The 144,179-nt window shown below is 42.4% G+C and overlaps 2 protein-coding genes across 2 annotated transcripts; one reads left to right on the top strand and one right to left on the bottom strand.

Moving 5' to 3' along the window:
• Positions 1-529: 529 nt before the first annotated feature.
• Positions 530-3,950, top strand: marcs (Myristoylated alanine-rich C-kinase substrate). The gene is made up of 2 exons (NM_001140490.1): positions 530-887; positions 2,077-3,950. Exons 1-2 carry the CDS (start codon positions 792-794, stop codon positions 2,761-2,763), a joined length of 783 nt encoding a protein of 260 aa, NP_001133962.1. The 5' UTR covers positions 530-791; the 3' UTR covers positions 2,764-3,950.
• Positions 3,951-35,816: 31,866 nt separating this feature from the next.
• Positions 35,817-136,045, bottom strand: LOC106571321 (heparan sulfate glucosamine 3-O-sulfotransferase 5). The gene is made up of 3 exons (XM_014144259.3): positions 135,496-136,045; positions 39,799-39,940; positions 35,817-39,561 (listed from the first exon to the last, which is right to left on the bottom strand). Exons 2-3 carry the CDS (start codon positions 39,903-39,905, stop codon positions 38,628-38,630), a joined length of 1,041 nt encoding a protein of 346 aa, XP_013999734.1. The 5' UTR covers positions 39,906-39,940; positions 135,496-136,045; the 3' UTR covers positions 35,817-38,627.
• Between the last annotated feature and the right edge of the window lie 8,134 nt (positions 136,046-144,179).

The raw sequence follows: 144,179 nt of genomic DNA, 5'->3' as shown, positions 1-144,179 counted from the left end.
CAGCCACCACTAAATATACCTTCTATGAACACTGTCTGTTTCAAGTGAATCTGGCTGCATTCAGAGCACGTTCTGAAGGTGGTGGCTGCTCGAGCTCACTGAGCCAAAAAGCCAAACACCAATTTCTGCCTAACGCAAATGCCGATTCCTCATATTCACATTACATAATTGAGATGAAATTGTTACAAACAATGTCACACTAACAAATGTATCATTATTAAACAATAATTAGGTATGACTTTGTTATGAGTGATTAGAACGTATTTCAAACCTCTGTATGCACCATAATTGCCCAAATTACCTGGGTCGACTTTTTTTATTTTGTGATTTTGAAAGTAAAATTTGTTGCCGCGACAAGATAATTTTTTTCATATTTGTTACAATCTGAAAAAACTCCATTGTTTCACTCGTTTTTAAGCCTTGCCCACTTTCTGTGTGAGGACTCTGATTGGCTAGATCTGAGCGCGGATGCCGTCATCGCTCGGAATGCTCATTCATCTGTGCACTTGGGCGTTGGACTCCGCTTCTTATTAGCAACAAGGGAAATTTCTCCATTTTCCACCCTGTCTACAGCGAAAACCACAAATCTGGGATTTTTTATTACTTCTCTTCAGTTGGCAGGTTTTCTTTTGACATTTTCCCATTTTGTTCACTGCGACTGGACTTTGATTGCTTCTCCAGTAAACTTTTCAAAGAGGAACCTTCGCAAAGAGCTTGCGTTTAAAAAAAGAGGCTAGTGGTCTTTGTTCGTTTTTTTTGGATCTGTTGAGTTTCTTTGTTGGAGCGAAAGCATGGGAGCGCAATTCTCCAAGACAGCTGCAAATGGCGAAACCGCGGTTGAAAAGCCTGGAGAGGCTGCCGCTTCACCAACCAAGACCAATGGACAGGTAATTGCTTTTGTTAAAGGAAATATATGTATACCGTTGGTTTGCGTAAAAGTTCTCTCTGCGTTATTGTGGGCACTTATGGAGACGCACGCCGGGCTGTTGGAGCAAACGACCACGATGGGAAAACATTGATTCACAAGTCTACATGTTCTATATAAGCAGTACTATTTAATCTAACATTTTGATAATTGAGTTGAAATTTAATTTAAAAAAAAATCTATTACGGCAAACTGATTTGGATAATTATTTGGAGACAAACGCTGTAAATTAAACACGCGTTTTCATTGATTCATTTGCGATGTGGGGATGTTCATACCATTTAATGGGGTTACAGCCTTTGTTTGAAATGTCCGATTGTGAGACATTGGGAATTGGTATCACATTGTAGGTAGTGTCCATAGGTAGCCATGTATTGTTAAATGGCAATTGGATCGATCATGTTTTGAATCAAAATCATATTTAAAACTGAGCACAAATGTAATAACTTGACGCTATCGGTAAGTGAATGGGGGAGATGCACGACGCCAACAATGGCTTGCCACGGTCTAGCTAACATCACCTCGCCTTTTGTTACAGATGCTCGAGTAGAGAGCAGGGACGGTTACTATGACACTGAAGGCAGGGGAGCCACATTCGAATAATGCGCCCGTCCTGTAGATCTTATAAGTGTTGGAAAGGGTGGTATTTATGAACGCGATATTGCTATTAAAAAATATATATTGTTTTAAGGTTCTGTGTAGTTTTTTGAGATATCCATCTAGACGTTGCTCTGCATAGTCGGGTTTATTAATGAGCATCTGCTGTTTTAATGAGCAGCTGCTTTGCGTTGGTGCTTCGGTATTGGAGAGACTGGCAGAGGCGCATCGCCCCCTAGTGAAACACCCCAAACATTGTCTCCGTCATTGCTGGAATCAGCTCATTCTCGCTTGTGATTAGTGGGGAAATGTTTCAATCATGAATCGCAAAAAAATTGTTTTGAATTCGTAACATGCAAAGTAATTACCGCCGCACGTGCCTAAAAGCCCAGTGATACTAAACAGGTTAAAACTTGAGATGAGGCTATATGCTTTTGTCTCAGTTGAATTTGTGGTGTCTACTGCCCCTTGTGTAACTGTGTGGCAATGGTCCATGCCACACGTTATATTTCCACGTTTGCTTCTTGTATGATAAGACTTCAATTTCTCTTTAGGAAAATGGCCATGTGAAAGTGAATGGGGATGCCTCTCCTGCAGCTGCCGAGGCAGGCAAAGAGGTGCAGGCCAATGGCAGCACCACAGCTGAGGAGGCTCCAAAAGAGGAGGCTGCACCTGCAGAAGTGGAGGCAGTAGATGGGGTGAAGACAGACAATGCAGAGACAGTGTCTCCAGCAGCCGAGGGTGAGGCCACCAAGCCGGAGGGAGCCACGGCTTCAACCAGCAACGAGACCCCCAAAAAGAAGAAGAAGCGTTTCTCATTCAAAAAGTCCTTCAAGCTCAGCGGCTTCTCCTTCAAGAAGACCAAAAAGGAGACTGGCGATGGGGCAGAGGGTGAGGAGGCCGCTGCGTCCACCGATGAGGCCAAGGCTGAGACAGCCGAGGCCCCAGAGGCCACGGCAGAGGGTGAGGAGGCCAAGCCTGCTGAGGGAGAGGCTGAACCTGCTGCTGAGGAGGAGGCTAAGGAAGCAGCTAGCCCTGCAGAGGCCAAGCCTGAGGAAACAGCAGCAGCCCCCGCTGAGGAGGCCAAGGTAGCCCAAGCCACAGAGGAGCCAAAGGCAGAAGAGAAGCCAGCTGAGCCTGCTGCTGCAGAGGAAGCTCCCATCTCAGAGGAGGCTGCACCTGCAACAGAGGCTGCATCCAGTCCAGAAGCCCCTGTTACTGCAGAGGCTGTTGTTGAGTAAAGCTGGAAACTCAGAGCAAAACAGAAGAAATTTAAATTTAAAAAAGGAGAAAGAGATAATCAAAGAACATTTCCCTGTTTGTATGTTGGAGTGGTGCCAGTTGATGGCTTTGAAGAACTTGTCTACAACCAGGGATATTTTAAAGCTTTCCTTTTTTTGGTTTACCCTTCCCCCCTCCACAAAACCCCCTCCACAAAACCCATCTCGGTCCATTGTTACTACCATTCCAACGGGCAGAGGTGGGTGGCTTAAATGTAATACTACAGAAAAAATACACCACGCTCTGCCATATATTTTTTGCATCAGTATTAAATGTTTTTGTTTTTGCATTTTTATACAAAATGTAAACTTGTCAAAATGTATGGACATCCCCATGGTATGAAGGAGGTGGGGAAAAGTTGAGATGTAAATGAAGGGTTTTTTGGGGTGGGCAGGGGATGGAATAGGTGGCACAATTGTGCCACAGACTGATGTAAACAGTAATCTTAAAAAATTGGAATGAAATGACCGACATCTGTGTACCACGAGAGTACCATGCGATTTACAACACTAAGTCATTTTTACTATGAGACAAAATATTAAATTCCCAGCGCTAGGTTTAGGAAGTCATTTAAAAGAAATCATAGGAGCTTTTCACTTCTCATTAGCTGTACCAGTCAGTGATTCAGTAGAAATACAAGTTGTATAGGCTTTATTGTTTATTGCTGGTTTTATGACCTTAATAAAGTGTAAGTATGTATAGGCGGGGTGTTTTTAACTGTGATTATTGTACAAATGAAATCTTGATCTCAAGAAGCACATGAAGTTTGCAGCTCTTTTTCCACCCGCTCATTTTTGTAAGATAACGAAAACAAATTCATCCTGGAAGACCTTTTAAGCAATTTTGAACTCAACCAAGCTGTGATAAGTGGAATGGTTACTGTTTATATACTGTGGTATGTTTTGATTACAGCAGACAATGCTTTTCAATGGTCTTTGACTAATTAAGGAATCTCTATCAGATGCAATGTTTGTGTAGCATCTTGTCTCTTTCTTTTGTAAATACTGGAGAAGGTTTTACCAATTTGACTTAGAGATGGAATGTAACTTTGCTTACAAAAATTGCTATTAAACTCCTGCTTAAGGTGTTCTAATTTTCTGTGAGCACACTAAAAGCAAAAATAAATGTGAATAAAATTTGTGCAGCATCTGTGTTTTCATTTTAACCAATTTCTGTTCAGTTAACTGTAAAGATTGAGGTGGTAAATTGAGTAATTTCAACAGCTAAGTGAAGACTTATCATTGGATACAAGTGTGTTAACAGTAGTGTATTCAGGCTAACTGCCTTTTCTACATACTCAAATGTTACGGTATGTTTGCAGAAGCACATTGCCTTAAGCAACAACACCAAGATGGTTTGGCCTAGGATTTTAATTTATACCGTTAGGGCTGATCACAGCCAGTGTAAATGCCCGTCAGTCGTCTACAAAAGTCCAACATGGACTCCTCAATGGTTTGGCCAAATCTATTTAATCTCACATTATTAAAACTACCATAAACTAGGTCTAACTTGTTCAAAGCCTTTTAAAATCAAATATGGACCTGAATACAGTGCCTTTGGAAAGTATTCAGACCCCTTGACTTTTTCCACACTTGATTGTTAGAGCCTTATTCTAACATGGATTAAATTCATTGTTTTCCTCATCAATCTACATACACAACCCCATATTGACAAAGCTAAAACAGGTTTTTAGCTCATTTATATAAAAATAAATCTTATTTACGTAAGTATTCAGACCCTTTGCTATGAGACTTGAAATTGAGCTCAAGTGCATGCTGTTTCCATTGATCATCTTTGAACTGTTTCTACAACGATTGGAGTCCACCTGTGGTAAATACAATTGATTGGACATGATTTGGAAAGGCACACACCTGTCTTTATAAGGTCCCACAGTTGACAGTGCATGTCAAAGTAAAAACCAAGAAATAACGTTGAAGGAATTGTCCGTAGAGCTCAGAGAGGATTGTGTCGAGGCACAGATCTGGGGAAGGCTAGCAAAAAAATCATGCAGCATTGAAGAACACAGTGGCCTCCATCATTCTTAAATGGAAGAAGTTTGGAACCACCAAGACTTTACCCAGAGCTGTCCGCCCGGCCAAACTGAGCAATCGGGGGAGAAGGGCCTTGGTCAGGGAGTGACAGAGCTCCAGAGTTCCTCTGTGGAGATGGGAGAACCTTCCAGAAGGACAACCATCTCTGCAGGACTCCACCAATCACACAAGATTCTCTGGTCTGATGAAATTAAGATTAAACTCCTTCGCCTGAATGCCAAGTGTCACGTCTGGAGGAAATGTGACACCGGACTTGAAACCGATCAAACATCTCTGGAGAAACCTGAAAATAGCTGTGCAGCGATGCTCCCCTTCCAACCTGACAGAGCTTGAGAGGCTCTGCAGAGAAGAATGGGAGAAACTCCCCAAATACGTGTGCCAAACCTATTATCGTCATACCCAAGAAGACTCACGGCTGTAATCGTTGCCGAAGGTGCTTCAGCAAAGTACTGAGTAAAGGGTCTGAATACTTATGTGAATGTCTAAATCTGTTTTTGCATTGTCATTATGGGGTATTGTCTGTAGATTTGAGGGGGTAAAAAACTACTTGATCCATTTTAGAGTAAGGCTGTAATGTAACAAAATGTGGAATAAGTCAAGGGGTCTGAATACTTTCAGAATGCACTGTACATGCATTTGTCACAGGGATCAGGTTTTGTTCATTGCAAGTTCCACTATTAGAGTGCTATTCCACCTCAACATCAGATGCTGCCTACATCACTGACATTAACTACGTTCACATTTGCTAATTATATTTTGACTGGTGTGAGATTGTAGAACAATAGTTATTCTGTGACTGGTACAATGCCAACTGAAAATATAAAAGAAGTCAGTGCAGATCTATTGAGCAGCTCATTGCTGTAGCAAGAGACCCTCACTGCAGACTCAATACTTTGCAATGATGTTGAACAATGAATCGATTGCAGACCCACCCAAGACATTAAAAGAAACCATCAATACGGTGGTTTGAAGCTACACTTGGACAATGCAATATGCTTATCACAGATTTTGTTTCAGGGCCAGGGGTCCCTCCCAGCCAGGTTAGCTCACAAGTAACCTAGTCAAAGTTCGCAAGGTGCCCATGTTTAGAGACTAAAATGTACCTATTTTACAGTAGCTGGGCTAACACCTGGCAGTAGAAGGCCCGGCTACAGTGTTTACATGTTATACGTTAGTTTCTATTGTAGCTTAGGGCCTATATGGCCCATATATTCTGTAAGGAGGTGTTCATTAACCTGTTACCATGCTCTTCAGCTTCAGAGACTCAATGAATGGTGTTGCAGACACAAAACATATTTTGATGTCAGATGCATTGGATGCAAACCTTTCCAAGGAAAGGCCTATTTCACAACAGACTAGTCATTTGGCATCTGTTCCTGCTCATTTGCTGCAGAAATAGGAAAGATTTCATTTTAGCCTAGTTTACCTACTACCTCATGAAGATTGTGTCTTCTTGGTCAAAACTGTGGCAGTGGCCTGTGCAACAGGTTCCAAGTAAAGTGAAATTGGCAAATGACTCAATGAGCAGTTGGGGAGCTGCAACATTGTAGCATATATCATTCTGTATCAAGTTATGTTATACTACATGGCAATAATTGCAACAAAACTAAAGAGCATGTTATACATGCCTCATAAATTGTCAGTTAAGAACAAATTCTAGTTGCCCATAGTTGCAGGAAGTAGGGGTGCTGAGAGTGCTGCAGCATGCCCATTTATTTGTTTTTTGTTTTTTAATGTTTTTTACCCAAAACTTTTGGGGGACACAGGCCTTTATTACTCCGGTCGTCGTGTTTTTTCAATCAAATCAGTGAACTACGCCTTTATTATTCCTGGTGAGAGCACCATATAAGCGAGGGTGGAAGGCCGCAACCTAAAACATCTTCCCACAGCTATGGGTAGGCCACAAAAAAAGCATGTGCACATGCTACTCCAATCTTCACTGACTGGATTGCAGCTTCCTCATGTTTTTAAATCCACACATGCTTGTTTCTCGCTTGCAGGTGCATGTAATCACTAATACTAGTAAATTGCTGGACTGAAAATCTAAATATACTTTGTCTGTTCATCAGGTCTAAAGTCCACACAACTCGAAAATCAAGGTTGTATTACCTAGCAATCATGGCGGTTGAAATAAATAGGCCTAAATTGTAGGTGTGTGTTGATGAAAATAATGGCCTGTGTATTGTAGGTGTCCCGTGTGGCTCAATTGGTAGAGCATGGTGTTTGCAAGGCCAGGGTTGTGGGTTCGATTCCCACGGGGGAGCAGTACGGAGAAAAAGAAAAGTATGAAATGTATGCATTCACTAATGTAAGTCGCTCTGGATAAGAGCGTCTGCTAAATGACTAAAAATGTAGAAATGTATTGTAGGTGTTATAACGCCATCGTGTGGCTGCCATGTAATGCATCAACCACAAAAATCTCTAGTGGGTTTTGTATCTTAGATTTGACATAATACATTATGCATATTTGCCAATACAGTACATTGTTTACAAATAAGAGTAAAACAACCTTATATATTGGATTATGATAGGGTTGGTTACATTTGACCTAAACTCATGGCATTTAAAATGTATATTCTTCAAGAGTCAATGGGTATAAATCATTTAAATGATCATGGTGGATTTAGCATATTTAGCCCATACTTTAACTGATTTCTAACTACTCATTTACATTTACATAACTACTCCAATTCATACATTCACACTAAGAATTAGTATACAAAGGTTTTAATTGGCAAATGCAAAATATCACATTTTCAACAAATATTAAATGGTAGTAGGTTCAATTACGTGAACACCCACATAATCTTCTCTAAAAACATTCCATTAATTAAACGGTGGATATTTCATTCAGAAGATAAAGCAAGTCACACTATAAGTACATTCAAGGAGTACCCAAGGGAAGCACAGTAAATCCAGGTTGTTTTTGTGAATCCTAGAAATCAACTGTTACAGTACACAAAGGAAACTAAATCTTCACAACAACGTACAACTAGGACATATGGAGAGGACTAGGCGAAGATAATGTTTTTTTTGCCTAAAATCTGTCCACAAAAATAAGACCACTAATTTAGGCGTTGTTGTATGGAGGTCAATGAGAAAGTGTAGAAATTGGTCAACATAAAATGTCATTTCTAATTTGCTACGTGAGATTTATTTGATCAAATTGAACAGGGTTCCCCAACTGGCGGCCAGCGGGTTTTATTTGCCCCCCCCCCCCAAGTTTTCTGAGCAATAAAAAAACCAAAAACACTTTTTTTTATTATTGTTGGACATAAGACTGTAAAAACAATAGGAAGTCAGCTCCAAGTGATTTTAATTTGGGAATTATTATACCTTTATTTCAACAAAGGTATAAGCTTGCACAATTTGTCTTCTATTTGTAGAGGACAAACATGTCCTGTTTCTAGAGGCAGTCTAGCTTGATTTTTAGCCGTTTACAAAGTTCATCAACATGCATTTTAAAAGACAGTTTATCATCCAACCATATCCCTAAGTATTTATATGCAGAGACCTGATTAATTCGAGAGCCATCTAAGCTCGTAAGTGCAAGTGTATTTTCAACCAACTTTTTGAATCTATTAAAAATCATAAAATGTGTTTTCTTTGCATTTAAAACACGTTTCAGCTGTATAAAAGACCCTTGTAATATCTTAAAATCTGTCTCCAATAGTGATAATGCTTGGTCAGACGTTGAAGCGATACAGTACATGACAATGTCATCAGCATATAAATGAATTTTACACTTTCTTATCTCATCACCGATATTGTTTATGTAGAGAGTAAACAGTAATGGACCATGTATAGAACCTTGTTGGACCCCTTGAACCAACTCCAATGGCTCCGACTGGATGTCGTCGACTCTAACAGCCTGACTTCTATCCTTTAGATAGTCATGAAACCAACGACAGGCATCCGATCCCAGTCCTATTAACGACAGCTTACCCAAAAGTATTGCATGGTCTACAGTGTCAACATCTTTAGACAAATCTATGAACAAGGTGGCACAGTACTTTCTATTATCTAGGGCATTAGTAATATCATTTACAACACGTACAGTGGCCGTAGTGGTACTGTGTTTAGGTCTGAAGCCAGATTGATTGCTAGAAAGAGTATTGTTAACAGTTAAAAAAGATTGTAGTTGCCTATTCACCAAGGACTGTAGAATGTTAGCCAAACAGGAGAGCTTAGAGATGGGCCAATAATTATCCAATTCACTACCATCACCTCCCTTGAGGAGTGGTAAAACAAAAGCTGTTTTCCAAGCTTTAGGAATCTTTCCTACGACTAATGTTTGATTAAAGATATGTGTCACTGCACAAGCAATAATAGGTGCCGCACACTTGAGTAAATATGGATCCAGATTGTCAGCGCCTTAGAATCTATAGCAGATAGTGCAGATAAGACCTTAACTTCTGTGACTTTTTGAAAATTAAAAACCGGCTTACTGTTTTCCACATCAGCTGAAGGCCGAGGGGCTGAAACAATAGACCGGTCAGGACCATGTTGGCCATTTTTTCTTTCAAAAAGAAAACCAGCAGAAATATAATTATTGGAGGCCATATTTAAGTGGGTTTATTTTCTCTTGTGTTTGTGGGTGGTTGTTTCTGTGTATAGCTGTGTAGCCTTACAGGACTGTCGTTTGTTTTCTTGTTTTGTTTAGTGTTCACGTTTAAAAGTATAAGTATGGACACTTACCACGCTGCGTATTGGTCCGATGATTTCTCCTCATCAGAAGACGAATCTTATGACAGAACCACCCATCAAAAGAGGATCAAGCAGCGGTGGAAGGAGCAGCAGAGGAGCTATGAAGAGTCATGGACCAGGGAGGAGATCCTGGATGGGGCAGGACCATGGCACCAGGCGGGGGAGTACCAGCGCCCTAAGGAGGAGCTAGAGGCAGCTAAGGCGGAGCGGCGCCATTACGAGGTGTTATATGCAAGGATTGGCAAGTGTGATTTTTTTTGGGGGGGGGCACACGGGTAGTATGGCAAAGTCAGGTTGTAGACCTGAGCCAACTCCCCGTGCTTATTATGGGGAGCAACGGATCATGAAGGCACCGAGCTATGCGGAAATACGCACGGCAGCCATCATGCCTCAGCACAGCCCAGTTCGCCCTGTGCCAGCACTCCTCCCGTACCTGGCTACTGTAACAATCCAGCCAGAAAGGGTTGTGCAGGTTGTGCGCTCTAGACCTCCAGTGAGTAGTCAAGGCCCCGTGTATCCAGTTCCTGCTCCTTGCACTAGCCTTGAGGTGCGTGTCCCTAGTCTGGCGCCTCCAAAGCCAGCCCCACGCACCAGGCCTTTAGTGCGCCTGCCCAGTCCAGTACGTCCTGTTCCTGCTCCTCGCACTAGCCCTGTGGTGCGCGTCCCTAGTCTGGCGCCTCCAAAGCCAGCCCCACGCATCAGGACTTCAGTGAGCAGTCCCCGTCTAGAGCTTCCGGCGACAGTGCCCCGTCCAGTGCTTCTGGCGACGGCCCACAGTCCGGAACCGACAGAGACGGCCCACAGTCCAGAACCGACAGAGTCAGGTTAGTGGACAGGTTAGAGTGGGGATTAAGCCCAGAGCCAGAGCCATCTCCGTGGGGGGAGGTTTGGGAAGGGGGGGTGTAGCACAGGAACCGTCGGTGACGGTGGCCACCCTCCCTTCCCTCCCTTTAGTTTGGGTTTATTGTTTTGGTAATTTTTTGTTTCAGGTGCATTAGGGGTCTGCACCTTTGGGGGGGGGGGGGGGGGGGGTACTGTCACGTGGCAGGGTGTGTTTGTTTTGTGTGTTTCAGGAATTTTGGTATATGTTCTATGTTTTCTATTTCTATGTGGGTTTTCTAGTTTGTCTATTTCTATGTTCGTTTTGGGAACGACCTCCAATTAGAAGCAGCTGGTTGTCGTTGCTTCTAATTGGAGGCCATATTTAAGTGGGTTTATTTTCTCTTGTGTTTGTGGGTGGTTGTTTCTGTGTATAGCTGTGTAGCCTTACAGGACTGTCGTTCATTTTCTTGTTTTGTTTAGTGTTCACATTTAAAAGTATAAGTATGGACACTTACCATGCTGCGTATTGGTCCGATGATTTCTCCTCATCAGAAGACGAATCTTATGACACAAGGAGTTTCCTCGTTTAAGTGAGTTAACAGTTTTCCAGAATTTAGAGGGATCACCAGCAGACTGTCATAGCATCAAGAAAATACCTAGACTTTGCCTTTTTTATTCCTCCGGTCCATTTATTTCTCAATTGCCTAAAAAGCAGCCAATCGGCTGTTTCACCAGTTTTCCTCACCAAGGCCCATGCTTGATTTTTTTTTTTGCAGGAAAAGGATTTTCAAATCACGGGAGAACCAAGAATTAGTTCGATTTTTTTGTTGTTGCCAAAGTCGCTTTAACGGGGCGTGTTTATCAGCCATGAAGATAAAAATTGATGAAAAGAAAGAAAACGTTATAACTGGGTCCACTATACAGTTTACGGATAAAAGCTCTGATAAAAATCTGTCCCCAAGAATTCCTATGGATAATAGATAGACACATGATCATGTACAAATGTAAGCAAGATTAGAAATGATTATGTTTTAGTAAAAAATTATATCTTTGGGCTTCTTGCGGTCAATTTGTAGTCTACAAATTATTTATAATTATGTTCCGGCCCTATGACCATCTGATCAAGAAAAAACTAATTGTCCTGCAGCTAAATCTAGTCGATGATCCCTGAAATAGAAGGTGTGTAATGGTTAGGTTGTTACGAATGCACTGACATAAGTGGACGCACGTGGCATTTCGGCAACTTTTAAAAAACAACTTTATATCAGAGTTGTCTGTTGTTCACATGCGTATCTGCCCTCTCATAAAATTGCTAGAATGGTCCCACCTGATCTCGCCTGCCTTCCATCTTTGAGGACATGCATTTCCATTGCTAGAGTGGTCCCTCAACCATCTTGTCAATGTAAGAAATTATCTTTGATACAGATCAATGAAAATAAATATAATGCTTCAGTTATGGAGTCTGACATGAGGGAGTAGAATCAGCTGAGATGAGCTGCCCTGACTGCCACACTCGGGACTGTCCATGGAGAGATCACAGTGTCACCATGTGGCTGAATCAGGCACTGCTAGTCTGCTCAGTCTTCACACTAGAAAGAACAGATGGAAAAATTAGAGTGCCATTTCACCTCCAATAAGACACTGTCAGGTCTGAATACATTTGTGACTACCTCTAATAAAGCATAAATACATGTTCTAACTATAAGTGTAGTCCTGACAAGTGAATATAGCAGAGACTAGCATGGATAACACAGTCACTCTTACCTTTGTGTCAGTTTTCTCAGTGCTTGTTTCATTTGCTTTCTCCTCTTTCATCTCTAACAGCACAAATATACACATACATTAGGAAGCTACATCACAAGCTATCACCACTTGGATGAAATATTGCTAGGTGCTTTTCTATTATCACATTGAACTCAGTGCTCTTGCAAGGTTTGTACTCAGGATAACCAAGTTCTGAATACTCACCAACTTACTCTTTCTTCTCCTCTCGCTCTTTGTCTTCCTCTACCCGGGGCCGCTTCGTTCCTTTTTTGTTATCGGACACGTTCCTCATTCCTCCCTGTCCCTTGCCCTCGGAGCCAGAGAACTCCTCATCGCAGGCTATCCTCTTGTCTGAAGCACTGACTGAAACGAGACAGGAAGTCACCATTCAGATGCTGCTGCTGGCAATGGGATCCAAAATGGGATCCAAAATGGGATCCAATAGGATTGAATATGGAAAATACAGCCGCTGATACAATACGAATGGAACCGAGGACTCACTGGAAAACAGTGGAGTTTACTATCCTGGCAAAAAAAAAATACAAATTAAATGGAACCTCCTAAGTGATATAACTGCAACAGAGAGTATTTACAGGGAAGGTCAATGAGATGGTTCAGAGGATGTGATGGGATAGAGGAGGCGTGTCTTACTGGACACGGGTCCTCTGTCCTCTGTGTCAGGGTCCTCTGTATCCTTGTCCACTGTGTCATCAGGGATGGCATCCTCAGGGATAGCCTACATCTGCACCACTCCCGGGGCGTTGGGTAGCATCCGGTTCTCAAACAGACAGGTTCTCAAACAAAGGACAATGCTTTTAATGTAACGAATATCTGTGCAGTAACCACCATCAGCCCACAAGCCCACGAGAAGGCTCTAAGAAATGTGGATAATGTGACAATAAGGGAAAAGGAAGTAGACTACAACCCCCCCCCCCCCCCCCCCACCAGAATACCTGTTTCATATAGTACTGGCAATGCAGATGCAACAACCTCACAATGCAAAATTAATGAATATGAGATATCCAACTGGAGTTACTGAAGTACATACGATATGATACATCTGACAGACTCAGTCCTTACTTTATCTTATCCATGTACTACGATCTGTTCTGGTTGGTCATGTTAGATGGGCTGATGTGCAGCTTGAAGTCAGGCCCAAACTACTCAAAGTAATCGTTGTATGGCAATTCTGAAAAGAAAGATAAAACATAAGGAAGGGACGGGAAAAGTTGCACCCATCTCAGTGAACTAATCCATGTGAATTGTTTGCATTTGATTGTTAGTGTAGATCAATTCCCCATTACATATATCACCAGTAGTACATTTAATGTTAATTCCTATCATTTCTAATCAACAATGTTTGTTACCTTGGTTACAGTAATTTCTGTTAATGCATTCAATATTATTATTCCAGTCTTCCCGTTATCATTGTCAGAGTGGACACATTGTTTGCAGAGAGCAAAACCTATGCTACAATTGTGAGGAACAAGTTAGTCAATTTAGTCATTGTCTTTTGTTTGGAGAACTTCTGTCAATGTTGAGCACACAGAGAAGTAGGCCTTCCTAGCCTGCCTGTAATAGGCTACCTGGCCTGCCTGTAAATGTAGGCATATAAATGCGCCCATTTGGGGATCTGATAGTATTTTTGATTGGCTTAACACACCCCCACTAATGACATGTAGAGCTTCTCAAAGTAAGGTTTTCTTCACCTCAAACAGCAAGCAAACAAAGTCTGTTTTTACATCCATTGAGAATTACAATAGTTCCTCAATGTATTTGAAAAATTGTTCCAGCTCTCTCCTTCTCCATAACCACTCTGCCTGAAAGGGGAAAATGTCATGCTCTGATCCAGTGGAAACGTCATAAAATAGGCCTACCTGATTACTTCTTATCAGCGCTTGACTTGGACTGAAATAGGTTCTATGGTGGCAAAATTACAAACTCTGTTATACGCATGTGCTGTATAAGCCTTAAACCTATACATTTTCACTGTATGTTTCTCTCATGTAAGAAGAAGCCAGTGTTTTTCCTCTCTTGTTTTTGAGTAACTTGGCCAAAGACAAAGAGCCTCAGAGTGACCTCAGTTTTTGGTCCATCCTGTTCTTTTCGTATCTTTCAAGGGCACAGCTGTGTGGAGATATGAAGAGAACAGAGGCTAGCTTGAACAGCAGCAACAATTCTATCAGCAGAAAGGAGTAACAAAACTGGCGTTATAACTTGTTTGTACGCTATGTTCCCATCATGATCTCACACAATTGCTAAATTGCCACGTAGACAGAGGTTGTAATTTCCTATAAAGACTGAGACCCAATTCTTGTTGGGCTCTTAACACTGCACTGTTGAGATGATTCAGCTCCAGATTTGAAAATCTTATAATAAAAAGTTGTTGTTTTGAAGAATCTACATTCTCTCTTCCTTTTGATTCAAATTTTCACGACGGTTCCGGTACTCATTTTGGGTGCTGGTACTGTTTATATTTTGGTGCAGGAGCTCCACAATACTTTTGAGCTAATATTATATAAGAGGAACAAGAGCTCAAGCAGTTGAAAATTTGAAGTGCCGGCAGTGGCGGTTCTAGACCATTTCAACTGGGGGGGCCAAGCTGGGGCCAGTTGTACTGTTAGAGGGACCAGTTATATTAGACGTTATTGTTGTCATATCGTTTTCTTCACTGCATTGCAGGTATTAACAGGCAAAATACCATGTTCCGCGTTGCCACTGTCTAATAACGGATGTAAAAAAATAAAGTTAGCAAAAATTAGTTATGTAAAAATTATTTCATACTCCACATTTAGGGGGGCTACAAGGGTGTACAAAATTGTTGTCACAGGGGCACTGCCCCCCCCCCCCCCCCCCCCCCAGAACCGCTAGTGAGTGCCGGTAGTCAGCTCCGGTGATCTCCTGCCCTAGTCAAGTGCTGCTTCTTATCCCTTGCCCAAATAGCCTACAGCATTGTCTGTCCTGAGCTCACAGTGAGCGGGAAACTCTGAGCACCCAGAATATTTTATACAATGTTGCTAGTCTGCTAGCCAAGCTTCAGGCTGACCAAAGTTAATAGTTGATACAATTTTTCAAGTGCGTTGCAGACAGGCCATGTGTAGCCAATTTATAGGATTTTTTTTTTGATCAGGAGATTTTCTACCTTGCGGCTGCAATGTTTTTATTTGTTGGCTTTATGTAGGCTATTTTAACATAGTGGGCAATAGAAGTTACTTTTTAGGTTTGTATCATTTTAGATTTGGATAGAATTTTCAATAACCACATGACAATGATTGAGATATGAAGACATTAAATTAAATGAAGATGTGAATAGGAAAACCACAACTGACATGCACATCGGTAGAAATGGTAAGATAAATTGGCATTCCACATGACAAAGGTGGCCAACTCCTCGTGTAGCCTATTACCGGCAACTTCAGGAGAGTAATGGCATAATCTGCAAAAGCCAGCAGGAGCGGGAGAAGAATAGTTGGATAAAGGTTAAGGTTTTTCTTCTGGTTATCTAGACCTCTGGTGCCCTCTTGAGACATTTGTCTTATTTCATCAAACCGTAAGCTCAATGCGTATAGTTGATTTTATTTAAACACATAGGGTATGTCTATATATGGAAAAATACACATTTAAAAATGTTGACCGATCAATTGGTCGAAAGAACAGACAACTTTCAGTGGACCAATATTTTTTTTTGTCGGGGACTGCTCTAATGTCCTCACACACTTGGTGGAACAATGACATTCTGCTTAGTCAGCTCCCTGTAGGCAGCAGAATGTCAGGACCAGCACTATCCCTGCCTGCGTCCCAAATGGCACCCTATTCCCCATATAGTGCACTGCTTTTGACCAGGGACAACAGGGCGCTGGCCAAAGTAGTGCACTATGTAGGGAGTAGGGTGCCATTTGGGACAAAGCCCATGTCTAGTGTTGAGACCACATAGCATTTTCTCTAGAGACCCATCCCATATTTCAGGTGGAAAGAAGACATGGTATTGAGTAAATCCTTTAAAAGTATATAAATTAGTGACACGCAGTGTTTGTCATTATACCCCATTATACAGCTTGTTTGTAGAAACTGTGCTTATAAAATTATTGCATCTGAGCTCCTAGGGTGTGAGGCTCTCTTCTTCTTTTTCAATTGTATTAAGTAAACCATGAAAGTACATCCTTCTCAGTGGCCTGATATTTTCCCTCCAGGATACAGGTCTAGGCACTGAAATGAGGAAAGCACCTTAAAGAGGCAGGGATATGGGGTATTTTGAATAGGGTGAACAATACTAGAGGTCAACCGATTAATCGGCATGGCCGATTAATTAGGGCCGATTTCAAGTTTTCATAACAATCGGTAATCTGCATTTTTGGATGCTGATTATGGCCGATTACATTGCATTCCACGAGGAAACTGTGTGGGTGGCAGGCTCACCACCTGTTACACGAGTGCAGCAAGGAGCCAAGGTAAGTTGCTAGCTAGCATTAAACTTATCTTATTAAAGACAATCAATCTTCACATAATCACTAGTTATCTACACATGGTTGATGATATTACTAGGTTAACTAGCTTGCCCTGCATTGCATATTATCAATGCGGTGCCTGTTAATTTATCATCGAATCACAGCCTACTTCACCAAACGGGGGATGATTTAACAAAAGCGCATTCGTGAAAAATGCACAATTGTTGCATGAATGTACCTAACCATATACATCAATGTCTTTCTTAAAATTAATACACAGAAGTATATTTTTTTTAAACCTGCATATTTAGCTAAAATAAATTCCGGTTAGCAGGCAATATTAACTAGGGAAATTGTGTCACTTCTCTTGCGTTCATTGCACACAGAGTCAGGGTATATGCAACAGTTTGGGCCGCCTGGCTCGTTGTGAACTAATTTGCCAGAATTTTACATAACTATGACATAACATTGAAGGTTGTGCAATTTAACAGCAATATTTAGACTTAGGGTTGCCGCCCGTTTGATGAAATACGGAACGGTTCCGTATTTCACTGAAAGAATAAACGTTTTGTTTTCTAAATTATAGTTTCCGGATTTGACCATATTAACGGCTTGTATTTCTGTGTTTATTATATTATAATTAAGTCTATGATTTGATAGAGCAGTCTGACTGAGCGGTGGTAGGCGGCAGCACGCTCGTAAGCATTCATTCAAACTTTACTGCATTTGCTGGCAGCTCTTAGCAATGCTTGCTTCACACTGCTGTTTATGACTTCAAGCCTATCAACTCCTGAGATTAGGCTGGCAATACTAAAGTGCCTATTAGAACATCCAATAGTCAAAGGTATATGAAATACAAATGGTATAGAGAGAAATAGACGACACGTCATAATTCCTATAATAACTACAACCTAAAACTTCTTAACTGGGAATATTGAACCACCAGATTTCATATGTTCTCATGTTCTGAGCAAGGAACTTAAACGTTAGCTTTTTTAAATGGTACATATTGCACTTTTACTTTCTTCTCCAACACTGTTTTTGCATTATTTAAACCAAATTGAGCATGTTTCATTATTTATTTGAGACTAAATAGATTTTATTTATGTATTATATTAAGTTAAAATAAAAGTGTTCATTATTCAATCAGTATTGGTGTAATTGTCATTATTACAAATGTGACCAAAAAAATCTAATACCGATTAATCAACCGATTTTTAATATATATATATATATATATATATATATATATATATATTATATTATATATATATATATATATATATATATATATATATATATATATACTGCTCAAAAAAATAAAGGGAACACTTAAACAACACAATGTAACTCCAAGTCAATCACACTTCTGTGAAATCAAACTGTCCACTTTGGAAGCAACACTGATTGACAATAAATTGCACATGCTGTTGTGCAAATGGAATAGACAACAGGTGGAAATTATAGGCAATTAGCAAGACAACCCCAATAAAGGAGTGGTTCTGCAGGTGGGGACCACAGACCACTTCTCAGTTCCTATGCTTCCTAGCTGATGTTTTGGTCGATTTTGAATGCTGGCGGTGCTTTCACTCTAGTGGTAGCATGAGACGGAGTCTACAACCCACACAAGTGGCTCAGGTAGTGCAGCTCATCCAGGATGGCACATCAATGCGAGCTGTGGCAAGAAGGTTTGTTGTGTCTGTCAGCGTAGTGTCCAGAGCATGGAGGCGCTACCAGGAGACAGGCCAGTACATCAGGAGACGTGGAGGAGGCCGTAGGAGGGCAACAACCCAGCAGCAGGACCGCTACCTCCGCCTTTGTGCAAGGGGGAGCAGGAGAAGCACTGCCAGAGCCCTGCAAAATGACCTCCAGCAGGCCACAAATGTGTCAGAAACAGACTCCATGAGGGTGGTATGAGGGCCCGACGTCCACAGGTGGGGGTTGTGCTTACAGCCCAACACCGTGCAGGACGTTTGGCATTTGCCAGAGAACACCAAGATTGGCAAATTCGCCACTGGCGCCCTGTGCTCTTCACAGATGAAAGCAGGTTCACACTGAGCACGTGACAGACGTGACAGAGTCTGGAGACGCCGTGGAGAACGTTCTGCTGCCTGCAACATCCTCCAGCATGACCGGTTTGGTAGTGGGTCAGTCATGGTGTGGGGTGGCATTTCTTTGGGGGGCCGCACAGCCCTCCATGTGCTCGCCAGAGGTAGCCTGACTGCCATTAGGTACCGAGATGAGATCCTCAGACCCCTTGTGAGACCATATGCTGTTGCGGTTGGCCCTGGGTTCCTCCTAATGCAAGACAATGCTAGACCTCATGTGGCTGGAGTGTGTCAGCAGTTCCTGCAAGAGGAAGGCATTGATGCTATGGACTGGCCCGCCCATTCCCCAGACCTGAATCCAATTGAGCACATCTGGGACATCATGTCTCGCTCCATCCACCAACGCCACGTTGCACCACAGACTGTCCAGGAGTTGGCGGATGCTTTAGTCCAGGTCTGGGAGGAGATCCCTCAGGAGACCATCCGCCACCTCATCAGGAGCATGCCCAGGCGTTGTAGGGAGGTCATACAGGCACATGGAGGCCACACACACTACTGAGCCTCATTTTGACTTGTTTTCAGGACATTACATCAAAGTTGGATCAGCCTGTAGTGTGGTTTTCCACTTTAATTTTGAGTGTGACTCCAAATCCAGACCTCCATGGGTTGATAAATTGGTTTCCATTGATTATTTTTGTGATTTTTGTTGTCAGCACATTCAACTATGTAAAGAAAAAAGTACTTAATAAGATTATTTCTTTCATTCAGATCTAGGATGTTCAATCAATGACACACTAAAAACGTACAACACTGGCTCAATCATTACATTTAATGTAGCTACACAATTTTAAAATGGCCTCTTGCACAATCACAGCCAGATGCAATTCAGCCAGGAACTGTAGTGTCACTTCTTGCACTGAGATGCAGTGCCTTAGACCGCTGAGCCACTCGGGAGCCCACAAATTGATGGGCGTGGCGAATTAAACCCGAGGCATGCATAGTAGAATAAAATGTTTGGTTCAGGAGGTTTACACAAACAAAAAGAAAGGCACCATCACTGATGCATTTCATTGTATGAGTCATACTGTTAAGCCAGTGTCTATCTGGGGAACACAAACTCACTTGAGGAGCTCCAGAATGGCCAGGACGATGTCATTGACGTAACAGAAGCCAGAGGCCTCAGACTTCTCAGTCCACCAGCCCAGTTCACCGCAATGTCCATCTGCTGCCTGTTGAGTTTCACTGATCCTGCTGTTCAAGGGGAGGAAAAACTTGTTTTTAGTTTACAGTATTTCTGTTTACAGTAGCTTCACAAGCATATGTTGCAATTTCTAAATCAAGAGAGACTATTTCTACTGTTTGCAAGAAAAACAGAGGAAATCCAACGTTTTTGCTCGAAAAGAAAACCCCCAGCTTTGCTGCGACATCCACGTCTCCCTAGAGCATGAGGTAGTAGACAGACACAGCGGTCTTAGCTGGTTCTGTTCCTCTGAGTGGCTTCCTATGTACTGAAGACATCGCCTGACTAATTATCAAACTTCTTCTGTTGTTTGGGAAATGTCAGTCAAATGTTACCTAAATTGGTCTCTATTATTGCAATGCAGATGACAACTACTGTTCTCCTTCCCCCTTCTGACACCCAGGTGGCGACACGCATCTCTGTATGCCTGGCAGATATCTCAGCTTGGATGTCAGCCCACCACCTCAAGCTCAACAACACAGAGCTGCTCTTTCTCCTGGGAAAGGTCTTCCCGCTGCAATACCTCTTTATCACGGTTCACAACTTGGTGTACCCCTCAAAGAGTGCAAAGAACCTTGGCGTGACCCTGGACAACACCCTGTCGTTCTCTGCAAACATCAAAGTAGTGACTTGTTCCTGCAGGTTCATGCTCTACAACATCTGTAGAGTATGACCTTTCCTCACACAGGAAACGGTGCAGGTCCTAATCCAGGCACTTGTCATCTCCCTTCTGGCCCACCTGGTGTACAACCTTCACAAGTTCTCCCATAGCACCCCGCTGGTTTCCAGTTGAAGCTTGCATCCACTAGAAGACCATGGTACTTGCCTACAGAGCAGCAATACCTTCAGGCTATGTTCAAAGCCTACACCCCAACCCAAATACTCCGTTCTGCAACCTCTGGTCTCATGGCCCTCCCAGCCCAGTGAAAGCCCTTATTAGTCCTGGTACCCCAATGGAGGAAACAGCTTCCCCTTGAAGCTAGGACAGCAGAGTCCCTACCCATCTTCCAAAAACATGCGAAACCCTACCTCTTCAAAGAGTATCTTAAAGAATCCCACAGCAACCCCCTCCTTTCATGAACTAACACTCGCTCTTTCCTCTCTACTAGCACTGACTTTGCTGATAGCTACTTTAATGAGGAAAATGTACTTACTATGACTGAGATTTGGTTGTCCCACCTAGCTGTCGTAAGATGAATGCACTAAGTAAGTTGCTCTGGACTAGAGCATCTACTAAAAGACTAAACTGTAAGTGTTGCTCATGCTGATCAATAGATGTGTACCTGTTGGCATATGTTGTTGTGTTCATTTGCTAACTGGAATGATGGGTGGAGTTTAAATGATCACTCAAATTCATATTTATCATCAATAGAATGATCTTCAGTTTCCCTGGACAACAATACACGTCAACATAATGCAGGATAAACAAAAGCTATTGTGGGTACGCACTTACCAGCAGAGCCACCATTGGATAGCTGGCAGAACTCAAACAACCCATCAAACATAGGAATATCCTCCCCGACATTGACTTAGAGGGAAAAATTGTTAATTTTTATGTAATTCAATATGAAGAAAACATTTATTTGTATGTATTTATAACACTAAGCTATGGGACTATGCATGTATGGGTGAAGTTGTCCCTGGTCCAGTCATAAGGTTATTACAACTCCTGGCCCTAGCTATGGAGCCAACATTGTACACCTCTGCATTTGCTTGCTGTACTCTGACATGTCTGGTCGGATGGAAGTCGGCCAATTACCCACGGCTGCAATGCGGTCACTCTCCATCTCCACCTCTGATGTGGAAATGCGATACCCTAGGAAGGAGACGGCCTGCTGAAACAACAGGCATTTCTTGGCCTTGACGTACAGGTCATGCTCCAACAGTCGTCCAAATACCCTGCGCACCAAGGACACATGCTCGGCGCGTGTACCGGAGTATATCAGAATATCATCGATATACACCACTACACCCTGCCCGTGCAGGTCTATGAAAATCTCATCTACAAAGGATTGGAAAACTGATGGCGCATTCATCAACCCGTACGGCATGACGAGGTATTCATAATGCCCTGAGGTGATACTAAACGCTGTCTTCCACTCGTCTCCCTCCCAGATACGCACCAGGTTATACGCACTCCTGAGATCCAATTTAGTGAAGAAGCGCGCCCCATGCATTGACTCAATCGCCGTGGCGATAAGATGTAGCGGGTAACTGTACCTCACCGTGATTTGATTGAGACCTCTATAGTCAATGCACGGGCGCAGACCTCCATCCTTCTTCTTCACAAAAAAGAAACTCGAGGAGGCGGGTGAAGTGGAGGACCGAATGTACCCCTGACGCAGGTATTCAGAGACATATGTCTTCATAGCCACCGTCTCCACTTGCGACAGGGTATACACGTGACTCCTGGGAAGCGCAGCGTCTGCCAGGAGATTTATCGCACAATCCCCCCGTCGATGAGGTGGTAATTGAGTCACCTTTTTACAGAAGGCGAGAGCCAAATCGGCATATTCTGGGGGGATGCGCACGGTGGAGACCTGTTCTGGACTTTCCACAGTGGTAGCACCAACGGAAACCCCTCAGTGACCTGGCCAAGGCTTTTGACTCTGTCAATCACCACATTCTTATTGGCAGACTCGACAGCCTTGGTTTCTCAAATGATTGCCTTGCTTGGTTTACCAACTACTTCTCTGATAGAGTTCAGTGTGTCAAATCGGAGGGCCTGTTGACCGGACCTCTGGCGGTCTCTATGGGTGTGCCACAGGGTTCAATTCTCGGGCCGACTCTTCTCTGTATACATCAATGATGTTGCTCTTGCTGCTGGTGATTCTCTGATCCACCTCTATGCAGACGACACCATTCTGTATACTTCTGGCCCCTCTTTGGACACTGTGTTAACTAACCTCCAGACGAGCTTCAATGCCATACAACTCTCCTTCCGTGGTCTCCAACTGCTCTTAAACGCAAGTAAAACTAAATGCATGCTATTCAATCGATCACTGCCCGCACCTGCTCGCCCGTCCAGCATCACTACTCTGGACGGCTCTGACTTAGAATATGTGGACAACTACAAATACCTGGGTGTCTGGTAAGACTGTAAACTCTCCTTCCAGACTCACATTAAGCATCTCCAATCCAAAATTAAATCTAGAATCGGCTTTCTATATCGCAACAAAGCATCCTTCACTCATGCTGCCAAACATACCCTCGTAAAACTGACCATTCTACCGATCCTCGACTTCAGTGATGTCATCTATAAAATAGCCTCCAACACTCTACTCAACAAACTGGATGCAGTCTATCACAGTGCCATCCGTTTTGTCACTAAAGCCCCATACACTACCCACCATTGCGACCTGTACGCTCTCGTTGGCTGGCCCTCGCTTCATACTTGTCGCCAAACCCACTGGCTACAGGTTATCTACAAGTCTCTGAATGGTAAAGCCCCGCCTTATCTCAGCTCACTGGTCACCATAGCAGCACCCACTCATAGCACGCGCTCTAGCAGGTATATTTCACTGGTCACCCCCAAAGCCAATTCCTCCTTTGGTCGTCTTTCCTTCCAGTTCTCTGCTGCCAATGACTGGAACGAACTGCAAAAATCTCTGAAGTTGGAGATTCATATCTCCCACACTAGCTTTAAGAACCAGCTGTCAGAGCAGCTCACAGATCACTGCACCTGTACATAGCCCATCTGTAAACAGCCCATCTATCTACCTACCTCATCCCCATACTGTATGTATTTATTTATCTTGCTCCTCTGCACCCCAGTATCTCTACTTGCACATTCATCTTCTGCACATCTACCATTCCAGTGTTTAATTGCTATATTGTAATTACTTCGCCACCATGGCCTATTTATTGCCTTAACTTACCTCATTTTCACTCACTGTATATAGACTTTTTGTTTTCTTTTGTTCTACTGTATTATTGACTGTATGTTTTGTTTATTCCATGTGTAACTCTGTGTTGTTGTATGTGTCGAATTGCTATGCTTTATCTTGGCCAGGTCGCAGTTGCAAATGAGAACTTGTTCTCAGCTAGCCTACCTGGTTAAATAAAGGTGAAATGAAAATTAAATAAACACACCTCCCCGAGCACTCTCGCGACCACCCCGTGAAAGCCCAGGGAAGGCCTAGTACCACGGGAAACGCAGGACAGTCAATGAGGATTTTTTCCTCATGACCCCCCTGCATCTCCATGGCCAGGGAGATGGTGGCCTCCCTGATTAGCCGGGACCCTAATGGTCGACTATCCAGAGTGTGTACCGGGAAAGGTCTAACTACAGGAATAATGGGGATCCCTAAACTAAGGGCTAACGCTCTGTCGATAAAATTCCCAGCTGCGCCTGAATCGACGAGCGCCTTATGCTGGGAATGCGGGGAAAAATCAGGGAAACAAACAGGTACAAACAGGTGATCAACAGAGGACTCTGGATGAGTGTGGTGTAAACTCACTTGGGGTGACGCCAGAGTACCCTGCCTGCTGCCTTGATTCCCAGAGGGACCGACACGGCACCGACCGGCAGTGTGCCATCTGCGGCCACAGATGGTGCACGTGATGGCCCCTCCTCCAGCCTCCCTACGCGCAGCCCCTCCCAACTCCATGGTCACTGGAGCGGGGGTGCTGGAAGATGGAACTGACAGAGCCCCCTCTGGACGTCCGCGGGTGACCTCTGGACGTCCGCGGGTGAACGCCGCGTCTCCTTCTCCCCACATGCCATTTGCCCACTCCAGAGCTCTCCCCGAGAGGCATGAGACGAGGGCGGACACTCTCTCCCTTCCCGAGGGAGCTTGGTGAACGGTGGCCAGGTAGAGGTCCAGTTGTAAAAGGAACCCCCTGGCACTGTGCTGCCGTCCCATCATACTCCCTGGGAAGGGAGAGACGCATCCCACTGGGACTGGCTCCGGATGGGACGGGTAGAGGTAACCCCGGTTGCGCTGGTCGAGGCACTGGAGAGACTTCCTGTCTCTCCCAGCGGTCCATGGTCTGGACAATGCGATCCATCATGGCACCAAGATGATGTAACATTGCAGAGTGTTCCTGGACGCGCTCCTCGACTCCTCTAACCGGGGTACCTGCTCCTGCTGACTCCATGGTGGTGTGAAATTCTGTTAAGGGTGTGTTCTGGAGGCGAAGTCAGGTGCAGGAGAGCAGAGTGTGGTGAACAGGCGCACTTTTTATTCCGGTCCGACGAAAGCACAAAAGTACATAAATGTGCCCAAACACGGAACAATAGACAAAAGTATGGCACATAATAATACCCACATAACATAAATACAATTTCACACAAAGACATGGAGGGGAACAGAGGACTAAATACATGCAGTGTGATTAGGGAATGAAAACCAGGTGTGTATGGAACAAGACAAAACAAATGGAAATATGAAAAATGGAGCGGCGATGGCTAGAAAGCCAGTGACGTCGATCGCCGAACGTCGCCCGAACAAGGAGAGGAGCCGACTTCGGCGGAAGTCGTGACACCATAATTCAACAGTAGGTTGTGGGTCATGCGAATTTGGTGTGGTTTCATGGGATGCCCTTGTCCATAATAATAATTTCCGATATCACCTGGATATGGGAGAAAAATCACATTATTCTCCAGTCAAGACTACATTTGAGAAATGATCATTTTTATACAGCTAAATTACCGCTAATCAAAAGATCTAAACAAAGTAGCTACTGCACTACTGCCACAGGTTATAATTACAGTGCCTTCAGAAAGTATTCACACCTCGATTTTTGTCCCACATTTTGTTGAATTTAAAAAGGATTACATTGAGTTGTCGTCGTCACTGGCCTACACACAATATCCCATAATGTCAAAGTGGAATTATGTTAAAAAAAAAAAATTCACTTTGTCATTATGGGGTATTGTGTGTAGATGGGTGAGAGAAAAGAAACTATCTATTTCATTTGAATTCAGGCTGTAACAACAAAATGTGGAATAAATCAAGGGGTATGAATTCTGTCAGGCTGTGGGTAACTGGTGCATGGAATCAGGCGCAGGAGAGCAGAGATGAGTGTACAAGGTAATTTATTCCACGAACAGCACCAGTATAAAACAAATACTAAAGGTGCGTGAAATTACCAGTCACTCATAAATAACGGGCATAATAACGAACCCGGCAAACAAAACCAGCCAACAAGTAATGACCTGAACATTATAAACAAACATGTACACAAACATGGGGGAAACAGAGGGTTAAATAATGAACATGTAATTGGAGAATAGAAACCAGGTGTGTAGAAAACAAAGACAAAACAAATGGAAAATGAAAAATGGATCAGCGATGGCTAGAAAGCAGGTGACGTCAACCGCCGAACGCCGCCCGAACAAGGAGAGGGACCGACTTCGGAGGAAGTCGTGACAAATACGTTCTCAAGGCACTGTGTATTTATTAATACTATCTAGCTACTACTACAATGCAACAGTCAGTTTGCTAGCAGTAGCCGATAAAACAATGCAGAGTATGATCAATGGCTGCTGATGTGTCGACATCATCACACAGGGCCCCTTTGCTAGTAATAAAAGGTACTCATCTAACTCATTTTCTTTATATTTTCACCTTTATAAAACAAATATTACACAACAGTGTCCATATTTTGTATAGAATAATAGTTCCTAAAATTAAATATTGAGCAATAACGTTAGAGGGCTAAATTCGCAGTTCAAACAACAATGGCCATGATGAGTGAAGCTAGTAGCGAAGACAGTAACGTTAGCTAGCTACAGTAGCTTACCGGTAATATCTAGATTCTAGGGCATCGTCTTGTAACGTATATCATCATCATAAAGGGAACAGAAAAACAAATCCCATCATGTCTTAACTTGGCAGGCTAGCTTAGTTAGCAAAGATAATGAATATTGCACTGCACTGGATGTCATGGCTGGGCTAGCTAGGTCCAATGCTCGTCAAAATGAACATGCATTTCTTTACCGTCATAGTAGTAGCAGACTTTCTTCTTGGTTCCATCTGCAATGGTTTAACGGCTCATGTACACTAGCACGCGGTGAATTGCCACGTGCCGCTTCGGCCGCCCAGAGTGGCTAGCTTGTGGGTGTGCTGGCAACATATGGCAGCACATTTGATTGTGCATCAAGAATTCAGCATAGCAATTTTCTATGAAGGTCTGGTTATTAAATGGGTAAATAGTTTAATCCATTCTCCATTTTCTTACATTTTTCTAGGGCTCCTGAGTGGCACAGTGGTCTAAGGCACTGCATCTCAGTGCCCTGGTTCGAATCCAAGCTGTATCACAATCGGCTGTTATTTGGAGTCCCATAGGGCAGCGCACAATTGGCCCAGCGTTGTCCGGGTTTGGCCGGTGTAGGCCGTCATTGTAAATAAGAATTTGTTCTTAACTGTCTTGCATAGTTGTATAAATGTTAAATTTAAAATAAATAAATACATTCACAGGTAAATAGTAAGACACTCTATAAAGTTTTGGTGACAAACATACTGCCCACCATGTTTTCGAATGTTCACATGGCTGGGAGAATCTATTCAAGTAAGTAAATACATTTCGAAAATGTAAAAAAATATATATATATATTATTAGCTAACTAGCTACAGTGCAGGCTAACTCAAATGAGCTGCTAACGTAGCTAGCTAGCTATCTAGCCAACTTTACATACTGTATAGATAGCTAGCTTAGTGAATTAAATATCACCAGCTACTTTATATTAGCTAGCTATCTTGATGCATTTATCACTGTAAAAAAAATCCAAATGCATTTGTAAGTAGCTAGCTAACAGCCATGGAGGAGGGTGAAAGAATAGCAGCCCAACTGTCAAAGTGAGAGAGTAGGCTATTCGGCATAGGGCAGGTACTTTTGTGTAGTTCCATTCTCTAGAAGTGAAGATGGAGATAATAGTAACATAATATTCAGTGTGGTCTAATTTGAGAATAATGAAGTCTGTTTCTTGTGAGGTTTTCTGTCCTCAGATACAGAGAGCTATGAAAGCCTGTCTGCAGATGAATAGGTCCCAATGAAGAGCAATAGTTCTCAGTCCTGGTCCTGGGGACTCAAAGGGGTGCACATTTTTGTTTTTGCTTTAGCATTACACAGCTGATTCAAATGATCAACTCATCATCAAGATTCAAGTGGTATTTATGCATAAAGTTGTGATGCTATCCTTGATATGATCCTGCTATTGTCACATGCTACACATGCACATGTCTGTGCACATGCATCTATCTATCTATCCAATGTTATCATGATTTGTTATAAGGGATATTATACTTTAATAATCCATAATGACCTGATGATGTAAAAGTCTAATAATGAAATTTTCTTCCATATTCCTACAGATTCCTTCAAAACGATTGCCTAAAGTTACCATGTAGGGCAAGGTTGGGTAACCAGGGCCATCTGGGACTGCCTCCTGGAGGAATTCAGGCATGTGAAGGCTACCTGTGTCTTGCATAACTACATGAAGATGGATATGAGGACCAGAAGGGGATCTGCAGCTCACCGCCGTGTGTCACGAATGGTCTCTATTCCCATTATTCGACGTACTCCTCGCTCTCTTGCTTGGGTTACAACCCTGTATTTCGTATACGTGTTTGTTTGGTCTTTGTCCCTGTGCCTTTACATAGCACTGTGTAATTTGGGTCAATAAAAAGCCCTATTACGCATTCCTGCGCCTGTCTCCCAATCCATTTATACCAACATGACAGCGAAGCAGTAATTGTTTCAAAACATCTCCTGCCATGTCACTGATGCGTCGTGGAACAGTGTTGTTTGATGAAGGCATTGTCTGTCTAGTTTTTTTGGCCTTTTCCCCCTGCATTGTCCCAGCCATATGTGTGGGAGCAGGAAGAATTAAGTTCTCCACAATAGTATGGGGCTTGCCTGTCCTAGCCACTCGGTAGCTCACCATATAAGACACTTCTAGCCCCTTCTTATTAATGGTATCTTTTGCTTTTATGCGTGTCTTACTACTCGAAAGTCGTCTTAATTCTCGCTCCAAAAACTCAAAAAGCTTATTTTTCAAATTGGCATGTCTGCGCAAGAGTGAAGGTTTCATTGAGTTGTGAGATAGTACTTTTGCACATATAACACACTGTGGCTGAGGTAAGGCACTACTCCCAATATAAGTGAACCCCAAATCAACAAAGTTCTCATCATATTTGCACCTCTTCGACGGTTCAACGTCCCTGTCTGTTGTTCGGTGCTTTCCCGGGTAAGCCGGGAAAGTTGGTCCCATGTTTCATGAGCTGAAATAAATCATTCCAGAAATGTTCCAAACGTACAAAAAGCTTATTTCTCAAATGTTGTGCAATTTTGTAAAAAAATATATACATGTGTCGGTACACTGAAAAGAGCATAACCAGTAGAAAACATTGACTTAAAGCATCAACTCCAATTTAATCCTGCCATTATAGATAAAGCTCACTTCAAGCTCACTTCAAGCTCACTTCAGTTTGATTGAACATTTTAGCTCTTTGGCTGCATCAGATTCACAACTGTCAGTGTCCATGCTAGCTGTTTATACATTTTCACGCAAACGAAATGAGCAACAGCTACATTTGGCTACATACGGACAGTTAATGGAATTCCTGCGAGAGAGTAACAGTTAATGTGATTGGATGTTAATTATTTTACTAGGCTACTTGTATTTGACATTGTGTTGTTATTTCGCTGAACACGAGATGGTTTCATTTTATTTTTGGCAGTGAAACAAGGCTACCTGGCCAAGAAAAAAAAGCTCACCCACATGTATAGCCCATTGGAAAATATAAATGGACTGTTTGAAAATGTGAAGAAAAAAATGAAAAAAATCTGAATCACATTTTTATTTGCCGTACCTCAGTTTGGGAATACCTGCTCTAGGTTATATCAGCTGTGTCGGTGAACTCCTCCCGCATCTGAACTGGCTACATAGAGGTGTCATGACGTGGCCATCTTTGGGTACTGTGAGCACCATCCCCCTCTCTTTTTCACCACCTCTCTCTCTTCCCCCTACACCCAGGCTCTGTTAGGCAGGTCATAAATCCCTAGAGGAGTTTCTCTCCTCATGGCCAGACAGTATATAGAGAGAAAGTTTCACAGGAGTACAAAGGAACTTCTTCCACCTCACAGAACTTGAGAACTGAACAATGTCCATATTTTGGAGAATGTGTACACGGTCAGGGGAGAATCTAGCTATGACCGGTCCATTTTGTTTAATGTTTGTGAAACTCATGAGAGACAATACAGCCACATTACCATAACTCTGTTTATACAAGAGTCTCAGTTGTGAGGCTTGCATCTAATTGTTGTGTAAAATGAATGAGTAAAGATGAAACTATTTGTGAAATTATGTAATGTGATTTTAAACTGTTTAATGAAGGAAACTCCAATTCCCTTTGGAGTTTAACTAAGTCATAGGCCCGCCCCATGAGCACAGACATTGACCTGGCTGCTGTTATGAATATAACCCCCACCTGAAGGATTTCCCAGAAGACCTGTACCTCGATCCCAGAGGGAGCTAAGGTTTGAGTAGAGACCATAAACCTGAGTATAAGCTAAGGTTGTAAAGGTTGTTTAAACTCTGAGACTATCGATCTGACAGAATAAGAGCTACTCTTCGATACTAATTACTAGTCTGCAGCTAGAAATTATGTACCCGTGAATGCGAGGACCGACAACCGCTGAAAGATCTATCTATAAGGACATTTCTGAATGGGACTCTGAAGTACCCATTCTAACCACGAAAGACAGGCTGATGAACTTCCAACAGAAAGAAGGATGATTCCAACAGAGATCACGACACACTGAGCGTAAATATATATATTGATTGCAATTATTCCCGAATGAGTGAGTATTCATGTGCGAAGGATTAGCATTTCAATTGTTATAATTATCAACCGTGTAGTGTCTTTTGTCTTTCACGCCCTTCTCAGTCCCTTTGTCTACCAAGCCGCCATGCCGGTTTAGCCCACTAGGGCACATCCCCTATCATTTCCTTGTAACCATATCTACTTTGTTTGTTTGTGTGTGCATTTCTGTGATTATTTAGTTAGTTAATATATAAATGATTGAGACAATTGATGTATGGATGATTCATAGTGAAGACTGGGTTCGTGCAGATAACCAACAATTTACAACATTTGGCATGAGACTAACATGAGGTAAAGAATAATTCATTAATTAGAAGACTAATTGATCAGATATTAAAATATCTGAAAAGTTGTATTAGGAAAATTATAACTTTGTAATCTGAATATTTTTCCAAGGTTCCCAGACTTCCTAGTTAATTACATTTATCTGATTAGTTAATCACGCAATAATAATTACAGAGAATTGATTTGATAAACTAACAGTCTTCAGTTTAATGATGCCAAAGACATGACAGAGGGCACAGCATGATCAGAGGTGAGAGGTCACTTGGTCGGGTCAGCAGGAAGTATTATTAAAGAGACGCTTTACATTGAAATACAGATAGAGATGTAGTAGTCCCAGAGTTAAAGACACAAGGTCAGTTTTACATTCCACCTCCTGATGAGTATGATGACTAACGGTATTAGAATAAAAAAACACACAAAGCTTAATCATGCTCTCTCTCTCTCTCCATCTGTCTCTCCTCTGCAGGTATGTTTAGATGTGAGAGAGTGTGCCAACCCCCAGTCCCATCATCACCATCTCACCCGCACTTAAGATAACCTTGGGACCAACTGGGGGCCCAAGGCTGTTAGGAGACACCGCTAGAGACACTATTATGTCATTTTGATGAACTAAGAGAATATTAGGGTTGCACTGTGATTCATTAATCATATGCTGGTTCCCTGCTCCTCTGTTCTTACCTCTTTCCCATTCTGTCTTTTACACCTTTCTCGCCACCTCCTCTTTCTTCCTGTTTTTATCATGCACACCAGATGTGCATTGAAGTACAGATTGAATTTGTATATAATATTACAATTCTAATATTTATAACGCATGTATTATGTATTTATAACACTTGGATAATGAACTTTCAATGAAGCGTTTCACATTCTCTACTGGTTGAAATTAAGTCTCTAATTTGATGAAATACTACACCTATCCTGTGTCCTCAGATCGATGCAGACGAAGGGAGTTTGATATTGAGATTAACCGATTTTAGAGTATTTACATGATGCATAGGAAGTGTAGTGTACTGTTTTTTAATTTCTGTTTCTGTATATATGAATTACAAATCAGCCTTTGACTACTTACATTTTGTTTCTAGTCTATTGCATAGTTACAAAGGGAAATGCTGAACTTTTTCACCGCCTCCCACATCACATTCGCATGCCCCATGTAAACAAAAACAAAAAAATCAAGCGCTATGATGTAACTGGCAATCATGAGGACCGCCACAGGAAAGGAAGACCCAGAGTTACATCTGCTGCAGAGGATAAGTTCATTAGAGTTAACTGCACCAAATAAATGCTTTCCAGAGTTCAAGTAATAGACACATCTCAACATCAACTGTTCAGAGGAAACTGCGTGAATCAGCCCTTCATGGTCAAATTGCTGCAAAGAAACCACTACTAAAGGACACCAATAAGAAGAAGAGACTTGCTTGGGCCAAGAAACACGAGCAATAGACAATAGACCGGTGGAAATCTGTCCGTTGGTCTGATGAGTCCAAATTTGAGATTTTTGGATCCAACCGCTGTGTCTTTGTGAGACGCATAGTAGGTGAAGCATGGCAGAGGAGGTGTGATGGTGTGGGGGTGTTTTGCTGGTGACACTGTGATTTATTTAGAATTCAAGGCACACTTATCAGCATGGCTACCACAGCATTCTGCAGCGATACGCCATCCAATCTGGTTTGCGCTTGGTGGAACTGTCATTTGTTTTTCAACAGGACAATGACCCAAAACACACCTCCAGGCTGTGTAAGGGCTATTTGACCAAGGAGAGTGATGAAGTGCTGCATCAGGTGACCTGGCCTCCACAATCACCGAACCTCAACCATATTGAGATGGTTTGGGATGAGTTGGACCGCAGAGTGAAGGAAAAGCAGCCACAATTGCTCAGCATATGTGGGAACTCCTTCGAGACTGTTGGAAAAGCATTCTTCATGAAGCTGGTTGAGAGAATGCCAAGAGTGCGCAAAGCTGTCATCAAGGCAAAGGCTGGCTACTTTGACAAATCTAAAATCTAAATTATATTTTTATGTGTTTAACACTTTTTTGGTTGCTGCATTATTCCATATGTGTTATTTCATAGTTTTGAAGTCTTGGCTATTATTCTACAATGTAGAAAATAGAAAAAATAAAGCAAAACCCTTGAATGAGTAGGTGTGTCCAAACTTTTGACTGGTACTGTACAGTGAGGGAAAAAAATATTTGATCCCCTGCTGATTTTGTACATTTGCCCACTGACAAAGAAATGATCAGTCTATCATTTTAATGGTAGGTTTATTTGAACAGTGAGAGACAGAATAACAACAACAAAAAATCCAGAAAAACGCATGTCAAAAATGTTATAAATTGATTTGCATTTTAATGAGGAAAATAAGTATTTGACCCCCTCTCAATCAGAAAGATTTCTGGCTCCCAGGTGTCTTTAATACAGGTAACGAGCTGAGATTAGGAGCACACTCTTAAAGGGAGTGTTCCTAATCTCAGCTTGTTACCTGTATATTTACATTAAAGGTACTGTATATGATTACTGCCACTACGGTGATCGTTATATGGATCGTGGGTCTTGGATGTTGCTTATTCAATCTTGGAGAATGCCTTAACTGAACGCTACAAATTTTTCTCTGTCTCATCATTCCACCCTGTTAATTCAGGTATGTAATGTGCAAAAGAGCAATATGACTGACAAAAATTGAGATAACCTGGTTAACTACATAGGTCATTAGTTTGGTGATGTTTGAAGGTAATTGAAGGGAGTTTTAACTGATTGGTATTTTCCGCATTATAATTAATGGAGGTTGGCTAGGTTGCTAATGGTTTCCATGTAATTAAAGGGAATAAGATGGCGTCCAAACTTGTTGTACTTTTTCCAACAATGTTTAACTGCTCTTTGGTTTATTTTCTATGAACAAAGACTCAGTTTACTTCAGGAAAAATATATAAATATGCGATGTGACCACAGAATGTGTTGAAAGTTTAACAGTTCGCTAGCTTTATGCTAACCTGAATACAACTTTGCTAAGCGCCATATAGCTCTAGGCTATTGGGTATCAGCTATTGTTAGCAAACGTCTTGATGGTTTAGAATGTAATGGTAGTAGCATTGTTTAGCACAGGCCTCCAGTCATTTGGAGCTTTATGGAAAATAACCCTGCTTGTACTGCTAGTACAGCTCTGTATAATGTAAAGTTGATTATGGTACAATTTGATGGTTTTATATGCCAAATAGCTTTTGTTGTTAGATGCTAAATACTACTGATTGAATAGCTTTAGGTTATATGCACTATTCATTTGACTATTTGTGAAAGGTAATAGGCGAATGTGTCACAGGTGTCATAGGGATTGGACCAAAACGCAGCGGGAATATGTATACTCATCTTCTTTTTTATTGAAGAAGGAAAACAAAAATAAACATGTTTACAAAAACAATGATGAAACAGTCCTGTAAAGCTACTAGGCTATACAAAGAACAACTACCCACAAAAACCCCATGAAAAACACCCCTACTAAATAGGACCTTCAATTAGAGGCAACGAGGAACAGCTGCCTCCAATTGAAGGTCAAAACAATAAACTAGACATAGAAATAGAAAAACTAGAAAATAGAACATAGAAATACAAAACATAGAACACAACCCCGACAACACAAAACAAACACACCCCTGCCATGTCCTGACCAAACTACAATAACAAATAACCCCTTATACTGGTCAGGACGTGACAGAATGTGTTTGAATGTGAAAATGTATGAAATAGATTTTTGAACTTGAAACCTTTATATTTGATACTCAATATGGAATGTGAAAATACTTAATACTACAGTACATTGCAGTTGTAATGTATAATTGATTTTAACAACAGAAAAAAAGATTAACAAAAGATAACTTTATTTTCATCAGTCTTGGAGAATGCCTAATAATGAACACTGTTAACATTTCTCCGTCTCATCATTCCACCCTGTTAATTCAGGACTATTATCTGCTGACCACGTCTCAGTCCGAGGCATGTAACACTATCTATGTATTGTATCCACCCATTCATTGTAATGCTATGATAGTTCTGTGCAGTATATTCATTCATCTCTCTCTTTGAACAGAACCACATCCATCTCATATGTCCTCTGGAAATAAAGTTATCTATTTGTGTGTAACTCTCTGTGAAGTTGCCTTATTCCTCTAAGCAGGAAAGGTGTCAGTGAGATACAGACCAGCCTGTCATGGAAAACTATCCCCAAAATAACTGAAGCTCGGCAGCAGTGGTGCTCTCTCATGAAGTAAATGTCTCCCCAAATGATCAGCATCTTTATTATTGCAACAAGGATGAACAACCTGCTCAGATTTTTGTGAAGGACAATTTTTGTTATTGAGTCTTTGCCACTCCATTCCCACATGATTCATCATCTCATTCAACTGCACAGCAGTAGGTGTCATCATTCAATAAGATTAAACTGTACACACAGCCTGACTCAGATACAGTCCAGACAAGCCAACATTGAAGCAATGGAAATTAGGATTTGGAAAAATTGGACATTGAACAATCTTGCCAGATAGTTTGTGGCTGAATAGCTGTTCTGCACTGCAGCAGATCAGAAAATACCACTTTTTCTGTTTTACTTTGACCCTCTAATAATAAGATACTAAATGTGGAATTATGTATTTGCTGAGATGTGGGCAATTAATGAAGGTATCAGGAGTTTCTAGTTCTAATTTAATTGAAATTACAGACTCAATAGAATGACCCAGTGATTATTAATGAAAGCATCAAGGAAGAGTCTCAGTCTTTGAACCACACGATAGATTACGAGACAAAACAGAAATAATAAATGACTCAGCTGACACGTGTTTACATGTCATTTTAATTCAATTATTTTTTGTTACAGAACAACACAGTTATGATACAGGATGGCTATTTGCACATAAGACAAATATTTTAATTGTAGTAGAATAAGCATTAGATGGTTTGACAGTAACTAACAAATTACTTTTTTACTGTGGCTTTTCACCAAGGGGAATGACAAACATGTCATTAATACTGGAAAAAAAGAATGAGAACAAAGTTACCACTTTAAATCCCTTATTCAACATTTAAATGCTTGACGTATGAGGACATCATCGGAGTCAGAATTTTATGAGAAATCTATGTTCCCATTCCCTCATGAGAATCTCCTACCCTTCTACAGATTTCTGGGTTATATTACGGATACAAGTACGTCATGGTAGTTTGAGAAAAATAAAACTACCTAAAAACAACATAGAAACAAATAAAAGTAGCACATGTTTAAAGAATGATACTGGAATAAATTAAATAACACAACACTACATTAGAGAGCCAATGCTTTGTCAATTGTATGTTCAATACACATGCAGGAGAAAAGCAAAACCAAAATGAGAACTGTAATAAATGCAAGACTATCACACTCAGAACTGCAAGAACACGTAAGCCTACGTCTTTGTCAAGGTTGTTTTTATATGAAACATTGCCACATATATAGCTTCATGATATAGCCTTTAAATATGTTAAATGTATGTGTTGTTGACTGACAAGTCTTCTTTTAAAATCCACATGTTCACTTAAAATAATCTCATGTCTATCGCTCATTTTAGTATACCCTTCATTCAATATTGGCTGAGATGATGGCAAAATGCCAAGTTTATAACGGGCACAAGTGTCAGACAGGTGAATTATTATGAAGAAAGATCAGGTGCATTAAACTGAATTGTTTTGTAATCACACAACTCACAAACCATTTTTCCTCTTATGCCCCCTTACATATTAAGAAACAAACATAAATTGATTCCATTACAGATTTTGGTCACATTGTCATTCTCACAGGGGAGAGTGGGGTATGTTGAGCCATTTTTTTACATTCAGCCTCACTACAACAATATAGTATTCTTTCTAACAAAGATATCTACATATATTTCAGGATGTTGTGTATCCCTGGAAATAATCAATTCATGTAAACATAACAGTTTTAAAAACATAGTTTGTCAAAAAAAAATAGGTCTCTTTGCACAACTTATCCCAGAGTAAATTGAGCATAGGGATAAAGTAAATTGATCCACCTTGGGGTGATGGTGCCCTGTGACTGTCACGTCCTGACCATATACTTAGGTTTTTTTGTATTATATTTGGTCAGGACGTGGCAGTTATGTTTGGTTATGGTATAGTGGGGTTGTGAGTGTTGGGGTAGGTTCTAGGTTAGGTATTTCTATGTGGAGTTTGGTGAGTGTATGTCTGTTGGGTTAATTGGGGTTGGGACTCTCAGTTGAAGGCAGGTGTTGTCTATCTGCCTTTGATTGAGAGTCCCATATAGTGGGGTGTGTTTGTGTTTGATTTTTGTGGGTAATTGTAATTTTGCACTGTGTTTCGTTTCACCTGTGAAACTGTCACCTTTCTCCTCTGCGTGTTTATTTTGTTTTGTCGTTTCCATCTAAAATAAATATGATGTGGAACAGTCAACCTGCTGCGTATTGGTCATCGAGTGATTTCGACATATCTTCCGATGAGGGAGAATACGAGGAACGTGACAGTGACAGTGGGTGATGGTGCAGGTTAGTCAAAGTTTAATTCATGGAATGGGGGTGAGGTATATTGTACTGTAAATTTTAAATGTATGCCTATATTCAGATATAGATGTATCTGTTAAATATGACTTACCCTTGCATTTCTTGACAAGTTGTCTGGGACAGTGATATTGTTTCGATGTGCCAATTCGTAGGCAAGTTCTCTGCATTTGAGGCTACTAAGCCCATGAAGCTGGTCCGCGATATTCTGGATATGCTTAGCAAGCTCAGACTCCATGTCATCAGATAAGACCTGTGTGTCTCTGCTACTCTGTCGCAGCCTCTCTTTCACACAGGTACATGTTTGTTTTCATTTTTGTCAATGTACCTCTTCAGTGTCATTCAGTAAATCCCTTGGTGCTTCTGGAATGGACTTCTTCCCTTCTCTCACTTCCTTCGCTGCTCTCTCAAGAACCTAAAGGGGGGCTAGATCCCTGGATGTTTTACAATTGTATACACAGGGAATGATTAGGTCTGCTCTATAACAATACAAATGCAGTATATTGAGTTCATATGAATGACACATTGCAAAAATACGATGCATATTATGCATAAAACTGACTAAATGTAATCATAATCTGTATGGGGTATGGTGGCCATTGGCTCAACTTACCCCAAGGCAAACATTTTTACTATATTAGCCCACACAGGTACAAGGATGCGCTTTCATGCTAGGTTTAGGACCTCATATTGTAGCTTATAGAGACCCCAACTGATATACAAAACAATCCACCTTGGTTTAGATACAAGCCGCATGAAACCTATAACACAATACATTCATTTGCCCTAACTTGCTTACCACTTTTTCCATGTGTTTTTTTCTTTCATAGACTCCATGAAATGACGACCTCTTCCTTAATATTTGGTCACATGGTACATTTTGTGTATGGTTTCCTAGAAACAAGGAGTAGCTCAACTAACCCTTCGGCTCAATTTACCCCACTCTCCTCTACGTATTAAATTCAATCAAAGTGCTTTTAATATCCTTTAATATTGTTGTGGTTGACATCTTGAAAATGCCAACAGAACAACTTCAGTTAAGAAGTTCATATAGGCTAGGCCTAGACCTTCCCTTAGTTTCTCAGGGCCAGTTGAACGTCCTCCCAGTAATCTGATAAAACTTCTGATTGAAGGGGTGGAAGAACTTCCTCAGTTTGGCCACCACTGAGGGGTCCACCTCAGGGTGGATGCGGCCCTTGCTGCCTGCCAGGCACTTGTTGAAGACATTGTTAAATCGCAGGCAGTAGAATCCCCTGGTGGCATTGAAATACAGGTTATACCGGCTGATCCTGGAGGGGAGGTTGAGGAAGCGCTCGACGAGCTGCAGCTCAGGCAGCGGGTCTGTGATCAGACGGTCGCCGTCCACAATGTGAAAATGTTCCACGGGGAAGTACTTCAGCCAGCGCTCCAAGTGCTTGGTGTAAATGCTGGTCCGTACCGCCTTATACTTTGTGTTCACATCACACGTGTTGCCGTCGATGGCCAGCTTCTCAAACTTGTGGTAGGTCTTATTCTTACGCTCCTTGCCCTCCAGCACCTGTGTGTAGTCGGACACAGCTCTGGTGGTGGGCTCACGCACAATAATCAACAGCTTGATGGAGGAGTTCATCTTGAAGATGCGTTCGGGGACCTCCTCTGTGATGAAGTAGGCGGGGCTCTTCTCAATGGTGATCTGGTGTAGGAAGGAGAAGGGCATCTTCTCCCGGTACCAGTCGATACCCCGGGCATAGTTCTGTTCATTGTCAAAGAAGTGGATCTCCTGCGAGGCCTTGACCACAGCTGGGTGCAGGTTGAGCATCTCCAGCAGGGCGCGAGTGCCCCCCTTGCGCACCCCGATGATGATGGCCCGGGGCAGTTGCTGCACCAGGTTGTGCATGCGGATCTGCTCTTTGGTGGCATTGCCCTTGCGGATCTCATGGAGCAGACCACGCTTATACTGCAGGGTCCGGAGAGGGATCTGCTCCGGCAGGTGAGGAGGGCCCAGTCTGCTCTCTATGGGGCAAATAGGCTGCAGCCTGGAGGAGGGGAAAACACAGAAAGAGACATTTAGTTCTATATAATAATTTCATCAGTAAACTTTAGAGCACTTTGGACTTAACTTTAAACACATTGTTAAATACTATGAAGTCTTATCATAATCTAATCATATGATCAAGATTTTGATATTTGAAAAAAATATTAGATTATTTATATAAACAAAAATCATTCTATACTTCACATTCAACAGGCATTGCTTTCAGCAAACGACATACCTATCCAAGCTCCCAACCCTGGCCACTAGATAGAGGAGACTCCCGATAGCAAGGCTGCCCAACAAGAAGAGCTTCTGTCTCAGCAACGCCTGCTGTTTGAATAGCATGGCCCTCCATCAATCTTCAGGACTGCGTCTTCAGCCTGGGGACGGGAGAGCAGAGCACATAAACCACTAATCACTGGCGAGGAGAGAGACAGACTAATGTTTATTAACACACACTCAATCAAGTCTTACAAGTGATTAAGCCAAACTCACAGGAGCCTGCAAAGTGCTGCAGTGCCATTAGAGCAGACGGCTGAGGTTTATTCATTAGTCGAGTTCCGTTGCAAAATGTTTTGTCTGTTGCAAAACGTTATGCAACAGAAACCGTTTACTCCAAACGTAAAACATTTTCCAACGAAAAAGATAGTTTCTATTGGGCAAATTCAGGTAGGTCCCTCCCCGTTTGGTTCCGTTTGGTTCGTAGAGTAAACACTAAATGGTTTCCGTTGCAAAACATTTTGCAACAGACAAAACCGACTGAGAATATATATATATATGGAGGCAGCACTCCATCACTCGCCTTGGTCAAATAGCCCTTACACAGCCTGGAGGTATGTTTTGGGTCATTGTCCTGTTGAAAAGCAAATGATAGTCCTACTAACTGCAAACCAGATGGGATGGAGTATCGCTGCAGAATGCTGTGGTAGCCATGCTGGTTAAGTGTGCCTTGAATTCTAAATAAATCACAGACGGTGTCACCAGCAAAGCACCCCCACACCATCACTCCTCCTCCATGCTTCACGGTGGGGACCACACATGAGGAGATCATCCGTTCACCTACTCTGCATCTCACAAAAACACGGCGGTTGAAACAAAAAATCTCAAATTTGGACTCATCAGACCAAAGGACAGATTTCCACCAGTCTAATGTCCATTGCTTGTGTCTCTTGGCCCAAGCAAGTCTCTTCTTATTATTGGTGCCCTTTATTAGAGGTTTCTTTACAGCAATTCGACGATCAAGGCCTGATCCACGCAGTCTCCTCTGAACAGTTGATGTTGAGATGTGTCTGTTACTTGAACTCTGTGAAGCATTTATTTGGGCTGCAATCTGAGGTCCTGTTAACTCTAATTAACTTATCCTCTGCAGCAGATGTAACTCTGGGTCTTCCTTTCCTGTGGTGGTCCTTTTGAAAGCCAGTTTCATCATAACGCTTGATGGTTTTTGCGACTGCACTTGAAGAAACTTTCAAAGTTCTTGACATTTTCTGGACTGACTGACCTTCATGTCTTAAAGTAGTGATGGACTGTCATTTCTCTTTGCTTATTTGAGCTGTTCTTGCCATAATATGGACTTGGTCTTTTACCAAATAGGGTTATCATCTGTATACCACCCCTACATTGTCACAACACAACTGATTGGCTCAAACGCATTAAGAAGGAAAGAAATTCCACAAATTAGCTTATAACAAGGCACACCTGTTAATTGAAATGGATTCCAGGTGACTACCTCATGAAGTTGACTGAGAGAACGCCAAGAGTGTGCAAAGCTGTCATCAAGGCAAAGGGTGGCTACATTGAAGAATCTCAAATATAAAATATATTTCGATTTGTATAACACTTTTTTTGGTTACTACATGATTTCATAGTTTTGATGTCTTCACTATTATTCTACAATGTAGAAAATAGTAAAAAATTAAGAAAACCCCTGGAATGTCCAAACTTTTGACTGGTACTGTATATATTAGCTACAATAAGATAAAGTTTAACTTTCTAGATTACTGTAACTTCCATTCAATTATAACATTTTAGAGGATCGAGGAGCTAAAGAAAAAACAGCAGTCTAGAATACATACTGTAAATTGGTGCCACGTGAAAATAGTTCACCTCAAAGAAAGTCTGATGTTCAAACCATTCTGTCACACGCACGCACGCACGCACTATCATGTTCTATGAAAAGAAAGCATCACTGTGAGAAGCTGCTGCATGGGAACAAAACAAGAATGATCAAAGGAAACAGAAAAACCTGACCTCAATTCATTGTAGGCTACACTTCATCTACTGATCCAATCTAGAACAGATCCTAGTATTCACAACATTATATGTGTGGTTTTTATTTTAGAGCGGAAAGATCCGAGCGGAAAGGGCCGAGTTTTGCAAAAAATGGTCTATCTTGATTACGGCTATCGAACAGGAGTACATGCATAGAAATAGAATGTACAAATAATTTACTTGAATGGGGACTCCCATTATACAAATAATTTACTTGAATGGGGACTACCATTATACAAATAATTTACTTGAATGTGGACTCCCTTTATACAAATAATTTACTTGAATTGGGACTCATTCTATTCATTCTGAATTGGGGCCCATTCTATTTATTCTATTTCTATGCATGTATTCCTATCCGGTAGACGAAACCCAGATTGATCATTTTTGAAAAACTGCGCCCAGAGACTACTGTTGGTGCTAATAGTGTAAGATCATCAATAACCATCTGCCTCAGCACATCTCCCTTGTTGTGATTAGCATACAAAATAAAACTGCTGTGTCTTCATCGTGTACAACATGACTCGTTTGACCTTCAATGATGGAAAACTAAAACCTGTTCCCCTGTTAAACCAAGCGGGGGCAGTATTTCATTATCTAAGAATGACATCAAAGTCTTTTATCCTGCTCCAGGTTGAGACATACTAGTGGTTTTTAGTAGTTGCAGATGTTTAATATTTTAGAACAATTATAAGAGGGAGCAGTAGAACACTCCGCTTTGCAAAGTTATGTAGACTTAGGCTATTGACATTTGAGTCTGAGAGATCATTTTTGCAGGTCTGCAACATACTGATGTTTGTAAGCTTTACAATAGGAAGTAACTGCTGTTATGATCAGCAAATGGAAGCCCACTTCCTCCCCAAAGAATAACCACCAACTGACAAATTACACAGCCTTGACTGTTTACCCCTGTGGACCCAGAGAGATCAGTCTCCAAAACCAATTAGCAGACGGCTTAGATCAGTGGTTGACAAACCTTTTATAGTGCTGTACCCGTTCAAACATTCAACCTCCAGCTGCGTACCCCCTCTAGCACCAGGGTCAGCGCACTCTCAAATGTTGTTTTTTGCCATAATTGTAAGCCTGCCACACACACACACTATACAATACATTTATTAAACATAAGAATTAGTGAGTTTTTATCACAACCCGGTTCGTGGGAAGTGACAAAGAGCTCTTATAGGACCAGGGCACAAATAATAATATATTAATAATCAATCATTTTGCTCTTTATTTAGCCATCTTACATATAAAACCTTATTTGTTCATAAAAAATTGTGAATAACTCACCACAGGTTAATGAGAAGGGTGTGCTTGAAAGGATGCACATAACTCTGCAATGTTGGGTTGTATTGGAGAGAGTCTCAGTCTTAAATCATTTTCCACACACAGTCTGTGCCTGTATTTAGTTTTCATGCTAATGAGGGCCGAGAATCAACTCTCACATAGGTACGTGGTTGCAAAGGGCATCAGTGTTTTAACAGGGGGATTTGCCAAGGCAGGATACTCTGAGCGCAGCCCTATCCAGAAATCTGGCAGTGGCTTCTGATTAAATACAATTTTCACTGAACCGCTTGTTGTAATTTCGATAGGGCTCTCTTGTTCAGATATCGATAGGTGGACTGGAGGCAGGGCATGAAAGGGATAATGAATCCAGTTGTTTGAGTCGTCTGTTTTGGAAAAGTACCTGCGTAATTGCGCATCCAACTCACTCAGGTGCTTCGCTATATCACATTTGACATTGTCCGTAAGCTTGAGTTCATTTGCACACAAAAAAAATCATACAATGATGGAAAGACCTGTGCGTTGTCCTTGTTAATGCAGACAGAGAAGAGCTCCAACTTCTTAATCATAGCCTCAATTTTGTCCAGCACATTGAATATAGTTGTGGAGAGTCCCTGTAATGCTAAATTCAGATCATTCAGGTGAGAAAAAACATCACCCAGATAGACCAGTCGTGTGAAAAACTCGTTATCATGCAAGCGGTCAGACAAGTGAAAATGATGGTCAGTAAAAACTTTTTAAGCTCGTCTCTCAATTTAATTAAAACGTCTCAATACTTTGCCCGTTGATAACCAGCGCACTTCTGTATGTTGTAAAAGCATTACATGGTCGCTGCCCATAGCATTGCATAATGCAGAAAATACACAAGAGTTCAGGGGCCTTGCTTTAACAAAGTTAACCATTTTCACTGTAGTGTCCAAAACGTCTTTCAAACTGTCAGGCATTCTCTTGGCAGCAAGAGCCTCTCTGGATGCTGCAGTGTACCCAAGTGGCATCGGGAGCAACTGCTTGCACGCGCGTTACCACTCCACTATGTCTCCCTATCATGGCTTTTGCGCCATCAGTACAGATACCAACACATCTTGACCACCAAAGTCCATTTGATGTCGCAAAGCTGTCCAGTACTTTAAAAAGATCCTCTCCTGTTGTCCCGGTTTCCAGTGGTTTGCAGAAGAGGATGTCTTCATTAATTGACCCCACCTTAAACGTAACGGACATATACCAGGAGCTGTGCCAGGCCCGCCACGTCTGTTGACTCATCCAGCTGTAATGCATTGAATTCACTGGCTTGTATGCAAAGCAGTAATTGTTTCAAAACATCTCCTATCATGTCACTGATGTGTCGTGAAACAGTGTTGTTTGATGGAGTCATTGTCTGTATAGTTTTTTTGGCCTTTTCCCCCAGCATTGTCCCAGTCATATCAACGGCAGCAGGAATAATTCAGTTCTCCACAATAGTATGGGCCTCGTCTGTCCTAGCCACTCGGTAGCTCACCATATAAGACGCTTCTGGCCCCTTCTTATTAATGGTATCTGTTGCTTTTATACATGTCTTACGACTCGAAAGTCATCTTAATTCTCGCTCCAACTGCCGTGGGTTATTTTTCAAATTGGCATGTATCGTTTCTAAATATCTGCGCAAGAGTGAAGGTTTACCGCGAGAGAGTAACGGTTAATGTGATAGGATGTTAATTATTTGACTAGGCTACCTATATTTGACATTGTGTTGTTATTTCGCTGAACACTAGATGTTAATTTTATTTTTGGCAGTGAAACGAGGCTACTCAGGCGAGAAAAAAATATACACCCAAATGTATAGCCCCATTGGAAAATCTAAACGCATTATTTGAAAATGTGAATCACATTTTTATTTGGAGTACCCCCGACTGCATTGCGCGTACCCCAGGTTGGGAATAGCCGGCTTAGATCTTCCAAATACAATACGAGGAAGCCCGTTGGATGTAGCAGGACTTGCAAACTATCACGGATTACCAAAGGAAACCCATCCGCGAGCTGCCCAGTGATGGGGCCTACCAGATGAGCTAAATGCCTTCTATGCTTGCTTCGAGGCAAGCAACACTGAACCATGCATGAGAGCAGCAGATGATCCGGATGACTGTGTAACCACGCTCTCCGTAGCCGATGTGAGTAAGACCTTTAAACAGGTTAACATTCCCAAGGCCACAGGGCCAGATTACCAGGACGCATACTCGGAGAATGCGCTGACCAGCTGGCAAGTGTCTTCACTGTCATTTTCAACCTCTCCCTGACCCAGTCTGTAATACTTACATGTTTCAAGCAGACCCCTGTAGTCCCTGTGCCCAAGAACGCCAAGTTAACCTGTCTAAATGACTATCGCCCTATAGCACTCACATCTGTTGCCATGAAATGCTTTGAAAGGCTGGTCATGGCTCACATCAACACCATCATCCCTGGACCCTCCCTGGACCCAGTCAAATCCGCATACCACTCCAACAGATCCACAGATGACGCAATCTCCATTGCACTCCTCTATTGCACTCCACACTGCCCTCTCCCATCAAGCTCATCACAAAGCTAAGGACCCTGGGACTGAAATCCTCCCTCTGCAACTGGATCCTGGACTTCCTGACAGGCCGCCCCCAGGTGGTGAGGGTAGGCAACAACACATCCGCCACTCTAACCCTCAACACAGGCGCCCCTCAGCGGTGCATGCTTAGTCCCCTCCTGTACTCTCTGTTCACCCACGACTGCGTTGCCGAACACGACAGGCCTGATCACCGACAATTTGCTGACGACAGGCCTGATCACCGACAATGATGAGACAGCCTATAGGGAGGTCAGAGACCTGGCAGTGTGGTGCCAGGACTTCAACCTCTCCCTCGGCAAGACAAAGGAGCTGACCGTGGACTACAGGAAATGGAGGACTGAGCACTCCCCCCATTCACATCAAAGGGGCTGTAGTAAAGTGGGTCGAGAGCTTCAAGTTCCTCTGTGTCTACATCACTAAGGATCTATCATGGTCCATACACACCAACACAGTCATGGGGCACGACAACACCTCTTCCACCTCAGGAGTCTGAAAAGATTTGGCATGGGCCCTCAAATCCTCTACAGCTACACCATTGAGAGCATCTTGACTGGCTGCATCACCACTTGGTATGGCAACTGCTTGGCATCCGACTACAAGGACCTACAGAGGGTAGTGGGTACGGCCCAGTACATCACTAGGGCTGAGCTCCCTGCCGTCCAGGACTTCTATACCAGGCGGTGTCAGTGAAAGGCCCAAAATGTTTTCAAAGAGTCCAGTCACCCAAGTCCTAGAATGTTCTCTCTGTTACCGCATGTCAAGCGGTATTGATGTGCCAAGTCTGGAACCAACAGGACCTTGAACAGATTCTACCCCCAAGCCATAAGACTGATAAATAGTAAGTTAAATAGTTAACCAAATAGCTACCCGGACTATCATTGACCTGTTTTGATTGAACTTTATTTAACTCATCACATTTGCTGCTGCTACTGTTTATTATCTATTCTGTCGCCTAGTCACTTTATTCCTAGTAATATGTACATATCTACCTCAATTGCCCCGTGCCCCTGCACATCGACTCGGTACTGGTACCCCATGTATATAACCAAGTTATTGTTACTCATTGTGTATTTATTATTACTTATATTATTATGTTATTACTTTCCTATTATTTCTCCTTTTTTTTTTACTCTCTGCATTGTAGGGAAGGGGTGTTGTCGTGCCCCATGTCGTGCTCTGCATCGTAGGAAGCATTTCACTGTTAGTCTACACTTGTTGTTTACAAAGCATGGGACGAATAGCATTTCATTTGATTTAATATAACACATAACAGGCATGTCGAGTGGGCTTTTGACTCTCGCTGTAACTACAAAATATGTCATATTGCCTTGCCTGGCCTCTAAAGGGACTCTAGCCAAGCAATTGCTATTTTATCAGTCTAACAATATAGGAGAATAAACCCATTTAGCCAGAGGGCCAGTTCAGTCCCCTTGTTTGTGGATTCCCATTTGGAAATGAAATGTTTTTCATTACAGGTGGTATCTTTGAGAGGGCTGGGGAGCGATTCACAGATCTCCTGGGGAGAGCTTTCATTTTAATGGCTCTTTGGTTTATAGAGGGTGTCATTTGTAGAACAATACTCCTACTTACAATGCTGAAGTTGACTCTCTCAAAATCAATGCACTGTTTTTTGAAGTCCCAACCTACTTTAGAGTACACTTAATGTACACCCTTAGAATTCCAGGGTGTCCATTCTTTCCTATCATTTACTACGCTATGGTCAGGGACAGATGACCTACATTTGACTCAATTGTAGGAAATCTGTGGGAAACATATTCCCCTGCTACCCCCATATCTCTAGTAGTCTTACCAAATACTGATGTATTTCAATTCCTTCTATTCACTGACTGTTGAATCCACAGTGTTAGTCTAATCATGTCTGAATTAATTGCCTCTTTCACATGATGAACCCTGACTTATTTTAGCACTGCAAAGATGTCTGAGAGACTTGTGGTCCAATTAGGTTTAGAGTAGAGTAATGTATTGTAAATTGCCTTTCAGACAAGTTTTCTTGACCCATGTTGTGAACCTCTGCAACATGATCGTGTTTGCGCTTATCAGGACATGTTACATTTACATTTTGGTCATCAAGAGCTAAGAAGAGTTGTGCACTGGCCATATGGGGTTTTCTCTATGAAACCCCAGTGTCAACATAAACAGTCAATACTTTATTATGAAATGTATTTTATTAAATATAAAAGTGCTTTACAGATGCCCAGCCTAAAACCCCAAAGAGCAAGCAATGCAGAGGCAGAAGCACAGTGCCTAGTGTGACGGCCCCTCCCTGCTTTGCCTTCTGGGTTTTGCTGTGCTTGCTTGTTGGGCAGAGCTGGGAAGGTCGTCAGTGCTGATGGGGCACACCTGTGAAAACTCAGCTGTGGCATAAAGCCCCCCCCCCCCCCCATATTCAACAAGTGAATTCCTCTCTCCATGCGTACCTTTAGTTGTGGCTTCGGCATTTGACACATAATTTACTGACCATGCCTCATCTGATTATCTTTGTAATTCCTTTACTCAGTGTGTGGTTTCCTATTGTTTGTTACAATCTTGAGCCAGGTTGTAACACTAGGAACAATTCCCTAGAAGGCAGGAACCTAGGGGTGGCCAGTCTTCTTCGGACTGTACTTTAGTATTACATTGCCTTCAGAAAGTATTCATACCCCTTGACTTATTGTACATTTTGTTGTGTTACAGCCTGAATTCAAAATGTATTAAATAGATTTTTGTACTACCCCTTTATACAAAATACCCCATAACGACAGCGCAAACATGGTTTCAAATGTATTGAAAATGAAATGCAAAAAATTCACATTTACATAAGTATTCACACCCCTTTGCTATGACAATCCAACTTGTGCTCAGGTGCATCCAATTTCCTATGATCATCCTTGAGATGTTGCTACAACTTGATTGGAGAGAGCTGTTAGTGACCATATTACCACCACACCAGCGGTCATGAGTCATGGCGGCAGTCAAATTCCATGTGACCGTTTAGTCACGTGATTAGGCTTCTCCAAGCTCTGATGCTGCTGATGGTCATTTGTAGCCTACCAAACTTACTAACTGCCTGGTACTCAGCCCTCTATTGTCCCTCTAATCACTCAGACATCAGTGCAAATGTAATCAAAAATGTAATCAAACATTTCATGAGAGCCCATGAGCTCATGTTGCGCAACATTTCTATAGGCTATGCAATTGCGTGAGAAATGTGATGGCCTCTATAAAAAAAGGAGGATCCCATCAGCTTTCTATAGGCTAGGCCTAATGTATGTATTTCTCAACTTTCCTAATATTAAGCACATCGCTTCTCTTTACAACAGGAGTGTAGCCTATCTGGCTGGCATGAAAATGAACCATTGGAAAATAATCCCCCATTCGCTATTTAAGTGCATAGCTGACATGCACTTTTTTCCGCTGTCCCTGTTTCAAAACTAATTTCACACATATATGATTTAGTATATGTAAAGACAATTTTAAATCAAGAATAGTCTGATGGGTGACAATATTAGCCTATCATTTAAATTTTTGCTGTTTGTTAGGCCTACTCATCTTGACGAAAAGTAAATGTGGACAGTTCTTCCAATATCTTCATGCGCCTCAGAATTGGATAAGGACACACGCAGTTGCGTCCCAGATGTCAGTCTTCACTTGTAGCCTGTGAGAAAGACCTGATCACTTGATGGAGAGCCACGTGAGTGAGAGGTGCTTTGGAGAATGCAGCCGGGAGAAGGAAATTATCAGTGGTGTAAAAAGAACCCAATTGACATACTTGAGTAAAAGTATAGATGCCTTAATAGAAAGTTACTCAAGTAAAAGTGAAAGTCAGCCAGTAAAATACTACTTGACTAAAAGTCTAAATGTAATTGAAAAATATACTTCAGTTTCAAAAGAAAAAGTAAAACTATAAATCATTTTAAATTCCTTATATTAAACAAAGCAGACAGCACCATTTTCTTGTTTGTAAAATGTACGGATTGCCAGAGGCACACTCCAACAAAAGATGCATTTGTGTTTAGTCAGTCCGCCAGGCAGTAGGGATGACCAAGTGTTCTCTTGATAAGTGTGTGAATTTAACCATTTTCCTGTCCTGCTAAGCATTCAAAATGTAACGAGTACTTTTGGTTGTCAGGGAAAATGTATGGAGTATAAAGTACAATATTTTCTTTAGGATTGTAGTGGAGTAAAAGTAAAAGTAGTCAAAAATATAAATAGTAAAGTACAGATACCCCCCAAAAATACTTAAGTAGTACTTTAAAGTATTCTTAAGTATACCACTGGGAATTATAATTTATATATTCAGCCCAAGGGCACAACACTGGCCGCAAGAGGCATGCATTTTTTAGGGGGCATTACGGCCACACAAAGGGGATTTGAGGCATTATCAAGTGCTTGTCAAATTGTGAATGAAAGACTGATGAAGTGTGTACAGCCTGCGCAAAAAAAACTAAGCAGAGCTCATGCCTTTCATGAGACTTAAAAAAAAAATCCTAATTAGAGTTGCATCATGAAGCCTTAGAATGTATAAAAAATCTAAACATATAGCCAAACATTTGTTTCACAAATAAAGTTACATAAATAACAAAAAATTAAGCATATAGGAGTACCGGTTTCTTTGTTACCACTCAGCACAGAATAGCCGTATGTGTACACTTCTTCAAATTGCTTGGAGAAAATATCCTTTCTATTTTATTTAGCCATGTTCAATTGTATTCTTCATACTATAAAATAATACAAATAATGCCACAGAATTCTAAACAAATCTTGTCTGCTAAATGAACTAGTGTAGCCCACAGCCATATGGCATAGCCAGATCAGGGCCTAACATAAGGACAACTCAGACTTGAAGATTACTGTTCACCGCTGCTCCCTATCTAATGTAACACAGCTTGAGAAATTCTGCAAGGAAGAATGGGAGAAAATCCCCAAAGCTGATACAGACATACCCAAGACTACTCAAAGCTGTAGTCGCTGCCAAAGGGGCTTCTACAAAGTATTGACTCGAGTGTGAATACTTATATAAATTTGATATTTCTGTATTACATTTTCAATAAATTTGTGAGAATTTATAAACATGTTTTCACTTTCACTGTCATTATGGAGTATTGTGTGTAGATGGGTGACATAGAAAATATATATATTTAATCAATTTTGGGTTCAGGCTGTAACACAACAAAATGTGGATTATGTCAAGGGGTATGAATACTTTCTGAAGGCACTGTATATATAGTCTATAGCCGCAAAAACTAAGTTAGGAGCACAATAGTTTCAGAAGGCAATCGAGCAGCAGACTCACACAATGTGACCTAAATAAACCAAGATGAGCCTCTGAGATATTCCCTTTGATGGACTTGACAAAGAGAAAAGTTTGAACAATCAGAGTAGAGAGTGTACAGCTACTAGTGACAGAGGGAAACGAAGACTGACATATTTTTGATGCATTTGTAAGCAGGCAGGTCCTTCGAGAGAGAAATGGAATTGTATACAAATAAATTGAACAGCAGCATCAGTACACATTTTGAGAAGGAATCACTTTCACCTTGACAATTTTACTAGATTCTGGAAGCAAGTTTATGACAAGATGGATTTATTTTTAGTTTCTCAGTTTTACAAAAAGTCTTGCTCTGTCCAACTCTGAGCCAATATGCAGTTTAACAGACAACACAAGGAATTGACATTAATGGATGGGATTCTAGTCGTAAATCTGGCAGTCTCTTGTGTAGATTTCTTTTACTTCAAAGCATGGATATCCATAATAAGGTACTCCGATATTTCAGTTCTCGGATAAATAACCTTTTATTCAGTAATTTTCAATTTTCTCTCATCTTTACTCCTGACCTTTTGTATACTTTTAGCCAGTAGTTCAGAAAGTAACGTTCACAAGCCAAAAGTGGTCCCCGAAAATTGCGTACTACGTCACATATGTGCAGACGTGCACCATGTCATTGCTCCCTCTCTCACTCTGCTATTTGTGCATCTTGCTAGCTGTCACTAAAATGGAGAGGGGCTGAATCTCATTGGCTGGAACTCAAATTGCTAGGAGGCTGGCCCATCTGTGGGTGGGGGGGATGTAGGGAAAATAGCACCGCATAGCTTCCAGTAAACAGTAGGGCTGTTACGATACCAGTATTGCAATATTTTTCACTCTTTGGTACTTTAAAAACCTGCTGTATGTAACTGGATGACAACATAATGATGTTTGTTTCCAACAATAGGGCTGTTTTCCTAAAGAAGTAAAATCCACTTCTTGTTTTGTTTCCTTGCCACGATACTAATGAGTATCACAATACTAGTATCGTCCTGGCCCTAGTAAATAGTTGCTTTCAAACTAAGGATTTCGTGGCTAATTGAGGTAAGCCAGTAATTCTGCTCATAGATTACGCATGTCTGAACTACACATTGACACGTAAAAATGACTTACTAGTCGCCAAAGTTCCAGAGCATGTCTTTAACTGTCTCAGAGCATTCTTACCTCTCAAATATTTATTGTATGCAAATCAGAGATAGAGGGCAGACTATTTGTTTCCCACATTTATTTTGACTGACATGAGTTCTGAAGTACAGCATAGGCTTCAAAATACAATGTTTTTTTTACCACTATGTGTCCTCTGCAGTTGCAAATACCATGGAGATAATTATATGCTACATCGAGTAAATGTTTAAAATCCACAGGCTACATAATAACAGTCATTTCAATATAGACTATTGCACCCTATAATAAAGCCCTCATATTAGTGTACTGTAGCATGTGCTTATAGACAGTGATACTGCATAAAATGTTGTTGACTTATTAAGGTGCCTGCTGTGATCTGCTAATTATGTGTACACCGCTACGCTGCTGTTCTAATTCTCAGGACATCATGCTGTGGCCAGGTGGTAAAAATAGATCAGTGCTGCAGTTGGTCTCAGTGGAGTCCATGGTCGTCTGAGCTCATAGTAGAACACCTGAGTGGGCCAGTGTTGATAGACAAGCCAGGGAAGACCCCCAGCACCCCCTATCCCCACCCCAACCCGCCCTAGTCTCTGGGCCTGCCTGCCCCCCAAGAGCCTCACAGAGTAGGGTCTCAGGGCTACTGGCTGCTAGGACCATGAGGACAGACAGGCGGCTAGGGCACAGGGACACCTGCAGTAGCAGCAACGGTCAGAAGCTGTGGAGTGTCACATCACATGGATACCGTAAGAAGTGTCTCACATTGTCTCTGATCCAAACTATCATGTCAGATCAATACCATTTTCTCCACTTCTAATAAACCATTGGGAAACAGAATGTCTATTAGATGGAGCGGAACATTAGGAAATGGTAATGATCCACACAAAGAAGTGATATGAGGAACTATTTCCAGGAGGAACATTTTTCCTCAAACGAGTCATTGTTCACACCCATGAGGCACGCAGCAAATTGCTAGATTTTATTCAGAATCATGTCCCATCTTGAGTTATGCTCATGTAATGTGACTGCTGAATATTAGAGGCGAAATTCACTTACTTTTGGGGCAAGTACAGTGAGTTGAGTGATTTACCTCATACCATTTATTTGTAACACTGCTGCTGACAAGAGTCCAGCAGCAGAGAAACTACCACTAGAAATGACAGTCTACTTGACACAGGAATAGGAATCTCATTTTCCATAGCTGACAGAAGACTGGGATTAATAGGAATCTCATTCTCCACAGTTGACAGAAGACTGGGATTAACAGGAATCTTATTCTCCATAGCTGACAGAAGACTGGGTTTAATAGGAATCTCATTCTCCATAGCTGACAGAAGATTGGGATTAACAGGAATCTCATTCTCCATAGTTGACAGAAGACTGGGATTAATAGGAATCTCATTCTCCATAGTTGACGGAAGACTGGGATTAATAGGAATCTCATTCTCCATAGTTGATGGAAGACTGGGATTAATAGGAATCTTATTCTCCATAGTTGACAGAAGACTGGGATTAATAGGAATCTCATTCTCCATAGTTGACAGAAGACTGGGATTAATAGGAATCTCATTCTCCATAGCTGACAGAAGACTGAGATTAATAGGAATCTCATTCTCCATAGCTGACAGAAGACTGGGATTGGGCAGTAGACGGTGCACAAGGAAGGATACAGACTATTGATGTAGGCCAAACAACATTCCAACCCATTCATCTGAACATATTCATATACAAACTTTATTGGATCTCTCACATTTCGAAGTGGCTCTTTGTTAATGAAAAAATCCCAATGAAGTTTAATGGAGACAGACTTGGCGCCATTATTCCATCTAATGCCCAGTAATGCCATCTGAGGACAACGTGGAGGGATGAAAGAGATGAAAAAATACAGAATGGTTATGAATAATTCACCACTGTGTGTGAGGTTTATTATTATTATTGATCTGTATGCTTATGCACTGGGGAATGATTTTACTGTTCTGTTTTCATCCAGCCTCCAACCGAGCCCAGCCCTTCCACCAGCCTCTCCAAACCTCCATTTTGTGATATTACACCTACATTATTTATCACCAGCACACTGCATTGGCTTTGTCCTGAACTCTCCTCTGGCACCAACGGGTGTGCGTGCCACAGTCCGCTACTGGCTGCAGCCAGCCCCGCCGCCACCCCTCATTGTCCACAGACACACCCCCTCACACACACACACACACGCACACACACACACGCTTGCTGCACGCACACCCCTGCATGTGTCCATCCAGTGCGTCAGCTTTGAAGCTCTATCCCACACTGACATGGACAGTGAATGACCCTATACTCAATAAGTCTACGCTGTGCTGCATTCTGTTAGGGATTTTGTCTCTACATCAAAGGAAATGTAACTTTTCAAAATACATTTCAAAAGTGCTGTTCATGTCCATGGAGATCCCACTCCTCACACTAATAATTCCCTCACACAACAGTGAGAGAATTATCAACATGTCATTTGGGGGAAATAGACACCAGAGAAGCCATGAACATTGGGATAATGTTCTGATTTACATATCAAAAGAAGCAGTTGGTGGCTGCTTTGGCTACACAGTAAAGACAGACACAGTACATAATGGAACATAATAAGCTAATATCCAAATGATACACTGAGTATACAAAACATTAAGAACACCTGCTCTTTCCATGACATTGACTGACCAGGTGAAAGCTATGATCCCTTACTGATGTCACTTGTTAAATCCACATCAATCCGTGTGGATGAAGGGGAGGAGACAAGTTAAAGAAGGGTTTTTAAGCCTTGAGACAATTGAGAAATGTAAGTGACTTTGAGCGGGGTATGGTAGTAGGTGCCAAGCGCACCGGTTTGTGTCAAGAACTGCAACGCTGCTGGGTTTTTCATGCTCAACAGTTTCCGGTGTGTATCAAGAATGGTGCACCACCCAAAGGACCACCCAGCTAACTTGACACAACTGTTGGAAGCATTGGAGTCAACATGGGCCAGCATCCCTGTGGAAGCCTTTCGACACCTTGTAGTGTCCATGCCCTGACGAATTGAGGCTGTTATGAGGGGAAGGGAGGGGGGGGGGGGGTATAATCACATCATTGTGCAGAAAAAGCGCTATCTCTTCAGGTCAACTCACTAAGCCATCCATGTCTTTGTGAAGGCTTGATCCTCCCAGGACATGACTAATGTCAAGCGACTTCACTAATGTCAGGCTCAATTAGACAACCTGAAAGTGCTTCAGCTCTTCATAAATGCCAGCCTTCCCTTTTAACTCCAGGCAAGCTGCTATCAGACACATCGCCAAATATAAAGACACTAATTGGTAGAAGTCCCTTTGAGGGTTCTTTAGAATAACCATACAAAGGTCATGCAGACATGGTCGGAGGAAGTTAACTAGTGGGGTGAAATAATAAACAGCATCACTGCAATTAACTAAAAAATCTGCTTTATTGCTGATTATGCTGCGACCTTGATGCAATAAACTCACAGCCTGGAGACAGAGAGGGAGAGATACAAGGTTTATGCTTCTACCCCTCAAGACAAAGTCTGTCTATAGTGTGGCATTTACTCTACATCTAATTTCCCCACCCCTTCTGAAGATGATATGAATGGCACCATAGATCCCAGACACTGATGAAATACACATAATATGTGCGTAAAAAAACGATATTCACAACCTCATTTTGTCTATGTAAACTGGAGATATCCCTTGAAGTTAATTGCTTGATAACACTTGCAGTCACCCTGATTCTCTCACATTGTCTTCCGACAGGTGACGTAACTCCTACGAACGCTCGTCCCTCAATCGAGTACAGACAGCGTCGTTGCGAGGTAAGACGAATACTCTCTCTATTTCTGTGACTTAGACTTTGCTTACTTCACAGAGGAATGAGATGTCATTTACAAATGAGTCACAGGAGAGCACCACACCTCCAATTAACCTGTTAGGGCTAGGGGGCAGTATTGACACAGCCGGATAAAAAACGTACCCGATTTAATCTGGTTACTACTCCTGCCCAGTAACTAGAATATGCATATAATTATTGGCTTTGGATAGAAAACACCCTAAAGTTTCTAAAACTGTTTGAATGGTGTCTGTGAGTATAACAGAACTCATATGGCAGGCCAAAACCTGAGAAGATTTCAAGCAGGAAGTGGCCTGTCTGAGAAGTAGTGTTTCATCTTGGCTCTTTTTATTGAAGACTCAGGATCTGTGCAATAACGTGACACTTCCTACGGCTTCCATAGGCTCTCAGAGCCCGGGAAAAAGCTGAACGATATCGAGGCAGGCTCTGGCTGAAACACTTTATCGCTTTTGGCAAGTGGCCACTCAGAGTACTATGGGCTTAGGCGCGTTCCCGCGTCGACCGAATGCTTTCTTTTCCTTTGTCTGTTTACCTAAACGCAGATTCCCGGTCGGAATATTATCGCTTTTTTATGAGAAAAATGGCATAAAAATTGATTTTAAACAGCGGTTGACATGCTTCGAAGTATGGTAATGGAATATTTAGATTTTTTTTGTCACGAATTGCGCCATGCTCGCCACCCTTATTTACCCTTTAGGATAGTGTCTTGAACGGATGAACAAAACGCCGCTATTTGGATATAACGATGGATTATTTTGGACCAAACCAACATTTGTTATTGAAGTAGAAGTCCTGGGAGTGCATTCTGACGAAGACAACAAAGGTAATAACATTTTTCTTATAGTAAATCTGACTTTGATGAGTGCTAAACTTGCTGGGTGTCTAAATAGCTAGCCCTGTGATGCCGGGCTATCTACTGAGAATATTGCAAAATGTGCTTTCACCGAAAAGCTATTTTAAAATCGGACATATCGAGTGCATAGAGGAGTTCTGTATCTATAATTCTTAAAATAATTGTTATGCTTTTTGTGAACGTTTATCGTGAGTAATTTAGTAAATTCACCGGCAGTGTTCGGTGGGAATGCTAGTCACATGCTAGTCACATGCTAATGTAAAAAGCTGGTTTTTGATATAAATATGAACTTGATTGAACAAAACATGCATGTATTGTATAACATAATGTCCTAGGGTTGTCATCTGATGAAGATCATCAAAGGTTAGTGCTACATTTAGCTGTGGTTTGGGTTTATGTGACATTATATGCTAGCTTGAAAAATGGGTGTCTGATTATTTCTGGCTGGGTACTCTGCTGACATAATCTAATGTTTTGCTTTCATTGTAAAGCCTTTTTGAAATCGGACAGTGTGGTTAGATTAACGAGAGTCTTATCTTTAAAATGGTGTAAAATAGTCATATTTTTGAAAAATTGAAGTAACAGCATTTCTAAGGTATTTGAATAACATGCCACAGGATTCAACTGGCTGTTGAGTAGGTGGGACGCGTCCCACCTAGCCCATAGAGGTTAAAGACGTCTGTTTGCATTAACAAACCTCAGCAAAACCACAGCTAACTGCATTCGGAGCAACCATGTTCTCCATGTGGCTGTGGTTTGCTGAGGTTTGTTAATGCAAACAGACATCTGTAACTGGAGGTGTTGTGAACTGTCATTAGATACCCTGCATCATCACAGACACTGACGACTAACGAGATACCCTGCATCGTCAACTAAGGGGCCTAGCCTGAAACAGCCCCAGACCATTATTCCTCCTCCACCAAACTTTACTGTTGGCACTATGCATTGGGGCAGGTACCGTTCTCATGGCATCCGCCAAACCCAGATTTGTCCGTCGAACTGCCAGATGGTGAAGCGTGATTCATCACTCCGGGGAACACGTTTCCACACTCCAGAGTCCAATGGCGGTGAGATTTACACCAGTCCAACTGACGTTTGGCATTGCGCATGGTGATCTTAGGCTTGTGTTTGGCTGCTCGGAGATGGAAACTCATTGGCCAAGAAGCCGATGGGTTCTTGTGCTGATGTTGTTTCCAGAGGCAGTTTGGAACTCGATAGTGAGTGTTGCAACCGAGGACAGACCATTTTTACTCGCTACATGATTCAGCACTCGGGGTCCCGTTCTGAGCCGTTGTTGCTCCTAGACGTTTCCACTTCACAATAACCGCACTTGACCGGGGCAGCTCTAGCACGGCAGAAATTTGATGAACTGACTTGTTGGAAAGGTAGCATCCTGTGACGGTGCCACGTTGAAAGTTCCTGAGCTCTTCAGTAAGGCCATTCTACTCCCAATGTTTTTCTATGGAGATTGCATGGCTGTGTGCTTGATTTTATACACCTGTCAGCAAACAGGTGTGGCTGAAATAGCAGAATCCACTAATTTGAAGGGATGTCCACATACTTTTGTATATATAGTGTAAGTACAGGTACCACATGGTATACACTGTCCAACTAAATGCTTACTTGCAGGTTCCTTCTCAACAATGCAACAACAATAAGAAATAAGAAAAGAATACGAACATGACGTAAATGACTCAGTAGAATAGCATGGACATTTTAGCATCAGTATAATATAGGAAGGCACAATTTATAGTCCAATATTTACACGTGTATCAGGGAAGGGGGGATTTTACCATTGTAGTTACAGATTTTCTCAATTGTTTACACACAAATACTGGTACTTGAGACACAATGACCACAACATGTAACTCATGCACCAACCCCCTGAACCAATTCTGCTGAACTACAAGCACAATTCCTTCTTTACACTCAAATTGCAGTTCTAAAACACACTTTTTTCAAAACACTACACACAATTCTTTGCATTTGGCACAATTGTCATGCAGACAATCTCTTGTTTTCACAATGAACACACTGCCATTCAAATATGCACACTGACTCATCACATGGGCAAACACCCGTCACACAGTTTTACAATTAGCAATCAGAGCTTTAGCATAAAAGGGCAACAGGTGAGCTCTTCTGTTTTGGAGCAATGGATGCCAACATTGGAAACAGAGGCAGAGCCAGAGGAGTGAGAGTAAGAGGAGGAGGACGGGCAGGACGAGGACGAGGAAGGCCAAGGACCGTAATCTCTGATGAGATCCGAGCCACTTTGGTTGATCATGTGGTCAACCATGGTCTAACAATGAGGGAGGCTGGGCAAAGAGTACAGCCAAATTTGAGCAGGTACACTGTAGCATCCATCAACCGGACATTCCGAAATGAGAATAGGTAAGAAATCTACTCTCACTAGAAAATTGCAGTACTGCATATCAATACAGTACTCAATGAGTACAATAGTACAGTATTGCCTGTGGACTGTTCTGTAGGACTGTAAAAATAAAGTATGTTTCAAGTATTTGGGAAATGTATTCCTAATTTGTATTTACAGTATTTGACTATTTGTTTGGCAGAACTGAAAGATTACCAACACAAGGTGGTCGGGAACGTGTTCTGTCTCCTGAACAGGAAACTGAAATCATGAACATGGTCCTAGAAAATAACGCCATAACATTACGGCAAATACAAAGAAAAATAATAGAAAACAATGAGATATTTCAAAATATTGATAGGGTAAGCTTATCAACACTGGACCTTGTCTTGCGCAGAAATAATCTCAGGATGAAGCAGGTCTGCAGGGTGCCATTTGAACGCAATTCAGAAAGAGTCAAAGAATTGCGATATAACTATGTGCAAGTGAGTCCTATACAATCCCACAATTGATGCATACTCTCAACACTGTATAAATGATACATATTTCAGTATTGTAATCATAATGATTGTGCTTCACAATAGTGACCACTCCATGTCTATTTCTGATATTGTCATGTGTGTTTCAGAGAGTCCTTGAGCTAGAGGTGGCTGCAGTGGAGCACCAGTTCATCTTCATCGATGAGGTTGGATTCAACCTCACAAAAAGACGAAAGAGGGGAAGGAATGTCATCGGCCAGCGTGCCATTGTTCAAGTCCCTGGCCAGCGCGGAGGGAACATCACAATGTGTGCAGCGATTACCCACCACGGCGTCATCCATCACCATGCTACCCTTGGCCCCTACAACACCGCCCATCTGATCACATTCCTGGACACCCTACACAACACACTCATTCCACCAGATCAGGTAGATGGCCCAGAGCAGCTCAGGTACGTTGTCATTTGGGACAACGTAAGTTTCCACAGGGCTGCTCTGGTTCATAACTGGTTCACTGCCCACCCACGCTTTGTAGTTGTTTATCTCCCTCCATATTCTCCATTCCTCAATCCTATTGAGGAATTTTTTTCTGCCTGGAGATGGAAAGTGTATGACCGAAATCCACAAACGCGTATACCTCTTCTCCAAGCTATGGAAGACGCATGTGGAGATATAGCAGCTGATGCTTTTCATGGCTGGAATCGCCATGCTAGGCGATATTTCCCCCGCTGCTTGGCCAGGGAAAACATTGCTTGTGATGTGGATGAGGTGCTGTGGCCAGACCGCAACAGAAGAGAGGATGCAGCATAGTTTTTTATTTTTATTTTTTACTGTATACATTTTTTACTGTATACATTAAATTCTTCTGTTTTGTATGTAGACCACTGTATGTGCAACTTTGTGTTGGTTGGGAATGGGATGTACACTGTGTACATTGTTTTTGTGGGAAAAATAAAATATATTTGTTACCGTGTATTTGTGTGTTCTGAGTATAAAAACATTATTCTCAAATATTTTACAACACACTTATGTATGTACTGTCTGTAGTAATGGCAACACTGAACCAAAAAAGGCCTAAGTCATTATGATGAATGGAGAAGAAGTGTTTTCCATTCATCATAGTGTTTTACATTGAGCACATCAGTGTTCAACTGGTTCTTATAAATGCCTATTCATATGATGGTTTGTGTGTCATTTGAAAACAAAATACCATTTTGATAAGAAATAACATTGTTTTGAATGTAAAGTTTCATTTTGCTGGAGAATTGAGGGGTTTTGCCCATTGTGTGTGTGTTTTTTGATTTGTGTGTAGAGTTCTGAGAATATGAGGCATGCTTTCAGAAAATGTGTGTAAACAATCGAGAAAAACTGTAAGTACGCTAATAGAAGAAAGGCCTTTTTTACTTTTATAGTTAAAAATGCAAATGTTACTTGTGAGAGGGGGGCACGTGATGTACTTTAGTTGTGTGGGAATGCAATGGGGTGGGGGTGTACGAGGGGGTTATGGGGCGCCTCTGGCTGCCTCTCTACCTCTGGGGAGAACCTGGGCCACATCTGACAGATGGGCTCTATTCTGGCGCAGCTGGCTCCCCTAACAGTTGTGCCCCCCAACCCCCCTTCCCTATCAGCAGACTCTCCTTTGAAGGCCGGCTGGGCCATGTAGGCTGGCTGGCTGTGCTCAGTGCTCAGTAAAGCACCCGGCTCGGCCATCGGCAGGCTGATATCTGTATGTCTGTCTGTCTGTCTGTCTGGTACTCCACCAGAGGAGCAGTGCTGCACAATCACAACCTCCCGAGAGCCACAGCCACTGCTGCTGCTTCAACCCCTCTGATTCAATTCCATTACTGCTACATGCACTTTGTTCCCTGGCTGTACTGGGCTCTGCTCTGCCCCCCTCCACTATTACAGCTAGCTAGGAGACTGGGCAGGCACTGCTAAAACAGAGTTTGTCAAGTGGAAACAACTTAATCCAGATATCCAGGGGAGACAAGCTTAGTTCTGTAGAACAGTGTCATGCCTGCATGTTTCCTAGACGGATACCATCATCTAGACATAGCACACTGACTAGAGGGCTTTTTTGTTGGCAGGATCTAATAGGAAACATGCCTGCATGAGCGTGCATTAATGTGTGTGTGTGTGTGTGTGTGGTGTTTGTGTTTTGAGGCATCTTTATTAAGCACACCTCTATGGTTCCAGGGTTGCCATGGCGCCGTGAGGTAACCTAGGCAGAGAGTTTTTTTGTTGGTATATGAACTGAAATATCTGGTGCTGACCCACGGAATTGCAGGACTGATGACGGCAAGTCTGTTTTTATTTGGCTTGGCTTTTGAATGATGCAGCAAAACCAGATCCACAGCATCAGCTTTTTGGCTCCCTGCCCCAGTAACTAGAGGGAAGTGGACTGCGGTGTGAGGGGATGCAAAGGCTCGCTTCGTAGAGGGGTTTTCTGGACCACTGCTGAGGTGTGGTGGTGTTACTGGTGCTTTTACAGTCGCCGAAGCATCACCAAGGTGGCTGCTACATTTCAGTAGTAGACGATCCAGCCTACCTACAGACAAGAAGCTGTGACTATTGAAGACAACGAGGTGCCCGATGAAGAGCTTTGTGGCCTGTCTGTCAGATATCTCTACCTCCCTGTCTGGCTGTACCATCTATGCTTCCTCCTCTCAAGATACTGGGCGCTGTCAGATCTGTCAGGGGTCAGCAACGCCTAAGCTCCAGAACGCGGCCACTACCTTTCTGAACTGCCTATCGTCTAAAGCTATGGAAGACCATCGCCCAAGACTGCGAGATCCCTACATTTGTTTTGTTAAATTGTATATATAAAATACATCTATTATTATGAATCTGTTATTAAGGTATTTTCATATTTGTTCCAGTCAGCAAACACTGGATCATCTTGCAGCAACAATGCTATTCCCATGATATGGCATGAGAGAGAAACAAGCAGGTGTTTTATCAAAAGATGAAAGCACATTCGCCATTAGCCCAGTGATAACAAGACCAGATCTTATCAAGGGCTTATGCATGCACACACTAAATACACTCTGCCATCCACACACAGCTCAGAGCGAGAGGGCCTATCCTAACAGGATCCTCAGTCTTACATGGTGTGAATCCCAAATGGCACCCTCCCTAAAAAGCACTGGTTTTGACTAGAGCACATAGAGCTGGTCAAAAGTAGTGCACTATATGAGGAATAAGGGGTCATTTGGGATTTGGGACACATCCATGATTTTAAAGCTGGTCTATGAAGGGTCTGAGGGACAGCAGATCAAGGCAGGTGCATGTGGAGGTTAAAAGCGGACTAATGTGTAAGTTATCAGACTCCGAGGCTCTTGTCAGAGCTCTGGTCAAAAGTTGTGCACTATATATGGAATAGGGTGCCATTTGAGTTGCAACCCTCTGAGTCATGTGAAACATATCCCAGCCTTTTGGGTCAGCATTTCCTCATACTGACTGCTTTTTCCTCTCTGAAGGTTTCATGTGCAATGCAATGCAACATCCAGGGGTATCTGTATTTAAGGTTTTATATCCTAGTGCTGAAGCATCAGTACATTATATAAATGTATGTATATATATATATATATATATATATATATATATATATATATATATATAATGTGTATATTTATATAAATACAAATATATATATATATATATATATATATATATATATATATATATATAATGTGTATATTTATATAAATACAAATATATGGCTCCCTGCCTGTGCCATTAAACCCCTACAACTCATCCAGAACGCCGCAGCCCGTCTGGTGTTCAACCTTCCCAAGTTCTCTCACGTCACCCCGCTCCTCCGCTTTCTCCACTGGCTTCCAGTTGAAGCTCGCATCCGCTACAAGACCATGGTGATTGCCTACGGAGCTGTGAAGGGAACGGCACCTCCATACCTTCAGGCTCTGATCAGGCCCTACACCCAAACAAGGGCACTGCGTTCATCCACCTCTGGCCTGCTGGCCCCCCTACCTCTGAGGAAGCACAGTTCCCGCTCAGCCCAGTCAAAACTGTTCGCTGCTCTGGCACCCCAATGGTGGAACAAGCTCCCTCACGACGCCAGGACAGCGGAGTCAGTCACCACCTTCCGGAGACACCTGAAACCCCACCTCTTTAAGGAATACCTAGGATAGGATAAAGTAATCCTTCTAACCCCCCCCCCCCCCCCCCCCCCTTAAAAGATTTAGATGCACTATTGTAAAGTGGTTGTTCCACTGGATATCATAAGGTGAATGCACCAATTTGTAAGTCGCTCTGGATAAGAGCGTCTGCTAAATGACTTAAATGTAATGTAAATGTAAATAAAGATATCAATTTCAGACATATTGCACACGATAATGTATCACAAGAGATTGGTCTGAAAAATGGAGTAATGTAACTACTACTGTGGTAATGTATGTGCACACCGCTCTCAATTGTCATCCAGCAGTGGTGAAGATGAGGCTTATTGGTGTCTGCCCGAGTGCTCATGGGTAATGGGCCCAGGGTGGATTTGGTGGGGGAGAGGTGTGGGGGAGAAGGGGTTCTGGGTGGGGGGACCCTCTGGCAAGAGACAACAGAATGCACATGGACCTTCTTAACCCATATATGCAGCAGGCTCTTCTTACCCAGAACATTCTCTGTATACAGCCATCAAGATCCTTCTGATTCTCAGTGACAGGTCTGCTGCTCTGCCTTGCATAAAGAATCTACCCCACCAAGCTGTTTAACATTTCATCCATTCCGCTCCGCAGAGACCTATTGGTGCCCAGGATTTCATTGCTCTATCAGGTTGTCAGCAAACAGCCCATCTCAGCACAGCAGGACATCCCTATTAATGCTTTTATAGTCTTATCTCCTATGTCTTTAATAGTAGACCAGCCACGTACAATCAAATCAATATCAGCATTTGACACTTTTTTCATTTTGGGTGGAAAACAATGATATTGAATCAAGTGCCGGATCGATAGATTCAATCTCATGTTTCAATCACACAAGCAGTTTGTTCTCGCAGGGAATCTAAATGGAAATTCACAGTGGAGAACTGGAGTGAGTGAGATCCCCATCGCTGTTCCCTGCACTTGAATGGTTGTAGATACTTATCCCATGCTGTAACGGACTGAAGCGAAGCAAGTACTCCTTCAGTCCCTGTAATGAGCTGATCCTGAGCACCATGTTCTCTCTGTAATTGGTTCCATGTTAGTGTGCACCGCTCAAGGCCTCATCTGGTCTACGAGAGTGAAAAATGGGAGATGTGAACAAGGTAGAGAAGACAAAACGGGCTCCAGGGCAATTGCCTCAGTGGTGTGCGCTGTCCAGATAGCTTTAACCCTGTTGAGTTTAATCATCACTGTTATAACTTAATAATCATGAACAAATGTAAAACTAGGAACTTTCATTAAAGCCTCACCACCATTACCATTCACAGAAAATGACTCAAGTAAAAGTGAAATTCACCCAGTAAATACTACTTGAGTAAAAGTCTAAAAGTTTTTGGTTTTAAATATACTTAAGGATCAAAAGTAAATGGAATTGCTCAAATGTACTTAAGTATCAAAATTAAAAGTATAACCATTTCAAATTCCTTATATTAAGCAATTCTTTTTTTATTGACGGATAGTCAGGGGCACACTCCAACAATCAGACATAATTTACAAACAAAGCATTTGTGTTTAGTGAGTCCGCCAGATCAGAGGCAGTAAGGGATGACCAGGGATGTTCTCATGATAAGTGTGTGAATTGGAACATTTTCCTGTCAAAATGTAACGAGTATTTTTGGGTGTCAGGGAAAATGTATGGAGTAAAAAGTACATTATTTTCATTAGGAATGTAGTGAAGTAAAAGTAGTACTTTAAAGTATTTTAACTTAAGTACTTTGCACCGCTGATAACATGCTTCCTTTTTGGATTAAAATATCGGGTGACAATAGCTAAACCCACATAGAGTACATAGCTACTGTAGTCCCAATGTTGGTCAGTTCTGTTTACATCATGTATCCACTCCTTTAACAATTCATTGTCTCTAGACTCTCGTCCTCCTCCATCACACTCCATCAAGCCCAGTCAATGTCTCCGGTCAATCAGGCGATTGATCGTACTGACCAACCACAGCGTGGAGATTGCCGCGGCGGATCGGCTGATTAGTGGAACTGTCACACAATGTTAGACCCCCACTGTGGGAGGAAGACCCTCTCTCTACCACTGAACACTGGGGAGATTCACACCATCTAGGCCAATAAGTGGGCCTAGTGTGCTGTCGCCCCGGGCGGGCAGCTTCTGGTGGTTTGCCACACTCTAAACTAATTGGCGGCACATTCGGATTCTTTCCTTAAGTGCCTGTTTCACCATGTTGCCAAACAAAGTCCTTCCTGGTGTCATTATGCATTAGCTTCATCACCAAAGTAAATGTCATACTCTTAGAGGATTTGCCCATCACTACTAAAGCCTACTACTAAAGGTAAAACAGAATCACCTGAGGGAGCGAAACAGAAAATTACTTCCAATGGATCACCCCTCACTCCCTCCCGACTAATGGTGTCACTGAAGAACTGGCTCATAAGATCCATCTCATACAGCAAAGCAGTCAAATCAAATTGAGTCTTCAGAGAATACTAACGCATTAAAAAGCTGATGTGCTATTAATAATGTATTGTAAATATATGTAGCCATGTTTTTCTGTTTGTGGACTAGGAATGAAACTAGGAATGAAATATTTATTCTGGCCTGTTTGTGCTCCTGTCGATGTCGTCTAATACAGACTTTAAAACAGATTCACTTTTAGAAAGAGGCACTGTTTTATTTTTTGTCAGACACAATCAAACTGAAATAAACATGATGTCCATCTACAAAACCCCATGTGAGAACATTGTTTGCATGCTTCTTTTGTAAATCATATCCCAATGTGTTATCATATTTTGGGGTATTTGTGAATTTGTTGCAGGCTCTTTTCTCTCTAAAATCTATTAGCAGTATGATTAAAACCAGCTCACTAGCTGCATATGAAACAGAATAAAATAGCAAGGAATAACTCACAATCTATGTCGTTAACCTCTGTGTGCATCCCTACTCCTTCATCAGAGACGACAACATGGGCAGTAGCAGCACCTTCTTTTCAGCCATCTGTTAGAACAATCATTGCTCAAAGCCACACGGAGAAGTATTACTTAAAAGCTCAAAGTAGTAGAGTCTATAGTCAATCCATGTGTCACAGAGTGGAGAGGTGGATTTATCTAATGCATGGAGAACAATAATGAAATATTTTTTTTCTCTGCAGAGAGACAGCACTGATGGACCACGCACTTGTCCTAGCGGAGAATTTGGAGCTCAGTGGAAGACTGAAAGGGAAGGAAGAGAGAGAAAGAGGAGAAAGAGAAGAAGAGGTACGGATATTGCTCTGCATAGTATAGCTTTGCTCAAATAGGTTGTGACATTCGTCCTGCTTCCAAAACGTCCCTTTAGTTCCACAGCACGTGGCTCTGGTGACTTTATGAACGACTTATAAAGCTTTGTATAAAACATGTATTACGCCCCATATTATATCCATCATAACATTTGCACAATTTAAGTGATAAAAGGAAAGGGCATTAACGCGGAGGTAAAAACCCTGCTATGTGGAGTAGAAGTGCAGCTCTGAAGCCATGCTAGAGAGAGAAGTCGAGTCTCAAAAGAACTAAAGCCTTCTCTATTATTAATGTGCTCTGGCCATTTCCAGACATATTTGCCAGTTCTGGAATGCCAGGGCAATGCAGAGGGAGGGAGGCAATAAAACATAGAAGCTTGGACGCTCCACTTATTACAATTCATTATTTATAAGGCCACATTAGCTAGGCAAAACCCACAATTTCATATAGAAGGGTGCTCTGCCTCCAAAGCCGGGCGGATGGAATCGAAAAGCCTTGTTACATGAAATGAAGACTGCAGTGAGTACACGGCTCATGAATAATGGATTCAGTGTGTTGCTGTGTTGCTGAATAATACCATTCCTCCCTCTCCTCTCTCTCTCTCTCATTTTGTGTACGTGCCTGGTGCACCCAGTGCTTGCTAAACATATCTAAGCCATGCATTGACTGTGATCTTAGGAATATCTCATAGAGTCCAAGCACTCTGGGGTAGGATAAAGACTTCATACATACGCTCTTACATACCGTAGCACTGTACTTTACAGGCTCTGTCTAGAAGATGTCACTAGTTAGGAGATATTACAGTCTATACATTCTACCAATGTAGGCAGAGATCATCTCTATGAATTGTCCATGTATTGGAGTGCAATGAAATATAGTATGTATCCAATTTCCTACTTCAGTGAGAGGATGCACAGTATAATCCTGTTAGTAGAAACTAGACAAGCGTATGATTAGAATCAGTTGAATATTTGGGGGGTGAAAAAAAAAAAAAAAAAAACAACATGCAATGTGTGATAGTGTGAATTGGAACTCCAGAATATAATATATTGTTTTTTTTCCCCATCTGGGGTATAGAACCTGCAAGCCATTTAGACTGTTAATGAATCACCTGTGGAATTAAACTGTTAACACATGTTGCTATTTTCTCTCAAACCTGAACAAATCTATTTCAACTCAAACTTTATTTCTGCCAAAGCTAATCAGACAAAACCTTCCGTAAAAACCTCTTACTGTTGTAGTCTCCTACAAGATAATGTCTATTGCATGTGAAGAGCACTGTCATACATATACAGTCAGAAGAACACAGTCATTCAACTCTCTTTAAAACATCTGTGTTGTCCTTCAAACTACATTCTCTTATAGCTAATCCAGCACTGTACATCTCAAGCAAAATTATAACAATAACCTCTATATGCCAAAGTATCTAAGGCAAAGGCCTTGTTTGAAAGGCAGTGGTTTATGCATCCATTTCGCCACTGTGTACCCTCGCCCTGGTGGCAGTAGTTTATAATGTATACAGCAACGGTGACTGCTCGGTTACACCAGTGTGTCATCTGGCCACGTGCTGGATGTATTTCTCCGATGACCTCGTCCTGTTCCTCTCATGATATCAACTTCAATTATGGCCCTCCACAAGAAGGTTGCCTAGCACCGGGATACAGCAATATAAAGCCACAGTGCCTGGAGCAATGGCCCTGAATATTCCTTAGTTTTATGAAACTCCTGAATAATAGGAAATATGGAAATTATAACAGGCTGATTATAAAACAGGGGAGTGGTCTTTTTCAATTATTTGTGTCAATAGAAGACATTACTGAGGTTATGATGCAAAAGCTTGCTGTGTTCTCTTGCAGACCCTGATGTTAATATCTGTCATTTCCAAGAACTGAGTGCAATGTGTATTGTTTAAAACTACATACTGTACTACCAAAACCTAAAACAAGCTGAAAATCTCTTATAGTTTAAGTTTGAACATCTGTATTACACCCCCTTGTCAGGCCCTGATCTGTTCCACCTGTCCTTGTGCTTGTCTACACCCCCCTCCAGGTGTCGCCCATCTTCCCCATTAACCCCTGTGTATTTATACCTGTGTTCTCTGTCTGTTGCCAATTTGTCTTGTTTGTTCAAGTCTACCAACGTTTTGGCACAGCTCCTGTTTTTCCCTAGTCTCTCTTTTTCTCATCCTCCTGGTTTTTGACCTTTGCCTGTCCTGACCCTGTACCCCCCGCCTGTCCACTGCATGTCACTGACCCTGAGCCTGCCCGCCCTCCTGTACATTTGCTCCACCTCTGGACTACCGACCTCTGCCTGACCTGACCCTGAGCCTGCCTGCCGTCCTGTATCTTTGCTCCACCTCTGGACTACCGACCTCTGCCTGACCTGACCCTGAGCCTGCCTGCCGTCCTGTATCTTTGCTCCACCTCTGGACTACCGACCTCTGCCTGACCTGACCCTGCCTGCCATCCTGTATCTTTGCTCCACCTCTGGACTACCGACCTCTGCCTGACCTGACCCTGAGCCTGCCTGCAGTCCTGTACCTTGGCCTCTGCTCTGGATTATCGACCCCTGCCTGCCTTGACCTGTCGTTTGCCTGCTCCTGTGGTTACAATAAACATTGTTACTTCACACAGTTTGCACTTGGGTCTTACCTTGATTCCTGATACCCATGACTAGCCCAGTAAGGTAGGATTGACTCCATTTCCTTATTAGCAGAGAGTGACGGATACTCCTTGATTCACCCTGAAGTGTGGAGCGATCAGGAGATGCAAGGGCAGTTCCAACCAACTCTCTATTCTTCTTGAGGGAATCATCTGACATTTCCATGCTGTACAGCACACCGAGATAGCAACCAAGCAAATCTGTACAACGGCTCCTATGTTAGTCATTTGTGCTACATCAAGCTTTTACATCGGGGCCAAAGTATTCTGTCTCCTACAGTGAAAACTAACAGGCCTTCAACGTACACTAACCCTATGAAGCAAATGTTCTTCAGTACTAGGGCTAGTGTGAAATGGTCTCCCTCCAAACAGAAGAATAACCTCCATTCTGACAGCCAGGCAGCATCTACAGAGTAATTCTCTGGTCCTACAACCTTTAACCAGCCTGCTGTTATACATGGTGAAATACATTTAATTATTGGTGTCCTAGTTGTGTTGTCTTGGCTTGGAACTCGTTGCATTGCACTTGGAGCAGCTATTGATTTCAGCTTGTGTTCTGCCTCATTAGAGCGTGGCCGAGCTCTGCCCTGCAAACTAAAAGGGAACACCGTCGATCCATAAATAAGCCGGCCCAACAATATATTCAATTGAGTTGATGAAATATTGCAGCACCTGAAGGTGAGAGAGTGGCAGTAAGTAGTGCAGAACTTTGATAGTTCTGCTGGAACATTTAGGGCACAACAGGACGGCCGATGGCCGCCTTTGATCGTATTGATTGAACGTTTCAGGTCTGGGGCCTAGGCATACCATTTGCATAGAATTAAAGGTCATTGCATCATTAGTGTTAGTGCCATTTGCTTGTGGCCAGTCACTTGCATACAAAAAAAGCTCCAAAAGGTGAGCTAACACTGTTATCCCTCCATCGTGATTCAGCAGCCAGCTGATCATAAACAAAGCAGAAAATGCAGACTTCATAATACCATTGTCCTTCAGCTGGTCTTGTCAAAATGATAATGATTCAGCTGATGAAAATGTAAATGGCCTAAATGATGTATGTTTCTCTGTCAATACAATTAGCCACAAGCTGTTGTCACATTTCAGCCCAGTTTAGTAGGCCTAGCACAGATACTCTGCGTATGAAAATAACCCAACTGAGGGGAAGAAAATATCTGAAAGCTGAGATGGAATAATCTGTTTCTCATATTCTTGAATAATTCTGTGTATTTGATTTTTTTCCATAATTGCTGTCATCTGTCAACACGCTTAGGACAGCTTACAGAACTCCATTTATATCCCTCCCTTCCTGCTTCTTAATCGCTGTGCAAAGAATTCTGGGTAAACGTGAGATAAATCCCTCCAGTTTCAAAGAGAAATTAAGAATATTGATAGGTAGGCCTCTGTCTCACAGATGCCTGTATTTTATGGCGGATGGAAAGGAGAAAATAATTTCTCTGGTAGATCTGAGAAATTAAATTCCAGCCCCCTTCAGTAGCAGGGCTAAATCCATCCTGATGGGTGATAACTCAAACATGCTTGAACAGTCTGAAATTGTGGTTACAGAGCTGTGCCGAAAGAATGTGTTTGAGATGGAGTTTATTTCACGTTTTTTCGGCGGATTCAACACACTTAGCAAATTAACTTCATGCATATGCAGGTAAGTCAGATCTCAGACTGTAAGCGTTTCTCTACAACTTGCACAGTAAAAATCCTTCCCCATCTGTCTGCTACACAGCGGGGCTACTGCAGGGCCTTGCCTTGGATTAGACTCCAGTGAGAGAAGCTCCCTTCCTTCCCTCCCGTCAAAGTGCTTCACACTTCCACCAAGTTGCCAAACTTACCCTGCCAAACTTTCAAGTAGTTACACAACAGAATGCTCCCTGTGACTTGATACAGGTTCAAAGTAAATATGCTCTGGATAAAGATGTGGGTTGAAAATATTACTGAGGTTATAGAGAAATACTTAGAAGTAAAAAGTTATGGAAAACTGACAAAAAAGATAAATAAATAAACTCTGATCAGAAAAGTTTCTCTCAACCTCAAAACAAACTTTGTGGAGCTCATCTGTATAACATGTTCTTATACACTGCATTCGGAAAGTTTTCAGACCCCTTCACTTTTTCCACATTTTGCTTTTTTACAGCCTTATTCTAAAATTGTCACGTTCTGACCAGTAAAGGGGTTATTTGTTATTGTAGTTTGGTCAGGACGTGGCAGGGGGTGTTTGTTTTATGTGGTTCGGGGTTTGTTGGGCTATGTGTTTATATAGAGGGGTGTTTGTTTAGAGTGTTCCGGGGTTTTGGTTAATGTTCTATGTTAGTATATTTCTATGTTCTAGTCTAGTCTTTCTATTTCTATGTTTAGTTAATGGTTGACCTTCAAGTTGACCTTCAATTGGAAGTAGCTGCTCTTCATTGCTTCTAATTGAAGTTCTTATTTAAGAGGGGTGTTTTTGTCATGGGATTTGTCGGTAGTTACTTCCTTGTTTAGTGTCTGTGCACCTGACAGGAATGTTAGTGTCGTCCGTTGTGTTTGTATACGTGTTTTGTTTGTTTTTCCTTCTTTTAACCAATTAAAGAAGATGAGTATACACGTTCCCGCTGCACCTTGGTCTAATGATTACGACACCCGTTTACAAAAAAAAAAATTTCTTCATCAATCTACACATAATCTACACAGTAACAAAGCAAAAACAGTTTTTTAGAACTGTTTGCAAAAATAAAAAACTGAAAGATTACATTTATATAAGTAGACCCTTTACTCAGTGCTTTGTTGAAGCATCTTTGGCAGCGATTACAGACTTGAGTCTTCTTGGGTATGACGCTATAAGCTTGACACACCTGTATTTGGGGAGTTTCTCCCATTCCTCTCTGAAGATCCCCTCAAGCTCTGTCAGGTTAGATTGGGAGTGTCACTCACAGCTATTGTCAGGTCTCTCCAGAGAAGTTCGATCGGGTTCAAGTCCGGGCTCTGGCTGGACCACTCAAGGACATTCAGAGACTTGTCGTGAAGCCACTCCTGCTTTGTCTTGGCTGTGTGCTTAGGGTCGTTATCCTGTTGAAAGGTGAACCTTCGCCCCAGTCTGAGGTCCTGAGCGCTCTGGAGCAGGTTTTCATCAAGGATCTCTCTGTACTTTGCTCCGCACACCTTTCCCTCTATCCTGACTAGTGACCTTTGGGTTCTTGTTCACCTCCCTGACCAAGGCCCTTCTCCCCCGATTGCTCAGTTTGGCTGGGCAGCCAGCTCTAGGAAGAGTGTAAGTGGTTCCAAACTTCTTCCAAATAAAAATTATGGAGGCCACTGCATTCTTGGGTACCTTCAATGCTGCAGAAATGTTTTGGTACCCTTCCCTAGATCTATCCCTAGACACAATCCTGTCTCGGAGCTCTACGAACAATTCCTTCGACCTCATGGCTTGGTTTTTGTTCTGACATGCACTGTCAACTGTGGGACCTTATATAGACAGGTGTGTGCCTTTCCAAATCATGTCCAATCAATTGAATTTACCACAGGTGGACTACAATCAAGTTGTCGAAACATCTCAAGGATGATCAATGGAAACAGGATGCACCTGAGCTCAATTTTGAGATTCATAGCAAAGGGTTTGAATTCCTATGTAAATAAGGAAAATGTTTTATTTCATCAATTTTAGAATAACTAAATATGGGTAAAGTCATGGGGTCTAAATACTTTCTAAATGTACTGTATTGGCAATAAACATGTCCCCACTGGTTAATAGTAAAATTATTATACACACACTACATGTATTTGATATCTGGTGAACAACAGCAGCACTACTGGCCAATAAAGTGTTAAAACAACCATGTTCAAAGATGTATTTATGAATTATATTTGTGTTGTTTCCACATGCCAGTGATCTTAATTTGGTGATATTTTATTGTGGAACTGTCACTTGATCTGAAAATAATCCTATAAACCAGTGACGGTGCTGACACATCAGCAGAGATATGAGAGGTTGGATTAATCATGCAGCCCAGGAATTGTGTAGACAGAGAGGTTTCTCAGCCTCTGCTAAAAGAGAGAGGGGGAGGGAGGGAGGGAAGGTGAGAAAAAGAGAGCGAGAAAGAGACAGAGAGAAAGAGAGCGAGATAGGAGAGAGAGAGGAAAAGAGAGAGTGGGAAGAGAGCGGAAATATGGGAAGATTGATGGATGAGTGTGGGGGAGATTTAGTGGCCTGCCACCCCCCAGCCCAGACGATGCTGGCACCCAACCACCCCTAACAGTGTGTACAAAGGCAGGCAGCAGGGCTCGCCAGCCATCTCCCCTCTCAGCTCAACTGTTGACAAGTGAACGCGGAACAGGACAAAGTCACCACCAAGGACAGGTAACCTGCAGCGACATAAACAGTCACCTAGGCCAGACAACAAGGTCAGCTAATCCTGAGCCGTAATTTTCACTGCATCTGTTAGGCAACACTTACTACGACCATATAAACATGTGCAGTATTCAAGTACCGCACAACAATACATGAACATAAAAAACTCACCTACATACATCTATGTCACCTTGAGACAAAAATACATGGAGTTTCATAATTTTTTTCAGGACTACATCTAATATTAATGGTATGTAATTAAAACACTTTAATAAAGGAACCTTGTCCATTCTAGAATGCCCTTCTAACCAATCAGAAATTAGTATTCAACAATACTGTGGTATAAATCATAGTAAACATGTGTAAATTAAATTATTAATACATCTCTTTACCTCACACTCAGGGAGAAGCTCATTCACCTCTAGCAGGTATGATAAATAGACTGGCATACACCAGGGGGATTCTGTGCTGTGTTAAAAGCGTCCAAGCAGACGAGAATAACACAGAACTCATCACTATAACAAAACATTAGCATAAACACAAGCAGTTTTATCCGGGAAGCTTCTGGAAATAAATTATTTACAACCGCACTGCTTGTACTTATATTACTTAATTATTATGCTTTTAATGCTGTTTCTCTCTCCGCTGAAACAATCTTGGTCCGCCAAGTGTCTGGACACCCTGGAAACAAGGGGTTTTAAGTATGATTCGATTTGACTTTCAGACACCATTATGTAAACAGATGGGCCACAGTGGTTGGTTACACAGCAAGTCTACAACCTTGTAATTACTATTGCCTTCACCTTCAACCACTTTGACCATCACAAAAGTATCAAACTGTAAATTTAACCTGCCTAGACAGGCTGGACTGCTAGCTACATTCTCCCAGACAATAGGAAGTCTCTGAGCTTGGAGCCCTGAGGATCAGGGAGGAATGCAATACAGACATGAAAGCACAAAACCCCCCAGACAATTATTCACAGACCTTTCTCTTTATATAATGTATTGATTTGAACTGGCTTTAAGCCTCTCCAAAATGTATTCCATGCAGACTGATGCAATGGGACTATGCTCCATCACAAGAATATTATAACATCAGTTTGGAGTAGGGGGCTCATGACAATCAATAAGACTCATATGCTGGGCTCTATTTCCTTCATCCTTATGGACTAGTAGCAGAAGGCAGAGATGGAGATAGAAGGAAGGCAGGCAATATTGCGATTACAGAGCTCTACAATGACCCCAAAGGTCACAGGGTCAAAAGGTCAAAAGGAATGGGTGTTGTTGGTCTGCCCTCAAGGAATGCACAGTACTTGAATCACTTAAAATAGTTAGTGTCATGACAGCATTGAAAGGAGATTAATCATATATGATAAGGTCATATATAAGGCCATTGAACTGTGTCCTCTCTCTGCTATCAGTGTAGCTATGGAGAATATTGCTCCGTAGGATCCACAAAAACGCGCACATTGCAAGTAAGAAAGCTTGTACACTGTTAGGAACAGGAATGTGTTTGCCAAGCAGTGCAGAACAAATATTAATTTAACTTATGCAAATAGGGATAAAAGTGTATTCATTTTAATAATTAAAAAAGATACAGCTCTCCATGCAACAGATTGCCGTGTCTTACACCTACCTAATTATGAACCACGGCCCTGTGTTTTGATGAGGTAGAATACAACCTGTGAAGCAGGCACAGGAATACAGGATATATCACAACATTCACCCGTAGAGACGATAACCATCTTCACAGTACTCGCAGGTGCAGTGTTGATTTCTGCAGTCAACTACAGTGCATTCGGAAAGTATTCAGAGCCCTTCCCTTTTTCCACATTTTGTTACGTTACAGCCTTATTCTAAAATGTATTAAATAAAAAGTATTCCTCATCAATCTACACACAAAACCCCATATTGACAAAGCAAAAATAAGTATTCAGACCCTTTGCTATGAGACTCAAAATTGAGCTCAGGTGCATCCTGTTTCCATTGATCATCCATGTGTAACGCCCTGGCCATAGAGAGGGGTTTTTGTTCTTTATTTTGGTTAGGCCAGGGTGTTACATTGGGTGGGCGTTCTATGTTCCTTTTTCTATGTTTTTGTATTTCTTTGTTTTGGGCCGTGTGTGGCTCCCAATCAGGCACAGCTGAAGCTCGTTGTTGCTGATTGGGTGTCACACATAAGGAGCATGTTTTTCCTTTGGGTTTTGTGGGTAATTGTTTCTGTTAGTGTTTTGCACCTGACAGGACTGTTTTTGCTGTCAGTTTTTCTTGTTTTTTGTATAGTGTTCACGTTGTTCTATTAAAATTTTAATGATGAACACATCCTCTGCTGCACCTTGGTCTTCTTCCGACGACAGCCCTTACACCATGAGATGTTTCTACAACCTGATTGGAGTCCAACTGTGGTAAATTCAATTGATTGGACATGATTTGGAAAGGCACACACCTGTCTATATAAGGTCCCACAGTTGACAGTGCATGTCAGAACAAAAACCAAGCCATGAGGTCGAAGGAATTATCCGTAGAGCTCCGAGACAGGATTGTGTCAAGGCAGAGATCTAGGGAAGGGTACCAAAACATTTCCGCAGCATTGAAGGTCCCCAAGAACACAATGGCCTCCATCATTTTTAATTGAAAGAATTTTGGAACCACTTACACTCTTCCTAGAGCTGGCTGCCCAGCCAAAATGAGCAATCAGGGGAGAAGGGCATTCCACCAATCAGGAGGAGGCCGCTCCTCAGTAAAAGGCAAATGACTGCCCGCTTGGAGTTTGCCAAAAGGCACCTAAAGAACTCTTAGACCATGAGAAACAAGATCATCTTCTCTGATGAAGCCAAGATTGAACTCTTTGGCCTGAATGCCAAGCGTCATCTGGAGGAAACCTGAAACCCTCACTATGGTGAAGCATGGTGGTGGCAGCATCATGCTGTGAGGATGTTTTTCAGCGCTAGGGACTGGGAGACTAGTCAGGGTTGAGGGAAAGATGAACGGAGCAAAGTACAGAGAGATCCTTGATGAAAACCTGCTCCAGAGAACTCAGGACCTCAGACTGGGGTGAAGGTTCACCTTCCAACAGGACAACGACCCTAAGCAAACAGCCAAGACAACGCAGGAGTGGCTTCGGGACAAGTCTCTGAATGTCCTTGAGTGGCCCAGCCGGAGCCCGGACTTGAAACCGATCGAGAGAGACCTGACAGAGCTTGAGAGGATATGCAGAGAAGAATGGAATAAACTCCCCAAATACAGGTGTGCAAAGCTTGTAGCGTAATACCCAAGAAAACTCAAGGCTGTAATCGCTGCCAAAGGTGCTTCAACAAAGTGCAGTGTAAAGGGTCTGAATACTTATGTAAATGTGATATTTTAGTTTAGTTTTTTGCATAAATTATTAAAAACCTGTTTTTGCATTGTCATTGGGTATTGTGTGTAGATTGTTGAGGGCCATTTTTTTATTAAGAAACAAATTATGGAAAAAGTCAAGGGGTCTGAATACTAATAATGTAAATTGGTGCCGAGAGATAGGGCACTTTCAGATGTGATGCTTCTTGTTCTTAGGCAAATTTGCAGTATTTAATTTTTGATGTGTTATTTCTTACATTATTAGCCCAGAATTTTGTTTGTTTTATGACAGCCTGGAAGAACTTTTGGATATCAGCATTACCAGCATTATGACCAGGAATACGACTTTCCCGAATTGGATCCTTTGTAGGTACCCCCCAGGGCAATTTAACTGATTCCAGAGGCTGATCCCAAACACCGCCGGCGGAGAAGAGGTATTTGGAGTGGACTTCTAGTCCGACTCAGGAGGCGTGCACACCACTCACCGCTAACGAGAATATTACTCGCTAATGTTCAGTCTCTGGATAATAAAATGAACAAACTCAGGGAAAGGATTTCCTTCCAGAGAGACATCAGGGATTATAACATACTCTGTTTCACGTGGCACTCGACCACTGCTACTCCAACTTCCAGAATGTCTATAAGGCCCTCCCACGCCCTCCCTTTGGCAAATCTGATCAGGACTCCATTTTGCTCCTCCCTTCCTATAGGCAGAAACCCAAACAGGAAGTACCCGTGCTAAGGACTATTCAACACTGGTCTGACCAATTGGAATCCAAGCTTCAATATTGTTTTGATCACGAGTACTGGGATATGTTCCGGGTTGCCTCCAAGATTAGATAGATGAATGTACTGATACAGTGACTGAGTTTATCAGGAAGTGTATAGGAGATATTGTACCCACTGTGACTATTAAAACCTACCCTAACCAGAAACCGTGGATAGATGGCAGCATTCGAGCAAAAAACTGAAAGCGCGAAACACCACATTTAACCATGGCAAGGTGACTGGGAATATGGCAGAATACAAACAGTGTAGTTATTTCCTCCATAAGGCAATCAAACAGGCAAAACGTCAGAATAGAGACAAAGTGGAGTCGCAATTCAACGGCTCAGACACGAGACGTATGTGGCAGGGTCTATAGATAATCACAGACTACAAAGGGAAAACCAGCCACGTCGCAGACACAGACGTCTTGCTTCCAGACAAGCTAAACACCTTCTTAGCCTGCTTTGAGGATAACACAGTGCCACCGACGCAGCCCGCTACCAGGGACTATGGGCTCTCCTTCTCTGTGGCCGACGTGAGTAAGACATTTAAGTGTTTTAACCCTCGCAAGACTGCCGGCCCAGACGGCATCTCTAGCAGCGTCCTCAGAGCATGCGCAGTCCAGCTGGCTGGAGTGTTTACGGACAAATTCAATTTCTCCCTATTCCAGTCTGCTGTCCCCACATGCTTCAAGATGGCCACCATTGTTCCTGTACCAAAGAAAGCAAAGGTAGCTGAACTAAATGACTAGCCCTCACTCTGTCATCATGAAGTGCTTTGAGAGACTAGTCAAGGATCATATCACCTCTACGTTACCTGACACCCTAGACCCACTTCAATTTGTTTAGCGCCCTAATAGATCCACAGACGATGCAATCGCCATCACACGATGCCCTACCTATGTAAGAATGCTGTTCATTGACTGCAACTCAGCATTCAACACCATAGTACCCTCCAAGCTCATCATTAAGCTCGGGGCCCTGGTTCAGAACCCCAACTTGTGCAACTGGGTCCTGGACTACCTGACGGGCCGCCCCCAGGTGGTGAAGGTAGGAAACAACATCTCCACTTCGCTGATTCTCAACACAGGGGCCCCACAAGGGTGCGTGCTCAGTCCACTTCTGTACTCCCTGTTCACCCATGACTGTGTGGCCATGCACGCCTCCAACTCAATCATCAAGTTTGCAGACGACACAACAGTTGTAAGCTTGATTACTAACAATGTTGAGACAGTGTACAGGGAGGAGGTGAGGGCCCTGGGAGTGTGGTGCCAGGAAAATAACCTCTCACTCAATGTCAACAAAACAAAGGAGCTGATCGTGGACTTCAGGAAACAGCAGAGGGAGCACCCCCCTATCCACGTCGATGGGACTGCAGTGGAGAAGGTGGAACGCTTCAAGTTCCTCTGCGTACACATCACTGACAAACTGTGTTATCCACCCACACAGACAGTGTGGTGAAGAAGGTGCAACAGCGGCTCTTCAACCTCAGGAGGCTGAAGCAATTTGGCTTGGTACCTAAAACCCTCACAAACTTTTACAGATGCACAACTGAGAGCATCCTGTCAGGCTCTATCACCGCCTGGTACAGCAACTCCACCGCCCGCAACCGCAGGGCTCTCCAAAGGGTGGTGCGGTATGCCCAACGCATCACCGGGGGCAAACTACCTGCCCTCCATGACACTTACAGCACCAAATGTCACAGGAAGGCCAAAAAGAAGACGAGGTCAGTACAGGTGCATCAAAGCTGGGACCGAGAGACTGAAAAACAGCTTCTATCTCAAGGCTGTCATACTGTTAAATAGCCATCAGAAGCACCTTAGAGGTTTCTGCACTATATACATAGACTTGAAATCACTGGCCACTTTAATAATGGAACACCTTAAAACCTCTTTGGGCTAGGGGGCAGTATTTTGACGTCTGGATGAAAAGCGTGCCCAAAGTAAACTTCCTGTTACTCAGCTAGGATATGCATATAGATTTGGATAGAAAACATTCTAAAACTGTTAAAATAATGTCTGTGAGTATAACAGAACTGATATGGCAGGCAAAAACCCAAGGACAAACCAATGGCTGTCCTGTTTAATATGAAGGGAAAAACTCAGATTGCAGTTCCTAGGGCTTCCACTAGATGTCAACAGTCTTTAGAAAGAGTTTCAGGCTTGTTTTTGGAAAAATGAGCTAGAATTTGTAGTTTTTCTAAGTGGCTCCCATTTTGGCTGTAGTGTTTTCATGCGCGTGGATTAGAGGTAGACCGATTAATCGGAATGGGCGATTAATTAGGGCCGATTTCAAGTTTTCATAACAATCAGTATTCGGTATTTTTGGACACCGTTTTGCCGATTTAAATTATTTTATTTTTTTACACCTTTATTTAACTAGGCAAGTCAGTTAAGAACACATTCTTATTTTCAATGATGGCCTAGGAACGGTGGGTTAACTGCCTTGTTCAGGGGCAGAACGACAGATTTTTACCTTGTCAGCTCCGAGATTCATTTTTGCAACCTTCCGGTTACTAGTCCAACGCTCTAACCACCTGCCTTACATTGCACTCCATGAGGAGCCTGATCGCAGGCTGACTACCTGTTACGCGAGGGCAGCAAGAAGCCAAGGTAAGTTGCTAGCTAGCATTAAACTTATCTTAACATAATCACTAGTTAACTACACATGGTTGATGATATTACTAGTTTATCTAGCGTGTCCTGCGTTGCATGTAATCGATGCGGTCCCTGTTCATTTCTCAATGAATCACAGCCTACTTCGACAAACGGGTGATGATTTAACAAGCGCATTTGCGAAACAAGCACTGTCGTAGCACCAATGTACCTAACCATAAGCATCAATGCCTTTCTTTAAAATCAATACACAAGTATATATTTTTAAACCTGCATATTTAGTTAATATTGCCTGCTAACATGAATTTCTTATAACTAGGGAAATTGTCACTTCTCTTGCGTTCCGTGCAAGCAGTCAGGGTATATGCAGCAGTTTGGGCCACCTGGCTCATTGCGAACTGTGTGAAGTCCATTTATTCCTAACAAAGGCTGTAATTAATTTGCCAGAATTGTACATAATTATGACATAACATTGAAGGTTGTACAATGTAACAGCAATATTTAGACTTAGGGATGCCATCCGTTAGATAAAATACGGAACGGTTCCGTATTTCACTGAAAGAATAAACATTTTGTTTTCGAAATGATAGTTTCCGGATTTGACCATTTTAATGACCAAAGGCTTGTATTTCTGTGTGTTATTATGTTATAATTAAGTCTATGGTTTGATAGAGCAGTCTAACTGAGTGATGGTAGGCACCAGGAGGCTCGTAAGCATTCATTCAAACAGCACTTTTGTGCATTGGCCAGCAGCTCATCGCAATGCTTCAAGCATTGCGCTGTTTATGACTTCAAGCCTATCAACTCCCGAGATTAGGCTGGTGTAACCGATATGAAATGGCTAGCTAGTTAGCGGGGTGCGCGCTAATAGCATTTCAAACATCACTCGCTCTGAGACTTGGAGTAGCTGTTCCCCTTGCTCTGCATGGGTAACGCTGCTTTGAGGGTGGCTGTTGTCGATGTGTTCCTGGTTCGAGCCCAGGTAGGAGCGAGGAGAGGGACGGAAGCTATACTGTTACACTGGCAATACTAAAGTCCCTATAAGAACATCCAATAGTCAAAGGTATATGAAATACAAATCGTATAGACAGAAATAGTCCTATAATTCCTATAATAACTACAACCTAAAACTACTTACTTGGGAATATTGAAGACTCATGTTAAAAGGAACCACCAACTTTCATATGTTCTCATGTTCTGAGCAAGGAACTTAAATGTTAGCTTTCTTACATGGCACATATTGCACTTTTACTTTCTTCTCCAACACTTTGCTTTTGCATTATTTAAACCAAATTGAACATGTTTCATTATTTATTTGAGGCTAAATTGATTTTATTGATGTATTATATTAAGTTAAAATAAGTGTTTATTCAGTATTGTTGTAATTGTCATTATTACAAATAAATAAAAAGATCGGCAAATTAATCGGCACCGGTATCGGCATTGAAAAATCATAATCGGTCGACCTCTAGCGTCGATGAGAGCATGTTCTTTGTTGTTTATCTCTGGTAAAGACAATAACGATTCTCCATCTTAAATTTTATCGTTTATTTACGTATTAGGGTACCTGAGGTTTGATTATAAATGTTGTTTGACTTGTTTGGAGAAATTTATTGGTAACGTTTGGGATTCCTTTTGTATGCATTTTGAAGGAGGGAAACCGGTGGATTATTGAATGAAGCGCGCCAGCGAAACTGAGTTTTTGGGGACATAAAGAAGGACTTTATCGAACAAAAATACCATTTGTGATGTAGCTGGGCTCTTTTGGAGTGCCAACAGAATAAGATCTTCAAAGGTAAGGCATTTATTTTATTGCTATTTCTGACTTTCGTGGCACACCTGCCTGGTTGTGTCACGTTCTGACCTGTAAAAGGGGTTGTTTGTTATTATAGTTTGGTCAGGGCGTGGCAGGGGGTGTTTGTTTAGTGTGTTTTTTTGTTAATGTTCTATGTTAGTATATTTCTATATTCGTTCTAGTTTTTCTATTTCTATGTTTAGTTTATTGGGTTGACCTTCAATTGGAGGCAGCTGTTCCTCGTTGCCTCTAATTGAAGGTCCTATTTAGTAGGGGTGTTTTTCCATGGGTTTTTGTGGGTAGTTGTTCCGTGCGTAGCTGTGTGCCTCACAGGACTGTTTTTCGTAGTTGTTTTTGATTAAATGTTTATTTTGGTTTTCTTCTAAATAAAGAAGATGATTATTCACATTCCCGCTGCGTTTTGGTCCCATCCTTACGATGAACGTGACAGGTTGAAAAATGTTTTTAATGTTTTTATGTGCGGGGCGCTGAACTCAGATAATCGCATGGTGTGCTTTCGCCGTAAAGCCTATTTGAAATCTGACATGGCGGCTGGATTAACAAGAAGTTATGCTTTTTTCTGATGTATGACACTTGTATTTTCATGAATGTAAAATATTACTATTTCTGTCATTTGAATTTCGCGCTCTGCAATTTCACCGGATGTTGTCGAGGTGGGTCGCTAGTGGAACGCCTGCGCCAGAAAGGTTAATAATGTTTACATATTTTGCATTACTCATCTCATATGTATATCCTGTATTATATTATATTCTACGGTAGCTTAGTCTATGCCGCTCCGACATTGCTCGTCCAAATATTTATTCATTATTAATTCCATTCCTTTACTTTGGATTTGTGTGTAATGTGTATATTGTTGTGAAATTGTTAGATATTACTGGACTGTTGGAGCTAGAAACACAAGCATTTCGCAAAACCCACAATAACATCTGCTAAACACATGTATGTGAGCAATAAAATTGGATTTGATTTGAATGCACTGTATTTTCATGACCTCTCCTTTCTACATATACAATACCATTATATGCAATTGAATGTAGAGAACAAAAACATGCGCACGGGCAGGCTTTGTATTTGTATTTATTAGGGATCCCCAGTAGCTGCTTCCAAGGCAGCAGCTACTCTTCCTGGGGTCCAAACATATTAAAGCACTTACATTACATATTGTGGCAGACAGCAGGGAGTGGTGAGGGGAGTGGTTATTGAGGGGAGATATCGTGCAGCCCGCTTGCTCCACCCCCGAGCCTTATATGGACTTCCTGCCCCAATAAGGCGAGGCTGTTGTTCGTTAAGCCAGGGAGTGCTTGGGGATAAAGGAGGAAGCAGCCTGGATAAAGGGGCAGAGTAAGGAGAGAGCAACGTGCATTATGAAGAGTGGATGTTCACTCCCTGTACTTGCTTCTCGTCTCCAGCATTGATCCTTCCAAATCTCACCAGATTGGGTCTGCTGGATGGTCGGGATTTCTCCCTAATGATTAGCCATCAACTCCCTGACCCTGTAACTCTGCAGTGAAGTCGCCAAGATGATATGGGAGTATAAGCAATTTGGAGAGAAAACATTGTTCCAACTGTGTGTTGTTATTCTTTTTACATTTGTCTTAGAATTCTGTATTAAGAATATTGGCAGTACTAATAATTTGTCATACAGTGAGTCATTTTTCATACAGTAAATCATTTGTCTGGATTTCCTGAATCAGAAATGCCCTAAACTAAACTGTTGTTCTGGTCTGTCCTCTCTCAAATGGTATGGCGAAGATGACCACAGATGGTGTCTAGATGCATGGAAGGGATAATTTGACCAAGAACAGTGTGAACCTCACCCCCCCCAAACTGGCTGAAGCAATGGTTAATATGGCGCTCAGTATGTTCCTTCCTCACTTCTACCGTGAGACCTGAGTCCGAGCCAGCAACCTGTCAAAGCTATCCAGTCAAAGCTATCAACTGCCTTTTCTCTCATGCCTTTTCTCTCAGGAGTGCGACATAAGTCCACGTGGCGTGAGCATGGAGAGAGATCCCATCCAAACTTGATGGTGTACTGGTAGAAAAATGGACAAGACATAATGGACTGTAAAGGACAGTGGCGGCTCAGATGAGAGACATTATCAAGGGCCATCCACTTTGAACATGTGCCATTAAAAGGACAAACTGAAACACTATCTGAAAAAGAACATGAAGAAACTCCAGAAGGATGTGTGCCGGGAGGGAGGGGGGTGGTCAACCATGCTCGTAACTGATTTAGGCTTATCTAAAATTGTTTATTTGGGGTATCAGGTTGATTGTGGAGGCCTGCACACTGCGAAATGTATAGTCATTTAGACTAAGAATGCATTGAGATACCAATCTGTCATTACCACAAGTGATGAGAATAGTTAATGCTAGAAATATAAGATGAATATACTGTATGTCAATGTAAATGTACATTCTGCCAGTATCGGTGTGTGCTAAATTGAGGGTCTTAAATTAAAGTGATAGAACCAACGTGAAGCACTAAGGACTGTCTTGGATCATTTTTCCATAGTTATACCTATGATTTGGAAAGGCTTGTAGAGACAGAGTAATGCCCCTACATTGTGAGGAGAGCCCCTACATTGTAGCTTGGGCTAACCTTGCCCCAATCTCATTCTTATCAAGGTTGGTGTGTAACTGTTATAATATGTGTTCTCTCTCTTCCTTGTGAAAGTCAATATGCATGTGCCCTAGACCAAATTTGGGAGATCTCTAGAGACGTAGAGAAAATTGGAAATGCTAAAAGAATTGCGTAAATTGGCTCTGCAAAACAGAGAGACTCTTGACTATCTTTTGGCAGGTCAAGGTGGCACTTGTATAATCATTAGCGATGAATGTTGTACTCTTGTCCCAGATCACTCTTCTGATACGACTGATCTCGCCAAATACATTACCACTGTTGCTAAGAATAATTCCCCACAACCAGAGTGGACACCTGCAACTTGGTTGGAATCCCTGTTTGGAAGTTGGGGATGTCAGGTGTGCGGCGATAATCCCCAGCCTGATGCCAGGGTCCGGCCCCGTCCAGAACTTCCTCCCAAGTCCACTTCTCCCGCCAGTCCAACTCGAACTCCGTCTGCTCCTTCCTCTGCTGCTTGGTCCTTTGGTGGTGGGTGATTCTGTCACGGTTGTCTTCGTCCTCTGATGATATAACGAAATCATCGTTGGAAAATGTGGACCAATACGCAGCAGGTACGTGTATGCTCATCTTGAGAATTTATTTACTTCAAAAAATGAACGTACAAAAATCACAAAACAAAAAGAACGAACGAACAACTACAAACAGTCTGGCTAGCATAGGCTCAACACAGAACAATCACCCACAAATCACAAACACAAACACACCCTAATATATGGGACTCTCAATCAAAGGCAGATAGACAACACCTGCCTTCAACTGAGAGTCCCAACCCCAATTAACCAAACATAGACATACACTCACTAGACTCCACATAGAACTACCTAGACATAAACCAAAACCCGGAAATACTAAACCAAACACCCTTTTAACAAACACACCACCCCGAACCACATAAAACAAATACCCTCTGCCACGCCCTGACCAAACTACAAAACAATTAACTTTATATACTGGCCAGGACGTGACACTAAGTCACCAGGCTGCTCGTTATGGCGCACACCTGTAACCATCGTTACGGGCATTTGCGCATTATGACACTCACCTGGACTCCATCACCTCCTTGATTACCTGCCATATATACGTCGCTCTCTTTGGCTCCTTCCCCAGGCATCGTTGTTTCTGTTTCAGTTTCATGTTTGTGCGTTGTTCGTGTTTCTTGTTTTGTATTATGTTTTGTTCATCGATTAAATCACTCACTCCCTGAACTTGCTTCCCGACTCTCAGCGCACATCGTTACAGGGGATCCCAAATTGCCAAATGGGTTGCAGCGTGTGGTTTTTTTCTTAATTTGGCAAAATTGTGTTATTTAACATGCTGTGTATGTGTGTGTATTTTTGATCAATTCACTCCTGTTAATAGAAGTATAACCTTTATTATGATGACCGTATTACCATACTAATTAGATTGTATAACCCAGAATGAAGGGTTTGAAAATATGAAGTGTCTGGTTTTATGTTTTGATTTCCCTTACTTTAATTGAAATATGATGTAGAAGCTAAACATGAAATGCTTACATTAAAATGTAATGATTATTATCACACAAGTAATAAGAGGATGGAATGTGATGGAAATGTTTATGCTTTTCTAAATAACTAATTTCAGTGTTCTGTTTGTGCTTTTCTATAAACAAATTTCTGTGTTCATGCAAGTGACTGATTGAACGCCTGGGAGAAATCCTCACTGTATTATCTGCAATTTGGTAGTATGCCCAGACCCTTGTTTTGGGAATGATATCTCAGTTTCAAGGTCTCAGCTTGGAGAGAAGAAGCCTCGTGAGGTATTGGTCTGCCACATGCATGAACCAGTATTGGTCGGTCACACGAATGAAGCATACGTTAATTAATTATGAATGATGAATAAGCTAAATCAGGCAAATATGACAGACGTTCACTATGGCACATCAAGTTTGTTGGAACCTCTCTAGCGCTCTGATAATAAACAATGATTAATTTAAGATTGACTTCGAGTGTCCCTGTGTAAGAAATTCCACGACTTATGCTATTCACCCACTATTCGTTTTGGGTGAAGATCAAAGAAATGAAGGTATGGCGAAGGTGTGTCTAAGATACTCCATATTCTGGCCTTGACTTAATTCCCTCATAATTCCACCACCTTTATGTGTGATGAAACAATGAATAAGGTTGAGCAACCTATTGGTTTCAAGTGGAACAACATCTCCTATAATTTTCCCGATATAAATAACACTATAGTCACTGCATGAGCAATTCGCATGGATACTAAATCCTCCGGCAGCCAGCTTCGATCCAACCCCTACAGTAGCTTGCCTGATGGACCTAAGTGTGTCTCTGGCACTTCACTCATCAGAGATTATGCCACTGATGAGGGAAGCAGTGTTTTGTATTTCAGAAAATCTGAGCGTACAGCCGTGGGGCAGCAGGACACCAGGAATCAAATCAAATTTGTCACATACACATGTTTAGCAGATGTTATTGCGGGTGTAGCGAAATGCTTGTCTTTCTAGCTCCAACAGTGTAGTAATATCTAACAAGTCACAACAATACACACAACACACAACCTACAAGTAAAATAATGGAATTAAGGAATATATAAATATAAGGATGAGCAATGTCGGAGTGGCATAGACTAAAATACAGTAGAATAGAATACAGTATATACATATGAGATGAGTAAAGCATAAATATGTAAACATTATTAGAGTGACTAGTGTTCCATTATTAAAGTGACCAGTGATTTCAAGTCTATGTATATGGGGAAGCAGGCTCTAAGGTGCAGGGTTACGTAACCGGGTGGAAGCCGCCTAGTGATGGTATTTAACAGTCTGATGGCCTTGAGATAGAAGCTGTTTTCCAGTCTCTCAGTCCCAGCTTTGATGCACCTGTTCTGACCTCACCTTCTGATAGTGGGGTCAACAGTGAACAGGCAATGGCACGGGTGGTTGTTCTCCTTGATGATCTTTGTGGCCTTCCTGTGACATCGGGTGCTGTAGGTGTCCTGGAGGGCAGGTAGTTTGCCCCCGGTAATGTGTTGGGCAGACCGCACCATCCTCTGTTGCGCCTTCTTCACCACACTGTCTGTGCAGGTGGACTATTTCAGATCGTCAGTGATGTTTATGGCGAGGAACTTGAAGCTTTCCACCTGCTCCACTGCGGTCCCGTCGATATGGATAGGGCCGTGCTCGGGAAGATGCCAGCATGATGAATCCAGCAAGCATCTTGACCACAGTGCTTCATAAATATAGCTGAGGTCACTGCTCAGCCGGAGGGGCAACCTGGCAGGGCATTAAGTGCCATGTGTAAGCTGCGGAACCCACGTGCACAAACACACAGGCTGTGAACTGATAGATTTGTGAAAAGTGTTGAATTGCTTATGTTTTTGCTGTTGTTGCAGCTATTTTTATTAACCCTATTTGAACGGGTTAGTCAGTGATACATAATATTGTATCAAATGTCAAATGTGCCATGACTTATAGTTTCTTCCTCTTCTTACATCTACTACTAAAGTTAAAAAAGCATTGGATTGGAATGAACAAGGGCAAGAGTTTCATTCCACCATATTTCTTGTACCAGTCTAGGCGCTTATCCTTTCAATCCAAGTTAGGATTGATTTAGAATTTAAACCTAACCAATCCTATGTCCTGGCCATGGAGTTGTATGGAGTCCTCTAGTGCCTAAAAGCCTGTGTTAGCATAGGTACCACCATTGAGGACTTTTGCCATTTTGATTTATTCAACTGTGCGAGACTTCCAACTTCATTGGCTGATCCCTCCTGATGACCCAGTTGGCATAACCTGATAACCAGGTTGGAGTCGTGACAGCTGGGTCATCAAGAGGGATCAGCTAATGAAGAAGAAAATAGACTATTTCAAGATGGAGATGGCCTCAATGGCGCTGCCCATGCTCTCACAGACACCACCATAACACAGATTGAGAGATGTTATGTCTATGCAAGTCTGAGGGGGAAGAGGCGCTGTCGCGCCTTCTTCACGACTGTGCGCTGTGAGTTGACCGTGATTTGGCCACAGAGGAACTTGAAGCTCTCGATCTGCTCCACTGCAGCCCCGTTGATGTGGATGGGGGCGTGCCCCAGCCCCGTTGATGTGGATGGGGGCGTGTCCGCCCCCCCCCCTCCCATTTCCTTTAGTCTGATCAGCTCCCTGGTTTTACTGACGTTGAGGGAGAGATTGTTGTTCCGGCACCACACTGCCAGGCCACTGACCTTCTCCCTGTAGACTGTCTCATAGTCGCCGGTGATCAGGCCTACCACCATTGTGTTGTCAGCAAACTTAATGGTTTTGGAGTCGTGCGTGGTCATGCAGTCGTGGGTGAACAGGGAGTACAGGAGGGGACTAAGCACACACCTCTAAGGGCCCCCCCATGTTGACCGTCAGCATCCCTCACCACCTGGGGTTGGTCCATCAGGAAGTCCAGGATCCAGCTGCAGACGGAAGTGTTCGGTCCCAGTTTCCTAAGCTTGGTGACGAGCTTGGAGGGGACAATGGTGTTGAACGTGTTGAGCTGTAGTCAATTAACAGCATTCTCACATAGGTATTCCTCTTATCTAGGTGGGTGAGGGCAGTGTGGGGTGCAACTTAGATTGCGTCGTCTATAGATATGTTGGGGTGGTATGCAAATTGGAGTGGGTCTAGTGTGTCTGGGATGATGGAGTTGATGTGTGGCATAACCAGCCTCTCAAAGCCCTTCATGATTACAGATGTGAGAGCTACAAGGCGGTAGTCATTGTGGCATGAAGGCTTAGAGTTCTTGGGAACAGGAATGGTGGTGGTGGTCATCTTAAAACATGTGAATATTACAGACTGGAACAAAGAGAGGTTGAAAATGACTGTGAATATGCCTGTCAGCTGTTCTGCACATGCTCTGAGAACGCGCCCTGGAATACCACTGGGCCCTGCGGCCTTGCGGGTGTTGACCTGATTAAAGAGCTTACTCACATCGGCCTCAGAGAGCAAGATCACCCAATCCTCTGAGTCGGTGGCGGCCCTCACACCAAGCACGATGTTATTATTGTTGAAGCGTCCATAAAATGCATGGAATTTTTCTGGTAGAGAGGCATCGTGGGCAGGTCATGGCTGGATCTTCCTTTGTAATCTGTAATGGAGTGTCGGAGCCTGTGTAATATGATTCCACCTTATTCCTATATTGTCCTTCTGCTCAGTTGATGACTCTGTGGAGGTCATAGAGGGACTTGTATCAAGTGTCGTGATGACGCGAGAATAAAAATCGCCGGCAACCAGAAAAGCAGCCACTGGATGTATGTCTTCCTGTTTGTTTATAGCCTTGTACAGTTCATTAAGGGCCAGCTTGTTATTTTTATTGTACTGAGGTGGAATGTATACAATAGTCAAGACAACAGCTGAAAACTCCTTCGGGAGGTAGTAGGGTCGGTATTTGATCATCAGGTATTTCAAGACGGGTGAACATTGGGTCGACACTTCCACCACGCTCGAATCAGCACACCAGTTGTTGTTGATGAAGAGGCAAACCCCTCCCCCTCTCGATTTCCCTGACTCGACTGTCCTGTCCGCACAGTGAATGGAGAACCCATCGAGTTGGATAGCTACTGGGGGTATGTTGTCCGAGAGCCATGTTTGAGAAAAGCAGAGAATATTGCAGTTTCGGAGTCCCATTGGTAGCAAATCCGTGATCGAAGGTCATCCATCTTATTATCAAGTGACCAGTAGAACAGAGGGAAGAAGTGGTCGGTTAATCTCGCCAGGTCCCCCCCTCTATTTTTTTAATGTCTTTTGACCCAGCAGTCAATTTATTTATGATAACAAATGGCTTTAGCATCCACTCAGGTCTATTCCATCCTTTAAAGCTGTGAGGCAGGGTTTTTCCATTTGCTCTAATATGGGCTGTTGTTTTTATCAGGGTAGGGAAAGGGAAGGGAGACCAAATGCTAATCCACTAATTTATAACATGATCTGGCATTGGGCCAAGATGAAGACAAAGAAAGGTTGTTGAGAAACTGCAGTGTCACCCAGTGAGTCCACTTTTAGGCCTCCTGCATCAAGTTACTGTATTTATGTGCTGATCCAGGCTGGGGAAACATATGTCCTTGAGTGCCGGACTCTAATTATTAATAGCTGAGAAGTTCCACACTTTATCCCAGTCAGAGCTGCTTAGAGGCACACTCTGGGGATGCGTCCCCATAGGGCCCTGGTCAAAAGTAGTGCATTATTAAGGGAATAGGCTTCCATTTGGGACCCCAAAAATATGGGACGCAACCTGGGCCTGGGCCTTGGTCACCCTGTGCCAGAGCAGAATTCCAGGGACATCTACACAGTAACACAAGTCATAAATCAACTCCACTTTGAGTTTATTAATATGGCAGTACAATGTAGCATGCTACATACAGTGCCTTAGGAAAGTATTCAGACTTTTTCCACATTTTGTTACATAACAGCCTTATTCTAAAATGGATTAAAGAAATACAAATCTTTGACAATCTACACTCAATACCCCATAATGACAAAGCGAAAACATGTTTTAAAAAAACAGAAAAACCTTATTCACATAAGTATTCAGACTATTTGCTATGACTCGAAACTGAGCTCAGGTGCATCCTGTTTCCATTGATCATCCTTGAGATGTTTCTACAACTTGATTAGAGTCCACCTGTGGTAAATTAAATTGATTGGACATGATTTGGAAAGGCACACACCTGTCAATATAAGGTCCCACAGTTGACAGTGAGTGTCAAAACAAAAACCAAGCCATGAGGTCAAAGGAATTGTCCATAGAGCTCCGAGACAGGATTGTGTCGAGGTACAGATCTGGGAAAGGGTGCCAAAACATTTCTGCAGGATTAAAGGTCCCCAAGAACACAATGGCCTCCATCATTCTTAAATGGAAGAAGTTTGGAACCACCAAACTGAGCAATCGGGGGAGAAGGGTCTTGGTCGGGGAGGTGACTAAGAACCCGATGGTCACTCTGACGGAGCTCTAGAGTTCTTCTGTGGCGATGGGAGAACCTTCCATAAGGACAACCGAGTGACCAGACAGAAGGCACTCCTCAGTAAAAGGCACATGACTGCCGGCTTGGACTCTCAGACCATGAGAAACAAGATTCTCTGGTCTGATGAAGCCAAGATTGAACTCTTTGGCCTGAATGCCAAGCGTCATGTCTAGAGGAAACCTGGCACCATCCCTACGGTGAAGCATCATGCTGTGGGGATAGTTTTCAGTGGAAGGGACTTGGAGACTAGTCAGGATCGAGGCAGAGATGAATGAAGCAAAGTACAGAGAGATCCTTGATGAAAACCTGCTCCAGAGCGCTCAGGACCTCAGACTGGGGTGAAGGTTCACCTTCCAACAGGACAACGATCCTAAGCACACAGCCAAGACAACACAGGAGTGGCTTCGTGTAACGGCCGTCATACGTAATGGACCAAGGCGCAGCGGGTTGAGTGCTCATCTTAACCTTATTTGAACACGTAACAAACAAAACAAGAAAACGATGGAACGAACAGTATTGCAGGCTAACACACAGCAGTGCAACAACAACTTCCCACAAAGGGACAGGTGAAAACAGGCTACCTAAGTATGACTCTTAATCAGAAACAACGATGTACAGCTGTTTCTGATTGAGAGCCATACCAGGCCAACAAAGAAATAAACAACATAGAAAACCATAGAAATACAAAACAAGAACATTACCCAAAAACCCCGGAACACATAAAACAAACACCCCTCTTACATAAATACATATCCCATTAAACCCCGAACCACATAAAACAAATACCCCCTGCCACGTCCTGACCAAACTACAATAACCAATAACCCCTTATACTGGTCAGGACGTGACAGTACCCCCCCAAAGGTGCAGACCCCGGATGCACCTCACACAAAAAATAAACACAAAATAAACCCCCTCAAACTAAAGGGAGGGAAGGGGGGTGGCTGCCGTCACCGACGGTTCCCGTGCTACACCCCCCCTCCCCAATCCTCTGACTGTGGAGGTGGCTCAGGCTCTGGCCTTAGTCCCCCACCTAACCTGTCCACCCCCGCAGAATACCTCTGGCTGAGGCACATTGCCGTAGACCTCGGGCTGAAGCGCTTCGCTGTAGACCTCGAGCAGAAGGGCGACTCTGGGAGCTCCGGACTGTAGGGCGACTCTGGGAGCTCCGGACTGTAGGGCAACTCTGGGAGCTCCGGACTGTAGGGCGACTCTGGGAGCTCCGGACTGTAGGCCGTCTCACTCGGTTCCGGACTGTAGGCCGCCTCACTCGGTTCCGGACTGTAGGCCGTCTCACTCGGTTCCGGACTGTAGGCCGTCTCACTCGGTTCCGGACTGTAGGCCGTCTCACTCGGTTCCGGACTGTAGGCCGTCTCACTCGGTTCCGGACTGTGGGCCATCTCTAGACTGGGCACTGTCGCCGGACACTCTGGACGGGGCACTGTTGCCGGAAGCTCTGGACAGGGTACTGTTGGACTGGGCTGACGCACTGGAGGCCTTTGTGGTGCTGGCTTAGGATGTTCCAGACTGGAAACACGCACCCCAGGGCTAGTGCGAGGAGCAGGAACAGGACGAGTTGGACTGGGCTGACGCACTGGAGGCCTAGTGCGTGGTGCTGGCTTTGGATGTGCCAGACTGGAAACACGCACCTCAAGGCTAGTGCGAGGAGCGGGAACAGGATACACTGGGCCGTGAAGGCGCACTGGCGGTCTCGAGCGCGGTACTGGCACCACCCTTACTGGCTGGATGCCCGCTTCCCCCTGGCAAATGCGGGGCGCTGGCACCGCGCACACCGGCCTGTGAATGCTCGGCCTCGACGCCGTGCGCATCACCCCATAGCACGGGGCCTGACCAATAACAGGCTGCTTCCGATAAGCACGGGGAGTTGGCTTGGGGCTTAACCCTGGCCCAGCCAAACTACCCGTGTGCCCCCCCAATTTTTTTTATTGGGGCTGCCTCTCAGGCTTAAATGCCAACCATGTGCCAATGTAACAGTCCCGTTCTTCGCTCTACCTTCGCCGTTCCTCCCTCGCTGTTTCCACCTGTCTCCATGGTAAGGTCTTGTCCCCTGCCATTACCTCCTCCCATGTCCAAGATGTCCTCCACTCCCTTCTCTCCCTGGCCCAGGATCCTTCCTCCTCCTGGGCCCGCTGCTTGGTCCGTTGGTGGTGGGAAGTTATGTAACGGCCGTCGTACGTAATGGACCAAGGCGCAGCGGGTTGAGTGCTCATCTTAATTTTATTTGAACACGTAACAAACAAAACAAGAAAACGATCGAACGAACAGTATTGCAGGCTAACACACAGCAGTGCAACAACAACTTCCCACAAAGGGACAGGTGAAAACAGGCTACCTAAGTATGACTCTCAATCAGAAACAACGATGTACAGCTGTTCCTGATTGAGAGCCATACCAGGCCAACAAAGAAATACACAACATAGAAAACCATAGAAATACAAAACAAGAACATTACCCAAAAACCCCGGAACACATAAAACAAACACCCCTCTTACATAAATACATATCCCATTAAACCCCGAACCACATAAAACAAATACCCCCTGCCACGTCCTGACCAAACTACAATAACCAATAACCCCTTATACTAGTCAGGACGTGACACTTCGGGACAAGTCTCTGAATGTCCTTGAGTGGCCCAGCCAGAGCCTGGACTTGAACCCGATTGAACATCTCTGGAGAAACCTGAAAATAGCTGCGCAGCAACGCTCCCTATCCATCCTGACAGATCTTGAGAGGATCTGCAGAGAGGAATGGGAGAAACTCCCCAAATACAGGTGTGCCAAGCTTATAGCGTCATACCCAAGAAGACTCAAGTCTGTAATCGCTGCCAAAGGCGCTTCAACAAAGTACTGAGTAAAGGGTCTGAATACTTATGTAATACTGAATACTTATGTGATATTTCAGATTATTTATTTTTTTATTAGCAAAAATGTCTAAAACCATTATGGCTATTGTGTGTAGATTGATGAGGGGGGAAAAACTATGTAGTCAATTTTATAATAAGGCTAATACTTAACAAAATGTGGAAAGTCAAGGGGTCTGAATACTTTCCGAAGGCACTGTAACAATAATCTAACGACACATACAGCTAGGAAATGTGGTTATTTAGTATTAATGCATTGCAAATTGATAACCAATATTTTAATATATAATCAATACATTAACATGAATTGATCATTTATTTTGGTAAAAACCTTTCTTAAACCAAAGTTCAGGCCAGAGATTCTTCAAATATAGTGGTCTAATGTCACCCATTACCAAGCTGCTCGCGACATAGATTGCCCTCAGACTTCAGTATTCAGAATAAGTATTACATAAATGAGTTGGCAATGCAGTTCACTCTCGCAAGGCAAGGTGCTCACACTAGAAACTAATGATGCCATAAGCCAATAGATCATAATGCTAGGGAACCGGCTAGAATAAAATGCAATTACCTTTCAAAAACTAGCAGCTTTTAAAAGTATTAATTTCCACTCCACCTTATTGTATAGGACACCTAGGTGCAGGGCAATATTTTTTATAGGATTGCCTTGTCAAGAGTGTAGATTTGTCTTTGGAGGCAGAGTGATCTTTAGAGCAAAATAACAGCGAATCATGGAAATGGGTCTCCTTAAAACATTATTTCCCATAAATTACTGGAACTCTGCTCAAGGTTAGCTGTAAAACTGACAGCCTTCAAACAGCAGCACGGAACCTAGTATAGCAGCGGCAGCAGCTCACTACTAGCCAAGGCTTCATCTCCTCCTCATCTCACAGTTTATCAGCTGTTGCCAGTGCCAAATGATCACTGACCAGCTTAAAGAATAGCACTTAATGGCTACATAGTATCATGCTGAGGCCTTTAAAGCTGGGTCAGTAAAACGCAGGACAGTTCTGTATGTGGCCAGAGTACAGACCCATAAGGAGAGCCAATTAGCTGGTGTGAACAGTGAACCATAAAGATTTAAGTGGCTTTGAACTTCACCTTTGGTTGGTCTACCTCCAGTAGCATTCTGTACTTTATGAACGATCTTCATGGGAACAGGAAATACTGTACCTGTTTTATTTTACTGGGTGCATAATAAACTCTCTCTACTTGTTCTTCAGTTGGCTGGTAGCAACACATCTGTGATAGCAGCACTCACACCCGAAAGTCTAGCAGAGATAGCATCACTCTGAAACCCATAATCACTCAATTTTCATCATTAATTTTCCCTTTTATTTCTGCTGCATCAGGCTTTGTGAGTGATTTATGCAAATCAACTGAGCTAATGGTATTTCACTGATATATAAAAGTGGCCAATCAAAGCCAAGTTATGCAAATGCATTCTGCCTTCTGTGGTTGTTTGTCGATTATATTCAAGTGCTTGGTTTTCTGGTAAAACTTAAAGCTGGAACTTATGTTTTAATAAATAAATAAAACAACATCTCTATTGTCAGCACCCAAGGCAGAGCTTACAGTGCCTTCAGAAAGTATTCACACCCCTTGACTTTTTTCACATTTTGTGTTACAAATTGGGATTAAAATGGATTTATTTGTCATTTTTTGTCAACGATCTACACAAAATACTCTGTAATGTCAAAGTGTTAGAATTATTAGAATATTTTTTTATTAAAATATAACACTCATACATTTCGATTACATACAGTGCCTTGCGAAAGTATTCGGCCCCCTTGAACTTTTCGACCTTTTGCCACATTTCAGGCTTCAAACATAAAGATATAAAACTGTAATGTTTTGTGAAGAATCAACAACAAGTGGGACACAATCATGAAGTGGAACGAAATTTATTGGATATTTCAAACTTTTTTAACAAATAAAAAACGGAAAAATTGGGCGTGCAAAATTATTCAGCCCCCTTAAGTTAATACTTTGTAGCACCACCTTTTGCTGCGATTACAGATGTAAGTTGCTTGGGGTATGTCTCTATCAGTTTTGCACATCGAGAGACTGAAATTTTTGCCCATTCCTCCTTGCAAAACAGCTCGAGCTCAGTGAGGTTGGATGGAGAGCGTTTATGAACAGCAGTTTTCAGTTCTTTCCACAGATTCTCGATTGAATTCAGGTCTGGACTTTGACTTGTCCATTCTAACACCTGGATATGTTTATTTGTGAACCATTCCATTGTAGATTTTGCTTTATGTTTTGGATCATTGTCTTGTTGGAAGACAAATCTCCGTCCCAGTCTCAGGTCTTTTGCAGACTCCATCAGGTTTTCTTCCAGAATGGTCCTATATTTGGCTCCATCCATCTTCCCATCAATTTTAACCATCTTCCCTGCCCCTGCTGAAGAAAAGCAGGCCCAAACCATGATGCTGCCACCACCATGTTTGACAGTGGGGATGTTGTGTTCAGGGTGATGAGCTGTGTTGCTTTTACGCCAAACATAACGTTTTGCATTGTTGCCAAAAAGTTCGATTTTGGTTTCATCTGACCAGAGCACCTTCTTCCACATGTTTGGTGTGTCTCCCAGGTGGCTAGTGGCAAACTTTAAACAACACTTTTTATGGATATCTTTAAGAAATGGCTTTCTTCTTGCCACTCTTCCATAAAGGCCAGATTTGTGCAGTATACGACTGATTGTTGTCCTATGGACAGAGTCTCCCACCTCAGCTGTAGATCTCTGCAGTTCATCCAGAGTGATCATGGGCCTCTTGGCTGCATCTCTGATCAGTCTTCTCCTTGTATGAGCTGAAAGTTTAGAGGGACGGCCGGGTCTTCGTAGATTTGCAGTGGTCTGATACTCCTTCCATTTCAATATTATCGCTTGCACAGTGCTCCTTGGGATGTTTAAAGCTTGGGAAATCTTTTTGTATCCAAATCCGGCTTTAAACTTCTCCACAACAGTATCTCGGACCTGCCTGGTGTGTTCCTTGTTCTTCATGATGCTCTCTGCGCTTTAAACGGACCTCTGAGACTATCACAGAGCAGGTGCATTTATACGGAGACTTGATTACACACAGGTGGATTCTATTTATCATCATTAGTCATTTAGATCAACATTGGATCATTCAGAGATCCTCACTGAACTTCTGGAGAGAGTTTGCTGCACTGAAAGTAAAGGGGCTGAATAATTTTGCACGGCCAATTTTTCAGTTTTTTATTTGTTAAAAAAGTTTGAAATATCCAATAAATTTCGTTCCACTTCATGATTGTGTCCCACTTGTTGTTGATTCTTCACAAAAAATTACAGTTTTATATCTTTATGTTTGAAGCCTGAAATGTGGCAAAAGGTCGAAAAGTTCAAGGGGGCCGAATACTTTCGCAAGGCACTGTAAGTATTCAACCCGCTGAGTCCGTTAGAATCACCTTTGGCAGCAATTACAGCTGTGAGTCTTTCCAGGTAAGTCCCTAAGAGCTTTGCACACCTGGATAGTACAATATTTGCCTATCATTCCTTTAAATATTCTTCAATCTCTGCCAATCATTTTCAAGTCTTGCCATAGATTTTCAAGCCGATTTAGATCAAAACTGTAACTAGGCCACTCAGGAACATTCCATGTCGTCTTGGTAAGCAACTTCAGTGTATATTTGGTCTTGTGTTTTAGGTAATTGTCCTGCTGAAAGGTGAATATGTCTCCCAGTGTGAGGACAGACGCTGGAGACGAGAAGCAATTACAGGGAGTGAACATTTAATGAAACACGGACATAACAGAATACGGACAGCGTCTGGACAGGGGAAAGCAAAACGACAATAATGCTGACACAGGGATCTAACTGAGGAACAGACAGATAAAGGAGGGGCAATCAACAAGGTAACGGAGTTCAGCGAGGGTTGATGCGGGTAATGATGATGACAGGTGTGCGTAATGATGAGCAGCCTGGCGCCCTTGACTGCCAGAGAGGAGGAGTGGGAGCAGGCGTGACACCGTGTCTATTGGAAAGCAGACTGAACCAACTTTTCCTCTAGGATTTTGCCCATGCTTAGCTCTATTCCATTTATTTTTATCCACCCCCAAAAAACCTAGTCCTTGCCGATGACAAGCATACCATAACATGATGCAGCCACCACCATGTTTGAAAATATGAAAAATTGTCACGACTTCCGCCTCTCCTAGTTCGGCGTTCGGCAGTCGACGTCACCAGCCTTCTAGCCATCGCCGATCCACCTTTCATTTTCCATTGGTTTTGTCTTGTCTTCCCTTTCAATTCCATCAATTACATGTTGTGTATTTAACCCTCTGTTCCTCCCACGTCCTTGTCCGGAATTGTTGATTGTAAGAGTTTGTGCACGTTATGTCTGGCGTGCAAAGGGTTTCGTCCCATTGTATTTATTTACTGTTTTTGTTCACGGTGATTTTTATTATTAAACTGCACCGTTGTAACACAGTCTTTGCTCTCCTGCGCCTGACTTCTCTGCCGCCAGTACGCACGCATTACAAAAATGGTACTCAGTGGTATGTTGGATTTGCCCCAAACATAACGCTTTGTATTCAGGACAAAAAGTACAATTTCTTTGGAGTATTACTTTAGTGCCTTATTTCAAACAGGATGCATGTGTGGAATATTTTTTGTCATTAATGTTAGTATTGTACCTACAATGTTGTTGATCCACCCTCAGTTATCTCCTATCACAACCATTAAAAAATCATCACTGGCATCATGGTGAAATCCCTGAGCGGTTTCCTTCCTCTCAAGCAACTGAGTTACACCATCCAAAGTGTAATTAATTAGAGCACCATACTGAAAGGAATATTCAATCTCTGCTACCAATAGGTGCCCTCCTTTGGGAACCATTGTAAAACCTCCCTGCTCTTTGTGGTTGAATCTGTGCTTGAAATTCACTGCTCGACTGATGGACCTTACAGATAATTGTATGTGTGGGGTATAGAGATGAGGTAGTCGTTCAAAAATTATGTTAAACACACAGAATGAGTCCAGTGCAATTTATCATGTGACGTGTTAAGCACATTTTTACTTGAGTTGAAAACTTATTGACTTATTGAAATCTTTTTGTAAAAATTTGTAAAAACATAACTCCACTTTGACATTATGGGGTATTGTGTGTAGATCAGTGACACGAAATCTCAATTTAAAACATTTTAAATTCAGGCTGTAACACAACAAAATGTGGAAAAAGTCTAAAGACACTATCTAGTTGAAATTTCAGGAGGATTGAAGGGGAAATTAAATGAAGACAAAGACTGAAAGGGAAAACACAAAAGTTTGAATCATGTGTGAGATGTGACTGATAAAACTGTCAGGCCAAGTCCTCAGTGTCTACGTGTCAATTACTCCAATAGAGTTGATCAGGGAGATCGTTGTGTGACCGAGTCAGTAACCAGTGAAACAATACAGTCATTTAGGGCAAGCACTATGTTAACAACTAGCACGGTAAATCTAACTGCATAGCTGCTACTATGTCATTATATATGTGCGTTGTATGTCTTGTGAAGACATTGTGGTCTATTTATACATCGTGAGGTAATTTTTGAACATATTTGGGCATTTAATAGACAGCAAAAACAGAGCAAACCCATCAGAAGTGAGTCACTAGCTGTGTGGCTACCTCACATCAAGGCTTGACATTCACTTTTTTAGCCATTTGTCCTTTGGACAAGACAGACTGATTTTTTACTAGTTCAAAAGCTATCTTTTTTCAACATAGAGAATCAGACAAAAATGTAAGCTACACTCTGCCTATTGGCTTCTTTGCATATTCAAGCCTGTCTCAAATCACTAAACTGCCCCTTTAAGGCTTTCTTGGAGGATGGTTGGCCACCTTTGGTACCCTATAAAATATTGCAATATTACAATTACAACCAAATACTTTGTCTTTATAAAATAATTTAAACCATGTATGTCATCCCTTGGGCAAAAAATATGTATACGATTCAAAAAAGACTATGGGACAGTTCTGGGTTGACAGATCAACAATGTGCACATGGCTGTAGGCTACACGCAAATGTTCCAAAATGCAATTAGCAGGAAAACACTGTTCTCAAAAGCGCACTGTACCTGTGAGTGGTTTCATGTGACAGAGATGAAAATATCAGTTCAAAATTAAGAAAGGGGAGATCTAAAGATGCATCAACTAGCATGGGTTACTAATATGAATAGGACTCAGCGGGGAACCCTCATGGCCTTTTAATATTTTTTCAAATGAAATGTTGTTTTAATTTCTATTTAATATGTAAAATAATTTGAATGATCTTCTGTTTTTCAGTTTGTGTTGGAAAGAGAAGGGTTAATACTGAAGAGAAAAAAATATACAAATCTGGATTTTTCTTTGGCGGTATCTGAGTAGAAAAATCTAGCTAGCTCAGCCAGCCATTGGCTAGGCCTTCAAACACTGGACAGAAGGCCTCAGTAATTGAACTGTATTAGGGCAGAATTTTGGAGTGACAGTGGAATGAACCACTCACATTTTGACCTTCAATGGGTGGGCTGTTTGAAAAAAAAAAGTGACGTGTCTAGGCCTTCTGATTGAGAGCCAATAGTGAGCAATAGCCTTCCCATGCTTTTGTTGTAGCGTGTGTGACAATGGCAGTGGCTGTAGCAGGTGTTGTTGAGAAGGATGTGGTGTTTCATTTAAGATCACCCTTTTCAAGACTAACTTTCAACAAGAAATGAAATGGGGGAGACCAACACCAGCACAGCCAGGAGTGGTGCAACGAAGAAAGAGCTTTGAAAGGCATTTCAAGCTAAGAAGTATGAGTGCTATCCATGGATGACTGGGTGTGAGCAAACCAAGAAGCTGTACTGCTGTGATTGTCTGCTCTTCAGCACTGACAAGCACGTCAACCAGGGCCAGTACTGGTTGGTTTCAAAGAGACCTAGCCCGTTTTACAGTTTTACAAAGTCAGCGCTCATCTGCGAGCTACGGGGACATTTGGGGACACCAAAGTGGACCTTCTGCTTAACAAGCAGCAACGCAGAGAGACTCTTTCTCACACCGATTAAATCTTGTTCCAACCCAACTATTTAGTGACTTTTATAGTGTTAATAGTATGAACTTTCTGTAGAAAAGAAGTAAAGATTCTTACATATGACCAGCAAGCATTTATGGACATCAGATTGACAGTTACTAACCTCGATTACGACTTCAACTCCATCTCAGCTGTTCCAATGTACATACTGAACCCTATTCCTTTGTTCATGGGCTACCAAAACGCAGCAGGTGCAGACGCGGTGAAATTGAGGTGAAGATAAAACTAAACGGCGCTCCCCTCCGTTCTATTGGCAACTGTCCAGTCACTCGAGAATAAGTTGGATGAGCTGTTCGAGAGTCTCCTATAGGAGAGACCCATTCCACACATCTGTTGTTTGTCATGAACATTCAGGAGGATGTACTTTGCTATAAAATTTACAACAGAAAATTTCAATAAAATAAAAATAATTACTGTTTTCATCTGTTGAGCTGTGCATCCCTCAAAGGCGAAGATGTTGCTAACATTTACAGCGTACTCAATCACTTTGCAAAGCTAATGTGTATAGGCCTCCTGGGCCGTATACAGAGTTCCTCACTGAGTTCCCTGAATTCCTATCGGACCTTGTAGTCATGGCAAATAATATACATTTTTTGGGTGACTTCAATATTCACATGAAAATGTCCACAGACCCACTCCAAAACGCTTTCAGAGCTATCAACGACTAAGTGGGTTTTGTCCAACATGTTTCCAGACTTACACATTACCACAGGTATACCCTGGATCTAGTTTGTCCCATGGAACAAATATTGTGGATCTACATTTCATTCCTCGTAAACTATTGGACCACCATCTTATTACATTTGCAATCGCAACAAATAACCCCAACCAAGGATTATCAAAAGTTGTGCTATAAATTCTCGGACAACTCAAAGATACTGTCGCAAAGCTATCTAAAAAGCAGCATTCCCCATGAGAGGATGGCTTTCACTTAAGCAGTGATGAACAGCTGAAAACCTAAAAGACCACATTCCATAGCATGAGTTGGTGTTTTGGTGCCGGGAGGTACCACGGTGGAGATGGCTCGGGTATGGATAATGATGAGGGGGACCTTGTTTTGGGGGCCAGATCCTGGTTTCCACACAATGAGAATAGTCTTTACAACAGATACTGTCTGCTGTGAATTATTCATTTATTTCATACAAATCCTAACCTTGAGACCCATTCTGCACATCTGTTGTTTGTCATGAACATTCAGGAGGATGTACTTTGCTATAAAATGCTGTGGCTCAAATCTGCTTGTTGGGCTTTCAAGAATCATCTAAGGGTGGTTCGTAGACCAGCTTCATTATTGCAAAAACTAATTTGATGTTATTAATACGTTTTGAATAATGTAATATCCTGATTGGTGATTGACCTTGTCTCTCCTCATTATTGATTAGAATTTCCACGACGAGATTGGAAACCCTAATTGGTCTACACAAACAAGTTCTTGCCTTGTTTAGATCTTATTTGTCGGAAAGATATCAGTTAGTCTCTGTGGATGGTTTGTCCTCTGACAAATCAATTATAATTTTCGGTGTTCCTCAAGGTTCCGTTTTAGGACCACTATTTTTTTCACTATATATATTTTACCTCTTGGTGATGTTATTCGGAAAGACATTGTCAACATTCATTGCTTTGCGGACGACACACAGCTGTACATTTTGATGAAACATTGTGAAACACCAAATTGCCTACCCTGGAAGCCTGTGTTTCAGACATAAGGAAGTGGATGGCAGCAAATGTTTTACTTTTAAACTCGGACCAAACAGAGATGCTAGTTCTAGGTCCCAAGAAACAAAGAGATCTGCTGTTGGTCGTGCTCTCCCTCAACGTGAGTAAAACTACCAGCTGATCGTGGACTATAAGAGAAAGAGGGGAGAGCACGACCCCATCCACATCCTCTGTTGTGGAGCGGGACAAGAGCTTCAAGATCCTTGGCGTCCACATCTCTAAGGACTTAACATGGTCCACACATACCTACACAGTCGTGAAGAGGGAACGACAGTGCTTCTTCCCCCTCAGGAGGCTGAAAAGATTTGTCATGGACCATCGGATCCACAGCTGCACCATCGAGAGCATCTTGATTGGTTGCATCACTGCTTGGTATGGCAAATGCACCCCCCTCGACCACAAAGCGCTACAGAGGGTGATGCGAACAGCCCAGTACATCACTGAGGCCTCCCTGCCATCCAGGACCTCTATATCAGGTGGTGTCAGACGAAGAGCTGAAAAATTGCCAAAGACTACAGTCACCCAAGTCATAGAATGTTCACTCTGCTACCGTCCGCCAAACGGTACTGGAGCATCAGCTTTTAGACCAATAGGCTCCAAAACAGCTTCTACCCCCAAACCATAAGACTGCTAAATTGCCAGAGTGCTAAATAGTCACTTAATGGTACCCTAATGGACTCTATCTTGCACTGACCCTATGCACACTCACTATACTATACAGTATACACACCATTCACACACACACGACATTGACACTCCCACACAAAACTCTCACACATTCATATACATTACATAACACACACACATACAGTATATAGACAATACACACACACACACACACACACACACACACACACACACACACACACACACACACACACACACACACACACACACACACACACACACACACTTTTACACGCCACTTCTCTGTTCTGTTCGTTATCTCTGTTCTTTATTTTAATCCCTGTGCAATTAGTCCTGGACTTCCTGGCGGGCCGCCCCCAGGTGGTGAAGGTAGGAAACAACATCTCCACTTCGCTGATCTTCAACACTGGGGCCCCACAAGGGTGCGTGCTCAGCCCCCTCCTGTACTCCCTGTTCACCCATGACTGCGTGGCCACGCACGCCTCCAACTCAATCATCAAGTTTGCAGATGACACAACAGTGGTAGGCTTGATTACCAACAACGACGAGGCACTCTGAGTGTGGTGTCAGCAAAACAACCTCTCACTCAACATCAACAAAACAAAGGAGATGATCGTGGACTTCAGGAAACAGCAGAGGGAGCACCCCCCTATCCACATTGATGGGACAGCAGTGCAGAAGGTGGAAAGTTTTAAGTTCCTCGGCGTACACATCACGGAACAACTGCAATGGTCCACCCTCAGACAGTGCGGTGAAGAAGGCGCAAAAACGAGTCTTCAACCTCAGGAGGCTGTAGACGTGGCTTATTACCTAAAACCCTCACAATCTTTTACAGATGCACAATTGCGGTCTGCACAACTACCTGCAGAAACTACCTGCCCTCCAGGACACCTACAACACCCGATGTCACAAGAAGGCCAAAAAGATGATAAAGGACAACAACCACCCGAGTCACTGCCTGTTCACCCCGCTAACATCCAGAAGGCAAGGTCAGTACAGGTGCATCAAAGATGGGACCGAGAGACTGAAAAACAGCTTCTATCTCAAGGCCATCAGACTGTTAAACATCCATCACTAACACAGAGAGACTGCTGCCTACATACAGGCTTTAAATCATTGGCCACTTTAATAAATGAATCACTAGTCACTTTAATAATGTCACTTTAATAATGTTTACATATCTTGCATTACTCATCTCATATGTATATACTGTAATTTATACCATCTATTGCATCTTGCCTATGCCGCTCTGTCATTGCTCATCCATATATTTATATGTATATATTCTTATTCCATTCTTTACTTAGATTTGTGTGTATTAGGTAGTTGTGGAATTATTAGATTACATACAATCAAATCAAATCAAATTGTATTAGTCACATGCGCCGAATACAACAGGTATTACAGTGAAATTCTTACTTACGTGCCCCTAACCAACAGTGCAGTTTCAAAAATACAGATAAGAATAAAAGATAAAAGTAACAATTCATTAAAGAGCTTGGAAAATTCCAGAAAATGATGTCATGGTTTTAGAAGCTTCTGATAGGCTAATGGACATAATTTGAGTCAGTTGGAGGTGTACCTGTGGATATATTTCAAGGCCTACCTTCAAACTCAGTGCCTCTTTGCTTGACATCATGGGAAAATCAAAAGAAATCAGCCTAAATCTCAGAAAAAAAATGGTAGACCTCCACAAGTCTGGTTCATCCTTGGGAGCAATTTCCAAACGCCTGAAGGTACCACGTTCATCAGTACAAACAATAGTACGCAAGTATAAACACCATGGGACCACGCAGCCGTCATACTCTGGGTGAGCATTTTCTTGTTTGCTTCTGGCGGAATACAGCTCATTCAATGCTGTCTTAGTGCCAACCTCTGACTGAGGTGGTATGTAAACAGCTACAAAAAATACAGATCAGAACTCTCTCGGTAGGATGTGTGGTCTACAGCTTATCTCAATCTCAGGCAAGCTATAGCTCAATACTTCCTTAGATATAGTGCACCAGCTGTTATTTACAAAATACCTAGTCCGCCGCACCTTGTCTTACCGGACGCCGCTGTTCTATCCTGCCGGTACATTGTATAACCAGCCAGCTGTATGTTGATATTGTCGACATTCAGCCACGACTCCGTGAAGCATAAGATGTTACAGTTTTTAATGTCCTTTGGTAGTTTCATTTCTCTGCTTCCTTTTCACGCAGATCACGGGGGTCGGGGTCTATTACTGAGGGAGCCATATATCCTCTGTCTCGGGCTCATCAGAGTCGTGAAAGAAGAAAAAGGATTCTGCTAGTTCGTGGTGAGTAATCGCAGTCCTGATGTCTAGAAGTTATTTTCAGTCATAAGAGCTGGTAGCGGCAACATTATGTACAGAATTAATAAAGAAATAAGTTACAAGCGATGCAGATAAACAAACAAAAAAACACAATCGGGTTGGGGGCACGTAAAACATCTGCCTTCTGCTCCGGTGCCATCTTAACTTCCCATGTAAGATATTTCTGCACTGTCGGAACTAGAAGCACAAGCACTTAGCTACACTCAAAGTAACAACTGCTTACCATGTGTATGTGACCAATAAAATTGTATTTGATTCTGATGCTTAGTCACTTCATGTACATCTCGTACCTCTGCACATTGATCTTGCACTGGTACTCCCTGTATATAGCTCCATTTTTGTGTATTTTATGTTATTCCTCGTGTTCATTTTTATTTTTAAACTCTGTATCCTTGGGAAGGGCTTGTAAACAAGCATTTTACGGTAAAGTATACACCAGTTGTATTCGGCGCATGTGACAAATAAAATGTTATTTTATTTAACGTACTCCATGCTTGACTTCGAGGGTAGGAGCCCGGCTGACAACCTCCACTTTCTCCGGCAGAAGAGACTGAATGAGAGTCTGTACCAACTGTATCTGCGAACCTGTCTGGTCTTGACCATTCCCGTGTCCACTGACTCAGTTAAAAGGACATTCTCCTCCCTGAAACGGATCAATACTTACTCCAGGAAAACCACCGGACAGGCCCAACTGTCAACCTTGGCTTTGATCTCAATGGAGAAATTACTTCTCTCGGATATCAATTCAAAGGACAAACTATATTACCCTGCCATTACTAATTTAATAAAAAGGACTGGAGATTGGCCTTTGTTTTTTTTGTATAATATTTTATTAAACACATATTTTTGTTGCTGTTTTCTTTTTACAACAAACTAATAACATACATAGACAAAAATGTTGTTTTTAAATTATCGTCATCTGGTGAGTGGGACCGTTTTTTTTCTTGCAGTTTTCTTGCGGGTGATATTAATCTCTTCGATATAATGTGTGAGAAACACTGTTGCATTTGAACCTTAGACCACTGGCTATTTTGTGTGCTGAACGTGATAAAATATGTTCGCAGAGGGAAGTAAAAGCTGGCTTGTTCATTTTGTGTTGAAACTACTAAATGGTTGTGTTTTTGTATTGGTGTCTACTGGCTTATTATTTTTGAGTGAATGGGCTACTTATTCTTTAACATTATTTGGTGCTGTGTGTGACTGCTGTTTCTACTGGCGCTCTCTTTCAGCATAATCCTGAAATAACAGTCTGTGTTCCTGAATCAAAAGTTAGGCCTATGTGTGGTTGAATTTATTTTTGGAAATGTTTTTGTGAAACGATGTATGGCTTTTTGGCCTTATACAGTATATCACGATGGTGTATGAATGCATTTTTAACGGGTTATAGATTAGCCTAAACACCGCAATTATCACAGCATAGGTTGTAATATGGCTTTTTTCCCCCGTGATTTACACTCACCGGTGCTATTGATGTGTCTGTCACTGTTGTGTCCATGTGCTGTCTCTGTGTGAGCTGCAGCCCGAAGCAAAACTCATACCCTGACTACACCACTCGCATCGCATGCGTTGCAAAATAAATTTAGAAATCTATATTATTCAATTATTTCACCCACACTGCTCGCGCGAGTCAAAGAGTGTCTGCGTTGCCAAGGGCTAAAATAGAAGTCAATTCTATTTGTGATACAGATCGCGGTGCAAGTCCTGCCTCTCCCATCTCCTCATTGGTTTATAGAAGCAGATACCCACGTGCCATCCCCTCATTGGTTATACCCACGTGGGTGATTGAAAGACGAACTGTGTTGTCGGTCGTCGTGGTAATACTATGAAAGTTTAGATGCCAATCACCATATAAGTTCAAAGAAGAAAAAGACTGGAAGGAGGAGAGATGACTAGAAACGATTCGGTTGACCGTTTATCTGTGGATTAATTGTCGGAGTAGAGGACCTTGTGCATTTCAGGTAAAATAACAACTCAATGTTTATATCCCAGGACAAATTAGCTAGCAACAGCAAGCTAGCTAAATAGGACAAATTACAGTAGCTAGCAAGTGCAAGCTAGCTAGCTAAATTGCCATAAATGTTTCATGCTTTTCGACATTTCCCCAAATTAATGTAATTGGTTCAGAGTTTGTTTTGATATTTTAACCTGCGTGTCATGATCGCATTTGGTGTGGGGGGACAAAATACACTTATGCACGATGGCGCACGAAAGCGCACACGCACAGCTGGTTTGGGTTCCGTGTTAGGCCTGTTTGATTTTGGCATTGCTTCTCCTGGAGCCGTCTGAGCATTTGGCTTCTGAGCACATACCCACTAGTGACTGAATGCTGATATACCTGGTTCTGACTCGCTACAGGCTGTCCGGCAGGAACAGTACGGAGGCTTCTCAGTCCAGTACTTTTATTATCTTCATCACCCGCACACACTATAGTATTCACACTCACACACAGAAATGTTCTGTGGTTCCAGAGGAAAGGAAAATATACATATGACAGTATTAATATACTGTAGGTATACATGCAATAGAAAAATACTTGTATACACAGGAATGAATGGTATAGGATTAAACCAATAAGGGATATTCACAAGCAGCACATCAAAATACAGTACATCACCAACAGCATGTGGGCTCCCCTTTACATTTGTGGATTTGGCTATTTCAGCCACACCTGTTGCTGACAGGTATATAAAATCAAGCACACAGCAATGCAATCTCCATAGACAAACATTGGCAGTAGAATGGCCTTACTGAAAAGCTCAGTGACTTTCAACATGCCAAAGTCATAGGTTGCCACCTTTCCAACAAGTCAATTCGTCAAATTTCTGCCTTGCTAGAGCTGCCCCGGTCAACTGTAAGTGCTGTTATTGTGAAATGGAAATTTCTAAGAGCAACAACGGCTCAGCCACAAAGAGGTCAGCCACACAAGCTCACAGAACGGGACCGCCGAGATCTGAAGCACGTAGCGCGTAAAAATTGTCTGTCCTCAGTTGCAACACTCACTACCGAGTTCCAAACTGCCTCTGGAAGCAACTTCAGCACAATAACTGTTAGTCGGAAGCTTCATGGAATGGGTTTCCATGGCAGAGCAGCCGCACACAAGACTAAGATCACCATGCTCAATGCCAAGCGTCTGCTGGAGTGGTGTAAAGCTTGTCGCCATTGGGCTCTGGAGCAGTGGAAACACGTTCTTTGGAGTGATTAATCATGCTTCACCATCTGGCAGTCCAACAAACTAATCTGTGTTTGGCGGAGACCAGGAGAATGCTACCTGCCAACTGTAAAGTTTGGTGGAGGAGGAATAATGGACTGAGGCTGTTTTTCATGGTTCGGGCTAGGCCCCTTAGGTCCAGTGAAGAGAAACCTTAATGCTAGAGCATACAATGACATTCTAGACGATTCTGTGCTTCCAACTTTGTGGCAACAGTTTGGGGAAGGCCATTTCCTGTTTCAGCATGACAATGCCCCCGTGCACAAAGTGAGGTCCATACCGAAATGGTTTGTCGAGATTGGTGTGGAAGAACTTGACTGGCCTGCACAGAGCCCTGACCTCAACCCAATCGAACACCTTTGGGATGAATTGGAATGCCGACTGCGAGCCAGGCCTAATCGCCCAACATCAGTGCCTGACCTCACTAATGCTCCCCTGGCTGAATGGAGAAAGTCCCCACAGCAATGTTCCAACAATTAGTGGAAAGCCTTCCCAGAAGAGTGGAGACTGTTATAGCAGCAAAGGGGGGACGAACTCCATATTAATGCACATGATTTTGGAACGAGATGTTCGATGAGCAGGTGTCCACATACTTTTGGTCATGTAGTGTAAGTATATACAAATCTCTGAGAGAGAAACTAATTACTCTGATAGGCTAGATGTATTGCCCTCTTGTGCCAGCCTGGTGGAGATATTATCTGATCTGTGTCTGGTGCCACAGAGTCTTAAATCTTACCGTGCATGTGGGAGCTTAGACGTCTCCGAGACTTCTGGCAGGTTCTAGAACTCACCATTGCATAACAGTAGCAAGAACCATGAAAGCGCAGAATACCGCTATGCATACAGGGTATACAAATAACAATCTCTATACAAAAACATCTACTGTCAAATACTCATGCAATTAAGGCAATGCTTGCACTTAGACAATAAAACAACATACACAATCTGAAATATACACAAACCTTAGCTGCAAGATAACACAGTACTATTACAATACAGTTACCCTACTGTAGGCCCCACAACTCACTTTCTTAGATGCAAGCACAATCTTTCCAGTAAACACCGTCAACTTGTTCATCAGCCAAAAACAATGTCTTCTTCCGAGGACTATAACACTCTGACCTGGGTCAGGAAGGGGAAGAGTCCAGATGTGCATTTGGGCACGCTGATTGGCTGAAGCCGAAGTGCTGAGATGGGGACAGCTGGGGGGTTGTGGGGGAACTAAGGGGACTGTGAGGGAACGTTAGGTAGAGAGGAGGGGAGCAGGTTAGCCTTTCTTACAGTCCGACTACACAATATAATGTCGGGCGCATTAAGTGATTCTCTGTTTCTGTTATTTTGTAGATTTTTTTTTATTTGATATGCTATATTGGAAATGTTTTCCCAACTGAAGGCCTAGGTCCAATATGCGCTGTTCGCCACTGTTGGATTATGCCCTTGGCTGCTGGACAATAAAATAACGTTGATTTGTAAACCAATAGAACATGAGAAAATGCTGGTTTCAATGGCATATGAAGCGTTTATAAAATAACTCCTTCAACATTTCTATGGTGGTATTTTGTCTGGACTAAGCTACTTTGAAACAAAGTAAGACATGCTTCATAAAATTACATAAAACGTCCAGGTTTTAAACAATTAAGTTTATTGTTAAATAGTAAAAAAATGCTGACCACCTCCACTCAGATTCAAGGTAAGTGATGTGCAGTGGGCAACAGGACAGGCACTGTCCTTCACTCACTGGTCTTGTGACCATTTGATCTGAATAAACCGTGCCTCGAGTATGTTGACAGAATCAAGCCTTTAGATGTTAATTATCCTTCATTATATTAGTCAAACACGACTGGCGTTTAGCCTAGGCTATATTTATGTAATTAAAAATCTCATTAACTTTTGGCAACATTTTCTGGCGCCTCCCTCATGTCAGCATCGATTTGGACATGAGGCATGTCACCTACACTTTGACATGTAGGCTTTTTTATTTATGAAAAATAGATTTGAATATTATTCCTATGTTGGCCTCTCTGATCCAATTCTGATTGGACTATTTGTTTGATATTGTGATTTATTTATTTTTTTACTTGCCCTGGGCAAGTGGACAAGCATTAGTGTCAAGCATTGCAAATCATCCAAACGTTATGCACCATCACAACACAACGGCATAAATCCAATGTTGACCCACAATAGAGAAGGTACAGCCTCTGAGAAGATACAAGAGTGTTGGATCAACTCCACACAGGACAGGCCTTTTTTTGTTTTACTTGCCCCGGGCAAGCGGGGCAAGTGTCGAGCCCTGCACATTATCCAAATGTTATGCACCATCACAACACAACCCAACGGCACAAATCCAATGTTTACCCACCATAGACACAATAGAGAAGGTGCAGCCTCTGAGAAGATACAAGAGTGCGGGAGCAACTCCAAAGAGAAGTGAGGGCACACAGCAAGCTTGATGGTAAGTACCAGCACATCTTTTTCTTCTTCTTTCCCATAGCAGACGTGGAAGCTTTTAAAGCGGCTGCCTGCAAGTGTTCATGAGAGATAATGTCATTTTCTCTGCCCACGTAATTACCCAGCTCAAGACAGACTGCATGTGCCAGTCAACTATTACCACCCTGAAAATAGAGGATATGAGGCTGGGAGGGGAGGGAGGGAGACTAAACCACCAACGGATGCTCCAGTTCTCACACATTTACACACATTTAGACTCATTATGACTCAGCTGCGAGCAGGCCTGGGGAGCCAGGCTCTGCCAGGCCCACCCAATCAGATTGACCAAAAAACTAAAAATAATACATTATTATAAAAAAATACTCCTGAGCAATCCTCCCCTCTCCTAAATAGTACACTACCCTGAAGAGGTTTAACCAATTTTGCTCTTACAGTCTATAGAAAGTGTCAACCTTAAGTGCCATTTAATGTTAGTTAAAGCTAGCCTAACCACAAATCAACAAGTCCAGCAGTGTCACTGGCATACCGCTCGCATCAGGTGCGGTGTTTAGAATGGTGTTTCAAGCAAATTGCATTTTGACAAATGTTTAAAAATTACGTTTTATTGGATGCTTCATTACAGGCGTTGAATGGTACACTATATATACAAAAGTATGTCGACACCCCTTCAAATTAGTCGATTCGGCTATTTCAGCCACACCCGTTGCTGACAGGTGTATAAAATCGAGCACACAGCCATGCAATCTCCATAGAGTGGTGCAGCGGACTAAGGCACTGCATCTCAGTGGCACACTGCATCTCAGTGGCATCACTATAGTACCTGGTTTTAATCCAGGCTGTATCACATCTGGCCTTGATTGGGAGCCCCATAGGGTGGCGGACAATTGGCCCAGCGTTGTCCGGGTTTGGCTGGAGTAGGCCGTCAATGTAAATAACAATTTGTTCTTAACTGACTTGCCGAGTTAAATACATTTTTTAAAATTAAATTATATTAAAAAAATAGACAAACATTGGCAGTAGAATGGCCTTACTGAGCTCAGTGTCTTTCAATGTGGCACCATCATAGGTTGCCACCTTTCCAACAAGTCAGTTCGTCAAATTTCTGTCCCGCTAAAGCTCTCAGGTCAACTGTAAGTGCTGTTATTGTGAAGTAGAAATGTTTAGGAGCAAGAACGGCTCAGCCGCAAAGTGGTAGGCCACACAAGCTCACAGAATGGGACAGCCGAGTGCTGAAGCACGTAGCGTGTAAAAATCGTCTGTCCTCGGTTGCAACACTCACTACCGAGTTCCAAACTGCCTCTGGAAGCAATGTCAGCACAAAAACTGTTAGTCGGAAGCTTCATGAAATGGTTTTCCATCGCAGAGCAGCCACACACAAGCCTAAGATGACCAGGCGCAATGCCAAGCGTTGGCTGGAATGGTGTAAAGCTCGCCGCCATTGGACTCTGGAGCAGTGGAAATGCGTTCTCTGGAGTGATGAATCACGCTTCACCATCTGGCAGTCCGACAGACGAATCTGGGTTTGGCGGATGACAGGAGAACGCTACCTGCCCCGATGCATAGTGCCAACTGTAAAGTTTGGTGGAGGAGGAATAATGGTCTAAACTGTTTTTCATGGTTCAGGCTAGGCCCCTTAGGTCCAATGAAGGGAAATCTTAAAGCTACAGCATACATGACATTCTTGACGATTATGTGCTTCCAACTTTGAGGCAACAGTTTGGGGAAGGCCCTTTCCCTTTCCAGAATGACAATGCCCCTGTGCACAAACCGAGGTCCATACCGAAATGGTTTGTCGAGATTGGTGTGGAAGAACTTGACTGGCCTGCACAGAGCCCTGACCTCAACCCCATCGAACACCTTTGGGATGAATTGGAATGCCGACTGAGAGCCAGGCCTAATCGCCCATCATCAGTGCCTGACCTCACTAATGCTCCTCTGGCTGAATGGAAGAAAGTCCCCACAGCAATGTTCCAACAATTAGTGGAAAGCCTTCCCAGAAGAGTGGAGGCTGTTATAGCAGCAAAGGGGGGACCGACCAACTCCATATTAATGCCCATGATTTTCGAATGAGACGTTTGACGAGCAGGTGTCCACATACTTTTGGTCAAGTAGTGTATGATAAGATGAATTGCCATAATGTAAATGAGTCATTGAACACTGGTCACTTAAATATTGCTCTGAAATCGTTTCGTGCATGTAAGATTAGCATTACTGCAACATTATTTTGTTGAAATGTAATTTGATTTATGAGAAAATAAGCTAATTGATTACTCACTTTATATGTACAGTTGAAGTCGGAAGTTTACGTATACCTTAGACAATTACATTTAAACTCAGTTTTTCACAATTCCATTCATTTAATCCTGGTAAATATTCCCTGTCTTAGGTCAGTTGGGATCACCACTTTATTTTAAGAATGTGAAATGTCAGAATAATAGTAGCGAGAATGATTTATTTCAGCTTTTATTTCATCACATTCCCACTGGGTCAGAAGTTTACATACACTCAACTAGTATTCGGTAGCATTGCCATTAAATTGTTTAACTTGGGTCAAACGTTTCAGGTAGCCTTCCACAAGCTTCCCACAACAAGTTGGGTGAATTGTGGACCATACCTCCTGACAGAGCTGGTGTAACTGAGTCAGGTTTGTTGGCCTCCTTGCTCGCACACGCTTTTTCAGTTCTGCCCACACATTTTCTATGGGATTGAGGTCAGGGCTTTGTGATGGCCACTCCAATACCTTGACTTTCTTGTCCTTAAGCCATTCTGCCACAACTTTGGAAGTATGCTTGTGGTAATTGTCCATTTGGAAGACCCATTTGCGACCAAGCTTTATCTTCCTGACTGATGTCTTGAGATTGCTTCAATATATTCACATAATGTTCCTCCCTCATGATGCCATCTATTTTGTGAAGTGCACCACCCGCACAACATGATGCTGCCACCCCGTGCTTCACAGTTGGGATGGTGTTCTTCAGCTTGCAAGCTTCGCCCTTTTTCCTCCAAACATAACGATGGTCATTATGGCCAAACAGTTCTAGTTTTGTTTCATCAGACCAGATTACATTTCTCCAAAAAGTACGATCTTTGTGGCGGTTTTGGAGCAGTGGCTCCTTCCTTGCTGAGCGGCCTTTCAGGTTATGTCAATATAGGACTCGTTTTACTGTGGTTATAGATACTTTTGTATCTGTTTCCTCCAGCATCTTCACAAGGTCCTTTGCTGTTGTTCTGGGATTGATTTGCACTTTTCGCACCAAAGTACGTTCATCTCTAGGAGACAGAATGCGTCTCCTTCCTGAGCGGTATGACGGCTGCGTGGTCCCATGGTGTTCATAATTGAGTACTATTGTTTGTACAGATGAACGTAGTACCTTCAGGCGTTTGGAAATTGCTCCCAAGGATGAACCAGACTTGTGGAGGTCTATACGTTTTTTACTGAGGTCTTGGCTGATTTCATTTGATTTTCCCATGATGTCAAGCAAAGAGGCAATGAGTTTGAAGGTAGGCCTTGAAATACATCCACAGGTACACCTCCAATTGACTCAAATTATGTCAATTAGCCTATCAGAAGCTTCTAAAGCCATGACATTATTTTCTGGAATTTTCCAAGCTCTTTAAAGGCACAGTCAACTTAGTGTATGTAAACTTCTGACCCACTGGAATTGTGATACAGTGAATTATAAGTGAAATAATCTGTCTGTAAACAATTGTTGGAAAAATTACTTGTGTCCTGCACAAAGTAGATGTCCTAACCAACTTGCCAAAACTATAGTTTGTTAACAAGAAATTTGTGGAGTGGTTGAAAAACAAGTTTTAATGACTCCAACCTAAGTGTATGCAAACTTCCGACTTCAACTGTACATACTGTCTTCTGGACATAGCTCATCCTATCTATCTACTGTTATACATACCCTTTCCTATTTATATACTGTCCATACTGTCTATACACACCACATATTTATATTCCGGACTCCGACATTCGTCGTTCTTTTTATTTCCTTTGAAATTAGTTGTGTGTTAGTATTGTACTGTTAGACATTTACTGCACTGCTGGTGCTAGAAACACAAGCATTTCGCTGCGCCTGTTTTAACATATGCTAATCTCTGTGTACGTGATTTGAAATGACATAAATAATATTGCACTGTACTGTATATATTTAGACTGTATTTTCAGTGTTTTGAACTACATTTCAAGCAAGAACTGTCTTCCTGCCTGATTTCCCTGAGGAGATCCAATTAGCTTGTTTTCTCTCCACTTTGATCACTTGAGCTGAGATGTAGCAACATGAAGTCATTCCCAACTGATGAGTTATCTTATTTGTCTCTAAGCGCAAAAACACCAGAAGAGTCTCTGGGTTGTCATTGTATAACTATACCCATGATAATTCCACACATATATGTCCAAAATGATTGGCACCCTTGATAAAGATGAAACAAAATTATGTAGAAAATAAATAATACAAATACTGAACTATATTGTATGCAAAAGAAATTGGGGAAATTATATTATTTTATACTAACACAATTGCTCAGAGAAAACTATTTGATCACTGATTTAATATCTAGTTTTACAATGAGTCATTCTGAACATGAGGTTTCTTCCTGCCAACTCTAAAATTCTTCTGCTTTTTTGCATGAACATCACACAAACTTAATCAGGGGAAGCAGCAGATGAGTAAATGTATTGGAGCTGGTCTAGACATAGATACAGGCAAAGTAACAAGCACAGTGGTAAACTTGGCTTCGCTGGCTCCGAGCCCACCTAGTAAACAGAATCAGGAAAAGAACATCTGTCTCTCAGACCTCAGTGCTCTGTGTAGACTGTAGAGGGTAGAGAGAACCCCCTCTAAAGTAAATCTATAGTCTCACTCCATGGCTGCCATGTGCTCCAAGAGCAAGTCACATCCATAATGCAGACAGGGTAGAGGAAAGGAACCATGCCTAAAATAAGCAGAGCCTTCTTGATGGCAGTGCTTCCTGATCTGAGGTGGCCGGGGAGGGGAGCCACACTACTGCTTCTTCTTCTGGCCGGCTGTGGCTCCATTTGGCATGGCCGCCACTCACTGTTGAGGCGGTGATAATTGTAGATTGCCGAAATCATTGACCAGGAGGGCCTCTAAATAGACATCTACAGGCAGAAGGATGAATGGTTAAGGGTAAGCAAGCCTGATTGATACCGCACACACACAGCTCGGCAATAACATGGACAATCTGCTCCAAGATGACCGCAAGGCAAAGTGCACACGAGCAGTAATCTACTCCCATGTGATTATCAAGCTCCCAGGAGTATCGTTTTCCTTACACAGTGTTGAGTACAGTGACTCAGGTGTTGTGAGTAAAGCAAAAACAAAAGTTTTTTTTACTTCTTTCAGCATGAAATTGTTTTGTCAGTCGGAGGAGAGAAAGGGAACTTAACCCCAAAGAAGTCCCCAGTGAAGTGTTTTGACTGTGAGCTTAATAAACCATGAAGAAATCCTTAATAAGTCATGCTCTGCTGTATTGACAAATAATGAAGAGTGCATCAGCTGTGGACACAGAGTAAATTAAATCACACACTCAGCCAAAGTCATGTAACAGCCAAGGCAACAGCTATTCCCACGAAGCAGCCCTTTCTGTGCATGCTGTGTGCTGTGATGCATCACTAGTTAAGAAACCCAGCAGAAAATGAAAGCTCAGGTGGGTTAGAAGTGTAGAAGTTCGGACGTCTCTATTTCAGTTGTTATTGTGATGGAAGGTGCACATAGTTTCTCTGAGGCACAGCATCACAGTGACCTGTCAATGCTCAACAGAGAGACATAACTCTTCAGCTATCACATGAGAGGTTGTTGATAGGAACCGATGACATCAAAATGAATACTTTTTCCGGTAAGATGGGATACAAGAGACATTGACTTCAATGTGGAGGGCCCTGAGATCTATGGATTGCTTTGTCCATTGCTACATCCTGTGTAATAAGATCCTGTCAGTTGCTCCCTCTCAAGCCCCAATGCTAAGCTATGAACCTTGGAAATAATATTGAGTGGAGCTGACTTCATAAAACATGGCCACTTATAATATATTTTTTTATAGGATTCTGCGGTTTTTACGGAGGCTCATCTAACCATGGCCACTGTTACCATGGTTTATTTACAGCGGGGTATAAACATGCATTCCAATGATTACAGAGCTCATATAAACTCTGCCTCATAACCCGACTGTTGATAGTCATCTATTTTCTTTGAGTTGCAGATACTGTACAAAATATCATGTCTATACTTTTCATGGCTTTATCATGTCTAGACAGAGCTGTGTAATGCATATCACATCCCAATGGGTTTATTTACAACTTTTTCCCCTTGCATTGGGCTCATAGTGCAGAACTGTTTGACAGGGTATATTATACATATAGTATGTTGATGAAGAGTTTTACCTTGGCCATGGCTTCCTAGCCACAGCTCTGGAAATGTGTTTGACCCCACACAGCGTGGCCCGCATCAATCTTCCCCAACGTATGACACTTCCCTCCTCACTGACCACGCACGCAACAGCCGGCCATTATATTCATGGCTTGTTATCAATAATCTCTTGTTCCGTGAAATTGTGTCAAAAGGACACTACTGATCCCACAAATCACAGAGCAGCAAATCCATTTAGACACAGAACCACGTCTAGTGGATTTCATTCTGCTGAACCAATACTACGATGCAGTGTTTTACTGATAAGAACGGCATGCCTTGGAAATAAATCAATCTATTTGCACAGATGAGTAGCACTGCTTATGCACTACTTGGGAACTGCTCAGGGACATATTTGAATTGAATAAATACACCTAATATCTGTCAAATGACAAGCATGAGGGATAATTGAGACACAGATCTATTCCCTCGCAGACTTGCAGTCACGGAATTATTCAGACCCAAAGCAAATATGTATCTTCACTCTCGTAAAAGTGTTCATAGTTGAGTCTGAATTCTGGGGTGATAGCTTTCCCTGCTCCTTGGGCTGAATCAGCACCATGGACAGCAGCCCTGCAGACTCCTTCACTCAGCCCTCCTCTGCTCTCATCTACAGTGGGGAGAACAAGTATTTGATACACTGCCGATTTTGCAGGTTTTCCTACTTACAAAGCATGTAGAGGTCTGTAATTTTTATCATAGGTACACTTCAACTGTGAGAGACGGAATCTAAAACAAAAATCCAGAAAATCACATTTTATGATTTTTAAGTAATTCATTTGCATTTTATTGCAAATCCCTACTGTATAGATCCTGTACTACAAAGCCCTGGGGCGGAGGATACTGTAGCCTACCCTACACAGTCTAGGAGGGAGGTCTGTCCCATAGAAATATCATCTCATTATAGTTCTGTGGTCTGTCTATGCCACTGGTTGCATTGGTAATGTTTCCAACACATTAGCTGTCGATGTCTAACACTTGAATGTAAATATATTTATTCAATAGTATTTAAAGGAACACCCCAGAGGAAGTTGCCACCACTATTTAGACATAATTTCCTGTCCTAGAGAGAAAATGCATGTTTAGGTTTCACCTCTAAAGAATGACGGAGGCTACTGATACATATCACAAATTGGGTGTTGGAATTTCCACGTGGAGTTGATAAACATCAACAAATAAGGCACTGACAGCTGTCAGTGTAGCTAGCTAGCATGCTAACATTATCTAGCTAGCTACCTTTCTAACCTTATCTAGCTAGCTAATGTTATCTGTTATTGCTGTTTTTTTTAACTACACCGTATTCAAAAGATTAGCCAGCTGGCTCAATGGCTGGTTCTGGAGCTGGATTAGTCATATGTATTGATTTAGGGAAAACCACTGGCCTATCTTTGACTTTGCCATCTATTGTTATCTCCAAAGTTTTTGCATCTTCCATAAATTGCGCCTGCAAATCCGCCATAGAAATAGATAGAAAGAATAAGATGAAGCTCCGCTAATATGGAGAACTTTGACAGATAGATGATATTAGTTTTTCTGCATTGTAATGGACACGGTGCAACCTTTGGTAGGTAGGCTGCTGGCAGGCTTTGGCCACAGTACAGCAAAGCCTAGTAAGCCCGTGCTCATGGTTCTCACAGGGGAAGTGAAATGATAGACTACAATGACTTTGCTCATGATCATGCACACCACGGGTTTGCTAAATGCTATCATATCACACAATTATACCATATATAAAATGGTCAAATATAGAGTACTAGTCAAAAGTTTGGACACTACTCACTCTACTCACTCTTATTTTTACTATTTTCTACATTGTATAGAAGTTTGTGCAAAGCTGTCGTCAAGGCAAAGGGTGGCTATTTGAAGAATCTCAATTATAAAACATATTTTGATTTGTTTAACACTTTTTTGGTTACTACATGATTCCATATGTGTTATTTCATAGTTTTGATGTCTTCACTATTATTCTACAACTTAGTAAAAATAAAGAAAAACCAATGAATGAGTAGGTGTTCTAAACTGTTGACCGGTAGTGTATATATGTACATCTACTGAACTAGACAGTAGCTGGAGCTCCAGAATGGATGACCTCGCTCGCTGCAACCCCCCAGTCCATCTCCCCCCGGTCCGTGTCCATACCCCCTCCCTTACACCCCCCCCCCCCCCATCCTCCTCATCTCCATTGCGCCTTGCGATGTAGAGGCTGCACCTAATCTTGGAAGACGCTCAGCTGTCCGCTGCTTAATGGAAGTGGCTGTCGGAGATGGAGAGCACCTATGGCCTGTAAATGCATTTGTTGACCCTGAGGTCATCAGCTTCGGTGCTCAATGCAAACTGTTATTCTCAAGGCCTTTTTTTCTGCTGCCTCAGCTTTTACCCCCCACCACCTACCACATCATCCAAAACGCAGAGAGAAACATGGAAGAATGAATAATACATCCCAGTTCATGCATGTATTGTGTTCATATGAACTCAACACTGCATGTGTAAGTAGCAAAGTCTAGGGTAAGTAGTGAAGCAATTGAAAGAACCTAAAGCTTGAATAGTGGACTTTTCTTCTACTGTAGTTACATTATTGTGTTCGTTACAGTGTTTTGGTACATTAGCATTAGGTCAGATTTCTGCATATAATATAATTAGTACAGCAGATTTAAAAGAAAACCCAGCAAATGTGATGTTAATAAAAACACAGTTGTATGCTGCTGAAAGGGCCAAACTGGATGGCTGATGCAGTGTTGTGGAGTAAACAGAGAAACAGAAAGTCAACAGAACCACTTTGAAGACTAAAAACTCCAGTCCCTCTGTGTTTCCATCAACACATACAATTGAGACCTCTGAGATATTACACAGCTCAGGAAAACGCCATTTGAGAGAAAGAGAGAGAGAGTGAGAGAGAGAGAGAGAGAGAGAGAGAGAGAGAGAGAGAGAGAGACTGGATACAACCATGAAACATGCTTACAATGTGTAAACGCAGAGATGTCAAAACAAAAATGACTAAAAACTGAATTATTTTCAGGGGCTGTAATGTTTGTATAACCTCCTAGGTCACGTAAGCAACAGTAAGCTTAAGAAGCTGTTATGCAGCAGGCAAGGCTGCAGCTCTGAGAGGATAAAAACCTGTCGGTTACATCCCGGAGGATGTACTGTACCTTGACTTGTGCCAAGCCCCACTTGCACCTCATTCTATCCGTGACAAAAAATGTAATGATGGATTGTGTGTGCATCTGAGAGAGCAGAGGAGTGCAAGAGGTGCACTGGAACAGTTTCAGCAAATGTTACACACTAATATTCCCAAATGGAATACTGCATTTGAGTGTGGTTATTTCCACTTTATTAGGAGACACAAAAAAAATACAAAAAATAAAGCCAGCCATGAAACAACCCTGCACATTAATACTTGAGCACATGCTCCAAAAAGTAGAGAGAAGGGGAGTATTTGTAATTGTGGGATCTGACACTGAAACGCATTAGGTGAGTCTTCTTGTTTTTATTTACATTTTTTATTTAACCTTTATTTAACTGGCAAGGGCAAGGGCACTGCACTCTCAGGCCTGGAGAGGGTTCAGACACAAAACTTTACATTTGGCCAAGTGAGAACATGAGTTTCTAAGCAAAAGTGACAGTTTTTGCTTTCAGGATGATTTTAATATTTCAAAAAGCCAACAGTGTCAGAGTACTTTAAGTCGAGGTCCCTGATAGTTATGCTTGAGGGTAATGATCTTATGATAGTAATATTGTTTGCTGTAGCAAGGCATTTCCATCAAAAAGGACCCATGAGCACCAACATGGGAAGTTCATAGGAGCATGTCAAATTGGGTGTCAAATGAAAGCTACAGTAAGAGTCTATATTTTGGGGAAATTAAAGCATACAGTACATACTAAAAATTAGAACATCTGCTCTTTCCATGGCATAGACTAACCAGGTGAATGCAGGTGACAGCTATGATCCCTTATTAATGTCACTTGTTTAATCCACTTCAATCAGTGTAAATGAAGGGGAGGAGACAGGTTATAGGATTTTTAAGCCTTGAGACAATTGAGACGTGGATTGTGTATGTGTGCCATTTTGAATGGGCAACACAAAATATTTAAGTGTCTTTGAATGGGGTATGGTAGTAGGTGCCAGGCACACCGGTTTGTGTCAAGAACTGCAAAGTTGCTGAGTTTTTCACGCTCAATAGTTTCCCGTGTGTATCAAGAATAGTCCATCACCCAAAGGACATCCTGTCTACTCGACACAACTGTGAGAAGCATTGGAGTCAACATAGGCCAGCATCCCTGTGGAACGCTTTCATCACCTTGTAGAAGGGATTCTTAATGTTTTGTACACTCAGTGTACATCAACACACAATAATGTTGACGTAAAGACCCCTGCCAACTAATATCAACACATATTTCGTTTTGGATAAATTATTTACCTTCTGTAAGTTTGAGAAACATTAACTTTTGCCTTGTAATTCCATTACCAAAAACCCACATATCTTTAAGATATTTTCTAATTTCTCTTCCTCATGAGAGGGGAGGATAATGACAGTTCACAGAAGTAACAAGTAATTAGTGCTGAGGATCGGTTATTTTTCGTTCTTTAAACAAAAGGCACTGAATTGGTGGAACGACCCACTACCTTCTATAAACACGTCACTAAAATCTAGGATACTTGTTTAGTCTATGTTAAACCATTATGCTCCATAACATAGTTAGAACATAGTTGTTCTAACATAGTTAAACAGATGCCAGTAAGAGTCCGAGTTACCTGTTGGCCTTAAGAAAGGGCCTGCAGTCTATTGCATTATCTATTCAAAACAGTGTCCTCAACAGCATCATTCTCTTATTATTCTCTTATTATTATTGGTGGTAGGGTAGCACTGGAGTCAGGTCCGTCAATCTAAAGGACAATGCTGATGTTCTGACTGACTATTTTAGGGCTATGACGTGGGCGAGCACTGGGTGTCACTCAGCCTATGTGCCCTACTTCGTGGGCTAATTGATGACTAAAGGAATGCTGTAGCCTCCTAGCTCTGCTATGTGAGACCAATTGTATATTAATGGGATTTTGCTGTTTTGACAGCAGAAACTTTCCAGTTTCACAGCCTTTATGGCCTCTGACATGTCTCTTATTAACGCCCCTCGGGCTGCAACAGGGTGACCTGAATACGCCATTAGACACAAGACTGTCCTGAGAATATAATAAAGTTATGAGGAGAGGAGTCTGCTCTTTCAGAGATTCAGGGAGTAAACTGGCTATGAAATGAATACATTTTAGAGGAGCTGGTAGACTGATATTCTGAAACCATGTAAACTAGATCCTTGTGTTTGTTATGCTGCCTGCAAGAAAAACACAAATCAATCCCACGTAATCGTTGATCCACATAAGCACTGGAGATCAAACATGAAGGTTTTGTCATGGTTTAAGTGATCAACGTTCTTATGCATTAGGAAAACATGTTCACATGAATCGAAGCAGTCCTGGGTCAACTTCTTTCTCAGAACATAGTTTAAATGGGCAGCAGGGTGTTCTAACTGGTTTCCTATGAGAAGTAAGACGTGCCCAGGAGACATCCAGACCATTTCTACCTAAAACCTTCCTTGGTTGGTTCTCTTGAATTATTCAGCTTGCTATTAGATGAAAGTCATGCAGCCTCCAGCTCCCCCCCAGTTCCACTGCTTATAACACACCCAGACAGGGTGGCCAGCACTGACAAGAATGTCCCATAGCCCTTTTCCTCTTCCTCCTCCTCTCTAAAAACATACAGCAAGTCAGTAGAATTCAACATAGAACTTTAAGACTCTTTACATTCCATGTGGCCTACATGAAGTCAAAAGATGTCTCGAGTGATGACGGGCTGAACAGAAGCACTTTACCTTGTGGTTACACAACTCTGTCCTACACAGCCTCGTTACATTCAATTATTCATGTATATAAACCCTTAGCCTGACCGGAGGCCCTCGGCATTACATCTACAACTGTGACTGCACATTCCCAACACAACCTACAGTACAGTCAACTTGGGGAAAATACCACACCGTATGAATTAAAAAAGGATGTGCTCCCCTATTAATTCCAATAAATTATTATCCTGTCAGTTTCACACCAGTATTTTATTTCACTAGTTTCACCGAATCATTAATCTCTTTTAGTGAGAGAAACCAATAAAAAAATCAGAACTATAAACTTACACAGCCTTAGATCTGCTCTGCTCCATATTTCTTCTCTACTGGTATCAGTGTGAAGGCTATCTGGGTAATTGTGTATTGCCTGCTGTTCTTCTTTTCTAAGTGCATCTGCTTAGACCTCAATTACAAGGGGCCATCTCTATAAGAAAGGGAGGTAATTTAATACGGTGTGGGTCATCCCATTTATTAGTATGACTCATCATTAACACTCTGGCAACAGCGATCGATACAACGTAAGTGAAAAAAGGACTTGAAAATAAGGCTCAAACAGCAACTTAGCGCTCCATCAGATAAATGCCGCCCATAACTCAAAGTGGGTGAGAGAGAGAGAGAGAGAGAGAGAGAGAGAGAGAGAGAGAGAGAGAGAGAGAGAGAGAGAGAGAGAGAGAGAGAGAGAGAGAGAGAGAGATTTTTCTCTGTCCGAGGGCCGGTTAGATTACTCCTCATCAGCATCACTCTCCAGTGGCTCAGCCAGATCTGACTGACATCAAGCACTCCAGACTCCATGTCCCTGTCTCTCCATTCATCTCTGTATGTTTCAGGTTCACCTCTCCTGGCCGCCAGTAGCAGTATCTCCAAGATGGCAGATTCCTAGATGTTTCAGTCTGTGGATGCAATCTCAGAGTTGAGGGTTAAATCAGAGGAGACTGTCTGTTTACAGAATTTGTATCTCAATACTATTTGACTTGAATCAAGTTGTCAACCCATCCATTTTCATTTGCCTGGATCCATCTAAGAGGCTTGTCTAACTGTCTTATCGCAGGCAATTTCCTGTTGAAAAGTGGAAATATTAAACTCAACATACTCCGGGGCTTGGAACCGATGCCGCTGTATGACTGCTTCTGAAAGACTCTTGCCTCGGCACAGAATTGTCAAAGCCGATCTTTTTGCAAGAAATAGCCTCAGCAATCCTAGCTAAGTCGACAGAACCCAGTGGAGAAACTAGGTCCACGGTACACACTATGCTCGCTCTGCCAACACTGCTAAGTATTCATGCTAATTGTTTCTGTCCCTGAACGCTGAAGACTTTGAATCTTTAAAATGGTACAGGGCAGTAAAACTTGTAGCACTCCATCCACAAGCCCTACAGGGGATGTATAGCTCTCCCAAAGACATGGGGTTGCCATGGCAACTCTGAGAGCACCTCCCTATAAAATGTGTAATTGATAGCGGTGAATAGCAGCTCAAAATTAATCACGCTTCTCTATCACTTGTGTTGCATTCCACTGTCAGACAGATCAAATCTGTATCCCGTAACTCTGTGTGGCCCAAGTTAGGAGAGTACTCTATCACTACATAAAAAACTGACAGACTTGTCTAGACGTCCTAAAAACGATCAAATCATCTTCGCCAAGAATGGGATGTTGTTTCACTAGCATGAATCACCCAAAATTATCTCAAGTTTTTATACTGTAATAAACACTAAACCAGACATATGACTTGCTGGTATTGTTTGTGATGCCACTTGTAAGGTAACATTACAGAATATATTTGTTCTCATATCTTGTTCTCAGCAGAGTGAATTGAAGAAGAGAAATTAGGTCCCTTCTCTCTCTCTCTGTCCTTTTCCCCCTCATTCCTGGCAGCCATGGGGGCCAGGAAGGTGCTTTCTGTGAAATTGATGAACCTGACTCTCATTTAGTTATGTCTACCATTAGTGAACCAAGCTTCAACAGTGTATATTGTTTACGGTCAAGACTTCAGCAGCGACGCAATAATGCAAAAAAAAACCAAGAAAACACTGAACCCTGACGCAACTCGACACGCCACCGAGGAGAAAAATCCCCACCACAACCTCTGTCTGTCTCTCTGAAGTAATGAGTGAGTACTCTGCAGTCAGACAAACAAATACTGCTCTCATAATTTATGTCAACAGAGAGGTCAGGCTGGAGAATGATACCCAGGACACAGCCGGAGAGGAAGGCAGATCAGATAAAACTTGATGTTTATCAATTGATTCACAAGGGTGAGACTTTATGAAGCTTTGAAGGGGGAAGGGGAGATTGTAATATCTTCCCCAGAATCTTTTTTTGTGTTGCCAGATCTATGCCAGAATTAAACATTCATTTAAAACTACATCTTATAAGAGACACTTTATGTATAACATTTGAATGATCTTGAATGATCTGATCTTGTTTGTATTCAGCCAGTGGCCAATATGGTCAGTCAACAGTCAATCACTTGTGTCATATGATTGAAAGCTGTGGAAAGAGCTTGACAGAGACACATAAGGGATGACTGACGTGCATAGAGGAGATTATGCCTGTTATTAGGAATGTTGACCTTCTCTCTGCAGCTATCTGCATTGGGTCTTCCATGGGACTGAACATACAGTGCAGAACAGTACACAGATTCCTCCACTCAGGTCACTCACTATTCCTAATAGAAGCACTGCTACAGGTGCGCTATCATGGCTTAGCCTACAACAGAGACTGGGTGGGGGACGATAAGTAATGAACAGCGAGAGCTTGCAACAGGGACGATGAGGAACACGGGAGGGAGCGAGGTCGTAGGCATCACTCACAGAAGGAGTCGTCGTCATTATTTATGCATTCCAAAGTCATTTACACACAGTACAGAGCACTGGTAGTAAATATGGATCCATGCTAGGGGTAATTCCCTGTGTTTTCATTCAACGGCTTTAAAACCACAAGCACCACAGAGGGAGTGCTATCACTTTCATTGTTCATCCAAACACAAAGGAAAAGAGATACAATTCCTGATATACCCTGCAACTGATTCGAAAACCTGTAGCAAAAGCTACTCAACAACATATCACCAATACTATGGCATGCATTTTTGTATTTCTAATTAAACAATGCTTATTTCATATGTGAAATAAAAATGTGTGATTGAACGAGAAGCTCAGTTGGAAAAAAGAAAAGGAGAATCAGAAGTACAAACTCTAATCTAAGGATTCCAACAGTAAACCCTTGAGAAGGGCGTATAAATTGCTTCAGTGTCATAAAATAAGTTGTACTCATCCTTGAAAATGTCGTACTGGAGAGAAGAGGACCAAGGCGCAGCGAGACTGTGAATACTCATACTTTAATAGACTCCAGTAAGGCATCCACAGGAAAACAATAACACGACAATAACAGTCTGACTAGGCACACGGCTAAGCACAGAACAATTCCCCAACAACCCCAAAGACAAACACACACACCTATATAGGACTTCCAATCAAAGGCAACTATACACACCTGCCTTCAATTGGAAGTCCCAATCGTCAACCCAACATTTAACAAACACAAACCCCCTGCCACATCCTGACCTAGACTAAGCAATACGCCCTCTGCTGGTCAGGACGTGACAGTACCCCCCCCTCAAGGTGCAGACTCCAGGATGCACCTAAAAAAGAAAAACAAGAAAATCCCCAATACCCCAACAAAAACCCAACAAACAATAACCCCTAAACCATAAGGGAGGGAAGGGAGGGTGGCTGCCGTCAACGACGGCACTGTGCTACACCCTCCCTCCCCAACCCACCTATCCTGGAGGTGGCTCAGGTGCAGGCCGTTCCAGGCAGTCGGGCCACTCTGGCAACTGGGGACAGTCTGGGCAGTCTGGCAACTGGGGACAGTCTGGGCAGTCTGGCAACTGGGGACAGTCTGGGCAGTCTGGCAACTGGGGACAGTCTGGGCAGTCTGGCAACTGGGGACAGTCTGGGCAGTCTGGCCACTCCGGCAGGTCAGGGCAGTCTGGCCACTCCGGCAGGTCAGGGCAGTCTGGCCACTCCGGCAGGTCAGGGCAGTCTGGCCACTCCGGCAGTTCAGGGCAGTCTGGCCACTCCGGCAGTTCAGGGCAGTCTGGCCACTCCGGCAGTTCAGGGCAGTCTGGCCACTCCGGCAGTTCAGGGCAGTCTGGCCACTCCGGCAGTTCAGCGCAGTCTGGCCACTCCGGCAGTTCAGCGCAGTCTGGCCACTCTGGCAGTTCAGCGCAGTCTGGCCACTCCGGCAGTTCAGCGCAGTCTGACCTCTCTGGCGACTGTTGACTGGCGGGCAGCTCTGACGACTGTTGACTGGCGGGCAGCTCTGACGACGACTGTTGACTGGCGGGCAGCTCTGACGACGACTGTTGACTGGCGGGCAGCTCTGACGACTGTTGACTGGCGGGCAGCTCTGACGACTGTTGACTGGCGGGCAGCTCTGACGACTGTTGACTGGCGGGCAGCTCTGACGACGACTGTTGACTGGCGGGCAGCTCTGACGACGACTGTTGACTGGCGGGCAGCTCTGATGACGACTGTTGACTGGCGGGCAGCTCTGATGACGACTGTTGACTGGCGGGCAGCTCTGATGACGACTGTTGACTGGCGGGCAGCTCTGATGACGACTGTTGACTGGCGGGCAGCTCTGATGACGACTGTTGACTGGCGGGCAGCTCTGGCGACTGTTGACTGGCGGGCAGCTCTTGCCCCGTCAAACAGCCCTTGTGCCCCCCCCTAAAAAATTATTGGGGGTGCCTCTCGGTCTCCCTTACCTCGCCAGCCTTCTTCCGCTGCTTGGTCCTTTGTTGGTGGGGAATTCTGTCATAAAATAAGTTGTACTCATCCTTGAAAATGTCGTACTGGAGAGAAGAGGACCAAGGCGCAGCGAGACTGTGAATACTCATACTTTAATAGACTCCAGTAAGGCATCCACAGGAAAACAATAACACGACAATAACAGTCTGACTAGGCACACGGCTAAGCACAGAACAATTCCCCAACAACCCCAAAGACAAACACACACAGCTATATAGGACTTCCAATCAAAGGCAACTATACACACCTGCCTTCAATTGGAAGTCCCAATCGTCAACCCAACATTTAACAAACACAAACCCCCTGCCACATCCTGACCTAGACTAAGCAATACGCCCTCTGCTGGTCAGGACGTGACATTCAGATGAATCCTGAGAATGAAACCCATATGGCTAATGGATGTGGATTGTGATATTGTTTTCAAAGGTGCTAGTACTCACCGCTGTCCTTCAGATGTTACACAGCCAGACCTCCACAAATCATTACTGGGAGGTATAATAGAGCACATTTGATCAGACCCAAGAGGAACAGAATGCAAGGGAAGAGCAGATCGGTCTGTGAATAATGATCACAGTCACCTTAGCTATAACTCACCAGCCACAGGTAGATGACTTAGATAGGGTGAGGACTGAGGACTGACACATTTTTACATGATACGCAGCAGCTTTTAACCCCTTTGCCCATCTCTTCTCTTTCTCTAATTGCATTCATTGCAAGCAAGCAATTTATCCCAGTTGTTGTTCTGCAAACACCATGGATTATTATGGATCAGGAATGATGAAACTGCTTCATAAGGGCATGCTTCCACTGTGTATGTTTTTAATGGTTTTACTTGTATACTAAATACATTAAATTAGTGCTTCTGCTCCCAAACGTGAGTAAAATGTAATATAACTAACTTGGGTTTTGAGAGATGGAGAAAATGTATTCACCGTAAAGGACACTGTAAACTCTGAGTGACAGGGTACTCTCTCTCTCTCTCTCTCTCTCTCTCTCTCTCTCTCTCTCTCTCTTTCTTTCTTTCTTTCCTGGGAGTTTTACAGTGCTTGGCAAGCTCTCCAGCCAGGCCTGTTGTTTCATCAGCCAGAAGCAGGACACCTCATTTTTTACCTCCAGAAGGTCAATGGAGACTGGACTGTATTCAGCTTTCAGCTTCCTGCCTGGGAACCCTGCTGCAGCCCTACCCAGCGGGAATCATTAAGATGAATACAACAATATGGTGCCCTGGGTGCCTCTCACTGTTTGCCATTATGGCATTTATTATCTCAAATTAGGCTTTCGACAATGCAGCAGCCCTTAGTTCATCCCTGTGGTGTACTGTTGCCTATGTGGGGGTGGAAGGTGAGTGGAGAGGGGAAAGACACACTCCTTTCATGAGATCCATATTTTACTTACAGTAAAAGGAGAAGGATATCAAGCTCTCTAGTGAAGTCTACTGGTGCCCATGTTTTATTTTAATTTGATTTATTTAACCTTTATTTAACCAGGTAAGCCAGTTGAGAACAAGTTCTCATTTACAACTGCGACCTGGCCAAGATAAAGCAAAGCAGTGCAACAAAAACAACAACACAGAGTTACACATAAACAAACATAGTCAATAACACAAAATAAAAAAAAATGGAAAGATCTATGTACAGTGTGTGCAAATGTAGAAGAGTAGGGAGGTAGGCAATAAATAGGCCCTAGAGGTGAAAATAATTACAATTTAGCATTAATACTGGAGTGATAGATGTGCAGATGATGATGTGCAAGTAGAGATACTGGGTTGCAAAAGAGCAAGAGGGTAAGTAATAATATGGGGATGAGGTAGTTGGGTGTGCTATTTACAGATTGGCTGTGTACAGGTACAGTAATGGGTAAGCTGCTGAGACAGCTGATGCTTAAAGTTAGAGAGGGAGATATAAGACTCCAGCTTCAATGATTTTTGCATTTCGTTCCAGTCCTTGGCAGCAGAGAACTTAAAGGAAAGGCGGCCAAAGGAAGTGTTGGCTTTGGAGATGACCAGTGCAATATACCTGCTGGAGCGCGTGCTATGGGTGGGTGTTGCTATGGTGACCAGTGAGCTGAGATAAGGCAGGGCTTTACCTAGCAAAGACTTATAGATGACCTGGAGCCAGTGGGTTTGGCGACGGATATGCAGTGAGGGCCAGCCAACGAGAGCATTCAGATCGCAGTGGTGGGTAGTATATGGGGCTGTGGTGATAAAACGGATGGCATTGTGATAGACTACATCCAGTTTGCTGAGTAGAGTGTTGGGGGCTATTTTGTAAATGACATCGCCAAAGTCAAGGATCGGTAGGATAGTCAGTTTTACGAGGGTATGTTTGGCGGCATAAGGGAAGGAGGCTTTGTTGTGAAATAGGAAGCAGATTCTAGATTTAATTTTGGATTGGAGATGCTTAATGTGAGTCTGGAAGGAGAGTTTACAGTCTAACCAGACACCTAGGTATTTGTAGTTGTCCACATATTCTAAGTCAGAACCGTCCAGAGTAGTGATGCTAGTCGGGCGAGAGGGTGCGGGCTGCAATTGGGTGAAGAGCATGCACTTAGTTTTACTAGCATTCAAAAGCAGTTGGAGGCCACAGAAGGAGTGTTGTATGGTGTTGAAGCTTGTTTGGAGGTTTGTTAGCACAGTGTCCAAATAAGGGCCAGATGTATACAGAATCGTGTCGTCTGCGTAGAGGTGGATCAGAGAATCACCAGCAGCAAGAGCGACATCATTGATATATACAGAGAAAAGAGGCATCCCGAGAATTTAACCCTGTGGCACCCCCATATAGACTGCCATATGTCCGCACAACAGGTCCTCCGATTTGACACACTGAACTCTATCTGAGAAGTAGTTGGTGAACCAGGCGAGGCATTGAGAAACCAAGGCTGTTGAGTCTGCCAATAAGAATGCGGTGATTGACAGAGTCGAAAGCCTTGGCCAGGTCGATGAAGACGGCTGCACAGTACTGTCTTTTATTGATGGCAGTTATGATATCGTTTAGGACCATGAGCGTGGCTGAGGTGCACCCATGTTCAAGTCTGAACTGGAGAACACAGAGGCAGGTGGCTTAAGGAAGTTATGCCGTTGTCTTTTTACCCATGTTGAACATCCAACAACATGGCACTGCAATGTGTAGATACTAACATGGTTCATTCTGCCATTGTACATTATTCAGTATTGGTCTGTGTGGTTTATGTCTTTGTTTCCACAGACTGTTTAAGATGAGGTTGGAGACTTAACTAATTGCAAAATACCTATTATAAAGTAAATGCAGAATAATGATGATAGGCCAATCTACACTGCAAAAAAGCATCTGTAGACAGTAATGAAACTAAATCACCACAGAGAAATGAGCGGAAGACACAAAGAGATAAAAACAAACACACAGAACAAAGAGCCTACACATAGGAAATGAAAGAGAGGGGAGGCTGAGAGAGAGAGACACACACACACAGAGAGAGAGAGCGAGAGAGAGAGAGAGAGAGAGAGAGAGAGAGAGAATCTGTTGATGTTATCCATTATTTGGTTGTATTGTTACATATCAAATCAAAATCAAATCCAATTGTATTTGTCACATGCGCTGAATACAGCTTGTGTAGACTTTACTGTGAAATGCTTGCTTATGATCCCTTCCCAACAATGCAGAGTTTAAAGATAAAAAATAAAAAACTAACGCAAGAGGAATAAAATAAAATACACAAGAATGAAGCTACAGTATATACAGTGAGTACCGGTAACAGATGTGCAGAAGTAAGAGGTATTTGAGGTACATATTTACAGTACATGAAAGCAGGGCAAAGTGACTAGGTATCAGGATAGATAATAATAACAGTAAAATAAAGAACAGAGCAGTAGCAGCAAATTATGAGTGTAAAATAGTGCGTGTGTGTGTGTGTGTATGTGTGTGTGTATGTGTGTGTGTGTGTGTGTGTGTGTGTGTGTGTGTGTGTGTGTGTGTGTGTGTGTGTGTGTGTGTGTGTGTGTGTGTGTGTGTGTGTGTGTGTGTGTGTGTGTGTGTGTGTGTGTGTAATGTGTATGTATGTGTGTTTGCGTTATGTTGATCGGTCTGGTATCACTTTAAACTCATGAATTCCATTGGCATAGGAAAAATATGACTGGATAGCACAGAGCAAGCTTAGGGTGCAATACAACCAGCGCTTTCCTGTCTAAATAATGCCTTGGTCTCCATCCTTCAAAACAGAACACAGAGAAACCCCAAGAGTAAACCTGTGAGGGATACATTAAAATACACTAACTCTTGTGTTTATAAAGCAAAGACCCTCTTGAATCTACCTACCCAATCACTAAAAGCCCAGATCTGTTTTAAGATCTGAAAATGTCTGACATGAGAGCTCTATTTGCACATCAGAGTAATCAGGTTCTATTGATTTTAATTTGCTGGATGAAGGTGAAAACTTTGAGAACAGGTCTAAGAAAATACAGTACATGACCAAAAGTATGTGGACACCTGCTCGTCGAACATCTCACTCGAAAATCATGGGCATTAATATGGATTTGGTCCCCCCTTTGCTGCTATAACAGCCTCCACTCTTCTGGGAAGGCTTTCCACTAGATGTTGGAACATTGCTGCGGGGACTTGCTTCCATTCCCACAAGAGCATTAGTGAGTCCGGGCACTGATGTTGGGCGATTAGGCCTGGCTCGCAGGTGGCATTCCAATTCATCCCAAAGGCATTCGATGGGGTTGAGGTCAGGGCTCTCTCATTTCATGAAGTTCCCGACGAAACAGTTATTGTGCTGACTTTGCTTCCAGAGGCAGTTTGCAACTCAGTAGTGAATGTTGCAACGGAGGACAGGTGATTTTTACGCGCTGTACAGTCCCGTTCTGTGAGCTTGTGTAGCTTACCACTTCACGGCTGAGCTGTTGTTGCTCCTAGACGTTTCCACTTCACAATGACAGCATTTACAGTTCACCGGGGCAGCTCTAGCAGGGCAGAAATTTGATGAACTGACTTGTTGGAAAGGTGGTATCCTATGACGGTGCCATGTTGAAAGTCACTGAGCTCTTCAGTAAGGCCATTCTACTGGTAACGTTTGTCTATGGAGATTGCATGGCTGTATGCTCGATTTTATACACCTGTCAGCAATGGGTGTGGCTGAAATCCACAAATTTGAAGGGGTGTCAACATACTTTTCCTTATATAGTGTATTATAGTACATCCTAAAAAGCAATCTGTAAGCGAATGTATCTCAAAAGCTATGATTTTTTGTTTTATCATCAACACTTTTTATAAATTGCCTGTGTAATGCATTTAGTGATCTCTATCACTCCCATAGTACAGTATATAGTAAAACTTGCTATAAGAATTCATAAAGCAATTTACAGCAAATAACATAAACACATACTGTAGAGGCGGTGCATGTTTATAATACATCAACTATAAACAGGTGATAAAGTGTTACAAGTTAATTTAGTGGAAATATGTTTCAAATTCTGGAGGTTATTACATGGTTATTAGATGGAGATATAGTATACTATGTAACCAATACAGAAGTTAGTATAACTGTGAACTGAAAGGCTGACATAAGGGAAACTTTTGTTTGTTTGTTTATAAATATTATATTATTAAATCATGGGCAAAAATAATGATGTCTAGAAGGTCAATTTGAGCTCTGTCCTGACAGGTGGAAATATGGAGGAAAATGCAAAGGCCTATTATTTCTGTGAACTAAGTTATAGGGACTTTAGGATGAAAACGTAAAATATGTCAATACAGCCTATGCTTCCTTCTAGTTACCTGTCTAAATGCCTTAGTGACGAATTAGTCGGTAGAAAACAGCCTAGTCAGAACACAGCGCTGTGCCGACTTTGTGAAACGCATGACACGTCTAGAAAAATGTTTTGAACCAACAAAATGTTACTGTACCTGTTCGGCATCCTCCTCGGGACACGGCTATCCTCAGCAGCGAAATGCACAAAAACTGACAAGATGCAGTAGATGTCAGAAAGCGCCTCCACATAATCAACTTCCCGCAGGCTAAAGCAGGTGCTTCTCCGTCGCAAGCACCAGCACACACTGCCGGAAGAGTTGTCCCGGAGCTAGTCGTCTAGAAAATGTTCTGGTCGGCTGTTTTCATATGCTCTCAAAGTATTCTAAACAATCATCCCGATGGTTCCAGACTGACACTAGTCTTGGCGATAACAAGACAGGTGTAAATCTGCTAGATTAGTGGGATATTAATGTTGTTGGTGAATCTCAGAGCTGTCCCGCGGAAATTTTAGATCTGCATTCAAGTACGTCCTCTCCTGTTCTCTCTGGTTTTAGGGGACCTTGAAAAAATACTGTGCTGTTGGAATATGCGCGTTCAAGCTTTTGAGTTCCAAATACAATAGGATCGCCCACCATCACAGACATCGACCAGTAGCAGCAGACTTGTGACGGACGACTGATGTTGAGAGTTTGGGCGTGTTTCTTGGAGAAGAAAGGTGGATGCGGAAAAGACATGCAGCTCAGCTCAGACAAGAAAGGTGATGGTCGGAGATAGTGCAATAAGTTTTTTGTGAAGTAGGCTAAAGCAATTTCCATGTCCAAATGTGAATCAAATTAGCCTACCGTAAAAACACATGTGGTCCTTTATATAAAAATCCTCAGCTATGTAGAATGTAAATAATTGATAACCAGGGCAAAGTGTGTGTGTTATTGACAAGGAGAGGTCCTTAAATCTCCATAAAACCAGTAGTACCACTTAATATTTGAAAGACTATCCAGGGGCTTCATGCTTGCCACTGTCATGACATAATATAATAGGACAATTAGCTGATAACCCATATCATCAGCTCTACTGAGAATGCCCTAGATAATTTGGCACTGAAGTCGGTATTTGATAAAGATGCATCCAAAGCATAACTTTGGATGCAGTGCCACAAATATCAATTAGTACATTAGAAGATTATCAACCTCCTAATACAGTTGTATATAATATCGATAACGAGGCTTTTCAGTCACTAGGCTAGTTTGGCCACAAAAGGTATTTGAAGAACTAGTCTGGATGTGTGGCACTCACAGCTGCCAGATGGTCATGCGTTAGATTTTTCAATTATTCAGTCATCCCAGAGCAGATTGAATCTGTCAAGCGTAAGACAACTTGGCTGGTCTTTTCCTGTGCTGCAAGTGGAACCATGGGATATGTACTGGTGAGTACCAATTTTTTTTACATCAATAAATGAATATACATCCCTGCATATTCAAATGTAACTAATAAAGCTTATGCAGGTGCTGTTGCTCAAGATTTAGTTACAGTAGTTGGAGAGCAGAATGTGTCGTTTTCATTGCAGAGGTGAAAAAACATTATTTACCCATTCCAACTTTTACTAACCACACAGCACTTATCTGCACATTAAAAAAAAAACATGTTATTCCTTTTAATAGATGTTGAATGTTTGCTCCATTCACTAATGCATCACATAAAATCAAATGCAATTATGGAAATGACCAAAAGTTGGAGAAGAATGTGTGAAAAGCAATAAAACAAAACCTGGTCATAAATTCACTAAAGAGACATTATGTGAAGGTTAAGACATTTAATAGTCCACAATTACCATATTGGCCATTAGTGATATTAGACTGAAGCTTTAATGATTGCCTGTATGATTATTATACCAATATATTAACAAGATCGCTCCTGTCACATTAACAGAACCAAATCAAATCAACGTTTATGTGTCACGTGCACAGAATACAACAGGTGTAAAACTAACTAAGAAAAACTAATCTCCAAAATGTACTTCACATGGACTATATCTCCCACTACATTAAAAGTTGATAATTGTAGAAACATAAATGATTAAACCCTTACCGTGTACCAACACTACCGGTCAAACATTTTAGAACATCTACTCATTCAAGGGTTTTTCTTTATGTGTAGTATTTTCTACATTGTAGAATAATAGTGAAGACATCAATACTATGAAATAACACATATGGAATCATGTAGTAACCAAAAAAGTGTTAAACAAATGAAAATATATTTTACATTTGAGATTCTTCAAATAGCCACCCTTTGCCTTGATGACAGCTTTGCACACTCTTGGCATTTTCTCAAGCAGCTTCACCTGTAATTCTTTTCCAACAGTCTTGAAGGAGTTCCCACATACGCTGAGCACTTGTTGGATGCTTTTCCTTCACTCTGCGGTCCGACTCAGCCCAAACCATCATAATTTGATTGAGCTCGGGGGATTATGGAGGCCAGGTCATCTGATGCAGCACTCCATCACACTCTTTCTTGGTAAAATAGCCCTTACACAGCCTGGAGATGTGTTGGGTCATTATCCTGTTGAAAAATAAATGACAGTTCCACTAAGCCCAAACCAGATGTGATTGCGTATTGCTACAGAATGCTGTGGTAGCCATTCTGGTTAAGTGTGCCTTGAATTGTTAGTAAATCACAGACAGTGTCACCGGCAAAGCACCATCACACCTCCTCCTCCTCCATGCTTTACAAGGGGAAATACTAATGCGGAGATCATCCGTTTACCCACACCACATATCCTCTGCAGCAAAGGTAACTCTGGGTCTTTCATTCTTGTGGCGTTCCTCATGAGAGCCAGTTTCATCATAGCTCTTGATGGTTTTTGCGACTGCACTTGAAGGAACTTTCAAAGTTCTTGAAATTTCCGGATTGACTGACCTTCATGTCTTAAAGTAATGATGGATTGTCGTTTCTCTGCTTATTTGAGCTGTATGGACTTCGTATTTGACCAAATAGGGCTATCTTCTGTATACCCCCCTACCTTGTCACAACACAACTGATTGGCTCAAATGCATTAAGAAGGAAAAAAATCCACAAATTAACTTTTAAGAAGGCACACATGTTAATTGAAATGCATTCCAGGTGACTACCTCATGAAGCTGGTTGAGAGAATGCCAAGAGTGTGCAAAACTGTCATCAAGGTAAAGGGTGGCTATTTGAAGAATCTCAAATGTAAATATATTTTGATTTATTTAACACTTTTTTGTTACTACATGATTCCATATGTGTTATATCATAGTGTTGATGTTTTCACTATTATTCTACAATGTAGAAAATAGTAAAAATAAAGAAAAACCCTTGAATGAGTAGGTGTTCTAAAACTTTTGACTGGTAGTGAGTGTATGGTTGTCCTCTGTAGCTGAGTGCCTTTCTTTATTTGCTGAAATCCATACTTTTTAGTAAAGCGTTAATCAAATACAACCACCGACTGTTTCCTTGTGTCGACTGACAGCGATTCAATGTATTCGGAGGTGCATTCCGCCCACGCTTGTCTCCGCTCAACTCCGTTGATGTGAAGTACATTGTAGAATTATTTTTTACATGGCTAGTGTAAACCATACAGCAGAATGCTTAATTACAAGCTCATCCTCAACAATGCAGAGTCCAATATCAAAGCTACGAAATAAAAAATCTAGAATAGGATCTTAATAAAAGCAAGGAATCAACACTAGGTCAGATAAAAATGCACGAGATATAAAGCACGAGATATAAAACACACAAAGAATATAAGCTATATACAGACCACTGACACTATGAATGTGCCTTCAGAAAGTATTCACACTCCTTGACTTTTTCTACATTTTGTTGTGTTACAGCCAGAACTTAACATTTATTAAATTGTGATTTTGTGTCACTTGCCTACACACAATACCCCATAATGTCAAGTTGGACTTACATTCTTAGACATTTTTACAAATTCATTAAAAATAAAAAGCTGAAATGTCTTGAATCAATAAGTATTCAATCCTTTTGTTATGGCAAGTCTAAATAAGTTCAGGAGTCATGTGCTTAACAAGTTACATAATAAGTCACATGGACTCACTCTGATTGCAATAATAGTGTTTAACATGATTTTTTAATGACTACCTCATCTCTGTACCCCACACATAAAATTGTGTAAGGTCCCACAGTCAAGCAGTGAATTTCAAACAGATTCAACCATAAAGGCCAGGGAGGTTTTCCAATTCTTTGCAAAGAAGGACACCTATTGGTAGATGGGTAAAACAAAAAAAAACAGACATTGAATATCCCTTTGAGCATGGTGAAGTTATGAAATACATTTTGGATAGTGTATCAATACACCCAGTCACTACAAAGATACATGCGTCCTTCTTAACTTAGTTGCCAGAGAGGAAGGAATCTGCTCAGGGATTTCACCATGAGGCCAATAGTGGCTTTAAAACAGTTACAGAGTTTAATGGCTGTGATAGGAGAAAACTGAGGATGGATCAACATCATTGTAGTTATTCCACAACACTAACCTAATTGACAGAGTGAAAAGAAGGGAGCCTGTAAAGAATAAAAATATTCCAAAACATCCTGTTCGCAACGAGGCACTAAAATAATATTGAAAAAAATATGGCAAAGCAATTCACTTTTTGTCCTGAATACAAAGTGTTATGTTTGGAGCAAATCCAATACAACACATAACTGAGTTTCACCCTGAGTACCACCATATTGTCAAACATATTGGTGGCTGCATCATGTTCAGGGTATGCTTGTAATCTTTAACAACTGAGTTTTTCAAGATAAAAATCTACGGAATGGAGCTAAGCACAAGCAAAATCCTAGAAGAAAACCTGGTTCAGTCTGCTTTCCACTAGACACTGGGAGATGAATTCACCTTTCAGCAGGACAATAACCTTAAAAACAAGGCCAAATCTACACTGGAGTTAGTTACCAAGAAGACAGTGAATGTTCCTCAGTGGCCAAGTTACAGTTTTGACTTAAATCTGCTTGATAATCCATGGCAAGACCTGATAATTGTTGCAATGATCAAGAACCAATTTCACAGAGCTTGAAGAATTTTGAAAAGAGTAATGTTGCACAATCCAGATGTGGAAAGCTCTTAGAGACTTACCTAGAAAGACAGCTGTAATCACTGCTGTATTGACTCAGGGTGAATACTTGTCTAATCAAGATCAATATATTTTTTCCAAATGTTCAAATTTCTCTTCCACTTTGACATTACAGAGTATTTTGTGTAGATCGTTGACAAAAAAATGTGGAGAAAGTTAAGGGGTATGTTGTTAAAATGGCACCGGAGAAGAAGGCAGACGTGTCCCCAAAGGATTGTGTTTTTTTTGTTAATTTATTAGCGTTTTTTGTAACTTATTTTTGTACTTATTTATTACATAATTATTGCCCACACCGTCTCTTATGACCGAAAATCATTTCTGGACATCAGGACTGCGATTACTCACCACGGACTGGCAGAATCCTTTTTTTCCTTTAACGTTTCTGACGAGCCCAACGCGAACGATATACTGCTTTCTCAGGAACAGGCCCAGATCCCCGTGATTTGCATGAAGAGGAGGCAGAGAAAAAGGGGCCAAAGGGCAGGCTGCCTTCTGAGAATTCGAAGGCGATCCAATAAACCCCCACTTCCTTCCATTCTGCTAGCAAATGTGCAATCTGATAACACTAATATGCAATCTTTGGAGAATAAAACCGATGACCTACGTGCAAGATTAATCTACCAACGGGACATTCAAAACTGTAGTATCTTATACTTCACAGAGTCGTGGCTGACACTATCAACATACAGCTGGCTGGTTATACGCTGTACCGGCAGGATAGAACAGCGGCGTCTGGTAAGACAAGGGGCTGCAGACTATGTATTTTTGTAAATAACAGCTGGTGCACGATATCTAAGGAAGTCTCGAGCTCTTGCTCGCCTGAGGTAGAGTATCTCATGATAAGCTGTAGACCACACTATCTACCTAGAGAGTTTTCATCTCTATTTTTCATAGCTGTTTACATACCACCACAGTCAAAGGCTGGCACTAAGACAGCATTGAATGAGGTGTAATCTGCCATAAGCAAACAAGAAAACGGTCACCCAGAGGCGGCAATCCTAGTAGCCGGGGACTTTAATGCAGGGAAAGTTAAATCCGTTTTACCAAATTTCTATCAGCATGTTAAATGTGCAACCAGAGGAAAAACAACTCTGGACCACCTTTACTCCACACACAGAGACGCATACAAAGCTCTCCCTTGCCCTCCATTTGGCAAATCTGACCATAATTCTATCCTCCTCATTCCTGCTTACAAGCAAAAATTAAAGCAGGAAGCACCCGTGACTAGATCAATAAAAAATTGGTCAGATGAAGCAGATGCTAAGCTACAGGACTGTTTTGCGGGCACAGACTGGAATATATTCTGTGATTCCTCCTATGGCATTGAGGAGTACACCACACCAGTCATTGGCTTCATCAATAGGTGCATCGATGATGCCGTCCCCACAGTGACCTTATGTACAAAGCCCAACCAGAAGCCATGGATTACAGGGAACATCCGCACTAAGCTAAAGGCTAGAGCTACCGCTTTCAAGGAGTGGGACTCTAACCCGGAAGCTTATAAGAAATCCCGCTATGCCCTCCGACGCACTATCAAACAGGCAAAGCATCAATACAGGACTAAGATTGAATCATACTACACCGGCTCTGATGCTTGTCAGATGTGGCAGGGCTTGCAAACCATTGGCGACTACAAAGGGAATCACAGCCGTGAGCTGCCCAGTGACACAAGCCTACCAGACAAGTTAAACTACTTCTATGCTCGCTTCGAGGCAAGTAACACTGAAACATTCATGAGAGCACCAGCTGTACCGGAAGACTGTGTGATCACGTTCTCCGCAGCCGATGTGAGTAAGACCTTTAAACAGGTCAACATACAGATTACCAGGACGTGTACTGCGAGCATGCGCTGACCAACTAGCAAGTGTCTTAGTAGTGCTTTAGTAGTGCCATAGTGCCTGTGCCCAAGAACACTAAGGTAACCTGCCTAAATGACTACAGACCCATAGCACTCATGTCTGTAGCCATGAAGTGCTGTGAAAGACTGGTCATGGTTCACGTCAACACCATTATCCCAGAAATCCTAGACCTACTCCAATTTGCATACTGCCCCAACAGATCCACAGATGATGCAATCTCTGTTGCACTCCACACTGCCCTTTCCCACCTGGACAAAAGGAACACCTATGTGAGAATGCTACTCACTGACCATAGCTCAGCGTTCAACACCACCGTGCCCTCAAAGCTCATCAATAAGCTAAGGACCCTGGGACTTAACACCTCCCTCTGCAACTGGACCCTGGACTTCCTGATGGGCCACCCCCAGGTGGTTAAGGTAGATAACAACCCATCCGCCACACTGATCCTCAACACAGGGGCCCCTCAGGGGTGCGTACTCAGTCCCCTCTTGTCCTCCCTGTTCACTCATGACTGCACAGCCAGGCATGACTCCAACACCATCATTAAGTTTGCCAATGACACAACCGTGGTAGGCCTGATCATTGACAACGACGAGACAGTCTATTGGGAGGAGGTCAGAGACCTGGTCGTTTGGTACCAGGACAACAACCTCTCCCTCAACGTGATCAAGACAAAGGAGATGATTGTGGACTACAGGAAAAAGAGGACTGAGTACGCCCCAAATTCTTATCGATGGGGCTGCAGTGGAGCAGGTTGAGAGCTTCAAGTTCCTTGGTGTCCACATCACCAACAAACTTACATGGTCCAAGCACACCAAGACAGTCATGAAGACAAAACCAATTCCCCTTCAGGAAACTGAAAAGATTTGGCATGGGTCCTCAAATCCTCAAAAGGTTCTACAGCTGCACCATCGAGAGCATCCTGACTGGTTGCATGACTGCCTGGTATGGCAACTGCTCAGCCTCCAACCGCAAGGCACTACAGAGGGTGGTGCGATCCACCCAGTACATCACTGGGGCCAAGCTTCCTGCCATCCAGGACCTCTATACCAGGCTGTGTCAGAGGAAGGCCCTAAAATGTGTCAAAGACTCCAGCCACCCTAGTCATAGACTGTTCTCTCTGCTACCGCAGAGAGGTCCAAGAGGCTTCTAAACAGGTCCAAGAGGCTTCTAAACAGCTTCTACCCCCAAGCCATAAGACTCCTAGAAGGCCAGCATCCCTTAGTCGCCTCTTCACTGTTGACGTTGAGACTGGTGTTTTGTGGGTACTATTTAATGAAGCTGCCAGTTGAGGACTTGTTTCTCAAACTAGACACTAATGCACTTGTCCACTTGCTCATTTGTGCACAGGGGCCTCCCACTCCTTTTACTATTCTGGTTAGAGCCAGTTTGCGCTGCTCTGTTAAGGGAGTAGTAAACTACCTGCTACTCAGGCCCACAAGCTAGGATATGCATATAATTGGTACGATATCTTCAGTTCCTTGGAAATTTCTCACATGGAATAGCCTTAATTTCTCAGAACAAGAATAGACTGACAAGTTTCAGAAGAAAGTGCTTTGTTTCTGACTGTCATATCCGTGTATGTAGGTGGCAGGGAAGTCAGGCGCAGGAGAAACCAAGTTGGTTAATATGGAGTATTTAATGAAAAAACAAACTCCACAACCAAAGTACAAAATAACCTGGGTAAAGTATACCCGTCGCACACCGATACACAAACCCACGTAACATAACATCAAACACTCACCGACAAGGACATGAGGGGAAACAGAGGGTTAAATACACAACATGATTAATTGGATTGGAAACAGGTGTGTAGGAAAACAAGACAAAACCAATGGAAAATGAAAAACTGATCAATGATGG

The sequence above is a fragment of the Salmo salar genome, chromosome 15 (genome assembly GCF_965601325.2).
Source record: "Salmo salar chromosome 15, fSalSal1, whole genome shotgun sequence".
Taxonomy (NCBI): domain Eukaryota; kingdom Metazoa; phylum Chordata; class Actinopteri; order Salmoniformes; family Salmonidae; genus Salmo; species Salmo salar.
This window is presented reverse-complemented; position numbering and strand designations above follow the sequence as displayed.

Coding starts and splice junctions, on each gene's coding strand:
- marcs (NM_001140490.1), top strand. CDS start 792: ATGGGAGCGCAATTCTCCAAGACAGCTGCAAATGGCGAAACCGCGGTT. Junction 888..2,076: donor CAACCAAGACCAATGGACAG/GTAATTGCTTTT, acceptor ATTTCTCTTTAG/GAAAATGGCCATGTGAAAGT.
- LOC106571321 (XM_014144259.3), bottom strand. CDS start 39,905: ATGCTATTCAAACAGCAGGCGTTGCTGAGACAGAAGCTCTTCTTGTTG. Junction 39,562..39,798: donor AGGGTTGGGAGCTTGGATAG/GTATGTCGTTTG, acceptor CCCCTCCTCCAG/GCTGCAGCCTATTTGCCCCA.